The 111,713-nt window shown below is 42.3% G+C and overlaps 1 protein-coding gene across 1 annotated transcript; it reads left to right on the forward strand.

The window, feature by feature from the left end:
• Positions 1–729: 729 nt before the first annotated feature.
• On the forward strand, positions 730–98,506 carry PDIA5 (protein disulfide isomerase family A member 5). Its single transcript, XM_077181658.1, has 17 exons — positions 730–886; positions 12,389–12,515; positions 15,506–15,593; positions 29,134–29,217; positions 29,983–30,028; positions 35,638–35,730; positions 36,989–37,049; positions 40,637–40,704; positions 45,062–45,153; positions 45,258–45,329; positions 49,673–49,809; positions 66,843–66,913; positions 68,212–68,375; positions 71,022–71,152; positions 85,849–85,919; positions 94,647–94,781; positions 97,264–98,506. Exons 1-17 carry the CDS (start codon positions 803–805, stop codon positions 97,342–97,344), a joined length of 1,605 nt encoding a protein of 534 aa, XP_077037773.1. The 5' UTR covers positions 730–802; the 3' UTR covers positions 97,345–98,506.
• The last annotated feature ends 13,207 nt before the right edge of the window (positions 98,507–111,713 follow it).

Consider the following 111,713-nt stretch of genomic DNA (forward strand, 5'->3'; position numbering starts at 1 on the left):
AATTATAACGTGGCTGACCTGCCTTGACCTGAAGATTACTGGCAGGACATCTGGGATGTCCTTGCGAGGCAGAGCTAGCTCACTGGATGTGCCAGACTCGGGGCACAGACTGATTTGTTCGTCTGGATGCAGCAACCATTCCAATACCGTGATTATAATGCAGGCTGCACAAATTGATCCTGGTCAGACTCAGTGTATTTATTTATTTGCTTGCACTTTGGTATCATTGCCGACATGTGAGGATAAACAGGGTTCACCTTTAGGATTTAATGAGTGGGAACAACTTACAAAGACAACAGGTCCTCGTTTCTAATCCTCTCTACCAGTTAACTCTCTCTCCCCTTTCATTATTTTTTGTTCCCTTTTTCACCTCTTATTCCAGATCTAAGATCAGCTAAAGCTTTAAAACCCCTGACAAACAAGCATCAGGAAAGAGGCTGTGTGCCAGAAGCCCTTTTGGAGTAAGGCACACGCCGGGAGAGAGGTAGAGGCACAAAGAACCCCGGACGGGAGGCTAGTGGGACGTGAGAGAAGAGCTGGAACTTGTTAACCTCGGCTGAAGCAAACGGGACTGGGATTTCGGGCAGCATTTCGGTAGGGGTTGGGCGTTTATTTCCCAGCGCGGGAAGGCTGCGGGAGCGGCACCGTCCCTCGGGGGATGAGCATCCCCGGCGCGGGCCGGACTACAGCCCCCGTCATGCCGCGGCGCGGGCGGGCGGTGGCGGCGAGCGCGCCTGCGCCGCCAGACGTGGCAGCAGCCGCAGCGGCGGCGGGTCCGGAGCGGGTCCGGCGCGGCGGCGGGATGGCAGCGCCGGGGCAGGGCGCGGGGGCTGCGCGGCGCCGCGGGCGGCTCCCGCCGCTCCCGCTGCTGCTGCTCGGCCTGGCGGTGAGTGGCGCCGGGGGGCGGCGGGGGCGGCGCGGGGTGTCCCCCGTCCCCGGGCCGGGGCGGGGGCGCGGCGCGGCCGGCGGAGTTGGGCGAAAGTTGGGAGCGGGACAGGCCCCCGGGGCCGGGCGCGGCGGCTCCCCCGCCGCTCGCACCCGCCGCCGCCGCGGGCGGGCTCGGCTCGGCACAGCCCGGCATGGCCGGGCTCCGGCAGCGCTGCTCCCGGGTGTCTTCCCAGCGCTCAGCCCGTGTGCTGCTCTCCCGCTTCCCCTTTCCCTTTCTCTCTGCCTCCCGAAGCACCGCCCGGAGGAAGCGCTCCCCGGCGTGCGGCAGCGGCTCCCCGAGCGGCGGCGGGCTGGGGCCCCGGCTGCCCCGGCCCCGGGGGCTCCGACCGGCGGCGCTTCGGTCCCAAGTTTCGTGTGGAAAGCGGTGCGGTGGCAGAGGGTTTCCAGAGGATTTCCCCCTTGGCGGCTGTGCCGCAGCGGAGCTGCCGCGCTCGGCTTTGTGCACCTGTGTGCGGCACCCCCGCCGCGGGCACCCCCGCCCCTGCGCCCCTGGCATGTGGCGCTGTCCATCCCGCTGCGCTCCCCAGAATCGGGGTGTGCTTCATTGACGTTACACTGACTAGAGCGCTGCTTACCTCAGGGAGGCTCCTAGACTTCCAGAAATACTTTAAAGTCTGATTTTTCTTCCCTTTTTTTTTTAATCCACAGAATTTAGCATAAATAGCTCAAAAGACTAATGAAGGCATGCTTTAAAACAGTACTTTATTCCATTTATTATCATGAACTACAGTTCATCCTTCTGCCCGGGCAAATGAAGCTAATAATTAATGAAAAATTACGTTAATCTTTTTATGCACAAGTGATCTGAAACGTATTTGGAAATGCATGACTGTGGAGTGCTCACCTAGTTCATACAAATCAAGTGTGGAATTGCTAATTGCCATATGCTTATTCTGTACTAATATTAGAATTGCCTTTGTGGGACAGAAAGATTCAGCCCTGCCTGATGTAGCCTTTTTGCCCCTGGCAGGGCCATGGCTCTCGGCTCATTCAGGAGGGAGGAGAAATGCTGTGCATTCTGAACAACTTTTGCGTTAAGCTTGATCTAGAATCACAGACCTCTGCTATCTTCACTTCATTGATTTCAAGTGAAACTGAAGTCAGGCTGAACTCTCCCTAAATGCTGGAGAGGTCTCAGTGTGAATTTTTTTCCTCTGTGGCTTGTCTTTAATGTATGCAGTAGTTTCTCAGTGATACTTGTGGCAGTGCATTCCTCAGATTGAGCATATACTGTGGACCAAGGGAGTTACAAGTGGACTGAATTTTCCCTCTCTTCAAAATAGCTAAGCACATGGAGCTATTTCTGGTATTTCATACTATATCCACTATGATTGTCAGACCTCATCTTACTGTAACATTCATTTTATGTTAATGTAAATATTTTCCTGTGATTTTTCGTTGTAGATTAAAAGATATTTTCCCCATCTTTCTTCATATGAATCTATTGTTCCTAATTGTTCTAGTTGCCCTCTTTGACCTTTTGTGTTGCAGAGCTGGTGTCTTTGAGATGAGCAGAGGGGCCCTGCTGTTGTCAGTGAAATTATACAAAGCCATTTTAATTTATCCACATTATTATTACTTACCTTTCTTAATTTGCCACAGCAGTTTATTTGCTCTGTGATGCTTCATGCTGAGCAGATGTCTTCATTGAGCTGTTGATTCAGCTAATTCTTTCCCCTTTGCTGTGTACAAGTAGTTTAAATTATTTCTTCCAATTTGCATTATCTTGCACTTGAAGGTGTGATTTTTCATCTTGAAATATGTAACTCGCTCTACTTGAGGATTGAAAAACTAGTTTACAGCTTTACAGCTGTGACATAGCAAAACCTGCTTTTAATTTATTTTGAATAGATGTAAGGCTGTTAAATCAGGTGGTTCTCAGTGTGTAAAGTTAAACTAAAGGTAATACCAACTGCTTGGCAGGTCAATGAGAAACATTTTTTTCTTCCAGACAGTCCTTTTTCATGTATCCCAATGTGTTTTGGTTTTTTGGCATTTGTTTTGTTTGTTAGTTAGTTTTTCTGGCAGTGCTGACTACTTGCAGTGCACCTGGAACAGCAGCTAGAGTTGTGCGTGCATAGCACTTCTGAAAAATAGGGCTCATTTTTTGACCCAGAATTGGAGGTGGCTACATACATAAAAGGGAACCTACAAAGCTGGATGAAAAATATGTTTCAGTAGCTTCTAATGTAAGCTGTTAATTTGTTACCTTCAGCATCACTGTGGGTGTGTGACACACACATGAGAAAGATGGTGGGGGGGATCTCTGCCTGCTGTAGTTTTATTTCTTGAATGAGTTGGAGAGCCGTGAGGAAGTTGTGGGTTCCCTGTTTGGTTTATCCCTATTTGGTTTATTACAGTGGTTGACTGTATTTCACATTCAAAGGACTGAATTTACTGTCCAAGGCACTGGGAAGGAGTTTTACACCAAGGTGGATTGGCATTTCCTCTGATGCATCAGGTGCTGTGCCTTCCCTAGCAGAAGGCAGCCACTGCTTCCTACAGGATTTTGCATCTGGGTCTGTTTGCTTTGCAAACACTGATGAATATTATCTCATACCAGTGTGGCAAAGATCAGTTTGTCTTCCAAATGTTTGCTTAATGACAGAGAAACAGTCAAGAGTCCAGCTGGCTGAGCACTGTTGGGAAGCAGACTTTGTGACCTGGTGCCACTCAAACCCAGTGCCTTCAAAGAAGGGCTTGGAAGGAACATTTCCGGCTTCCAGCTCCTCAAGTACTTCCTTAATCCTTAGGGAATGCACTAGTGAGCCCTGACGCTGACTTGTGAATCCAGGCCTGCAGGAGGGCTTGGCCGTGACTCCCTCTGTGCTGCAGGTAGCCCTGCAGTGTGGCAGCAGTGGCTTGCTTCTGGTGAGTTTGCAGGCAGGGTGTGAGCCCTGCTTCACCACTGCAGTGCTCAGGTGCTGTTTCCTGTTGTGGCATTTGGGCTTGAATTCAGGAGTGCCTCTTCCCATCCAGTTACTGTTTGTACCACAGGAGCCTCTTTGGACAGTTTTTCCTGGCAGTCAGAGGGAGAGTATTGCAGAGACAAATTCCTTACTTGCTGTCCCCCCACTGTATTCATACTTTGTCCATTCCCTCTTCAAAATATGGATTTGTAAAACTCTGATGTGGGCTATGCTGTGTGTCCTCAGATGCCCTTCCCAAGTCAAACCTTGGCTTCGTTACTCCACTCCATGCCTTATGGAGGGATGTTTTCAATCCATTGAATTTGGTGCCACAGCACCTCTTTAGCTCAGAGGCCCTGGGATGTTGGAGACCCTGCCAGTGTTGTGTCATCAGAACTGCTGTTTCTGCCCAGGGGTGAGTTCATGGTGTCCTGAGCAATTGGTGATAGAAGAGGTGCTTGTTCTGTTGTTGACCATTTCTTTTGCCTTTTGGTGATGGAGTTCCTTGAATTCCTCTGTTTCAGTAAAATGGATGCAGTGAGGTATTTCTTGAGAGCTGTGGCTGGAGGAATGGAAAAACTCTGGCTGCAAATTGCATTGCACTAACTAGCATTGCCTTAAATTTCTTGGTGCAGGCAGGGTCACTTTGTAAATAAGTTGTTGTTTACCTTGTTTCTGCCACCTTTTCAAGCTTGTGAATGGCAAAAAATTGTGATAGCAAAGCAAGTCTTTAGTTTTGGCACTGCGTCAGCTGTGAGTGGCTGGTAGCATTGGTGGATGGTGCTGTGAATTGCACGCTTGCAGAACACAGATCAGAAAGGTAACTTAATTTGTGACTGTCTTGATGATGTCCTGTCTGCTGTCTCTGGGTTTAGAGTCATATAGCCTGTTTGCTGGGTGACTGCAAATAGACTCTTTCTCTCCCCCTCCTCACTTTTCCTGGATATGGCACACCATGATGTGTGTGGTTGTGCTGCTCTAGGATCAGCTGTGTGCTGGTTTGTTCTGGTGCTGCCTTCCTTTTGCCTCTTGCAGATCACTTCCTTTCTGTGTGAATCTTGCTCCAGCTATTAAAATTAAACTTTGTATCCCATCACCTGGCAGAAGAATGTGAGGATTAATTAGTTAACGTTTGTGCAATGCTTTGAAGATAACAAATGCCATATAAAGTGCTAGAGATTTTCAGGTGTTATCTTTTGCCCTCTCTTCCTTATAAATCCCATTAATAGTGGTTCTGTCTTCTTTTTATAGTACCTCCTACGGGCTTCTTGAGTAGGTGGTATTTCTTTAAACTTCTCGAAAACCCAAATTTTAGTGGGGGATTATGTGGCATATGCTTTGCTCATGCCCTTAACTTCTGTAGCCAAATGTGCTTGCTCAGAAGTGATATCTGAAATATTATTTCATCGACAGCTTGTTTAATATATGTATGGTGCCATTGCCTGGCTTGAAGAGAGAGAGCTTCACATTCATAATAAGGAGAAAATTCTTTGTCAACGATTGTAATTGACCCTATTACAGTCAGTTGTTAATTAGTAAATAGTTGCACAGGTTTTCCTTCACAGAGCATTGGAAACCCAGTGATAAACCATACAATTAATTTGCTACTCAGAGCCCTTAAGAACATCCTTTAGTATAGACTATTATGCCTGTAGCTTAAACCCCACTGTGTTAGAACAATATGAACAGTAGAGTCTAGTCAAATCTTGACGTCTCCATGGTATTTTTTGCTACCTTCTATATTTGGAAAGTGAACATAGCAAGTACCACCTTAAGTGGAATGTCTTATTAGTAGCGTTCTTCAGCCTAAGTTAGAGAGTACTAAGACACTCTTTGTCAGGATTTTAATTTGCCTTCCTTTGAAAACAAAAGAAAATATGATACTTACCTCTTTGCAGATATGACCCTCCGCAACAAAATGTCAGTACTGCTTCTGTTTTTTTAATTTATGGAACAGCCTGAGGTGAGAGTTAACTGATATGGATTATGTATGCAGTAAGAATGTGTTCTTCCACAGAGCTTGTGGGAATGACCAAAACCCAGGGAGTGTCCAGTGGGCATCTCTGCCGATGTAAATCTGTTGGGCAAACCCACAGTTTTCAAATGCTGTTGGTCTTGCAGTGCAGAAGTTGTTGATTTTCCTGTATGTCTGCTGGAGCCTGCTCACCTGGCTGTCCCACACTGCTGTAGGTGTGGGAGTTGCTGCTCCCCACTCAGACCGTTGGTGGCTCTTTGGATTGATCACAGACATCACTGAGCAGCCTTTGTGGTGGGAGTCCTCAGCAGGTTGCATTTTGTGAGCCCACACAGGGGCAACTGGCAGAAGATGGTTTTGTGATTCCAGTGGGATTGCAGAGTCTCCTGCAGGGGCCTCTTCAGCTCTGACCCCTGAAGTGAGACCCAAGAGCTACTACCCTTTCTCTTCCCCACTCCACAAAGTAGTTTTTTACCAGGCTTCCTTGAGGTACCTTTGGGTAACAGGGCTAACCCGTCTCCTCCCATCTGATTTGATTAAAATGTTTCTACAGCTATTTTAGATATTAATCATGAACGGAAAAAGGGGACTGTCCTACTTATCACTATCCATCTTGGAAGGCATTTGTTACAAATGGCTCAGTGATCAAAGCAGCACAACCCTGAATGTAAATAGCAGCAGAGGGAGGGCTCCTGAGTGAAAAGCAAGCAATTATTGCACAAGGTCAAGAGTGGTTTGTATGATGAACAAGGAAGATAAAACATCTGCAGTCAAACTGTGATTCTTGTAAACAAGAAGGCTTTTGATTTGAACATCTTGTATTTTTCAGTGGGAAGGAATTGGGGGGAAGGAAGCAATGGGTCAGTTTCTCCCTTGTGCTTGCCTGGAGATGACTTAGACCTGGTATTGCCAGTGCATGCACCGTGTCTGCACCACGGGACTGGGCTGTGTCACCAGCTGATCTGCAGGTTTACCTCTGTCACCACAGTACAGAGGTGTCCCAGCCTTCTGAACTGAAGTGCACAGTCCATCACAGGGCTCATTTTGGGAGCTGAGCAGGAAAGGAAAGGTGAGATTCTGTCTTCTTGTTGGGATTTCTTCCCCTTGACCCCCCCCGCCCCCCATTTTAATGTGGCAGATGAGACCCTTGTTCGGAATGTGAACTACTCCCCTCCTAAAGAAGTTTAATAATGAAATAAAATTCAGTCATCTCCATTTCTACTTGGAATTTTGAGGCAGGTTTCCTCTTCAACTAGACTCCTAAAAAATGCCTTGTCAGACACAATCTGTTTCATATGCACAGGGTTGCTGATTGATCATATTTACAGTGGGTTGAGTGCTGTTGTCCCAAAATGAGAATGACACCAGTGGGTGGCTAAGCTAAGGCAGAAATCCGAGTCAATGTCTTCCTGAAAAAGTAGAGTTTAGAAATTGTGGTCGAGTGTAAGGCTGTGTCCCTGCCAAGCAGCAGTTGTGCTGGAGTCTGTTGTCACAGCCCCAGCTATTCTTGATGAATAGTGTGCAAATTGGCTGCTAATTATACATGTGGTAGTGTGTGCATAAAAACTGCATGTTGACATATGGATTCAGGCACCTAAGCACTGTTTCAGCTGCATATCCATTTATACTTTTTATGCATTATTTGTGTCCAGGGAAGTATATATTTCTGGCTCTTGAGGTGGAAATAGGAGAAATAGGGAGTAGTTTTTCTGTCCAGTGTACAATGCTACCCTTCTGATAGAAATCAAAATTAAATAAGGAAGATCTATTTTCTTGTTTTTAAAACTGTGTGTTTTCATTGCCCTTGATGTAAAATAAATACATAAGTAATTCTCCAGATATGCTGCTTATCCTTAGCAAAAGACCATGCTGTCACGAAGCTTTTGTGGGGAGCAACTCATAAATTGAACTGGGTTCTGTGGGAGCAGTAGTTAAGCATTTATCACATTTAATTTGAATAATAAATGTAAAATATGAAAATACATTCTTGTGGCTGTTTGAAAGATATTCCCTTTTTTCATTTTAAAATGCGATTCAGAGAAGAGTAAAAACTTGAGAAATAGACTCTGCTTTCTCAGATCCTTGATAATTTTGAGAAAACATGGCCTGAGGGATGACCACATTTTTCAATAGTGTTAGTCCTGGAAGTATAATTAGCAAATAGCTATTTGCCTGTAACTCTTTGCCTCTGGGTTTCTGAAAGCTCAGATCTTCCTTGGGTACCAATTCTAAGGGAGTGGGGTTGTGGAGTGTTTACTGCTCTTTAACATGTGCATATGTTTGGCAGCTCTGCAAGGAATTAGTAGACAGTGGGGGAAAAAAAGAAAATCGAACCTTTTTGACCGATCAGACTTCTGCCACCAAGCTTGCAAGATCATATATCTAAATACAAACTTTGAAGAACAGAGACAGTTAGATCACATGGGGGTTTTGTACCTTGTACTTGAGTAGCTGTGTCTCAGCAGTTTTGAATTGAATGTCTTGGGGATTTGGGTTCACTTATGTTTTACTTGAGAGTCTTTCATGCATCTCAGACACTACAGTCACATGACTGATGTGTGACCTATGCCATAAAAATTCTGTGAAAATAAATTCAGATTGCGATCTTGAGCTGGGGAAAATCTGCAGCCTGGAATTGCTATGAGATTTGCATTTCATAGTCTGCCACGTGTAGTCTGTCTTTTTTGGAAGGTCTCCACCAAAGTTTCCTGCATCTGAGAACACCAGGTGACAGTTGTGTCACCAAGCCAGCCATGGATAAGGACCTGTTATGACAGGTAACTGTGCAAACACAGCACAAAATAAAATAGACCTTCCTTCAGTTTTGTTGCAGTTTCTCATTGCCATAACTGGCAAGGGTGGCAGAGATGTTGTCCATGTTGGTCCTATTATGCCTTTTACTTTAGCAGGTATCAGGGTGGGCAGCTTCTTGAGAAAAATACTTGGAGCACTTCTTAACTTTTCAGAGGTGGTCATGAATAGATTTTAAAGCTTTAGGATGCTCAAGTGACAAGAGAGTTTAGCTTGTTTCTTATTTATAGATTTCCATATGTGTGAATGTAGCACTTCCTGACGCATATGAGAAGAGGCTTCCTGCCCAGGAGGGACTGTCACCTTTCTTGACCTTTTCTTTTTTTAATATGCGCTTGTCTCCTCTTGTGCCCTGGATTTAAACAAGAAGCAGTGTGCTTGATTGGGCAGTGCCTGGCTGATGAGCTCCCCTGCAAAATATCTGGAGTAAATCTACCTGAGTCATGGCTTACAAATAAATTCATATAGCACAGTACATGCAAATTAGCTTCATCTTTGCTGCTGCTTTACCTATGGGCTGTGCAGGAACATGTGCTTGGTTTTCTGTGGAAGAGTGCAACTGCTTCCATAGAATTCTTTTTTTCCTATCCTCTTAATTTTACATTGTTGCCAGAACTAGTGGCTGTAGGCCTGGTGAGGCTGTAGCTGCTGGTACAGTCATCACTGCTGTGACTAGAGCAGGGCAAAGCAGCCCCGTGTTTGGGACAGATGTCTGGTAGAACTGACTCCTTGATATCCCTTGCCTTCAACAGAGCTGGTAGGGAAGACAGAGGTTCTTCTGGAGGTTTAGCTATAAACCAGCCTCTCGTTTATTTCTAGGTTGGGTATTGATTAATTTCAGCAAGAGAAAGTTGGAGAGTGTGGAACTACTTAATTCTTATCAGTTTGCAAATATCATGTAGTACAAACAGAATTGGGGCTGGTGAATTTCTCTGCTCAGCCGATAACCTCCCAGTGTTGCAGTGGCTGCCTTAGATGTGCAAGCAGGGCATTTCTGTCCAGCTCGATGCCTTTGGCTTGGACCTTTTGGGTTTTATAACCAGGAAAACCTGCAACATTAATCTTAATTAAAGGGAGATGATGATTTATTCAGCTGGGTGACTGGTGTGCTTGTATGCACAATGCCTTTCCCAGTAGGTTTTGGGCTAAACCATGGGAACAAAGAGAGCTACTGTAGTAAAACTGCAGGAAAATGAGTAGCATGTATTGATTTGATACTTGGAGAGGAATTTGGCAAAGAAGCAGTGGATATATGCAATGTGACATGCATCTCCCTCCAAGTCCCTGCTGTTCCACCAGTGCAGTGGGTTTTCTGTTCGTGGCAAGACCAACAAGGCACTAGTTAAAGCTGTCATTGTTTTCAGAATCCAATTTTTCAAGAAGTTTACAGCTCTGCCATTTTAAGGAAAGAAAGAAAAAAAAAGAGAGAAAATTCCTGAAACTGGCAAAACAGCCTTTCTAACTGGAAAAGACATGGAATGACTATACTTAAAACCATAAAATGGTGTGCATTTGAAGAGAGCTCAAAGATCATCTCTTTCTAACACCCCTCTTCTGAGCTGTTGGTAAGCACTTTAAACAAAGTTTACAGTATCATTTGGTGTCATGTTGAAAGTGGCATTTGTGGGATGTTTTAGTCTAATTGCTTCTTTTTGATAGAGTTCACAGACTAGAATATCCTTGAGTCCAGTTTTTTAAGCCAAATGAGCAACCTGTAGTTTCACTTTTTTCCTGTGTTCAGCCTTAGTTTCAGTTAAGCTTATTTTTTGTCTTCTGTAACTCAATGCCTGCATCAAGGCAGGCATTGAGTTATAATAAATAAAACTATAAGACGCTATTTTGAATCGTTACAAAAATTAAAGTGAAGGGAAGAATTTTTTAAAAAAAATACTTAGCTTTAAAAAGATCTGCCTGTAATGCTGGATTAATTTCTCCTGTGCAGCACCTGGTATTGATGGTTTTGGGCAGGACTATTCATGTCTGTGTCGCCTCATTTAGCCCAACTGTATTTGCCTGCTTTGACTGGCAACACCACGTATTCATCTCAGAAAATACACAAGTGATACACATACATCAGCCTAAAGTAGAAAGGTTGAGCCCTGGACATCTGGGTTTAGAAGAATGTGAGTCTTTTGGTCGAATTAAAGCATCAAGGACATTTATGCTGAAGGTAGAGGCTGGCTTGCAGATGTGTTCACTTCCTTCTCACAGTCTGATCATCTGGCCAGCAGGGCCCAGTGGTGGGATCCCTGCCTGCAGAGTGGGGTGACTTGTTCACTCTTAGATTTTGTGTTATAGGTGTATTTTCTGGTAACTTCTAAGTTCTCAAACATCTTGGCTGTTTTGAGGATGATCTCCATCTCAGCTCAGTTTCTCTCCATTACCTCGTATGTCCCAGGATTCCCCTCATGCCCTTTTCCACATGTAAAGACTTGTGGCATTTATACAGTCTGCTTTGTAGGTGCAGGTTTTGTTTCTCAGCTTCAGTGACTGTGGTGCTTGGAAGTAGCTGAATTTGAATGAAGTGCGTGCCTGGGGCTGTGTGTTCTGACTTCATTGGCTTAGTCCCTTCTTTAAATACTGCATGATGTAACGCATGAGATGCAAGAGCTGCCTTTTGTTTCTTCACATCCACTGTGGACGTATTTTCCAGCCTGGTTGGAGTAAGGCATGATCAAAATCAGTTCTGTAATTAAGGAAATGTTGAACCTCTTGTGTGTGTTAGGCAAATGAGCTAAAGCTTTTAGCCAAGCAATTAAGTGTTAAGGTTTTACTGTAAGGTGAATGGAAACTAGATAATTTCTCCAGCTAAGCTTCCCTTAATCATTCCATTAGCACGAATTCAGTACAGTGCAGAAAGGAAGCAGCATAGCCTGATGGATAAGAATATTATTATATTATTATTATTGAAGAATATTGCAGTAAGAATAAGCAGTAAAGGCCCCAGCTGAGGTTATGGTCATAATTTGATATGAGCTTTACTTCATGACAGTCAAACTCTGCTCTGGAACTGTTGTGATTTAAATAGAGTAATAGATGCAGTGGAAAAAAAACTTGTTTGCATAGATTAGGAGCTGAGATGCAGAGAGATTAAGTGCTGTGTCTTCCAGGTGGCCAGTGGAAGCTGAACAAGGCACTGCTGTGTGTGTGACACGGTGTGGGCACTGGAAACATGAGCCCTGCTCCACTTTGGAAGGGTGGGTGGGAGAGGGTTGTGCTTAGTGCTCTAATGCGGATGCTGGCTTGCTTGCATTTTCTGGTCTCATTTCCTACATCTGCTCCCTGTCAGTGTGGGTTATTTTAACTTCATGACTGTCTTCTGTAGGGTATCAAAGTACTGGATTGAGTTTGCAGCATATTCAGAGATGTAGGGACAAGAGTGCTCTCAAAGTGGCAATTTGCTGCTTCTCTTGGTAAAGTATATTCAGTTTACATAGAATTGTTATCTGATTATCTGATTGTCTGATTTGGGAGCAAACTTTTAAAGGGGTGGCATCTTAAGTAAAACTGTATTTCTTGATGTTTTGTTCATTTTTCCATGTAAGGGTACTTGTTAGGAATGTATTGACCCAGTTTCAATAAATCACGTGCCTGGCATTTTTTCTTTTGGTTTTGTTGATCAAATCAATGTGATAGCCTATTTAAGGCAGCATGTCTCAAGATTATAAAAAAATATGATGACAATTTGCAAAAGCAGGTTATCTTTTTATTTGTGACTGATGTTTTTGGCTTTCTGTTTCCCCAGGCATTCTTGCCAGCATTCGTGTACTCATTGAAGGTGTCTCCACTCATAGAAAAAATAAGTGATCACAAGGATTTTAAGAAGCTTCTCAGGACACGGAATAACGTACTGGTGCTCTATTCCAAATCTGGTAAGTCTTATTTTCTTTCTTTTTTTCTTTGATGGTACAGCTCTTTGTGCCCAGCAAGGTGTGTACCAAGGGGCTTCTGTGTGACTGCAAGGGCTCCTTGGGGACTGGAGTCCTTTGTTTTAATTCAGAGGCTCCTGATGTTTCAAGACTGGAGTCATCTTAATTCAGCCTTCTAATTGCTCTGTCACATTGGCAAAAATGTACTTTATTCTGGCTTTGTCTCCAGAACTGGCTCCCTTGTAATAAGAGCTTTCTGGTGTGTTTAGCACAGTAGTTTGCAAGTTTTGATTTCCTGGTGACACTGAAAGGCGTAATGAATAGTTACAGAACTGAAATCAATCCATCTTTGCTTCTGACAGTTTTGAGTGTCCCATAGTTGTCTTTCAGCTTTAATTAAAAAAATATAAAAATAAAAAAAGAACTGTTGTGTAAGATGGAAAATGACTCATTTCACATTATGCCACCTATCCCCTTGAATCTTTTTGTTGGTTCCTCTGTCATTCAGGCTCACCTTTCTAGCTGCCTACTAAACTGTTTGCTCTTCCTTTGCTCTTTCTGCTCCTGCTCTACCTTTTCTCCTTTCTTGCCTTGTTTTTTTTTTGGGCGGTGTTTTGCGCAACACCATGTAAAATCAAGAAACTATCTTTAAACTCCATACACAAGTGCAGAATGCTGTTGTGAGTGTGGAAGTCACTGGACAGCAAGAAGTAAAATGTGTAATTAAGATGATTTTCCTTCGTGCTGTATTGTTTTTGTTGTTGCTTCCCTCTTTTTCCTGTAGGCAGACAGGACAAGATAGCACCTTGTTTGGGTGTTGGGTCCTCCTTTTCTGACCTTTTCTGTTGCAAAAGTCTTATGTCAATTAAACACAATGGTGGTAGCATTGCTCTGGGTTCATAGTGTATCAAATTGGAGCAGCATAGGGTGACCAATATCCTCCTCCCTCTGCCCCCCAGTATTAGAGAATTTTGCAGACAAGGATGTTCAGGTCCTGGAGTAATTAACTTTATTTCCTAAAGATATGCTTATTCTGAAACAGTTAAAATTATATAAGTGGCTTATTTTTTTATTGAAATACTTGTGTTTTGCTATGGTGGGGAACTTTGAGCACTTGAACTTGGTCAAATGGTTTTGTAGTAACAGGTTCAAAGTGAAAATCATAAAAGAGTTTCTAATGCTTTTTGATTTTTGAAAGGAACACTTTAGATAAAAAGACGTCTGTATTATTCAGCTTCTTAAAGGGAAAATTTTCTTTTACGCTTAATATTTTAAGTGGTGGTTGCTTTCATTTTTAGCAGCACAACCAGAACACTTCAGCTGTGACACTCATCTAATAAATGTTGCCCTATGGGCATTGTTCAAAAGCCATGTTATGGAGATTTCTTTTTTTTCTGTTTTTGTTATTTAATTGGTTGGTTTTAGCAGTCTAAAGCACTGCATGCAGAGCTGACTGTGGAATTAATGTTTCTTCCTGGAACAGTGATCCTTGCACAATTTTAAATCTCTTGCCCAGCAGTCACTCAGAAAGAGGGGAGGGAAAAAAAGAGATAGGAATTTGGAGGTGTAATTTCAATCCCAGATATACATCCCCCAGCTGTGATGAGATGTTGGCTGGCATTTGGTCATACTGCTGGAACAAAGGGTTTACTTCCCAGCTGAGCAGAACTAGATGTCACTTTCTATCGCAATCAGAAAATTCATTGGTTTTGGGAGGTGTCATCATTTGTGGGAGATTTTAGTTCCCCTTGCCAGCTGGGTGTCCTACCAAGGGTACTCAGCTACTGAGTCTTCTGGGACAAGCTGAAGACTTATTTTTAAAAGTGTATTTGCCAAACTGTTCCATTCCAAATACAAAGAATTCCCTCACCTGTCTAACTCCCTGTGTTGGTGAGAGGTGGCAGTTGCATGTTCTGGGTATGGGGGTATGAGAGTTTCTGGAGAGCTGATATGTGTGGGTTGCTGTCTCTGATAGCATCAGGCCCAAGCAAAGTCTGTAAAATACAAAAAGGCTGTTTCTGGCTCAGGAGATTGTTGAGGTAAAACTTGTGAAGGTTTAGAGATTATTTGATAGGTTATCCCTACATGCTGGTTCTGCTTGTCTGCTCTGACATCTGCAGGCCCTCACTTCCTCAAATGCTGGAGACAAGATATTGGTCTGCAGAAGCATTCTGTCTGTCCCAATATTGCCATTCTTACATTCAGTTACTTGAAGTAGTTGTGGAGATCTGAAAGAGGCTCTGGGTTTCTATTTTCTGCTTATTGAGGAAGGAAACAGTTCCTGTTAGATTTTTTTGGGGAATGGATACTTATTTGTACTGCTATATTTTTCTCTCTTCTGTTTATTTTTAATACCGTTTATAAGACTGTTTTGGAATGGTAGTGATTTGCAAAACCTACACATGTGGCATGGCATTATAAAAATCTCTGTTGGGTATTTATAATACAGCCAGTACTTGGAAGGACCTTTTCTGGGTACTGCTTATGACTGTTGGTTTGGGTATCTCCCAGGGTTATTATGAGGATAAAGTCTGTTATTTTCTGTGTATGGCTGGGGTAGAATTAGGGAGGCAGAGATGCTGAATGACTTGCCCTTACAGCTGATGAAAGTCCTAAATGAAATTGCTCTAATTAGCAGGCTGTGGTACAAACTGGTTCATGCCCAGCCACAGGGAAGAAGGCAGTGTTGGGATGGAAGCTGTAGGAGAGGACACCGTATAGCTCTGTAAATGCAGCTCAGGGAACATGTCTGGAAATACCAATTTTACTGTCTTGTTTAAGGGGGTAGAGGGAAGGAGCAACCAGCTTCACCTGCAGCCAGCTTTCCTTCTAGTTTACAGAAGATTTTACTGATCCCTGTTACACTGGTTTCTTCAAATGAGACAAAATGTTCTTTGGGTGCTTCGGAACATAGAAATGCAATGTTGTGTTGTTTTGTGTGGAGCAGTAATGCTGTTATTAATAGAGTTTTATTATTTAATTTTGTCTTCCAGCCACTGCTGCTGAAAGCTCCCTCAGATTACTGTCCAGTGTGGCCCAGGAGGTGAAAGGACGAGGTACTATAAGCTGGATAGACTGTGGGTATGTGTTGTGCTCTTTTCCTTCTTATTTTCCCTTTCCCTTTTTGACTTTTATTGCTATCTTAGCTTTTTTGTTGGCTCTGAAACTTTTTGCCTTTAAGTGGACACATAATTCTGTGTAGTTTCTTCTATAGGGAGCTTATATCTTATCATCTTCTCTTCCTTTGAACAAGTGGAGGGGAATAATTTTTTTCCTTATGGCTGTTGTTACTTCTCTGGCAGCATGTTTTTCAGCCTGAAGCTGAGACCCCAGCTAACATTGCCTTTCATAGGCGACACACAGGGTGCAAGCTTTTTTTCCAAAGCCAGGGGAGGAGGAATCTCACATGTTGTGCTTCAGCTGGAGGGCAGTGCAATTCTGATCTGGCAGCAAATGTTGTGTGAGCAGTAAGGCTGTTTGCTTGGTTTTGAAGCATCCACCCATTTGTGTTTCTCAATAAAATGTGCTTTCTTTTAAAGACCTTCTTCTATGCTGGTATAAGTTCTGGCAATTTTTGACGTGAAGGCAGAGAAACTTGTTTTTGTAAGTGGTTGTGTGTGTGGGGAGGAATGAACAGGTGTGTACTTTCTGGTTTGCAGATGAGAAAATCTCCGCTGTGGTTCAACTCAATAACAGTTTGCTTGTGGTTTTAGCTTGTGTATTGTAGTGCCTCTGCAGCTTTGAGAGCTTTGCCTGCAGGTGGCAAGTTCCCCTTCCTGCACTGCAGAGGAGCAGCTTGCTGCCTACCTGTGTGTTTGGGTGGATTGCCATGGTATGAACAGATTGTACACTGTGCACAAATGTAAGTCAGCTCTGCACATCATGTGGCTCCCTTAAAATTACACTTTTGAAACTAACCCTCATCCATCAAACAGTGACCCAGAATAAGTCATTGGTAAATTGGAAGTTAATGTGGGTTTGTGATTATTATTAACCTGCCCTGCTCCCCCCGCTGCCACCAGGCAGGTATCTCTCCTGTGGAGTCCTCTGCCTCTGCCTTCTGTTTGCATTCTGCTGGGGCTCATCCAAGTGCACACACACTTTCATCTCTGCCCAACTGGTGGGGACAGAGTTCCAAGTCATCTGCTGGCAGAAAGCAGGGCTGTTCCTCAGAGGTCAGTGAAGCCTGCACCACTTGCCACCTGCTGAAAAGCCAGTGGACAAATTGTATTGACTCTGACAAGGTGAAGGTTGTGAGGAGACCTGGCATACCTCTGGAATCCATGAAAATCAGTCTTCATTTCTAAGAAAAGCACTGATAAGTAATTTTTTGTTGTCAATAGTGAGGGCTAGCAAATAGGATACTGAGCCAGCCTCTTGGCTTCAGTTTCTAATCAGCTTCAGTTTCTGGTTATACAGTGCTTGCTATCCTTTTGTGTCTTTTGTTTTAGGCTATCTCTGTGTTGGGGGACTTACTGCTTACTCTGTGTGTGTGTATGTGGTATGATGCTGGATGATGGATGATGAGGCCGTTCAGCTGGCCCTTCAAAATGCTGCTGTAATACAACTAAACAAGAACTCTGTTCGGGATTTATTTTAGTTCTGGGTTGGAGAAGGAAAGATTTAGTGTTTAGGACTTCAGCTTCAAATCCAGGGAAGTTTTGGCACTTAGTTCAACAGGTCAGTTTCCACTCCTGAGTTTGTAAGTAATGGTGATGGGGAGGGAAATGTATTGTTTGGTTTTGCTGTAAAATAAAATTCAATTAATCAAACCCTAATATACTCTCATTTTCCAAATGTTGGCATCTAGACCAAACTTTGTTATGGAAGCTACTTGCAATAAATTTATTTTCAAGTCTCTCCCACGCAGTGCTTTAATACTTTTCATAGGAAGCTTGGTATATGCAGTGCCTTTCCTCTCACCATGAGGGGGAAATACTGAAAGGTGAGTTAATCTCAGACAGTGAAGCAGTGAGCTGAAAGTCATGCTGTAACGGGTTGAGACACCTGAGAATAGATTGGTAGGTTGCCAAAATTTTCTTTGACACCAGTAATGCTACAATCAGATTACCACTTCCTGAGTGGCAGGCAGTGACCAGGATGTTGTAACAAGGCAATAGGTGTAATTCTCTCTTTGAGGGTAAAGCAGAGCTGTCTTTCATGTCTTGTTTGGGAAGCACCTGGAAAAAATAGCTGGGCATTTTTCAGAGATGGACTTCTATCCTTCTGTCACTCCTGCTGAAGGATACTATAACAGGGTCTGTGAACTTGCTTCATGGGGCAAGGTGAGCTGGAAGACAGGCTTGTGGTAAAGGAGGTCTTGGTGGATGCAAAAAGAAACCCTAAACAAAAAGTTTGAGGCTAAACCAAGTTTTGTGGTTGATTTGCTTGTTAACTTCTGAAGCATTCTGAAATCAATCTAGTAGTGTTGAGGTAGCTTTTAAATAATTTTTTTTTCATGAGAGGTTTTTTCCTTTGCTTATTGCTTTTTAAAAAATTATATACAGGTGGCTGCACCTGTATACAATATAGCAGGCTGTCACCTGCTGCAGTGACAGTACCAGAGGCTGCAGTAGTGCTGTCTGCCCCAGGTCACAGAGGGCCTGGACAGCTGAGTCCTGCCAGAGCGGCTCAAGCCATTCTCCTGCAGCAAATATGCTGGGAGCCTTATTTGCAAGTCTTCATGCTGAAACAAACAGCACACAGATGCAGGGATATTTACAGCACAGGCTCAATTTGTTTTACAAATACTGACAAGAAATGTCTTGTTTGGCAGCAATATTTAGTGGGAAATTTTGGCTTTGCTCTTCACATCCTGCTGTACTGGGCTTCTTTGCCTTCGGATCCAAGCGTTGGCAGGGCTGGCATGCATGCGGAGTTGTGGTTTGTGCCTCTGCTTCCCTGTGGCGATGATGGCAGCCTTTTCTTTCATTTTTCTTTACTGATGGTGCTTTTTTTTGTTACTTGTAATTCTCCTTCCCCTCATTTTCAAGAGAAGGCAAGAACATTCCGCTGCGTGGACAGAGTTCAGTGTGTGTTGCTAAGTCTCAGCAGCATGTTCTGTATTTCATGTGGTGGAGGGGAGTGTGCAGGTTTGTGGCTGAAGTGTGGCATTCAGGACTTCCTGAATGCTGGTCTGCATGGAAACCATGCTCCTTGGCCTTGGCTTCTGTTGTGTCTGTGGTTTAAGACAGGGATTAGCTTTGAGCTTTCAGTTCCAGATTGAGTGTCTCAGAGAGAGAGGGAAGTTAATTTTTCAGCATGGTGTGGGGAAATACTTGGTTTCTGGCTGAGACAGTGTTGAGTAGAGGAGGGTGCCACTTAGTTTGTCACTTGGAGGCAGGGTAGCAGAGATCCCCAGCATGCTGGGGCTTGGGAAGTGTAGGGCTGGAAATGCCATGTGCCTGCCTTTCCTGCACAGCTGGGCTCACTTGTGCCAAGTGCCGTGCTGGAGTGTGACCCCCCTGCATGTGGCACTGTAGATAAGGTCCTGGACTGGGAGAGCTCAGTCTGTTCCTGCAGGCAGATCCACACCTCCTCCTAGAGATGAAGGGAGAGCTCGAGAATTGCTCCCAGCATTGAAGTGGTCACTGTTTGCTGCTGTGTGCTGAGATAGCATATGTGGCTCTATACATGGTTAAATGTGAAGCTATTTCAATTGTGAATGAAAGACCCAGCAGTGATGTGACAAAAATATGCTTTATTTTAGCCTTTACATGTTTTAATTAGGAAGTCTTTGCTGAGGCGTTTGACGTTGAATGAATGGTGGTGTGAGAGACAAGAGAATACTGAACTAATTATGCCTGATGAGATGCATGGTATTGGGGATGGAGCACAACATTGCAGGTTGCTAAATCTCCAGTGTTCCAGAGAGATGGAGCAGGCACCTTGGGAGCAAATGTTCTGGGGCTCGTGTCTGGGGACGTGCCACGTTAATAGGAGCTTGGAGTCACAGCTTCTGTTCCCGACTCTGCTAATGAGTCACTTCTTGTTACTTTGTGCAGTTACAAAAGGTGTATCTGTTTTCCAGGCAACTGGGTAAATATTGCCTGATTCATTAGTCAATGTTTATAAAGAGTGTGGAGAACTTTGAAAGGAAAAATGCTGCAGCAGCATGAATGGGTGCTCTTTAGGGCATTCTGGTGAAATTGGAATGGGCATGTAAGAAAGCAGGAGATTGGGCTATTTATTGAATTATTTTTTAGTTGTAGGCTGGTAGAAATTGGGAAGATTGAAGGGCATCATAGGGAATTGAAAGCTTAGGATATCTGCAAAAAAGCACAAAAGGACATGATATTTTCTATCTCAGAGACTGGCTGCTGCTAACTCTGGTTGGGGTTTGTGCTGCAGAGCCTCTGCATCCCTCTGATCTCACAAAACCTCCATTTTTTAAGGCCTGGTAAAACTGGAGGTAAGCACTGATGTGGTCAAATAAAGGAGTTTTGATAGAAATAACTCCTGTCGAATCCTTGTGGTGGCAAGTAAAAGGTACAAAGTGATGTGCCTGGGAACATAGTAAGATGGAATTGCACAGTAAAAGTTGTGTGCCTGGGAACACAATAAGATGGAATTAGCTTTTGAGCAAAAGACAAAGTTGTTGCTACTTGTATTTAAAGCAAACGAAGCTCTAGTCTCAGTTTGTGATGTCCTGAGGTGTGGTTTTGAAGAATAGTCATTACAAAGTTATTCTCTAGCCTTCTTAAGTGGGTTTTGTGATAGACCACAGTGTGGCCAAGGACTGATGTTACTTGCAAAAGTGTAACTAGTTTGGGTGACATGAAAAGAAAGTAAAATGGCTTTGTTGACAAGAAGAAAATGTGTTTGGCAGGTTATTAAGCACATTATGGTCAGGTGCAGCTTTGAAGAGGTTGAAAGTAGCTCTCTCCATCCTGAATATGATTTAGGAAACACTCCTGGGTTTTCCAGTTATTGAATTGTCTCATGTTTTTATTGACTATAACTCCTGCCCAATTGTGGGTTGGTATTTTTTTTAAAAAAACACCCATTTCTTTGGCTCTGGGTAATTATTCTCTGCTCAAACTTGCATGGTTCCCTTTACTGTAGGTCCCAAACATAAACAAAGCTGTGTGATTTCCATCTGCTGTCATAGCGTGTGTGCTTGGCTTTAGCACATCAGACTGCTAGGAAGAGGAAATGCCATCTGGTTAAAATGTCTGACTAATTTTTGTTTGGTTTTAATCCCACTTTTTCTGCTTTTGTGTGTCATTCTTTTAGTCCCTTTTGTGTGTCATAAGCATCATTCTTGTAGTCCCCATCCCCAATAATTACTTGTTATTTTAGCAGTCCCATGACACTTAGCATAAAGGTGAGACCATAATTTGGCTGGCAAAGCAGTACATTCAAACCTACACAGCTAAACATGCTGTTTCACAAGAGAGCCAAATCTAAAGAGTATTTGTCTCCTCTGGGGTTTTCCCTGATATCCCTGTTTTTCTGTCTTTTAGATGAGATTTTCCAAAATTTCTGATTTCCTAATGCTTAGATACAGAAAGGCTTTACCTATCCACACAGTCATAAATGAATGTGTTTAATGCCTTGACATAGAAGGCAGAAATTTCAGAAATAAGGCTGGCAGTACAGATGGTGTTAGAGTAATTTTGCTCTCTAGTTTTTACCTTCATCCTGTAAAGCCACTCAGAAGTAGGATTTATTTAGGAGAATAAGTCTACTCATCTTTTGTACTTGTACCTGAATTTTAAAGCTGATAAAAAGCTTTGAAATTGCAAATAAAACTGACCAGACCTAATAGTGAGAGAAAAAGTAAAGAAGGAATGCTGCTCTTGCCCTGGTACAGCCCTTTCCATCTAAGCAATTTGTGGTGTCTGGGATTTCTGCATTTCCTGCAGTAGCCTTGAAGGTGAAGGGCAGCTCAGGGGAGGATGGCTCATAGTGCCAGCCTGGGGGAGGCAGCAGGGGCTCTGTTTGCAGCTGCTCCAGGGGAGGCAAGGCAGGTGTCCCTCAGGAACGCTTTGCAAGCGAGTTATACTGCCAGTGTGGTCCTTGTGTGAGTGCCATTTAAAAGGGCAAACTGCATTTACAGCATAGATTTTCGATGCCTTCCTCCTGTCTCTGTCATAACCTGTCTGTGTGGTTAATGCTCATTCACATTAAAGCCTTTTCATTTTACTGTAAGAGTGACCATGCAGGAATTTAAAAAAAACTCCTTTTTAAAGTAAGCTCTCAGTTCCTAACTTAAACCCTTTCAGTCTGGTGTATTGCATTAATTCAGAAACACAGAGCAATTAACTAAATCCACAGCAGTGGTTGGGGTATGAGCCTGAGCTCATGTCTTTCATCCTAAACTTGAGTATTTCATGGGTTTTGCCTAGAGTTGCTCATTAACCAAATCTTCAGCATTGCTGCTTTTCAGATCAAAATGAAGAGTAAGCCAGCTCAGATTTAATGTAAAAGAAGTCACCTCTGTTTTTCTGCACCCAGTAATTCAATTAAAGCATCGTCTAGCATCCATCCTCTCCAGGCCCATGGTGCAGCTAAAGGTCATAAATGGGTGTACAAAGGGCTACAGCATTTGTGTGCCCATGGGTGACATGTTGAAAACCTGCATTTTGGGTTCTTAGATTCCTGTGAACTCAAAGACAGAGTAGTATTAATCTTCTATCCCAGGTTAGGGGAGTGTTCCCCTCTCCCATGTTGTGTGATGGGGGAAGCTGCTGCTTTGCAAAGAATTTGAGTGTTTGGTGGTTTTTCAACTTCCTACAAAGCCTTTGGTAGCTCTTGTGAATTTGTTTACCTTATTTTTGTGCAGGTATGTGGGCTGCCAAGTGTCTCTTGCTAATTTATATTTCCATGGGAAGTACTGTTCATTATAACTTCGTGACTTTCTGCAGGGGCTGGAGCTTATAATTTTTTCCCTTAATTATTTTAGCTTGATGATATGATGATACGTGTTACCTCTTTGTCTTGGTTTTCCTTCTGCTTTTTGGCTTGCTCTTGCTTGCAGTAAGAATTAATCTTGTGGGTTTAATTTTTGAAAAATACTTCTTTTTAATCTTATTCCTCTAGATCCTTGGCCTCTCTAATTGACTAATGGGCACAGGGAGTCGTTTGTATTGGGTGACAAGTGGTGCTGGGTCTCCACAGCACATGGATTACTCTGTTTGCATTCCTGGCACGTTCCAGGGGAGCGTTTGGAGCAGAAGGCTGCAATCATCTGCAAGGTGATTGCAATCCCCCCTTGAAGTGGGGATTTTTGCTGCATTCTAGGGGGTAAAATCAGGCACTAAATTCACATGAGACTCTGTCCCGTTCATCTGCTAATCCTTATCTTTAATTCTTTCCAGCAGTACATTTTCTGGTTTTGGCTTTCACGCTCCCCCATCCCTTAAAAGACTCAAGCTTTTCATGTACCGCGCTGTTTGCCTGGTTCATTTGTTCTGTGCTGTGGAAACCTGTTGCTATTGTTACTTGTTCTAGAAGATAATTTCCATCAGGAACCCAGAATGGGTGCAAAACATTGCTTTTTTTTTCCAAGACAAACCTTGTGTTTAAGCTTCCAGTGCTCATTACTTCTGCATCCGTTTCTCCTGGTCCTGTTCCTATTTTGATGCCTGCAGGTCCTTAAACCCCACTCAGGAACAGAATCTCTAAGTGCCTTTCTGCATTGATGGCTGAGTATGGATTTTCTGTTCAAGTAGGTGTAAGCCATTACCATCCAGATCTTTGGAGAAGTGCAAGCCAGCTTGATGGTTTGAGAAGTGATTTTTTTCCCTAGGATTTTTTTTTTTTTTTTCTGATTTCAGATCAGTCTCCAGAGAGTGATACAGGAAGGTGTGGGATCACTAGAGAAGATGAGGAGCCTTACAAATGTGGCATACTGTTAGCAGCAGTAGTTGTGGCACTGCTGGCCTGGGATGGGAGGGAGAAGTGAGGATGATGGGTCGGCAGGCAATGCCTGCGGTCTGAGAAGAGGAGAGTTTTGCTAGAATCGATCTGGTTTTGCTTGGTCAGCAAAGTACACAAACTGCTATATTGTAAATGGATCCCACAACACAGTATTTGTTGGAAGGTGGAATTGATAAGACAGAGCAAAAGTCAAAATCCCATGTTGTCCCAAACAATGGCTAATGAATTTCCTTTTTTTATTTCAAAAGCTTGTAGGAGCACATTTAATTACAAGTGACTGTTAATGACTTCTCTTTCAGATTAGGTTTGCAAGTGCAAATGTATTACATACTTTTAGGAAGCTTGAGGAAATTTTTGCTGCTAACATTTCTTTTGCTGCTTTTTTGGGGTCACAAGCTCAATTAGTTGTTTGGCAGGGTCTCAACTCCATGCTTTCCCGGATGTCCAAGTCTGTTGTCTGGAGAGTGTATTCTAAGGAAGGTAGCCAGAGGGTATTGCAGGTGCTGTGCATTGGGCTGGGAAACCCTGTTTGATAATTCACTTCTGATTGCTGGACTGAAATCACAGTTGAACTTCCCTGAAGTTATAACTGGAGTTCTCTGAGATGGGTTTCACTATAACATAAAAGAATGAAAGCACCTGAACAACAGACATGAATGAGAGAACGTGCTGATAACAAGATGACTGCTTTGACTGGTACCTTCCAAAGCTTTTCCAGTGTTGGGAGGCTTGCTTTGTAGGCAGTGTTGCTTCTGCTTTGCTGTATTGCCTTGCTCTTGGAGCCTGCTCTTTCTCCTTACCTGCTCAGTTTTATCTCTTCCAGCTGTTGGGACAGTGACAGTGTTTGTACAGTCACAGATGCAACAGAGCCTCCATTGCATTAGAGTCTACAGGCACAACTGTGATATAAGGGACTGCTGAAGCATCATTTATGTGGATTGTTGAGCCCTGTTTCAGATGGTGAGATGTACAGATAAAAGAGAAAATCTGTTTAGAAATTGTGAGGTCTGTGGGTTCCATGTGGTTACATCATATGCTGATAGAGGAATGAGATTTTGTGCAGGCACATTTACTGACCTGGTTGCTTGAATTGGTTCTGTCAGCATTTTTATTAATTACTTTTCTTGTGCCTGTAAACCCTCTAGGTGTGGGTGAAGGAGAAAGCTGGGTGTACTCTGCATTGAAAAGTGTCAAGGGATGCCAGGGCAGTGGCATGGAAGTGATGTGGCCACACAGCATGTGCACACTGTGCTGCTACATTGGCAGCTGGAGACATGAATGTTTTGGGATGGCATTTTTGCCATTGCCAAAGAGGGGATTGGACAGTCATTCCAGATCCTTCCTCCCCAGAGATGTAGTTGTGGGGCTGTTTTCCCGCCTTCATTAGAGGCTGATGGGCAGCATTGAATAATAAGGGAAATAATTAGGAAGCTGCAAAAGATATTATTTGTGCTCATGAAAGAGAATGGTGCTGAGGATGTTTGGTCTTACCATGTTCCTTTGGGACCCAACTGGACAATATTTGAATTTACCCCAAGGAGAGGGTTTTGCACTTCCACCTCCATGCACAATTTTTTACTTGGGATCCATCCATCTCGGACTTGTTATAGGTGGACTTAACTGCAGCAAAACTCCTGGGTCTTATTTTGTGTTCCTTCTGTCTGGCTTTTATCTTCTGTTCTTTCCCTCTCCAAATTACCTTGACACATTGCTGCAAAATCCTTTTTCTGTGTTTTTCCTCCTGCCACTGGGGACTGCCATCAGTATTTCTCCCTGCTTCTCCATCCTTATGGCCATGAGTGCCCAGACCTGTGGGCAGTCCTGGACAGGCAGAGCATCTTGTGCCACTCCTATGGAAGGGCTGTGACATGTCCCCTTCAGGAGCTGGCTGCACTGGTGCTGAGCGAAAGGAGGCCAGGTCTCCTTCAGGAGTCCCTTGCCACCCTCCTGCCCTGCTAACAGCTGGCTGCCTGTGCTAAGGGATAATTCATGCATGCTAACGCTGACAAGGGACCCCAGAGGTTTACAGGGAGTGCTCCAGTTGGGCTTCCTGCCAGCTCCATTGTAACCCCCAGTGACAGAAATGTGTCCTGGTGGAGAGGATGGGGACAGAAATGGAGAGGGTGAAGTGTGCACGCGATCTTTGCAGTGCACGCTGCCGTTGTTGTTATTTACACTTTTGCTTAGGTCAGCTTGGTTGCTCATTTCATTTTTCTTTTCACCAAGTTGTCAAATGTCTTCACTTCTCCAGCAAAGGCACGTTTTGAAGCCCTGGTTTGGTTTTGTGGAAGGGGGAGAGTAGAGAACATGCCTGTAGGACTAGAAGGAAGCTGTGCTATTGTGCCCACTGAAGGTTTGACCTTATTACCACATAGCTGGCTGCTGGTTAGGTCCTTGTGGTATTGCAAATAGGTTGATGTTTTGGATGATTTTCCAGGGAGATAATGCTGGATTATTGTAGGACAGCAGGGACCTGCCAGGCTTCAAACTGCTCTGGACAGAAATGGCAAGAGGCAGCCAAGGATGGCTGCTGGGGACACATTACTGACCTCATCCTCAAGCCAGTATTTCCTGAGCCTGGTGCCTTTGTCTGGAGTGCCTTGGCCTGGGTTGGTAGAGTGCTTATTTTGGGGGTAGTTTCTGGCTTCTTAGGTTGTGGTTTGTTGTTTTTTTTTTTTTTTTTTTGTTTTTGTTTTTGTTGTTTTTTTTTTAAATTTTTATTTCCTGTTTTGGTTGGGTTTTTTTCTTTTTTTTTTACTTTTAGTCATTATAACAAACTCTTACACTGCCTCTTCAAGTGATATAATTAAATTGCAAGAACCGGAGTCCTAATTACCCTCTCCCATGTGAGAGTTGAGGAGCTCATCTTCAGAGAGAGGCTGTTGGCTGAGATTCAAAAGAGACAAATCTCAAAGCAGGCTGCATCTGTGTTGATATTTACTCTTATTAAGAATAATGGTCATTACCAAGTGATATCAGAGCAGGTTGCTCTTTGCAGGTTATTTTTGTCTCTCTGTAAGTGAACACAGAAGGAAAAGCAGAGGGGTCCATCTCTGCCATTTCTGTACATCTCCTTTTCTGCTTTTTATGAATAATTGTTAGCGTAGCATCTGAGCTGGTGGGTCTGGCATGTGCAAAAATCTGCACTGATGCATGAAAAAATTACTGATACATATTTAGATGTTTCCTATTCTTGGAATTTGCTCCTCTTCTATCCCATGCATCAGTGCAGATAGCTTGCATAAACAGGCTTAATTCTCAATGCAGTGGTGCAGAGAATCTGCCCACTAAATGGTAGGAGACATACTGGAGCAAACTGCTGCTTTCTTTCCTGTGATAATGGCTGTGCATTCAGGCAGCTGTGTGAATATCTGCAAATGGAGAAATCCTGAAAGCAGGGCACACTTAGATCCGGTGAAATAGCTATTCTTATCTTCCCTTTTTTTTTTAAATAGAATCTCATGCAAACAGAAAATGAATTGCTAGGAGTTGAAGTGGTAGGAGTTTCTAGTTACATACCCACAGGTATAGATCAGTAACAATGCTTTGTAGCTTTTTTTCCACTCTAAACCTTTCAGAATATTAGTATCCATTCAGATCTCTAAATGACATGTAAGGGAAAATTACACTTTCTTCCCCACATGGTTAGTTGTTGCACCAAATAGCTGGTAGAACAGGCACAGGATTCTCTTGATACCCAGTTTTGTCCTCTGCCTATACCAGAACAAATGTCTGCACATCTTGGGGTTTCACAGACCGTGTTGCTGAGGTTTCAGCATTACACTTGTTGACATCAAGCACCTAACATTTGTCTTGGCAAAGCTGAGATAGCCACAGGTACACCTGCATGCTGGAAACATTTGGGAGTGTCTAGAAGAGCATTTACAAATGTTGACTGTTGTGTTGTCTGCCTGTGGTGAACTGCCTGGCACTCAGCTGCAGCAGGGCCACAAGACCTTCTCTGTGCCTCTGAATCTGTACAGGGTAAGACAAAAGGATGGTCTGAAACTGGTGTCTTCTCTGGAGATTCCTTGACCTTTGAGCCATTTAGGTTTAGACCATTGGAGAACTGCAGGGGAGAGAAGACATGGATTTGACGTTGCTGCAGGCTTTTTGTATGAACTCCATGTGGCAAACATGGTGTTTTGGCATAACTCCAAATCCAGGGCATTTGTTCCATAGTCTGGTTTTGTTACAAGGAGATGTGTCCACATTATTCAGTTCTCAAGCTCAAATCTCCAGCCTCACAGAGAAGCAAAGAAAGTGTTTCTGGGATACAGTGATGTGAAAATGCAAAACTGACATGAATCCAGTAAGACTCTTCAGATAAATACACTTCTGTTCAACTGAGATTACAAGTGCTCCTTCCTGATGTGGTAGTTGTGTGCTTTGTTAGGTCCTTAAAATGCTCATTTCTATCTTCAGCATAGTATTCTGATTTTGCTGCATGTGTCCATGGCACATTCCTCCTTATTTCCAGAAGCATTTGGGTAGTTCCCACTAAGGTGCATTCTCACTTGCAGCTCACTGTGAGCTTGGTCTTTGTTGTTCTTCACATTTGTAGAAAGGCAGCTGGAGAAGATTGGGAGAATTAGCACCAGTGCTGGCAGCACACTTAATTTGGTGGGGCTCTTGCAAGCCTTGCATCTTGTTGTCTCTAATCAGTTTAAACTTGATGGGTTTTCAGTGTTTTCATTTTCTAAATTGATTTATCTGCGTAAAAGGTACAAGTTGTCCTCTGCTGGGAACAAGTTTCCGAGCTGTTTAATCTTGCTGTTTGTCAATGCAGAGAACAGCCTTGTCAATGTGAATCATCCTCTTTTCTGTTTTGCTCATCTCCCCAGATCTTTGACCAGCTTCTTATTCACTTCAGCTTCAAGTCTCCTTATGGCTTCAGTCCTGCACTGTTTAGGAGAGCTGCTAGGTCATGAAGTCCTTTTCTTTACCTGCCCACTGAATCAAATGTATTTGCAGTTCTCTCCCATGACCCTTCTCTCTTCTTCAAGCCTAATTTGGTGCTGGAAGCAATTCGGTCTTATTCAAATTAAAGATCCCTTCCAGCAGGCTTGTCTTTTGATACTTCCCTCTTTTTTATGAGCTGTTTCTGTTCTTATGAGCCTCTGCTTTCCAGGTGTGGCTCCAGGACACATCTTTCATACCTAGAATTAATAGAGTTGCTGGGCTTGGGGTTCCAGAATTTCAACTGGTTGTTGTTTTCTGCAGGACCTTTTTAAGGCTAAACGCTTGTGATTTGGACTTGGACATACCACGAACATGGTTTTTTTTTGGCTTTCTATTATCTTCTGCCAAGTGTAAAAGCTGACCTGCTCTTTCCTTTTAAATCTTTTAACAAACAGTGCTCTTTGACCACCACCCTGACAGTACCATGGTCTTACTGAAATTTGCCTTCTTAAATTTTATGTTAATCTCATGGACAGAAGATCTGCTGAGGTCCTTGGACATGCTGGAATGAGCTGCTTTTCTACTGGTTAGGGCTTGGCTTTGGAATGTAAATTTAACACAGTTCACTGTGTCCTGACCAAGCAAACAGAGAAATTAAATTGACTAATGGAGCTTTTCACAATGCTTGTCCCACAAACTTAACTAAACAGCTCCCAAATTACTGTTAGTTTGGATTAATTGCTGATGATTGCTGACCAGAGCAATGAGTTCTCAGGACTGAATGCATTTGATTTTCTATTTTGGTAACCTTTCTTCCAATATGTGTTTTTTGCAGTGATACTGAAAGCCGAAAATTATGCAAGAAGATGAAGGTAGATCCTAATTCAAAGGAGAAGGGAGTGGATTTACTCCATTATAAGTGAGTGCTGGGCTGGGATTTGTAGTTCATAATTGTTGATACCCCCATTAAGTGTTTATTCTTCGTTCAGCTCCATGCTGCTGCAGCATTAAAATGACTGATTCTTTATCCTATGAAATTAATTGCTGTTTCTTCAGTTTGCAAGCATGTGTTACGACAGAAGTTGAGTTAAATTTATTCTGCTGTTGAACAGAGAACACTAAAAGCATGAGTGGGGCCAGGGAGAGATGCTCAGTGGACTGAAAACTGCCCAGTGCATGGGGCTAATGCCTAAGATTTGAGTTCTCTTGCTTTCTGTCTCTTGCCTGCTGGCATGTGCCTTGGACAAGTTGCTTCACCTCTCTCTGCCTTTCTGACTTGAGATAGTCCTTCATAATGTGAGTGGAGAAAGGCAAGTGTTGTGAGACAGCAAGATATTTTTCTTCCTGAAAATAATAGGAGTGGGAGTACTATTAGGTACACCAAGCAGCTGCATCTCCATCTCCAAAGATCATGCCTTAGTAAATAATCTTGTTAAAGTGTCAGGGAGGAAATTGTTTACTGGGAAACTGTTTTCTTTACACTGGGTTTGTACCCTCCCTTTTTCCTTGCTCTCGTTCCTCCCCACCGCACCCCCCCTTAAACTACTGTACTGTAAATTCTACTTAGTTCTGTGGCTTCAGCAGGATGATGTTATTCTGGTTAGTGAGAAGTCAGGAAGAGCAGCTTGTGAATTCCAGTAATGTTACTGTAAGTTAACACTGTTCCCCACTCCTCGTTTGACAGGGACGGTGCATTTCATACTGCATATAACAGAGCGGTCACGTTGAAGGTAAATTCAAATATTCCATTATTTTTCTTTTGGTTTTGGTAGATGTGGGTGAGGCATTTGTGGATTAAAAACTGGTTTTGATATTTTTCATGCTGAAGGTATGAAAGGGAGGGGATTAATCTTCATAAACAGTGGTTAGAATGGCCTAAAGGTTTTTGTGTGCATACATGTCTGTCGACCACAGATCCAGCAAAATTGTTTATTATTTAAAAGATTGACCCCATGTTGAACTGGAAGGTAAATTGTAAGTTAGTTTACACGCCGGTAACAAATAAGGATTTTCTTGCTTTGATTACAAGGTGCTCTTTGTGGTAGTATAACTAAAAGTATTAGCTGATACTGTGTTTTGATAAGGAGTTCTCTGAGGTTCTTAGATTGTGTGTTTATAAACTTTAAAGAGAGCTGAGCGTCCTTATCTTTTATCAGATTATAGAACCACAGTTCCTATGAAAGTGCTTTGAGTGCATCAGGTATAAAATGACCTTTCTTCTTTTCTGGCAAATCTTGACATAAAGCAATGGAAAGCAACATTGTGTGGACAAGGGAAGAGAGAAGGCATGAGGCATGATACGAATTTGTAGATGCAGATGATTATGGGAAGGGTGGACTGAAAGTGCAGTGAGCAGGCCAGAAGTGTGCAGCTTTCCTTTGCAAAGCCTTGCTGAAGCCCTGGGAGTATCCTGACATGAGGAGCCTGGCAATGACTTGGCTTCCAGAAATCACTTCTGTCCAGCTCTGATGCCCAGTTCCTGTTTCTCTTCCTCCTCCAGCAAACATGGGCTCTGCACAGTCATTGGTCTTTCGAAGGCTTAGTGACATCACCCCAAGTTGATATAATTCCAGGTACTTCCCCTTTCTGGCTTCTTCAGGGCATTGCCCTGGGATGGAGGAAAGCCTGTATGAGATGTTCTGTGAACCTGAGTCTGCCAGAGTGGCTGTTCCTAAGTGCACTTGCTCTGGACCTTGCTTTTACAGCCAGAGTTGGAGAGTATCTGATGGGAGACTGTCTTGGATGTGTGCCCTGACTTGAATTATTTCAGTCTTCACTTGAGGCTGTGATGCAGGATTTGTCTGAGATGGGAAGGGCAGGGCCATGTATCTTGCCATCTCCTGCAGCAGAAATCTTGCCTGGCATTAGGAAGGGCAATGTTAAATACCTAGCCCAGTCAGCAGCTGCCTAAACCAGCTTCTGTGCTTAATGAGGAATTGCAGCTGGTGATTGTTTTTTTCCTTCGTGGTGGTGATGGGTTAAGGGAGATTTGCTATTTGCCTAAATTTGGGTGATTTGAACAATACATGATGCATCTCTCCTGCCCTCCATAAAGTGCTGCAACCAGGAATTAGTGCTGTGACTCTTCCTTACAGATCAGAGGAAGTGGAAAGCACCTGCAGTGCTCCAGGGAGCATTGGGCTGAGAGGCAATCATAGCACAACAGGAACCAGATCGTTTATTCCTTCAGCTGTTTTGTGATGAGCATTTCACCCTTCCCTTTTGCCCTGCCTGCTGGGAAGAAGAAAGCAGCATCCCATGGACAGGGGTGTGGGATTCCATTGGAGGTGGAAGAGGGATTTTGAAGCTCCCTCACTCTAGGGGCTGGAGTCTTTCTCAATTAAACTGCCCCTGTGAAAACCAGCCACTAATTATTTACAGGTTGGGCAGTGGATCAGATCTGGGCAGTGATCAAATTATTCAGTTGTTTGCTTGTTCTGCTGCTCACAGCTGCCTGGATATTTTCTGTATTTCTCCCTCTGTTCCACTTCTCCCTGTTTTCTTCTGTTGGGCCAGTTGACCTTTGTTTCTCCCTCTCAGCTGTGTTTGCCAGGAGTCTCCCAGTACATACAAACAGAGAGCAGCAGAGCAGTACAATTACACAGGGTATCATACTCATTTTATGGACAGGTGGACACACACCAAAGAACAGGGAGATTAAAGGATTTGTTTCACATCATTCAGCAAATTTGTGGCAATAAAACTCGGATCTTCTTTCCAGACATCCAGTAGACATATTAATATATGGATGACATTTTGGAGAATGATGGACACAGCTCTGAAGAACTGTAAAAGGATTTTCTGGAGTGATCAGCAATTTCATAGATGTGGCTGATCCAGCTGATCATGTACTCAGGTTTTTAGAAAAGCTTTTCATGTCTTAAAGTAACAAAATCCTTATGTAATTAGCAGAGATGCCCTTATGGTTTCACTGTTAGAAAAATGAGGAGGATAGGTCAGTGTTCACAGCAGGGAGAAGTTACTTGTCAGTCAGAACCTCCTGCTGCTGACACCTGTGCTAAGATCTGAGCAGTTTGGGGTATCTAGGAAAGGGAGATGGAAGGCAAGAGAATAGAATTCAGTGATGCAAAATTTTTAGGAATAGTTTAAAAAATATATTTCCAATTCTTTTCAGAAGATCTTAGGTTCTCACAATACTAAAAAAGACAGCTGGAGGAAATTCCAATAGAATATATTTCTGTAATTGTGAGTAGCTTAAAAAAGAGAGCAATTACTTCTTTTTTCTCCAAATTTGAGGACAAGCTGTGGCATTTTGGGGTAGTTGATTTGAAACAAATAACTGAAATGTTAAAAAAAAAATTGGAACTTGTAGCTACACATTGTGAAAGCCAAGAACTTAGGAGTCTGAAAAGCAGTTTTAGATAGTCATAACAGATAGGTTCATTGGTAGTTAGAAAGCACAGAGGTCCATATACACAACAGCTGGTGCAGAGTCCATAAACTTACTTTCTTTTTGCCAGAAACTGAGAGCATGCCAGTATAAGCTATATAAGAACCATAAGTACTAGTCTGTCTTGTCCTCAAGTAGCTGTAGTCATCTGCTGTTGAAGACAAGCTTAGGTGAGGCTTTGATCTCACCTGGAATGTCTGTTCACATGTTGCTTTAGCCACATGATGTCTAATTCTCAAGAGAGCCACAATGCCAGGATCCAGGCTGTGTTTATTACATGATGAAGCCTTTTCTGGAGTATAAAGTACCAGGAGAGTTTTACCCTTCTTCTAAGATGGAGAGAACTCACTGAAGTACAAATCTGCTTAGTACTAGCAAGGGGAATAGACTGACTCAATAAATTGGTCCTGCTCTAAACCCTGAATCCTTTTCAAGTTGGCTGTTGCAAGCAGTGTATGTGTGAAATTGAGGCAGGTCTAGTTATTAGCATCCTTACTGCATGATGCTTCAAAGGAGTGAAAAGCACAAGGATGTGTTTGTGTATATTTTCTTTCAGGTTAAAACCTAGGTCCATGTATATGATTACGGATCAGCTTTCCTGTTAAAACTTGCTTGTTTTTAGCAGCATGTGCTGGATGAAGCATGTCCTGTACTCTGCTGAATGGAGGTGTGAGGTTCAAAGCTGGCACAGCTGGTTACAGCCCATGGTGTTTCTGTCCATGCCCTGTGGTCAAAGCAGGTCCTGACCGTAGCACGGCAGGACTGGAGAGGAGCTGGTTCTGCAGCACCAGGGGTGCTGAGCCCTGGACCTTGCTGTGGCCTCTAACACAGCAGCCTGGGGACCAGTGCTTTCTGTGATTAGAGAATGCTGTAGATTGTTTGGGTGTTGTTCTTCCCTGTTTAAAGAAAGAGAGGAAGTTCTCTTCACTGCATGAAGAACTGACAGCAAGGCAGTGTACTGCCTGCTCCTGCCAGAAGACATTACACATCTAATTTTTTTCTGTCTTGGCTGAGAGGGAGAGGCTGGATGAATTAAATCTCTTTAATCCCCCATCCTCTAACCACATCTGTTTCTACATGACTGAATTTGGCATGCAGGAATTCTTGAAACTAGCAGAGTCAATTACACTCATTAGCTGTTCAAAATGTTCACCCCTCTCTCCTCCTCTCCAGTGTATAGTTGAGGTCTGTCCCTGCCGAGGGTGAGCAGAACTTGATGCAGCTGTCCTGAAGGTAGAACATCTCTGCTGTTTTGTCCTCACTTTCCTTTCCCCATGTATTACTAGTCTTAGGATGTCATTTGGGATGTTAATGCCTCTAAGTCTACAGCTTTTTACATTGCAACTCCATTGTAAATTACTTGATTTTATATATTTTTTCCTAACTAGCTCCTTTCCCTGATAATGCCACTGTAAAACAAATTTCTTCTGGAGCTGCTTGTCATCCTCAGCCGTTAGATCCTTTTTACTCTGTACATTAAGTGTTTTGGTTGCTGTCTGGTGACTGATACATGCTGTCTCTTGTGATAAGACAAATCTTTTCAATATTAGCTGTGCAAGCAGACAGAAACATAAATGCAATAAATGGATCCTGCTGTAAGCTCTGAATCCTCCCAAGCCTTACAGTACCAACTGAGAGGCAGGAAAATGAGCTGAACTCTTCTCTCTGTTGATAAGTTATTGGGATGTTGTAGCACAGCAGCCCCACCATAGGCAGACAGGCAGCAAAAATGTCTCTGAGACCCTTCCAGTGATGGGATGTGTCACCAGCTGTGCTGCCAGCCTGCTCCTGAGAAAGGCTCTTCGGTAAGTAGCCTTGGTGTGTGTTAGAATAGCTCAGTGCTGTGGCAGCTTCATCCACTCACACTCACACTGAAGGAATCTCCTCAGGGACCTCACTGTGTTACTGGTGGGGCAGACATCCTGGATGGGAACGGACACAAACCTACAAGCAATGCCATAGAGAAAGCACTGGGGTATTCTGAGTGGTGAATAAACATGGAATGCCAGGTCTTATGCTTCCTAGAGCACAGACATCTGAGATAAAAGTGATCAAGCCTGTGTTTGCATGTACAGCTGGAAACAGGGAGCAGTGTGACTGCCGGAATCCATGGAGAGTATCTCATTGATTTAGGAAGGCTGGAGTTTCCTTCAGGCTGGGATTGAAGTCAGAGCTAGCAGAGTATTTTTTCTTTTGGTCAAGACAGTATATCTGTGCTCTGCTGAAAGGGATTTTTGGTTGCATATCAGTCAGGTAAAGCAGTTACAAAGTGTGTGTGCAGGTGTACTCAGTTTGTTGAATGTGGGAGCTGCAGAATCCTATTTCCCACATTCTCCTGTCACATTTGTTTCTTATTCTCATACTTGAAATTGCATTCAATGGATTTTTTAGGTAGGTGGGTCACACAGGGAACTGTTGGTGGATTATTCTTCCTTTGACCAAATGAGCAGTTTGATTTGTAAGTGTGTTGATTTGCTTTTGCTCACAGCAAGTGTTAGTGTGCCCTCCAGCTAGCCTGTTACTCAGATACTGTGAAGGGCATGGGAGCCTGACCTCTGCATAAAGAGAAATCTTTCCTGCTAACCCAGGGACTCTCTGTGGAAGGTCTAGTACCATTGAAAGAGCTCTCTGAAGCTCTTGAAGCTAATCTCTGTGTGCTGGTCCATTCCACTCTGTTTTCCCCAGTTTTATAGTGGGAGTGGGAACAGCTAAGTTGGATACCAGTTATGATGAAGGTACACACCCACGGATCACTTGGTTCTGCAACAGGAGATTTGTGCTAATCTGCATTAGAGCAGATGAATATATGAGCAGAAAAGCAAGGGCATTAATTGGATGTGGTTTACATCACAGCATGGATTTGAGATTGGATGTCTCATGATTTCCATTTGTGTTTCTCTAAAAGATTTTCCCCCCTGTTTATTACAGTCCATAGTGGCCTTTCTCAAGGATCCAGAAGGTGCTCCACTGTGGGAGGAAGATCCTGAAGCCAAAGATATTGTGCATGTTGACAGTGAAAAGGTACATTAACTGGATAGATGTTCTGTTGTTTTGTAAATATATGGGATGGAGTGTGTATGTTTGTATTAACTCTTAGTGAAACACCATTATTTTGTTTCTTTGGGAGGGAAATTTAAAGTACCCAGCCGGTTTGAAGTGATTTGACAAATTTTGTGGGTTGTGGCTGTAAAGTCCTGTGCTTCCTGTGCTCCTCTGCCCTGCATGTGGTCATGACCTCAGTCTGCTAGCTACACAGCAAGTGTCAGAGCTTGTGGATGGTGTGGGGGCACAGCCCTCTTTGTCTCAGAGAACTGGAGCAGCTTGCAGAGTGCAGTCAGTGCAGAATGCAAGTAGGAGGTAAAATGCTGCTCTTCAAACTGCAGGTTGTCATTAAACCTGTTGTTCCCTCATGTGCCTGAGGTTAGGGAGTGTGAAGCAGGAGGAAAGGGGATCCAGATCTTGAGGGATTTAACTTGGTACAGGAACTGTCTTCTCAGTGTTAAGTGGGAAAGCAGTGAATGTGGTGAAACTTCCTTAAAAAGCCAGTGCCACCACAGTTACTCATTATGTTTTTTCTAATATAATCAACTTGGTCTTTTATATTAGTTTTCTAGTCTATAGATTTTTTAAACTTTAATTGATTGGACTCTAGCTGGTATTTTGTAAAGGGCTTTTTCAATTTTCTGGCTTTCATTTTTAATATTAGAAATGGTTATTCTGACATTCAGTTTTTGTAGGAAGATTAATTTTTAATGTTCACCCTCTGTACTCTATTACAAGGCTTCCAGGGGTTGCATTCAATTTGAAAACTTCATCTAGTTTTTCTATCATGCTGGTACTGAAAAATCCTTTTTGCATGGCATCTCATAGGTTTGGCAAGGTTTCATAGTGTGAAAAGTGAACTTGTTTTGTTATTATTGAGTCTGACTTTTTGAATTGCAATATAGATTTTGGATGTGTCAGCGAAGAAAGAGTTTCCAGGTGGAGATTCTGCAGTGAGAGTGAACTAAACCGTGGAACTTCCACATATTAACAGTGGAGATACTGGTTTAGGATAGTCAGCAGATAGCTGAATGTATAATAAATTTTGTCATTTTCTTTCAAGTTAAAATTGAGCAAGGAAAAAAAAAATTGAGTCGTGTCTGTTAGGGAAGATGAGCCCTTTTCCCTCAGATAAATGAGCCTGTGTTCTATGAATACATATATTAGTTTTTTAAAGTTGTAGTACAGTGTCGTTGAGTATAAGTGTGTTTTTTATTTTCCTTGGTTCATTCACTAGGAATTGAGAAGGCTTCTGAAGAAGGAAGACAAACCCCTACTGATGATGTTCTATGCCCCATGTAAGTAGCTCAGCATGTCCTGTCACCTCTTTCCCCCTTCTCCACTGAGAGTTGTCCAAGTCTGACTAGAGGCTTTGCCTGTGCTTCACTAATAATACCATCTTGTGCCACCTTTATCATTCAGCTCCTTGTGTTGTTCTGCCTGTTTGTCCTCAGTTTTCCCCTGGTTCTCCATCACTTGTATCCTGGTCTTGTCTCTTTCTCTTGTGATGATGGTTTTTGCTCAATGTTTTTTTAAGCAGCCGCTTTCTATAATTTTGTAACCTGTTGTCCTTTCTAGATTTGTGCTGCACAGAACAGAAACTCTGTGTGCTGCAGGCAGAGGGAACAGTGCAGTCATCAGGAGCAGGACTATTGTTCCTGCTCCATCCCAGAGGCACCCTGAATGTTCCTGCCTACATGGGCAGGGGTAACTCAGTGAGGTTTCAGGAAGAGGAGAGCACATTGGAGTCTCTCAATTTCTTTTTGTGACCTTGACCTTGTATTGCTGTTATCTTGTCATTGCATTGGCTACTTGTTCCTTAATGTTGCAGACTTACAGCTGCCTTTTTGTGTTTCCTGGTGACTCCTGTGTGAGAGGCTTTCCAGCTCTTCTAAGCAAAATTGTGTTGCACTTGAGTTGTTGCTCAGTTCAGGAAGCAGGGAAGCCATAAGAAGGGAATAAATGTGTGACCTAAACTAGGAAAAGCCTCCCAGCAGTGCCTTGATAGGGAAGTTGATGTTGGGTACCACAAGAAATTTGCTGTCTCATTCTCTTTAAAACTTGTGTCCCATGGCAGCATTATCTGGTGTTTCTCAGTGTATTTTCTCTTGTACTTACTGCCTGAAACACCAGTCTACCTTTTTATTCTCATCTGAGCACTACCAAGATGGCCAAAATTGCCCAAGACTTAGTTTGATTTTTCTTTAAATTAAATCAAATCACTTGTGGCTCTGTGCCTTTGGACTCTGCAGTGGTCCTGTGTGGCCTGGTGTGGTGTGTGGCTGTTCCCAGTAGCTGCAGCCCTGGATCAGCGGGAGATGCTACGGCTGCTCTGCTGGAAATCGTCCCTCCAGGGAGAGCTGGGCTTTCACAGTTTACCTCTATCAGGAGTAATTGTTTTCCACAGCCCAGCCTCTTTGTGAAATGTGCCTTATCTAACCCTTCGTTCTCTTTGAACCGTTCCCCCAGAAACCCTCCTCCTTCCAGTTTCTCTTCTTTGAAGTGGCAAAACACCTGCTAGTTTTCAGTGCTGTAATACTTGTGCTGCTTTCCAAACTGCTGTGAAGGAAGTCTACTTGTGAGGGTTTTTTTCCCTCTGATTTATCAGTTTGTAACTCCCTCATCTTTTATTTAACACACAAGACTTTCTGAATTGGTTGTTGTCCAAATTTTTTCTTGCTCCATTTACTGGAGACAGAATACATCCAGCAGTTGCAATAAAATATGGCCTTTGAGCAGCTGAAATTATTGGTTACATACAGGTGTTACCTTTCCTAACTTGGAGCAGCACATCAAGACTGGTCACTAAAAGAAATTCCACTTTTTGTTATTTGTAAGGGAGGTCTTTGGTGTGAGAGGACATCATAGGCTTTGTCTGGGAGGCTGTGGGGAAGACAGCTGCCTTATTTCCTTGCTTTGTTGGAAGCAGGGGCTTTAGATTAATTTTGGCATATTGATAGGAAATGGGCACTTTCATTAGGTACCAGTGCAGAGGGAGATGAATGCAACTACAGACTTAGATGTAGTTACTTTAATATTTCAGGAATGGTTGGTCTGGGTAAAACAACTCAAAGCCAAGGCTTGCTTTCCTCAGAAGATATTGCCTGCCATTTGCAGACCTTTCACTGTACTTTTGGGCCTATATTAGAAAGTCAGACAGCACTAAAGATGAAATATTAGGTGTACTTGAAGGCATTCAGATTTATTTGTAGTTAACTTTGTCAAAGAGGACTCCTGCAGGAGACTGTCTGGATTTGGCAATAAAGAAGGAGCTGTTTATAAACATGATTGAAAACAAGGCTTTAAAAATGTAGATGTTAACTAGTGGAAAGACTAATCTGTATTTAATTAAGCTTCCCTTTTGGGAAAAAAAAATACAAGAAGAAAGAACAGAAGAAAATGAGTTTTTTGAGGTTCCCCTATTATGCCTGTAGAGGGGTACATGTGGCTTGGCAGCATCCTGAAAAATATAACCCAGAAGTATGAGGACAAGAGAGGGTGTACTGAAATGGGTTTGGGAGCAGCAAGTTGGAGGCAGCAGCAGAGCTGGGAAGGGGAGGATGGTGGGGATGATGGCTGGGTGGAGGAGGCTGGTGTGTGCCTGTGCCCTAGAAGGTACTCCAGGGAGCAGTAAGAGAGTGAAGAGGGGAAAACAGGGAAATTGCTGCAGGACTTAAGGGCCTGAGGCTCCTGTGGAGAGAAGAAATAGAGGATTCAGAAGATGATGTCTGCCAACTCACATCTTTTGATGTCTGTCCAGTGGTTTGGATGAAGCTGCAAGACCTCAGTGGGCCTTAAATGTGCAGTCTGTGCCCACCAAGAAATTGTCATTTTGACCAGCACTAATTTAACAACTTCATTGTCAATTTGAGCAGAGAGATCAAAGATGGAAAGACCACAGACACAAGAGCTCTCCTTCGTCAGATTAAAGGATGTTCTTTTCCAGGCATGCTGATGTGATCCTAAAGTAGTGGCTGCAAAATCTGTTCCTCCTTCCTGGAGGATACTTTCAAAACTCTCTGTCTGTTAACCAGAACAGAAGCGTTGACTGCTGTCCTGTGGTGGACTGAGAGTTTCCACAATAAGTGTCTGGGGTGCTCGGCTCCAGCTACCTTTCTTCCATGCTGTCTGCACTCCTGCCCCTTCCCATCTGCATGCACAGATTTTACTTGGCAGGGGTGAAAACTGCTGCTTACAAGGTGATTTACTGCTAATCTGCTTAGCACTGCAGAGCATCATCAAGCAGCTCTCAGCACACTCCAACTACACACTGGTGGTCTTCCTCACTCGCGCTTTGTCTTTTCCACAGCACATTATTGTATCTTACAAGGGCTGTTGCTTCTGAGCTATGTCTGCTCAATTAACAGAGCACCGTTTAACACTTGATGTCTGTGTAATGTGTTTAGGAAATGCATCTCAAATTAATTTCAAAGCCTTGTTAAGCTGGGATGAATCTGAAGTACCTCCCCCTGTCCTTTCAAAGACCATAAATGCACAAAGCTTTTTGTTTTGAGTTCACAATTATGACATCTTCTGTTGACTTTTGATATGTGTGTTTCATCTTGTATTCTCCTCTGGGCTCAACTCAGAACCTGAGGAATATAAGATGGTTTTGCTCTCTCCATACAAGGATGAGAAATGAATATGAAAATAAAGAGCATGAAAAATTTGCAAAAATAGAGGCTTGTAACAAGTAACATACTTAGAAACTAATAATCTAATAATGATTTAGTAGATCAAAAATACAAGTAGATAAAGAATTTTTGTTTAATTTTTAAATATAAAAAATATAAAATATTACTTCATATGCTTTGGAACATAGATACTGTAGAAGAGGTTGAATGGAGTTGTTGGCATATTACTTACACAATTTATTTTTTATCAGGGTGTGGTGTTTGTAAGAGAATGATGCCATCTTATCAGCAGGCAGCCACAGAACTCAAGGGTAAATATGTAAGTGAGACAATGAGATTTATATGACATTTCAAAAATCATTTTAACTTTTTTTTTAAGTATATAAATTGACAAATATTTAGCAAAATCAAAATTTTTAAGCCAGCTGAAAAAGAAATAATCTATTCTGTTCCAGATCTCTTTAGAATTTTCTCTTGGTTTTTATCCTTCTAGAACTTTAGAGAATGAGATGTGAACTCCCTTGCCCTTTAGATCCACTGCAGTTTTTTCCATGGAGATGCTGGCTCTGACACTATGTAGATTTATGTTTTGCCTCTAATTTATGAATTTTTAGGCCTTTTGAGCTCATTTTGGTAAAGAAAGAAATGTTTGTTTTTATGGGTTTGATCAGCTTTTTGGCCTGATGTTTCATAGCAAGGTCAGGAATGGATGCCCTCATTGCAGTTATTAATCCACTCTTTTAGTGGAGAATCACAGTGTTATGGGAAGGAAATCCCCCTCCCATAAGCTACTGGTCACCCTCCAGCCACTCAGCATTAGTAGAATCTTACAGTTTAACTGTAGCTCTGTCAAAGCTGATGTCACATTGATATAAAAGTTTTGACTCTAACAAAGTACAGAATTCACAGTAATTTAGTTACCCCTTTGTAGTTACAAGGTGTATTGATCTCTGTAAGCAAGTCAAAGGCACCTGTCTAGTTGAGGTTTTATAATGGGCTTAACGTATGATTTATATGGTGCCAGTAGTACATAAAGGATGAAGAAATAGGATTGTTGTTTCATGGCTGTAGCAGGATTTGGTTTGATCCTACCTGTTGGATCATTCTCTGCTGTGTTTAGGTTTCCTTGTGAGGAAAAGATGAAGCACTGCAGTTCATTGCTGGGGCAGCTCTGGCCATTTGTTCTTGTGACCGCCTAGTGCTGTCAGACTGCCCAACATTCTCCAAACCAGTTGTTTTCAGAAGTGCTTTCTTTAAATCCTTGTTTGCTTAGGGCTGGAATGAGTGGGAGTTACTCAGATTTATCTAGGACATGGCACAAGCCTTAGAAGATATGTTCAAGAGTGTTTTTGTCGAGCCAGGCAGCATTCTAAGGCCATCTCCCCTCAGAGGAACATGTGCTGCAGCCTTTGGGAAGGCACTCCCACCCTGCATGGCAGTACCTTGTGGGATGAGAGGGATTAGGACTGTAAACATCACCTACAGACACAGTGCTAGAGAGAAGGCATGCTGCACAGCACTCTGTCCTTCTGCAGTTCTCCCTTCCTTGTTCATGTGCAGCTCATTTATTAAATTCAGATAATTTAGATCTATTCTGGTTTGAGTATTTCCTTCCTCACTTGGAAATGGTTTCTACAGATCCGGGCTGATCCTGCACAGCTGAGTGACAGGGCTGGGACACAGTTCTTTGCAGTGGAGGCTTGTGGTGCAGCATCAGTTCAGAGCAAAGTCCAGTTATGCCACTACCACCCATGTTTTCCACAAAAATTGGTCTGTTTGTCAAAATATGACCCAATTAGCTTCCTGAGTGGGATGTGTACACAGCTTGCCATTTCTAAAGTTAACTGTGCTGTACCCATCATAAATTATTCATGGAGTGCCTTGGAGTGATGTTGACCTCCAGATCAGACTTGGCTGCAAAGTTTATGAGTGGTTTGGATGAGCTGAAGGTTTGGCCTTTTAATCTAACCTGTCATTAACTGTCAGGATGTGCCAGGCTCAAAAATGATTATTGCTGTTATATAGCAGGAAAATTAAGTGCAGTATTGCCTGTTGAAGAGGTCATAAAAGTGAAGGGGTGAACTGTACCTGTCACTGGCCTCTGTGTTCCCTTGGGACTGGTTGTTTCTTGTCCCAGTCCTGTTATTGAGAGGAAGGCAGGGTGGCATACTTAGTTTATATTATGGTTATATCTTATAATTCTGTTGCACCCAGTGCAGAAGGAAAAAGTGCTCCAAATCAGAAATGGACTTATTTTATCTTGGCAGAAAAGATTCCTGTGGTTAGAGGTTTGGCTGGGCTCTGGTGAGTGAGTGTCCACCAGAGCAGGGGGGAACTGGATATTAGCAAACCATTCACCATCTCCCTAATGGCCATGAAATTTGTGAGTGTGCCAGAATGCTCTGCTCAGTAAAGACCAGATTGAGAATATGCTTAAGTGCTTTCCTCCTTTGGTGCTTGTCTTTTTTTTCTTTTAAAAATTTCTTGTGCTGTAAGGTACCAGTTTTTTCCCATCAAGAAAACTGAGAATCCGGGTAGGGGGTCACAATTAAACAGGAATGGTCAGAAGCTCCAAATACTTGGGCAGCTAGGAAAGGTTCAGAGCTGGTTTAGATTACAGGTAGCTTGTTGGAGAGCAGATAAGTGTTGAAATATGTCAAGTGTCAGTGCAGAGGTGAAAGGAATAAACTGATCTTTGTTTCTGCAATGGCTATTACAAGAGGTAATGGACCTAAATTGAGGTTGGGGTCATTCAGTCTTTTGCTAAAAGCAAATATGCCAAACGTCTGGCAGGAGGGCCCTGGCTTTGAGCAGTAGGTGTTTTTTGATGGTCTCTGGCAGCCTGATATTTCATAATTCTGTTATTATTGGCCAGCTAAAGCTGTTACTCTTGTCATTAAAACAAATCCTGTTGTAATAAGCTTTTTTTGCTAAATACTCTTCATATAATGTAATGAACACCGGAATGAATCCAAGTTATTGGCTTTTATCAATCACCTTTAGATGGGCACAGTGAAATTGTCTGACATGGCCAGGAATGCCCACTTAAATCATAGGAAATCCTCTGAAAGTTCACAGCAGATATGGAATCTGGTAGGCTGGTGTTAATTAGGGAATTAGTTAACAAAACTGGTTCTTGCTTTATAGAGCAACCATTGTACCTTGATCCTATTGCATTTACCTGCCATTAGGTGGTGGCATGGAGGATAAGGAAAGGGGAGAATTGAGTCTAGATAATCTCATATGAATTAAATCAATCCAGTTTTTTGAACTACAAGGAAAATTCAAAGTGGAGGATTAGGCCAGCATGTATAAACCTAACTTCTGTACTCTCCTCTGTTCATTTTATCCTTTCTTAGGATAGGGAAGAGAAAACAAAGTATCTTCTTGTGACTTTCCAGCACATTCTTAGGAAGGGTTGACCTTCAAATGAGGATTTTCTGCTTTAAGATTTATTTCATGCTGGCTCTGAGCACATTTGGTTGGTCTGTGCAGTTTGCTGCAGTCAGGAACGTGGTATTAAATTCTGATGTGGTATTTCAGCTGGAAGGAGAAAATCCTGTTTTTGGAGAGGGAAAGAGGAGGGGGTTGGATTAAGACCCTGCTGCTAAAATGATTTAAGCCGTCAATGCCATTAAACTAAGTTAATCAGGAAGTGGTATCTCAGCAACTTGCTGGGTCCAAGTTTGACAGCAGAATGACCTCTGTGTGAGTTGCACACCCACAAAAACTTGGAATCAATCCCATCTTCCAATTTTCATGTCACAAATATTTGGAAGACATTTGGACAGGGCACAGAATAAGTCACAGGGCACAATATAAGTCACAGGAGCCCTGAACCTGAAGCTCAGGGATTGTTGAGATGGAGGATGGGTTGGAATAGAATTGAGGAGTGAGGAGGAGAGAGTTTTTGTTTTATGTGCTAGTCTGAAGAGCTACTGTGCTTCTGTGCCTCTCTTTTGAAGACTGTAGGACAAGGTTAATTCTTAACTCTCATTATAGCCTGCCCTACCTAAGTTAACATATTTAGAGCATATAAATGCCATGTGCTATTTCCTGAGCTCATGGATATAGGGCATGTTTTATTTTCACATCAAAGTCATGCTGATTTCCCCTTGCCATTCAGTAAGTGCATTTTTGACCTGGGATAATGCTTGTGGTTGGTTTGACATTGACAAATTGGTTAGACATAGACAAGTTCATTGCTGGAGAGGAAACCAGAGAGCTGAGGGTAGAATTTCTGGTGTCCTGTTTAATGTTTGGATATGAACTAAGAACTCTTTTTTCCCACATGCAGAAGAAGGAAAAAATCTAGTTGTAGCTTAAAATCCAAATGTGCAAAGCAGAGCACAAGTGGTGCCATTGAGAGAATTCCCTTTAGGTATTTCTGTTAGTGCATGAATAAAAAGAAACAGAGATGCTTCCAGAGCAATGAGGAGGTGACATGCTAACTGCTGTGTGTTTTCTCTGGATTAGACTCAAGTATTGTTCTGTTTTCCCTTGCACAAAATCAGAAAAACTTCAGTGCCTTTTGAGAGAGCCCCTTGCTTGACAGCTGTATGAATGAAATCAGAATCTGCCGAGATTGGAGTGGGTTTTACTTAAATCTTCAAACAAATGGTGTGATGTTCCTGCTGTATTGTAAGAATCAGTAAGATTATGCTCTATTTTTCCAGGTCCTTGCGGGGATGAATGTTTACTCTGCTGAATTTGAAAGGATAAAGGAAGAATTCAATGTCCGGGGATATCCTACAATCTGCTATTTTGAGTCGGTTATGTTTTGCAACTATTTTAGAAATCATGCACTCTTGTATAATTGAGTGGTTTTATCTTTTAGGGCCAGGACTGAACCTTGTTTTGTTGCTTTAACAGGAAAGGAAAGTTCCTGTTCAACTTTGAGAACTTTGGTGCTACCGCAGCAGATATCGCAGAGTGGCTGAAACAGTAAGGCATTGAACTTCATGCACTCCACCTTTTATGTACTCTTCATTATTTACAGAATGTAATGGTTTGGGAGCAGACATCTCTCCCTCCTTCCCTCTGCTCAGAAGAGCAAACAAAACTACCCCGCTGAGATCAGCTAAACTCATACGGAGAGATTGACTAATGTTTGGTTTTTAGCATGCATGCCTTGCATTTCACAATTGCATTTTGTCTGTAATAGCAGACTGACTGTGGATTAAAATAATTGCAGATACACAGATCTCAATTTTACTAAAAATGCCAGGTTAAATTTCCAGTGATCTTGAGTGCTTGAACTTAATAACTTGCAAAAGGTTTGACTTCTGTCTGTTGTGTTATTAAAAATGTATATACCAAGTGTGCAGTTCTTGTTGGTTCATCAGCCTTTAGCTGAAGCCTTTAAAGTGTCTTGCAGTGACAAACTGAAGATCAAGGCACCCTGGATAGGTAGTCGCTTTTACAACATCTGTGTTTGCTGTCATGACATGAAAGTGTAGAAAGCACCTTGTTCTATCTAAAGAGAGCTATTTGCAGTCATAAAACATTTTGGGGGCTGAATGAGCCTATGGGACTAGCAATTCAGAGACACAGGAAAAGTGTCTGTGTGTAGCTGCTCTTCAATTGGTGCAAATCCCCACATGGTCAGTGAGGCTGATGGAGGAGCTGGAGAGAGCTGAGATAATCTGGTGATGGAGAAATCCCATTTGCAGTGAGCCCAGGCTCTTGGGCATGGTGTCATCTTTCTAACCCTCCCTTGTTTGCTGCAGTTCTGGAAACAGTACTGAAATGAAGCTAAAGAAAGGAAACAAACCCATGGGAAGGAACAGACTGTTGCAAACTACTGTAATAGTACAGCTTAGCAAAATTGGCTCAGAATAAATGTATTTTGCTGTGCTGGGGATGTGCATATGGTTGCAAGTAGCCCAGGGTCTCCAGCAGCAGTAGGCTGAGTACCTCAGGATCTGGAACCCACAAATGAAGTGAGAGCAGCATCCTGTTAGCATCAGGGGCTACAAACACTGCAAGCAAGTTCTGCCCAGTGGCTCAAAGAGGAGGAATTCAGCCAGAGTCATTAAGCCTGGTGTAGTCAATTAAGTCTTCAAATGTGAGTGATCAAGATGGCAACTCCAGCAACTTGAAGATGATCAGCCCTTGGAGCAAGGATATGGCTTAATCACCTGCTCTTTGTTATGCTTTTCAATTCTGCAAGGATGTGGTTATCTCTTGGCTACCATATGTGAAACATTAGCTGTTTGGGGTGTTTTTTTCCCCTGTCTTCCCACATAATATCCAGATAATCCCTGCAATATGCAGTACCTTTATATCAGTGCTGTGACAGCAAGTGAACACAGCTACTGGAGGAAAGCAGAACAGCTGCAAGCTCTTTCCAATGATAATCTCTGCTAACAAGCCACTGTGGGCTTTGGCTGATACTTCAGCAGTCCAGAGCTAAAGACAGCTGTTTGTTCTCACTTAGTGCATGTTTATTAGTTGCCCAAAAGATGATCTGAGCAGAGGCCTGGTGCCCCTGTTTTGTGTAATAAGTACAACCTTTAAGGAAACCACATTGAGTAGTTATGTGTATTTACATTTTGCCAGTAATTGATGCTTAAATTACAATCAATTAAATTATTAATAAAACTGCATATAGGCTGAACATGCTGCATACATAATATTATACTATTCTGAGGAATCTGCAGTGCAGGTAGTCAAAATGGTATGGCAAGGGCTTTAGGAAAGCCAAGGAGTACAATGGGATAGCTGTAGGGTGCACTGGCTGTGTTTCAGAATAGCATAATATTAAAATATTGAAAGGTTGCTTTTGTACAAAATGTTACTCTGAGGACCAGGGTATGGCAGGGCCGTGGCAAGGAAAGCCAATGCATTTTTATACTGTGCATGCATGTGCTGTCCTTGTAGAGTCTTGGAAGCAAATCCAGCAGACATTGAGCCATATGAAATGGCCCATTATGTGTGGACAATAAGTACACTCTGCAGAAAAGTAGCTCTCTCTCTCCCTCTTCTTGTTTTTTTCCCTCTAAATACTCATGGTAAAGTGCTGAAAGTGGGTGATCTTAGGCTCATTTGTGGGAGAGAACATGATATAATTTAATGAAAGTTAGAATTATTTAAATCATTGTCCATGCTTTTTCCTCATGCTGCTAGTTTGGAGGGCTCCAACACCTCTCTTATTTTTACTATTTTTTTTCTCTTGCTTATTAAAGGTGCTTCTTTCTTATGCTGAAGTGTGCTAATGTATCAGTCTTACAAATACTTCACCTTTCTTATCTTCCTAATAAGCACTGCCTACTGTGTTATGGAGATTCAGATATTTTTGTGAGAAGATAGAGATGAACTGTCACACAGCCTGAATCCAACCCAGCAGAGATGCTGTTTTGTACATACCACTTTTTTATTAATTCTGATACACAGCTGTATCAGCCTGAGTGGTAGGCAAGCCCAGCAGCTTCTTGCTGCCTTCAACAGCTGCTTAGTTTGTCTTGCTGTTTTTATAGATTCCCCTCAGGCCCTTTCTTAGCATCAGCTACTTTGTTAAATCAAGAACTTGTCCTGTGTCTCAATTGAATTAGCTTTTGATAACTCTTCTGGACTTCTGTCATCATCCTGATCAGGTGTTGACAAGGGTGTGCCTTGTCTCAGTGTTGAATCACATTTTAAATTTTGCTTGTTGCTTTCTCCAGGCCTTGAGGTGTTTCTTACCACCTCCTGTGTAGGCTCATTAGCATGCAGAGCATTTCAAATTAGGCTATTTGAATAAACATCCCGTGCCCTGCTTTACTAATTCCTGACTGAAATAGGTCACACCAGGCCCTGCTGAGCACCATGTTCTCCCAGTGCTTTGCAGGCACTGTGTGATGTTCATCATGCTCTGCCTGCTCAACCCAGCTCCCAAATTCATTAAGTGTCATGGTGTTTGCTGGAAAGCCTTCACCCTGCCAGGATACCTGGAGATTATTGTTCTCTGGGCTGCTTGGCCAGGTGCAGCTCCCACCTTTCACTTTGATGTTTGCTTCTTGGTTTGTTTATCACAGAAGCAGCAGGAGGCAAAGATGTGCATCACAGTTCTGCATGGGTTGCTTAATATTCTTGGATCACACCTATTGCTTACATCAACAGAATTTGCTATCTGAATCTGTGCATCTCTACTGCTTTTTTTTTATCAAACTAGGCTTTCAGCCTAGAAATGAGTAAGGCAGGATAAATGAGTTATCATTTGTTTGCCATTCCTTGTTCCAGGCAGCTAACACAATAATACGTTTTAATAAAAAATAGTAAATCTGCTTTCAGCAGAGATGGGGTCACATCCAGACGTGTACTTTGCCAAAGAATTTGGGGAATTTGGGGGGGTTTAGAACTCATTACTGCAACTGACAAAAATAGCTTCAAAGTCTGGCTCCCAATGTTCTTATGTTTGGGTGTTTTTTCTATGAACACTGCTTTAATAAATAAGATGTCAATTAGTATAGTTCAGATCACAGCTGCCAAATTCTCCTTTTAATGTACATTAATAAAAGCCAAAAACAATTGTTTATTGGGATGATGAGCTGCAGAGGAGCTTAGGTTCAGTTTCCAGACTTGCCACTATGTCTTTGAGCAGGCTCTGACCCATCAAAGACAGCTGAACTCAGGTGCAGTCATAGTGATGTTGGTAGAACACATCACTTGCCTTTTAGGTGAAGCATGCAGCTGAGTATCTCTGCTGAGTTAGGCCTACAAGCCCACTGCAGAGTGAGGACATAAGGATGCTTCCCTGGCTCCCAGGAGCTGTTCAGGGTAAAACCATGTATTCCTGGGAAATGGTGTGTGTAGCTGGCTCATGGTCCCAACACTCCTTGCTCTGCCGGCCCTAATCACGCTGTCAGTATCCAAGGTGACGGGTTAAATTGGCTGTTTCTGCTCACTGCTTTTTTCTTTCATTTGCAATGACTCCTGTGAACTACAAAGTGGGAATGCTGTGAGAAAGGGAGCATCCTGCTGAGGAGGGTAAAAGAGTAATAGAAAATGCATTTGATTTCTATAATGTAATAACCAAGCAGTCTGGGTATCTCCTCACTCCATCCCCTTCCATTACTGATCTGTTCTCAGGAGCTTCTTGCAGATTCTTTTGTTCCTCCTCCAGTTTTATCTGTGTTTCAGTGCCTGTGAGTTCTGGATGGGTATGGGATTATGGAAGCTGTTCAGTAGGGTTGGTGTGTCAGACATGTGTGAACATCTGCACAAAGTGGTTCCTTAGAGTTTGACTTGACAAGATGACTGCTTAGCACCAGAGAGCTGCCTTTAAGCTCTGTCTGTTTGTCTTGTAGCCCACAGGCACCTCAGCCACAGGCTCCAGAGACTCCCTGGGCAGATGAAGAAAATGTAGTTTATCACCTGACTGATGAGGACTTCGACAAGTTTATAAAAGATCATTCATCTGTGCTAGTGATGTTCCATGCACCATGTGAGTTTGTTTTCTCTTCTGTACTCTGAGCCAAATGCCTGCTAATGAAATCAGTGATGTTTTTCCGTGGAAGTTTCACAGAACCATGAACTCAAAAGTCCAGGCTTTTCTCGTTTGTGATGATTGTTAAATACACAAGGCATGAAATGTTTGTGAAGTTGCTGGCTTCACATTTAGGATGGAGATGTGCCTCTGGAAAAGGGACACTTTATAGGCTGAGTCAAAACATAACTGAGGAGTGTAATGCTGCTTAAATAGTCTGATTACTCATCACTTTACAGCATGATTTCCCATTTTCAACTTCTCTTCAGTATTGTTTGCTTTCAAAGCAGAACTCTGATTGATTGAGCAACTCAACTTGAGAACCCTGAGCTCCTGGGTTCTTGTCCATAGCTGCTGCTATGCCATTTTGAGCATTTTCACTCCTCTGCCATAGTTTCTCTGGCAATATAAGGGGTGATTGTCATTGTATATTGTGCTGAACTATGCCAAAACTAGGCCTAGTTTAGAAAGACCCCAGGTCTTTGATAACTAATGCAGAGATGGTGGTGATACTGTGTATTGTTCTGCTGAAAATGGATTAAACTGATCTTTTTCATGACTTGAGGTTTTAGCTTGATAAATAAAATCAAGTGGGTTGCCTTCAGGAAGCTGAATGCCACACTGCCCTCCTGGATGCTGTTGGGTGGAAGAGTGCATTAAACTCTTAGTTCACTGTGGATATAACTTGTTTCAGCTGCCTATCTGGTTCTTCTAATTGTTTGTGTTTGTGATGGACAATTCAGGCTTGAATCTGCTACACTGTGTGACACACAGCTTCTGTCTCCTCTTGCTGCTGTGCTGGCAGCAGTATTGGGTGAGATGTTCCTTTTCAAGTGCCTAGATTTAAAGGTTAGGACTCTGGAGGCAGACTGTGTGCTGACAGCTGAGGGTCTTGGCACAGAGGCTGAAATCCTGCTTCCCTTTAAGCCAGCAGGAGTTAGCTCCAAAATACCTTTTTTGAAGGTCTGCTCATAAGACTCATTTGTAAAACATACCATAATGAATTTCCTCTGCCTGGTGAAATGTCTAAGAATTTGGTCCACTGGAGCAGGGGACTGACTGCTGTTCTGTCGCTGTGTTCCCTGGATTATTTGTACTAATGAAAGTGGGACCGGAGATGAGTGCCTGCTCTGAAACCCCAAACACAAGGAGCAGAACTGATGAGGCCTGCTCTGAAACCCCAAACACAAGGAGCAGAACTGCTGAGGCCTGCTTTGCTCAGGAGTTATCCTTCATTACCCAAATCCTTCCTTCCTTCCCCAGATTTCCCTGCACCCCGGTGTGCCAGTGACAGCAGGGGCTGCTGCTCCTCGGCAGCTGTGTGCTTGCTGAGCAGCTGCTGCCAGGCACAAATGGAACTCCTAAATTTCCCTCCTTTCCCTCTCCCTGCACAATGACATGGAAGAAGTGTCTGCTCTCTCTCAGCATGTTCACACTTAGTAGTACTTTAAAGCTTTGCCTTTTTTTGAGTTTGTAAATGGGCAAAGGAGTCTGGTCATGTATTCAGGAGGGAGAAGAAATCAACAGTTGGCCCTGTAAAACTTATTCCTTTAGGAAGCCAGATTAAAAATAGATGAATACATATGACTGCAATCAAATTTTATAGGAAGTTCAAGTTAGTTTTAAATCTCAGTAGGATTCTGTTCATTTTTTAGTGTTTTTTCAGTATTTTCAAGAACACAGGTAACACAGTTTTAGGAGTAACAATATTGCATTACCTGTTTTGAGAGCAGGGGTGCTTCCAGACAGAAATATTTTGTACTAAGGGGCATTCTCTACCAGCGGTGCTTTGGCAAATGCTGTTATGAAAGTAAATCAAATGCTTTAATTGGGCTGTCACAATCTTCTGATAACATTTTCCAGCTGCTCAGAATTGGGGATGAAGAGTGTTCCTTGCCAAAACAACTCCATTTTAAATGCAACTTGAATATTTGGGGCATTTTATTTACATTCAGGTGGTAATGGCAATACGTGCAGAATCCAGCTCGTACACGTGTAAAAGATGTGTGTTGGTAAGAATCCTCTCTGAGCATCCTCAGCAGGGAGTATGAGGCTTGCAAACTAATTAATGACAGACAACTATCATAAACAGTTATCTCCATGATTAAAAGCTCTTCTCTTAGCACTTCTTAAATGTGCTAATGGTGTCACCTTATGAATATTAGGAGATAAATTATTCCAGTAAGAAGTGGCAAAACCAGTGAGCATCTTAATTATTTTAACCTTGGTAGCTCAGGCTGAGGAAGTTTTTTTTAAAAATGTATTAATAAAAAAAAGTTGAAACATCTATAAAATAAGCTCATAACACAGGATATATTTCTGTGTAACTAAGAGTAATCAAGGGGGATTTCAGCACTGGCCTGGAATTAGCAAGTACTTAAACTCCTATGTCACCACGCAGCATACACGTGACTTGGAGTTTTTCTGGCACACTATTGTGGTTTAGCCTCAGCCACAGCTCAGCCCCACACAGCTGCTCCATCATGGTGGGATGGGGGAGAGTTTGAAAGGTAAAGCCAAGAAAAGTCATGGGTTTGTAAGGTAATTTAATAAGAAAAGCAAAAGCCATGTACAGGCAAACCAAAACAAGGAATTTGTTTACTACTTTGCATTGACTGGCAGGTGCTTGACCATTCCCAGGAGAGCTTTATCACGCATAATGCTGAACTTGGGAAGACAAACTCCATCACTCCAAATGTCCCCCCCTCCCCTTTCCCTAGTTCTGTATGCTGAGCATGACAGCATATGGTCTGGGATATCCCTGTGGTCATTTGGGGTCAGCTGTCCTGGCTGTGTCCCCTGACATCTTCTTGTGTACCCCAGCCTCCTTGTGGTGGGATGGGGTGAGGAGCAGAAGAGGTCTGGATTCTGTAAGCCGTGCTCATCAATCGCTAAAACATCCCTGAGTTATCAACACTGTTCCCAGCACAAATCCAACTCATGGCTCAATACCAACTACTGTGAAGAAAATGAGCTCTATCTCAGCCCAAACCATCTCACATACATGAGGAGCCGTTTTACTAAAAGAGAATTATTTCAGTGATGCTTTAATTGCATATTCAGATGATCAATGCATTTATAGTGTGTAGTATGAAAAGACATGTGGGGAATTGGCAGCATTTTATCTGCCCCCTGCCCCCAATGCTGAAGATACAGCTGAACCAAACACATCCCAGGTAAATACCTGTGAACTGCACCATTAGGCACTGTGATGGATGTGGCCACTTGGGTCTCCATGCCTGTGGCTATTAATGATCATCCCTGAGGACCACACTGTAATTATTTACAATCAGGTGCACTAACTAGCCCAAGGACATGGCAGCATTTTAAGTGCTGCCTAGCATAACTAAGTTCAAGGAGAGCAGCTAGTGTGTTTGAAACACATCAGGAAGGTCTGCAGCATGCAACTTGCACCTCTTGGGATCAGAGACACCATCCCTTTTGTGCAGTAATTTATCACAACCATTAAACAGAAGATGTGCTGCTGCAGGTCATTACTGCCAGCCCTGAGTGACATGGGTGAGTGTGGGTGGGCAGGATGAGTTCATCCTGCTTTCCTTTCACAGGTCACTGGGGACACAGAGCAGGATTTCTAACCTTCTCAAACTCCTTTGTAAAGCCCTTAAGAGGATGTTCAATAAATCTGAATGTTTAGCATAGGTAAACAGTGACCCAGCCAGTCAGGCTCTGAAGGCACTGTCCTCCCCAGCCATCTGTGAAGGGTGTGCAGTCTTGTGCTCCTTATTTTTGCTGAAATTTCATAATTTCTGGTGGTAAGCTTAGTGTTATCCTGGATATATCCAGACTGGAGTCTTGCAGACATCTGAAGTGTTTTTTCAATGTGTTGTTGTACCCAAAAACTGGGTTCTTGTGCACTGTACAAAAGAACAAAGAAAGGGCCCTCTCTCCCAAAGGATTTGGCATTTTCATTTGGGTTGATCATATTTGGTAACTTGAGATAGCAGTTATGTTAGTGGGCCTATTTCTGAATCTATAACAAAGGATTTATTGCACCAACCAAAGTTATTTCTGTATTATAACATAACTAAAGGCACCATTGCTGCTTATGATAAGCTTATGCTAGCAATGAGAATAATGATTCCATGTCTGTATGTGCTTCTTGATATCTGTGCCTACAGCTGATCAATTTATTTAGATGCCCAAGATGACAGCTGGGTTCTGAATGTCTCTAAATATGGGTTATGCTGCCAGTCAAGTGTTGTTAAATGTTTTAGTGCTTTAGTGTCATGGGGACTAGCTGGGATTTAAAATGCTCCTGAGTCCCATGATTGTGAAAAAAAAGCCCTGTTTGTGTTTTCAGTTTCCTCATCAAACTGTTTGCTGAGTCCAATGCAATTTTAAAAATAATTCTGTCCAAAATATTTGCCAAATTAGTGAGAATTGCAGTCTTTCTGACTGTGTTTTGTTGAAAGAATAAAACCCCTACACATTTATCCTTTCTACATTTTTCCTCAGCATTTTTCTCCAAATCACATCTCAGCCACTAAATAAACCCAGCCAAGTCACTGATAAGTCAATTCAAATGCCACTGAAAGGTGTTTAAAGTCCAGGATTGAAATTCAAGTCAACTCAGAAATGTTTTCTGGAAGTGTCTGCTGTTCACACACAGGAGTTACTTTTCATTATGTTTTGTTAGCACAAGTGACACTGCTAATGTTTTAAAGGGTACCTGTTCTTGCAGCCTCAGGCAGAATAATGTCCTGGTGCCACTGTGAGCTGTAGCCTGCCCCTGTACCTTCAGCAGGCATGGATCTGAGGAGTCTCTGGTGCTGGCTGGTGGTTGTAGTCAGTCACCCCTGATGTTTGCTTGGGCTTGCTTTGCTCTCATTGCTTTGCTTGGGCTTGCTTTGCTCTCATTCCCCATCAGCCAGAGCAAAGTTTGTGGTCCAGTACTGATGCCAGAGGTAACAAACAAAGGATAAAAAAGTGCTTTGGCTGTACTGTTAGTGTGAGTGTGCATTTGCTTTTTATAAAGGATTAAACTATTAAAATGTTTTCCTGCAACATTTCTTCCTTGTATGTGAGCTTAAATTCAGGTTAAACCTGTGTTCTTCCCAGTCCCCTTCATAGGGCTCCTTCAGAGACTATATAAGCTGATTGCAGGGTTTGTAGTAGGAAAAAAGTCAATATCCTTAGTAGGATATTGGAGCCATTGTGGTTTTTCCTCCATTGATAAAGAGGGAAAGCAGGGATAATGCAGCCTAACAGACCTTTGCTTGCTTCCTCCCATGGAAGGGAGTGCAAAAATAAACCTTGAAATGATAAGGTGCACCACAGTTTTCATGTGTTGTTGAAATGTCCATGAAATTCCTTTCCTGTCCTTGGCTATTTTCTCTACCTTTATAAACCAACCCAATAAATTATGCAGTTGCTGCTTTCCAAAGTCAGCTATTTAGCTGTTCAGGTTTTTAATTGCACAGGGAGTGGTTTTATCAATTTGGCTTTGAAAAACAGCTTTTCTCACCCTTCACTCCTTCCCTCCTCCCTCCGAGTGCATTTAAACCCAAAGTTTTAAGCGACTTTGTGAACTCATTATTAAGAATCCCAACCAATTAGCCCAGTACAAGAAGGCCTCAGCTTCTAACCAAGTAGTGAACTTGTCTCTCTCCCTGCCAGCTCACCATCACTGGTTTCAGTGGCCTTGTTTTTGTTTCTTATGCTGCATGTGGTGAGACTGGGATGTAGGAATCCATTGCTCGCTTTAAATATGAAGCAAAGTGAACCCAAAATGTGTGCACAAAATCAAATCTATTTTTTCAAACCATGTTTTACGACTATAAATAAATAAGTCTCCCTTTCAGACCCCCACTGGTTCCTTGGGAAAGCAAGCTATGTTGCTGTGAGCTCTAATTGGGATGTCTGTTGGCAGCATCAACAGAAAGGCCACGAGTTGAAAAGGCTGAAGAATAATCTACTCTGCAGCCTGAAAAAAATGGCCTTTCTGGCATAGGTCAGCAGCAGGCTAACATTGGCAGCCTGTGATAAATAAAGAAATTATATTATTTATAAATAAATAAAGTTTTTCCATGCTAATTCATGATTCAATCATAGATTTTTTTTTAAATGTCAACCAACGCAGTTGTTCCCTTAGAGGTTAAAGGCCTGTGGGTTATCCAAGCATCCAGCAGCACTGAATTATGGATGGAAAGATCCTTTAATTTTCATTTGCTCCTGTCATTTATGACATTTGTGATTTTCAAAATAAAATGTTGGTTGTTTCCAGTGGGTACTTTGGCATCTGCCTTCAGATGTAGCGCCTCTGGGATAAAGGCAGACAGTGGGTGCTTAGAAGCTGATTTTGATGCACCTCTGCAAGTCTGGATTACTGGAAGTTTTTGGTGTGTAAGGCAGGTTGTACATCTGGAATCTGGTCAGATGCCATACGCCCATGATGCAGGTGCATGTACTAGCCCATAGGGAGCTACACAAGGAGACATTTGTGTGTCAGGGTGCCTGCTGTGGGCCACCAGACCCTGTGAACATATTCTTGTTTCAGAATAATTAGAGAAAGTCTTTGACTTTGAACAAGTCACACTTTCTGGACTGTTCTGTGGCTCACAGGCAGTGCCTGCCTCTGGTGGGATTTTGGTGGAGCAATGCAGATGTCAGGGTGGGCTGCTGCAGTGCCCACATCACTGAAAACTGAATTGTTGTGTAAGGGCACTTGGATGATGAATGTTGCTGTTTAGGAGTCTGGACAGATTGTTGAAGAGAAAAGATGTGCTTCAGTTTTAGAATAGTGTTTCCTGACTCTATGTCCCATAGGCTCCTAATTCTAATGTTGCCTCAGTGTATTTTTAATGGGATGTATAATAAAATGCTTCCCTGTACAAGCATAAATTGTGCCAACTTTCTGTGCACTGCATGCATGTGCTTCTCAGCTGAACATTCATGGCAGGCTTCTGGAGCAGATACATTCTTCACGTAAACCAGTTAGAAATTGGTGCATTCTTGGCTTCAGAATCTGCTTCCACTGAGATGAGCAAGTCCTGACTGTTGATTTCAGAGAGAGGAGGTCGGGAACATTTAGACTGGGCTCTTCATTATTGACAAGCATGGAAGTCTACAACAAGATGTTGCTTGATACTACATATATTTGAATATCACCAAAAATCTTAAGCAGTGTAAACAGTTCAGCGTAAGTGACCTGCCAGTGCAGAGATCTGTCTCATTAAACTAATCACAGAAATTATTTTCAGGGAGATTTAATCACACATTAAAATAGAAGTACTAGCAAGAAGGCAGCAAACCAGGAAAATTAAGAACCTGGCATGGATTTTTCCTTTAATGACAATACCACTCATGTTTCTCAAGGATCTAAAAATAAAAATCAATATGAGTTTTTAGTGGTACTTAATATAAATGGGAATGTGAAGAATATAAGAATCCTGATAATTATCTTGTGCAGTAAAACTTGATAGGATACTTAATGGAAGGGGTGAAGACAGTAATGACTGATACCATTGTCTCTTTTTGTCAGTCTTCTGATACTGGAGCACACAGTTCATATGGGATTTTTGTCTCTTTGAAGCAGTTTGTGCTCTTTGAGCAGGGTATGGTCATAAAAAAGGATGATCTAGTGATAAAAGCAATAGCCTTGGCCTGGAGATGTGAAAGTTTAGTTCTTGCTTTGCTTTGCTTTGATTTGTACAGTCACGACCCAAGTCACTAAATATTTGTCGGTTTCCAACCTGTGAAGTGGAGATAACATTTCACCTTGCGTGGGAGTTTTATCTAGCAAGCCATGGCCAGACTGAAAGCTGCTCCAGTATTGCAGGAATTGAGATATGGAAGGTGTATGAGCTCTGCACAGTCTTGATTAACATGAAGGAAGTAGGATTTTGCATTTGGTGTTCTCTGGATTGTGGCAGACATCAGTTTTTGGCCCCTCAGTTTAGGAAACCCCATCTGCCACTTGGTGAGCACAGAGCTCAGACAAGATTATCGTGGCTGGAGCTGATCACTCACAACCTGGTTGTAGTTCATGCCAGGACTAAAAGGGAGGAGGCTTGGCTTGCTCTGGTTCAGCATCACAACAGGGAGAGTGGCAAACGTGGGGTGTTTTGGGCTGCTCTGCCTTTGGGCTGGATCTCAACTTGCTCTGTGGCATGGCGCTGTTCTGGGGACACAGCGTGTACATTGAACAAGTTACTTGGTAGCAGTTGTGGGTGTTGAGCAGAATGCAGGCTAGAAGTAAAGGAAGAAGGAAAGGAAACAAAATGTGGATATTTGGGGGCTGTGAAATTTGGGAGGTTTGTTCGAAATGCATTGCTGTATGCTCACCTCCGATTGGGAGCAATTACTTTCTCTATTAAAGAAGACATTTTCAAAGGCTATACCAATCAGAAAAAAAGCTTCATGTGAATGTGTGGCAGGTGGTGTGAAGGGAACATTAGTTTCTTTGGGGATTTGCTGCCTCATTTCTCACATTACTATTGCCTTCCCTCTCTCCTAACGAGTCCTTACCGACTGACTCAGCCTGTGACACAGGAGTAGCTGCCAGAGCACCAAGGAGCAGCTGAGGGGTGACAGCTGAAGAGAGACTGGCCTCATTTTCTGGGTATTTGTTGTAGGTTATTTAGGTGTTCAGAGGGGTCTTTTAGAGGACTTAGGTAATTTTAGCTGTTAAAAATCCACATTTGAGTGTGTGAATTGGATGGCTGTCCTCCTGGCAAGCTTGACCCCAGTGTACATATAAGCCCTTAATGCTCTTGTGGTGAGTTCTGATAAGAGTGAAACATAACTTATTTTTCTAGGTCTCTAATGATGGTGTAACAGTAGGAATTAGCTTTAAGAATTAGACTCCAGGTTTATTTTTTCTGAAATAAATTAATTTCCTTGCTTGGATAAGCTCAATATACTGTGCAGCGCTCTCATTTGGAAAATGCCTTATAGTATCTTGGCCACTTCAGTCATTACCAGTGGAGTTTTCCTTGTCAAGTTTATCTTCCTAAATAGTTTATGGCCTCAGCTTTTATTCTGTGAAAGGTAGAGAACTTACATAAAGGGCAAATACTGAACAGAGACACCTAGATTCTGCCTGTCTGCTCCTGCTTGCCTGTCTGTCTGCTCCTTGTGCCCCTTCAGAAGGTGAGTAGGCAAGTGATGCCATTTTAATAATATATTATATATGAATTCATTGTTTGGACACTGAAGCATTGTGCTGATGGTGGAGCTGTGTCTTCTGGGCTTCTGACTGCTTGTGCTTGGCAACTGTGCCAGCACTCTTCTCCTAAATAGGTGACTAGATCTCAACTGGTAGCCACTTCTGCAGTGACTTTGGACAAAAACTGTGCATTCTGTATAGTATCTCTTCTTGATACTTGACTTTTCCATCTATCTTCACAGTAATATTCAATGTCACCATTCCTTTTAATGCCCCTGTCTTCTGAGCTGAAGTTCATTGGGATTTACCTTTCTTAGGAAGATCCCTTTGCATGGCATCCATTTTGCTGATGTCTTACACAAATTGCATCCTAGGAAATAATTCATGGGTTATGCTGTTTTTGTGAGCTGAACATTCAAAGCTCTTTCATCTCACCTGTGTTCTCTGGCATTTTCATTGCTTAATCCATAGCATAAAGTCTTCCATAGTGGGGTAAGTGTGTGAGGGAAACCAGTGCAACTTCTCTTTCCTCCTCAAGGTAAAATTTTGTTGTTCACCTGGCAATGGAGAAGGGGGTGAATCTTTTTAGGATGTTAAATAAATCTGGCTTAATTGAGAAGGAAACCTTCTGGTGGTATTTTTCATAAGCTCTCAACAATTTCACCTTAAGGCAACCGTGCTGTTGTCTCACTTTTCAATAGGGGAAGATTAATTTTCAACACCTACTCGGGGCCACATTCCTCAGAGCTGGTGTAGGAAGTGTAATTCATATCTTCCAATGCCAGCTGATCCACCTTCCTTCACTTCTTTTCCCTCCCAAGAGGGATGGTAGGAGGCACCATCATCTCCCAACACTGATTTCTACCAGTTGCACCACAGTCTTGAGTGAGAGGAAATATATATGCAGTTTTAGGAAATACATGCAGTGTAATCTCCAATAGCCAGAAGCTGAAACCACCTTTGGAATGAAAATAAGGAGCCATGTGATTTTTTGTTTTAGTTTATTTTACATAAAGATGATGATCAACTTTGAGGTTGTTCTTGGATGTGTGCTGGACTCTGTGCTGTGCAGATGGGGTATATTTTTTCAAAGGCTGCTTTCAGGAGTCCAGCTCAGCCACGACCCCCTGTGAGCTCAGAAGCAGAGAGTTCACACTGAGGGCATGATGGAGCAGAAATCTCTCTTCCTGCCTGACTCCCAGGAATCCCTGGGAGGCAGCAGCCTCTGGCTGATGCTAGCCATGGAGAATATTCACCCTTTACCCTGAGCCTGAGTCAGAAGAAGACACACTCCAGTGTTACCAGAAATAAAGGCAGAAGTGTGTGTGTGTGCAGTTCACCAGAGCTGCTGCCTTTTAAGTCCCATGCAGGCAGCCTGCAGCACTCACTCCATCTTTGCCCCTTGTGCTGAGCCTTCTCTTCCCAAGGGCTGTTGCTGGCTAAAGGTGGCCCTTCTGCCAGAGCTGTGAATGTGGCACAGATGCAGACAGTGTTCCTGGAGGATGTGTTTAGTTAAGCTCTCTTCCCAGTTTGATCTGATTTATGTAATGCATCTATCTTTTTTAAAAATAAGTAAATAGTTTTAACTCATACTACAACTGTCTAAAACTGCTATGATTCTTCTCCTGAGCAGTTTCAGTGATGCTGGGAGGGAAGAAATTATGCCACTATAGAAAAGCCAAGATGGTGTCTGGGTTTGGGTCACTACCACCTCAACAAGTCATACGGACAGAAAGTGTGACCAATTTGTAATAATTTTGTGCCCTAACTTCACACTGAAGGGCTCCTGGAAGCAGGCAGAGACTTTCTTCTGCGTGGCCATGCTGGGATTGGATTTGCACAGCTCATTGCACGCACAGATTGCCTGCACTCTGAGTTCATGGCAGTGCCATGAGATGGTGATGATGGCGGGGCCGAGCCGCTGCAGTGCTCCGGGATGAGCTGTGCAGCCCACGCAGCCGCCGCCTTCGGCTGCAGCCGCAGCAGCCCTGACTGCAGTAATCCAAACTGCTTAAGTATTTTCCTTCTAATGCTGCATTTCCAGTTCCTCAGAGTCTTTTCCAGACTGACCTTTCATAGGCTTTGTCTTTTGTAAAGCCATAAAGCTGTTTGCTTGTCACTGATCTCTAAGCGGTGTAATGACTGGTGGAATCAAACCTGCCTTTAAAAATACAGTATTGGGGGGAGGTGTGTCTGGATTTGTGTATGTGTGCAACATTTCTAGCTGTTGGAAATTTGAATTCAATATCATGTTAAAGATATTGAAGATGCGCCTTTTGTAAGAAAACGTCAAGTCTTGAAACGTCCTTGTCTTTAAGTATCTGGAATTTTACCTGGGTGTGCAGTGCTGCTGGTAAGAAGATGAATGGTTTGGTGGGAGTGAGTACCCAGAGGGAAAAGGTTGTGCAAAATTCTTTGAGCTCCTGATCCTTCCTACCTTCCTAAGGTGATTCCTCTCTTTTTTTGGTTTGGGTTTTTGTAGGTTTTTGATTTTTTTTTTGGTTTTTTTTTTTTTGGCTTGGTTTTTTGTTTGTTTGGTTGTTTTGTTTTTTTTTAATGCATGTAGATCGTGGCATGGCCTGACTGCTCTGACCATTGTGACTATTAAGTGAACATGCAACCAACACGATTGCAAATTCATACCTGTGATTACGGGGAGAAACAGCTGCTTTTGTCATCCTTCCTCCCTGCCAAATTTGTGGATGATTTTCCATCAGATGTCTGCAATGCAGATGGCTAAATTATGCAAGGGAGTCTGCAGCTGTTGTAGTTTATGCTCTCCTACACTGGTGAAGGAACTGTAAACTGACTCATGTCAGACCTGAGAGATCCTCTTTTGCATGATGTATGTTACAGCCTTCCATGGCAGAAGAGAATACATTTGTGTTCTTGCATGGGTGATAAGAGGGCTGGGATTTGTGTGTCCTTGCTGTGGCTGCAAGGACTGTGTCTTCCCTGCTCCATGTAGGTACTCCTATGTTCATATGTAGGGATGAGAGTTCAAAGTTAACAATATTAACTTGTAAGAACTGGCTATTCTGCTGTTTTCAGAGGTCACTGCTCTTCTGGGATTAAAAATAGAGAAACCAATGGTGTTATCCCCAGGTGTTAAATGTTTAAAGAATGAAGGTACATCTGAATTTTTTTACTTCTTTTTTTCCTTTTTTTGAAGTTGTCTGTAAATCTTCTATGAGTGTATTCTGAACTGCCAGTGGCCCACTTGCTGAAAGCAGGACATGTTTTGTGCTTCAAATTCATTTTCTCGTCAGGCTAATGGAGGTATTTTTGGTGTGCAGCTATAGATGGATATAGAGCTGGCATTATACAATAAATAGCTGGTACATGATAACAGTATTCGTGCAGTCTGTTGATGACAGAAATGTAATGATTCTTTAAAATCTTTATTTGCAATTTAGTTTACCTCTAGGGTTCTTGATGTCAGAAATAGCTTCTTCACAACTGCCTGGATGTTGTCTTTTATCTCTTGCTTGTCACGCACACTTCAGATCCTCAGACAATGTTATCTTGAGATGAGAGGACATGGCTAAAAGCATGGCATTTATTTATATAGTCATAATAACCTGAAAGAAGCAAACAGTGAATGACAGAGAGAAACAGATTTATATTCTTGAGACATCACTAAGACAGCATATGCAGAAGCTTAGCTGGAGCTGCTTAGCTGGTTTTCTGCCTGTAAATCTTGGTTTTAGCAGTAGAAGTACTTGTATTAGTTCATTTCTGAAAAGGTTTGGAGCAACCGTGCTGAGAGTCTTTGCCATGGTGCCAAAGAGGCTGCTATAAACAAATACAGATACTTCCTTGGAAAAAGAGTTGCCTGGTATGTTTGTGAGGCTTTCCTTTGCCCACGTGCTGCTTATCCTTTCACTTCAGCATTGCTCTGTCCACACTTGGCCTTTGCCTCTACATTTGCATGTGGTCACACTCTGCAGAGGACAAAGTGCTGAGCAAGTGTTGTCCTCTGCCCTGCAGTGGGACCCTGGAGGGAGGTGACTTGTCTGCACTGAGGTGACATGGGGACCTTTGATCGCCATTGTTTGGGGTGCAGCTGAGCTAAGCTGTGTGACAGTAACTGCACAAAAGGAAGGAGCTGCTTATCTGCCCATCTGCACAGTGCAAATGAGAAGACTGATTATAAATAAACTGGGAAAGCAGAATTCTTACTTCATTTAGACATCTGTTTTAAAACTGGTTAGCAAGGGTGTGTACCAGCTGTCCTAGCACTGATTGTTGTAAGTTTTGACTTGTTTTCCCTGTCTTGTAACACTTCGTTTTTGCTTATCTGTGTGCTCTTTCTATCTGAGCCTTGGCCCTAGCAGCCTGGGCTCATTTTGTGCAAGAGGAGCAAGATGAGGTGTTAGAAGTCAGAGGAGTTGTCCTGAGCTGGTCAGCAGAACCAGGCACTGAACCTGGACTGGTTTCTGCTGCTGGATGGAGAGTAACTCTGTCTTGCACCCCCAGAGCAGCTGCTTGTCTTCTGCAAGAAAAGACTGAGGCTGTGGGAGTCCTCTTGGATGGACACCTACAAGACCCCTGGGTGTTCCCACCAGCCATGCCCCACAGAGGCTCACAGGGTGGCAGTGCTGGAGCAGGCCCAGGCCATCCTTGTATTGAGTGCAGCCTTTCTTTTCAACTGGGATCAAACTTCCCTTGCTTAGACTTTCAGTTTTAATGTCAGTAAGCACTTAACAGGACAGTGCATCTTCTAGAAGCACATCTGTCACAGATGCCCACTGCAGACCTCTGGGCTCCTTCCATTGTCCCAGCAGCACACAGGAGCATCTGGGCCTGTAGGGTTGTTGTTATTTTCCCCACTCATTTTATGAAGAGAAATCATCTAAAACTAGAGGAGCTTACCACAGAGGGATGAAGCTGCTGCTGAACACCCTAATGTAGCAATCAAAGGAGAGGCAGTGACCTTGGAATTCATTTAAATAACTTTTCATTGGCCTCAAAAATGTAATGGCAATCTTCACAGGATTATTCAAAGATAGGATAAATAATCATAGGAGAGATTAATTAGTTTGCAGTTTGTAGGTCTGATTTGTAATTCATATCTCCCCTTTTCTGCAATGGTAGGTGAAAGCAGGCTGTAGCTCACAATAGCAAAATTATCATGAAGACAGGCAGAAAAGCATTGTTTATTGTGGGAGAAGCTCTTAAAATTTGTTGTTCCTCTCTCAGGTTCAGTCTAATGTTGTGACTTTTTTCCAGGCTGATACATCATGCTGTCCTCTGTCAGGGGTAGAACAAGCATTCACAATAAAGATCTGAAGATTTCAGTTTGCATTTAAATGTCTTTTAAAGATCTGATGCAGCTTCCCTTTATTTTAAGCCTGAGTGAGTTAGCTTTGTGGCAGTCAGTAGTGCTGTGTCTGTGTGATTTCATGAAAGAGCCTGGAACAGTGACATGTCATGGTCTAGATATCTTCATCCAAAATATTACTTACATGATCTTCAGATGCTTCAATATTTTTTCATTTTCTGGGCAATATGTGCCTGTGTTACTGGTTTGGGTTTTTTTCCCCTGTACAAGGCTTTGTGAAAACTCTGGTTCTTTAATGCCTTTGGTTGATCAGATCTAATTAATTATTGTAATATAATTGGAATATAGTGTAGATTATATGGATACTGTAGCTAGAGCACAGTATGAACCTTGCTGTGGCTAAGGGACACACTGTGTAAATCCCATCAAGGTGAAGTTAGCCCTGCAGAAAATCATTGTTTGTACAAATTTAAGCTACCCAATTCAGAGAGTTCCCAGGTATCTGAACTGGGAGTTGAGATGCCCTTTGGTAAAAAGTGAGGAAGAGCACAAAATGAATTCAGTTCCCTGCTCCTAAGAGGAGAAATAAATCAAATTGGGCAGGTGTCAGAGGGATCTGTCAGCCCCTTACACAAAGCCGTATGCCTGCAAGTTTTCTGTGGGTGGCAAATAAATCATTTTCCAGCCTCTTTTGTGCTTTTAACCAAGATAAGCAGTGCTGAGACAGTAACTCTTCCTCAGCCTGTCCCAGCTTCTTCCTGAATTCTCCTGTGAAGCTGTCGCATTGGGTTCCCAGCATTCTCACACCATGGTGTAAAATTAAAGCAAAGCTCTCTCCACCAGCTGAGCTCCCCTTGTTCTGCTGCTCCTACCACAATACTATTTTTTCCTTAAAAGAATGGCATGGGGCTCTTTAGTGCTGTGGTCTCTGTGCAGATGACTAAGTGGTATGGACTGTAGCTGGTGTTTGAACAGGAGCTGGTCTGAGTTCAACTGCTTTGGTATTTGCTGTAATTCTTAGGTGGGATTTACATTTGTTGTTCAAATGTTCCATAAACATGCCCTGAAAGTGTTCCATGATGTGCCGTGGTGGCTGAAGCTCTGTTTGCTCTGGTGAAGTTACTTACACCTGGATGTCTTACTGCTTCTTGGCTGCAAACACTCTTTGACTTAGGCTATATAAAACATGCTTGTCTGGTTGAGTTCAGGCCCAGATTTGTGTCTGCTGGCTTCAGCCATCATCCCATCAGAGGGAAACAAAGCAGCACTGAGGTTCAGAGTCTTTGGTTTATTTTCTTTTAGACAATGGTGTAAAAATATCCCCAGCCCTGTTATCCGAACACCTCAGAGTCAGCTTTTGCTGGCATGCATTGAAACACATTTCTAGCCATATCTTCTGATATAACTTCCAAAAGATCAGCAAAGTCTGGGCTTTCAAGTGCCCCTTCCAACAAAAACAGCTCAGGAAAGTGAGCTGGCAGCTGCTGCAGAGGAGAGGGAGAGGTGCAGTAAGGCACTGCACAGGATTGCAGCGCTCCGGGGCCAGCGCCTTGTCCCAGCTGCCTGCACTCCAGTCAGACCTGAGCCTCACCTGCTGGGTGTTCACCCCAGCCCCTCTGTCCCTGTGCACTGTCCCAGGGGGGCTGCCATTGTGCCAGTCCCTTGGGGACGGGGAAGGGGCTGTCACTGAGGCCCAGCACTGCACTGGAGGTGCCAAAGTGTAACTTCACATCATGGCAGGATCCTCACCTGGGCATGAAAGTTCAGCCTGCCTCCAAGCAACTGCACCTCTGAAAGCAGTTTAATTTACACCCAAATAATTTATTCTAAGTCTGCTTTTCTCACTCATACATTCATTTTACTTTATTGTAATGTCAGCACTTAGCAGTGAAGTAATGGCAGATCTCTGGAGAACTTCGCACAAGCGAGAAAGCACCATTATCTCAATTTTACAGATCCTGCTTATGTTGGGAACATATGTGGTGGTGTAATTACACTGATGTGATTAAATCAGTGCAAATCCTTCCTAGAAGGACGTGCTGCACCACTGTAAAGCAGGGCTTATTATCAGTGCAGTTGAATTCAAATTATATTACTCTATTAAGCTGTGCTAGTGTAAGCCTCCACTGAAAGTCACAAAGTCACGTGAGGAGCTGTGTTGTTTCTTTTTAAAGCAGATAAAGATTTGGAAACTGAAATGGGTGAGGTTGTGCTCTGTCCAAGAGCATGCTAGAAGCAATGGGCTTGACAAGTGTTTATAGTACTTTTTGTAAGGAAAGAGGTGTGGGTGTGAAAGCAGGGGTGTATTATTATTATTATTATTATTATTATTATTATTATTATTATTATTATTATTATTATTATTATTGTTATTTTTAATAGATTAAATTCTTTGTTTAAACTGTTGTGATCATTTTGGAAAAAATCCTATATCATACTAAGGCTTTACAAATGTATTAAGTAAAATGCATACAAAATTCTAGTAAATCTTTACTACATGGTTCTGGATTTTGATAATGGCTGAATGGGTCAATGAATGACCATGGTGTATACAACTTAATTGTAGTTTTTTTTTGGCAGGGTGTGGGCACTGTAAGAAAATGAAGCCAGAATATGAGAAGGCTGCAGAGTTTCTCCATGTAACCAGTGATGTAAGCTAATTTCCTTTATTATATCCTTCAAATAATCAGTAATAAATAACTAGAGTAATAAAAGTGACTTTTCTCCCTACAACAAATTCAGCTGTTCTCATCCTCCCACAGGACCCTTCAAAATGTGCTTCCAAAGTACAGTCTCATCGCTGATGCATGAGCCCTGCCAAAGTCTGAGAAAGAACATTCTGTCTTGAACGAAAACAAAATGGAAAAATGTTTATGTATTCTACTGTAGGCCTTATACATAATATGATCAAATCCAAAAATGGATTTTTTTTCCTCTTACTTAAAGACATTGAATGTGAAAAAACATAGGCTTTTATTTATGAATTAGATTTGGAGAAAACCAAAAGGGGTTGATCCCTGTTTCAAATAGCCTGTTTTTAATGGTTGCACCACTCCATTAGCTTCATCATAAGTGCTCCATCAGCATGGCTGGAGAAGAGAGATCCAATAATACAAGTATTAGTGTTATTGATTCAGTCTCGTGCTGTGTATGCCATGCGGGAGGAGAAGTAGAATTGGTCTCCCCCATACTTTAAGCATCATCTGTGGAGACATCTAAAGTTCCTTTATTGCTGTTGGAGAGGGAGGAGATGAGAAAAACAAAGATCCAATGAATCACACTTTACAAATGCCTATTCTTCTGTGTCTCTAAAGGTGGTCCATGAAAAGATACCCACAAGTTAGGGAAAGATGAATTTGCCTTAAACTTACCTTTCGCAGTGCTTGTTTCTTCTGGGAGAAACAGGGATATGTGGGAGGAAATGCAATTTCTGGGAATGGCTCTTAAGCATTATAGAGTGAATTATATAAAGAGAATCCATCAGAAATGGGAGGGCAACAGGTAAGACTGGTAACATTTAGCCCAGAGTATGTCCTTTTCTGTTTTTGCATCAGTTCTCTGTGTCTTTCTGTATGTCTGTGCACAAAATCACAGCATTAAACATGTTGGAAAAGACCATTAAAATCAAGTCCAGCCTATGACCAAGCACCACCATGACAACTAGACCATGGCACTGAGTGCCACATCCAGTCTTTCCTAAACGCCTCCAAGGATGGTGTCTCCACCATCTCCCTGGGCAGCCCATTCCAATGTCTAATCACCTTTTATGTGAAAAAATTCTTACTCGTGTCCAACCTAAGCCTCCCCTGGCACAGCTTAAGACTATGTCCTCTTGTCCTAGAGGCAGCAAAGGCACCTAGAGCATGAGTGACTGCCCCCAAGCCCACTGTGTCCTGCTGAGGGGTGTGTGTATGTGGCTGGGATTTACAGGGGGTGATCTCTCTTTCAGAGTCCGGGTGTCCTTGCAGCAGTCGATGCTACTGTCAACAAGGCTCTGGCAGAAAGATACCATATCTCAGGGTTTCCTACTTTGAAGTATTTTAAGGATGGAGAGGAGAAATACACTCTGCCACACCTCAGAACAAAGAAGAAGATCATTGACTGGTTGCAAAAGTAAGTTTTGAGGGTTTTAAGATGGTATTTGGGTTCCTGGTTAGTGACTCCTGTAGATGGCTTTGATGAGGAACTAAGCAGAGCTTCAACACTGCCTAAATCCCTTGCTAACAAAATTACACTGAATTCCAGTATTCCAACCCACAGAAATGTGTATGTTAATTATGGTTTCTAATACACCAAATCCTTTATTTGCTGTGGGGTTTTTCATAGCTGCCCCGTATTTCTTTCCCAAACTAAACATTTTTTCAAATACACCTTAAGCCTTTCCCTGGAGAAGGAATAGCAATGGCTCTGAAAAATAAACAGAACATTTGTTGTTCCCTCTTTATACAAAGCAGCAGATCCCAGTGTTAGTAACTGAATTTCAACAGTTGTACTTTTCTCTTTCCAACATTTCAGAGCCAATGCCTAGAATTCCACCCACATGAGGCTGAAGGAAAGCCAGTGAGACCAACAAAACCAGCACCTCTGAGTGCACTAACCAACTTTTCTTGGGTGGTGTGCTGAAATATGCAGAATTAAGTTTGATATGAAAATGATGACAATAATTCCATTTCAAAATAAATTGCTGGCACAATTATCTCTTTAAGTATGTATTATATATGCATGTATGTAAAAGTATGCATATATATATAAAATATGCATTTTCTTTAGGTACTGTAAGCCTCATGTATTTTCTGCATTAGTTAAGGGGAAGAAAACCTGCCAGAGTTTTGTGAATATTTTAATCATTTAACCAGTGGGCATGAGGAATGTAATCTTTATTTTCCCCCTTTTATTTGGTGGGGGAAGAAGCTGTGTGGGTTTTTTTGGTTCTTTTCTTTTCTTTTCTTTTCTCTTCTCTTCTCTTCTCTTCTCTTCTCTTCTCTTCTCTTCTCTTCTCATTGCATCTCTGACTGCTTCAAAGCAGGTAGTGGATATGGTCTGGCACTATCATTGTAGCATGTTGAGGAGCTTTATCTGTATTTTACTTTTAGACATGGTACTCCCTTGGCCTCCCTGCCCACAGAGGCTCCAAGCTGCTGTATCTGTATTGTATATGAAGTCATTGTCCTTGCTTTGCTCAACTCTTTTGAGCACTGTGCACTTTGTGGTGAGTTAAACAGTCAGGCTGATGCTGCCTGTACCAGCAGGTGAATAAGCAATGAGGACCAGGAAAGTGGTGTTAATTCTTCTGGATCCTGCTGTGGCTCTCAAAGACTTTTGTCTGCAGCCTTAGCTAGTCAGCAGTACAGGTGAAGCCCAGACAATTGCCTCCTGCTCTGGGCTCCTGGATATTCTCCCAGCTAGATATGCAGTAGAATAACATCCTTGTTTTCTGACAGGGAGAGAACTGACGCAGCTGCACAGAAGCTGGTGGAAATAGGGATGCATCTGGGGTGCAGGCGGGTGGTAAAAGGACGGCTTGTGGAGGAGACCTGTCTCAATGGGTGCTTGCAGCCATGCAGGTTTTGGCTCTGGTTCCTCTCTGGTGATTGTGCTGCCACATAGGTTGTTACCAGTTGCTGGGTAGCTTATTCCAGGTCAGTGTGGAAAATTTTGTGTGAGAGTAAAGTCCCACCTCTGTACCTGTAATCAGTGATCGCTCACAACAACTGTGTTCATGGAGGAATTCAGCTAAAGGACACACCGTGTAACTCTTCTTTCTCTGAAACACATCTAAGTCCAGTTTCTCTAAAAACTGGAAAATCAGTAATGGTGGAAATGCAATGAATGTCCACCAAGTGACCTTGAAAAGGACTTTAAAAATTGAGTTTTTCTCCATTTGGTTTTTATGTACCTGATACAACTTAAAATGGTGTCATTGAAAGTGTCAGGAAAGTCTGAAAAGCTAATTTATTACCAAGGCGACATATGAAGGTCTTTATACTGTGGCACCATTCTGATGATTTTATATAAAGTAATCACTATTAAAGATACAGCAGGAATGAATTTAATGAGTCTGAGAGAGGTCTGTGAGCTAGTGAATAGCAGAATTTTTGTTAGAGACGCTCTAGGTGTGCAGGATTGCTCTGATCTAGCCAGTATGTGCAGTCATAATTGAAACCTGACATTCTCTTTACCAAAGTAAAATATTCTGGTTCAGTCACCCCCAGTATTCCAAGTGGAACGATGCTGATTTTTGCATCCTGGCTTTAATATCTGAATTCTAGAGGTCATGAAATTCTTTACAGAAGTTTGCATGATAGGGATAAAGAGTACAAAAAGGATATTTGAATGGAAGATGCTGTTCTATATCAGTTGCCTTTTAATTCCACCTGCTTGCTGTTCTTCTCAGTTCAAGGCTGTGGATGATACAGTGGTATGTATCAATGTTTTTTCCACCCAGGTGTTGGATGCAATGTAGGAAGTCTTTATTTGACATTTCTACTCATATGCCTGACTACAGTCACTTAAATTATATTTTAATTATTTTAAATTATATTTTAAATTATCTGAGTTTCAGGAATTAACTTTCTTTTTTTTTTTTTTTTTTTGCTGTTGCCTGGTGTTGGAAATATTGAGTATGTCTTTCTACTGCACAGGCATCTTGAAGGATTTTTCACATCAGTTACCACATGCTAATTATGACCAGGACAATGCTGTCCCTTTATCTGCTTCCAGAAACATTTTCAAACCAATTTCATTGTCTTGCTTTTCTAGTCCTGAAGCACCACCTCCACCTGAGCCTGCATGGGAAGAAAAACAGACCAGTGTTATCCACCTGGCTGGAGAAGACTTCAGGGAGTCATTGAAGAAGAAGAAGCACACCCTTGTCATGTTCTATGCACCATGTGAGTAAATAACCTCTCTGCGAGGATGGGTTTTGTCAGCCCTACATTTACTGTGAAATCCTGAATTAATTCCCTTGCTGTCACCAGACTTTTAAGGGTAAAAACCTGATTCTGAATATAAGTGCATGGGAACGTTATTGGCACCATCATTTGTATCTATAAATGGAAACAAAACAGTATATAATGGTTATATTATTTAATGCAGACACCAAAGCAGGCAGCAATACAAAAACAAAACAGATTTATTTTCCTCTGCTGCATTTTATGGTCCATATAACAAAATGTGATCCTTTATAGTAGCACGGTGGACATGGAGAGCCTGATTCATTAATGCAGCACTTCAGTAGTGAAATCAATACAGTAGTGTAGGAGGAATCAGTCCACAAGGTGGAGAACAAATTTTGATGGAATAAATTTTGTCTGTAATAAATCTGCATTTGAGTGTCCACTGGGACTAGGGACATAGCTTCCTCCTCCCAGATTTTTTTGCATGCATCACATAATCACTTTGGTTTTGAAGCTCCTGAGAATATTTCTAGGGAAGTTTAGAATGAGGCCTTTTATAAATAAGGTGAATGAGAGGGACCTCTTCTGTTTTTCTGTGCTGTCCCAGAGACTGGCAGACTAGGTACAAGTTCTTAGCTTTTCAGGGGCTTATCAGAGGGAGAGGATAATCCAGGCATTTCATATTAGAAACTATTAATGTGCCTTTATGCCACCATGACTCAACGCCCCCAGATACAAAAAACAATTCTTCCAAATCACATGGCCAACAAGTAATGGATAACCTTCAGATAAACAGCTACCAAATTGTTCCCATTAAATCAAAGCTATTTTCCATAAAGAGAGAAAAAGGTCCTTAATGTTTAATCAGGCAGCCCCTTATTTTGCTTTTCTGTTAGAGAATTAAACATGAATGCTTTGGGGCTCATATGAAGGGATGTGGGAGAAAGCAGGGGTGCAGTTCAGGAGGGAGATTTCTGGAAGGTTGTAAAAGAAAACGGAAGGGGACGTAATCCCTTTTCCAGTCCAGTTCCCACCACCTATTGACTAAAAATTGCCCATGTGCCAGGAATTTCTGATTCATGGACCTCAGCTGGTAAAGAGCACATTGTAATTTTAAAATCAAATGATTGCCCAAGAAATGGTAAGATTAGGAGTTCACTGTCTCTCGAGTTCTCTTTACCCGATTAGTGACTTTCTGCATAAGAGGGATTTATTTCACTTTTGGTTTTTAGCTGCATCTTTTTAAGATTCTTGATCCTTTTTAAAGCCACATTTAAAGCATAGACTCTATGTATGATGAGTATGCAGCTCCCAGGGTTGAAAGCATGAGGGAACTTGCCTGATGGGCTAATTTTTTGCCATTTGACTTCCACCCTTACTTTAGGAGGGGTGAGTAAAGATCAGCCTGGCTCTTTCTATATGAGCAGGCTGTAAAAACATGGCTTGTGTGATGTAAAACTGTTGGGTGCTTTGAGGCTGCACTTGAGACACATTTTTGCACTGTTTTTGACACAGTGCTGCATGAGACCACCTATATACAGGACAGAGGGGTCTAACTGGAGCCCAGTCTGGCCTTCCTGTGACTCCTAAGGCAGCGTTGCTGTTGTGCTGTCAGTACCTGGGTCATGCACAATTTCTGATTTGTCAGATTTGTTCTCTAAATGTGGAAGTGTCTGTGAGCAAAGCACAAAGCAGGCACACACAGGGCGTGCAATGAGCCTGCACTTTGTTGGGTGCAGGGGAAAGTACCAGATGAGTATTTTAAATCTCCATTTTCTATAAAATAAGCATTAATGCAGTAAAATAATTACAATTATTAAAAACACTATATATTTCCAGCTTTTGTGCAGTGATAATGTGCTTCCTGTTAAATTTTATAGATTAGCTTTTGTTTACCATCTTCTCAATCTTGAGACCTCTTGAAGCTTATGTTGCCAATTAATCTTAACTTGCTTATTTTAGTGCAGAAAATTGCTAAAATTTCAAGGTCCCATTACCTCAACTGATTTTCTTTTTCTATTCAAATCCACATCTTAGGTCAGGGCAGACTCACAGTATGCTACTCCATTCACTTGTGACTCTGTGGCAGTATTTGTTACACTTACACATATGCTGAGATATTTAAGGATTGGGGGGGTGTGTATACATGCATATATAAAGTATGTTTATATATAAATATTTATGCTAAGAAATGTATCTCTCATCTGTCATTAGAATTTAAAGCAGAAAGTTGAGTATTCTGACCTTTGTCAAGCTTTCAGCTAGAGTGACAAACCTTTAGGCAAAGGCCACAGATATATATCTTAGATGCAAATTAAAATGAGATCTGGCTTTCCTGTGGCAGCTTCCAGTCCAAATTACTTAATATGTATAGGAGAGCCACCAATGTGCTGCTGTGCCGATAACTCAGGGCTGAGCTGAGCAGGGCTTTAATGGTACTGAGCAGTGCTTCACAGTGATTTAGCTCTGGAGGAGAAGGCTGCTACATCCACATGGAAAAGATAGGGAGCTCATTACTCTGTCTCCTGGAATATGGGTGAAGCATAAACGTAAAGGTTATTCCACATGGCTGTGGAATATTTTAAGGACTGAGAATCAGAATCAAGACTCTGGAAATTACTGGGGGAAAAAGCCCGCTCCCATGGACTTGACATCGCAGAGATCTTGATTTCACGTTCCCTTTCCTGCATGCTGGCATCTGTGTGTGCTGCAATGACTGATTTGGGGCAGGAGGCAGGAGTAGGGGCAGGTTCCCAATACTGACTTGGGAAAAAGTGCCTGCTGCAGAAAACCCAGTGCTGCTTGTGCCAGTAATGACCTGGGACCAGATCTTCATCCAGATGTCCTTTGGGTAGGTCTGTACCATGCCACACAGGCTGGAGTGTGGGCTGGCACGTGTTAGAGCTACTCAGGGATAGGACTTGGGGCAGGCTGCTGGCATCTGTGCTGCACAGCACCTGGCCCAGCTCTTCTCTGAACCCTTGTGCAGCTCTTGTGAAGATGTAATTGTCATCCCACTCATGTACATTTAAGTTCAAAATGCCTAAAATAAGAGGAATACAGTGGTACCATCTGCAGAAGGGAAGCATGAAGCCTCAGGTGTGTGTGGAGACTGCTGTGAGGGGTTGGGGGAGTATTTGAAAGCAGCAGGATTGATGCACCAGCACTTCAGAAGCTTTTGGGGAGAGTTTATAGGACTTGTGTCTGTATTTTTTTTCATAATCCAGTCTTTGGACTACTGGATTCCATCAGCTACTTCAGGTTTGCTTTTAGAACTGTTTGGCTTTGTCCAGAAATGGGGAGATGAGGCAACTAGTCCGAGTATGGTTTGATGTGCACATGGAGCCTGGTACATGGATATCAGGATGTGGGGGCTGCAGACTGTGTTGGGAAGTGAGCCAAATGGTCAAGAGCAGGCAGACTGCAGTGCTGAACCGGCCAGGGTTGGGAGGGCAGTGGCTGCAGGTCTGTGCCCTGCACCCAGAGCTTGGTTCAACACTTGCAGCACTCAAGTGAGGTGTCCTGGCCGACCTGTTTGCATCGGTGCCTCTTCTGGCATCAGCACCCTGACCTTTCTTTCTTCTTTCTCTTATGTCCTCCCTGTTTATAAAGCTTATCTGGATGTGTTTTATCTGCATTTTTACTTTTATGTGCTCTCTCCACTCCGTTATTCCAGATAATTGAGATTTGACTTTGACAATGCATTAAATTTTTACCTCCTACTACTGTAGCACTGAAAACTGTGCAAAATAGAAGCAGTTGGTTGTGATTAGTTGTCAGAATCACAAAGGGTAACAAAAGTTCCAGTAAATAATGTCTTTGTGGTTGGAGATGTTTTTTCTGCATTACTCAAACAAATTATGGGGAAAAAAAGAATGATTGAAGGTAGGTGAGACTTCTCTGCAGTGCCCAGGGACACTGAGGCAAAGGGCTCAAATTGAAACACAGGAAAGTTTGCATAACCATTTAGAGGAAGTGGTGGTTTTTTTACTATGGTTGTGGTTGAATACTTGAACAAGGTGACCCAAGAGGCTCCATCCTTGGAAATATTCAAACCCAGCTGGAGACAGTGCTGGGCAACTTGCTGAAATTGATCCTGTTTTGAGCAAGGGAGTTAGACTAGATGATCTCCCAAAGTTCCTTCCAACACAGCAATGCTGTATTTGTAAGGAATAGTTATACTGGAGTTTGAGATACACAGTGGATTTTTATTTGGTTTGGGGTTTGGTTTTCTTGATTGTGGTTCAGGTTGTTTTTCCCCCATTCTCATCCAGCTCTGATTTTCTCTAAACAGGAAAGGCTTAATAACACCCCTTGCTAATTCTTGTGCAGAAACAGAAAATGTCCACTTTTGAGTTACAAGAACATAATTTTTTGGTTGAGATTACTGCTTCCAAAGAGACTACAAATGAATCAACTGTGTCAGAAAGAAATTATATATAATAGATCAACCATTAACAGGTCCAAATGATGGGGGGAGGGCACTCTGTTTTTAGATCAGTAACTTTAAATGGCAGGAATCAGCACTTATCAAATTCATTCTGTTTTTACCTTTAGTGTCAAAACACAAGTTAATAAGCCCTTTTAAAAAATAAAGACTTCCAGCAGCAATGGGAAGTAGTTGGGAGAAAGTGCTCAGTTTTAATGGTTCGTAAGGGGGGCAGTTGCCAATGTTATTGAATTGCCAAATGGCCTCTATTTGTGGGACTCAATAGGGTTCACAGAATGGATATTTTTAAAAATGCTTTGCTGGGAGTTGATTTCCAGTTCTGTGTTCAGCAGTGAAACTTTCACTTCACTAGTAATTAATTTCATCAGCTGGAAAAAGTTATTTTCTGGTGAAGCCTGACCCACAGGGGTACTGAGAGAACACCCAGCAGTAAACCATCCTGAGGATGGTTTTAATGAAGTGTTTTTGGATGGAGCAAGTGGCTGTACTGCTGCAAGAGGGTGTGCAGTTAGAGATAATCAGCCTCTTTGGTTCTTCACTTACACTTTTTTGTAGGGTTTTCTTTCAGGGCTGGAAGAAGGGAATAAAGGTGCCTAATTTGTGTTGCATCTGATAAAGTCCTTAAGAATGCTTTTGGAGCCATTAAAAGGCTGTATGTTGATCTAAGGTTTTTGTGGGAGTGGAACCTGGTTCTGATGTAAAACAAAGAGAGTAAAGCAGGAATACTGACATCATTGCTGTCTGATGGGTCAACTCCTGGCCACCATTAAGAAGTAAGTGGTAGGACTTTGCTCAGCAGTAAGAAATCAGACAGGGATCTGACTAAATGAGTTGTGCCCATCCCTGTGTGTTTCATCAGGAACCCATAAAATGCTGAGAACTAAGCAAACCTGCATTCATTTTACCCACAAAGTTTGTTCAAGATTTTAATTATTCTACATCCTGGTCTGCTGCTCCTCTGTGTTTTCACAACAAAAACTGCTTGGTTTCTTCTGTCCAAGTTACGCATCAAGGGATATCCAATGACAAGAAGCACTTGGCTGAGAGTCCTTGCCAGGGTGGGTCACACTGGGCACAGGGGGGGCTCATGGCTTTGAGCTGTTAATGCTGGCAGCCAGGAGGGCAGTGTGCTCCTCCCTCCCTGGGACCAAGCTGTCATCAAAAAGCTCTTCTGAAGGAAGCACTTCTGAAGGAAGTGTTTCCTTTTCATCCTTCCTAATTTTGGAGGAAGCTTGGCCAAAGCTGGTTGCACCATATCTCAGCCTTTGCACAGGCAGTTTTGGGGAGTTAATGCTGTGTTTTGGTTAAGCTACATGGCAAATTCTGTTGGCTGTGAGGCTTCAGCCTGTGGCTGCTGGGCCTGAGATGAGCAGTCTGGGTCACTGCTGGGTCACTCAGCAGACTTGGGTGACATTGTTCTGTGTGAACTATGCACAGAGAGGGAGAACATACACGACAGTTGAATTTATGAGTTCAGATGTGCAGAGCAAAGCAGCAGCACAGATGAATTTAGTGTCCCACGATGGCCTCAGATTGGCTCCCACCAAGAGGTTTTCCTGTCACTTGCAAGCACATCTTGTTAAGTTTTGATTAGGAGGCTGTATCAAAGAGCCTGAACAAAATGTGCATGTTTATAAATGAAGCTTAAGCTATCAAAAAATTATTAAAAACATGCTGAACAGAAAGAATCCCTTTCAAGGCAAAAAACCTTGCAGGAAGGATTTTCTGGTTGTTGACTGAGCGAGGCAATGTCTGGACCCTCTGATAATGAGGCTGTAAGTCCTGTGTGGGCTGGCACTGCAGAATTTTGATGTTAGCTCTGCCACTAACTGCTTTCCCTCCTGCATCAGTGGTGCTCTTGTTACAGGTGCATTACCGAGGAGTGTTCCTTTCGGTGTAAATAGTGCTGATGCCACAGAGCCCCTTAACAGGCTGGGTTTGATAAAGGATGAATTCATAGAGTGGTCTCTGCAATCAGGCTGGCAGAACTGCTCTTAGCCCCATTGTTTGTGCCGAGGAGATTAATTAGTGCCGAGAGAACGGTTTGAGCTGCACTTCCCCAGCCTGTGCATAACAAACACAAAGTGCTCACAGTGGCTGTGGTGGAGTGGTGACAGTAAACTAAAAGTTGTTGGGGTGATCCAGCTCCTCTTGTTTTGTAACTCTAAAATGTTACAGCTGCTTGATTTGGTGTGCAGAATATTGCCTGTATATAAACAGCTCCAGCTCGTGAGAAGGGAAGAGGAGGGAAGTGTGTGCCTTGCTCTGTGGAATTCTCTCCTCACAGACACACAGCTGTGTTGGTGCAGTGTCACTGTGGGCACATTAGGAGATTATGAGCATGCCACCCATCCTTATGCACTGTCACAAAACCCATTTCCAATAAGACAAATGCTTTTTTTGGTGATGTGTAACATTGTCTGACAGGAGCTCCTTTTAAGCATCAGCACAGCTGAAATTCCAGTGTTCTGCTGACTGTTGCTAACTCAGCAGCATGTCTTCAATTAGTGGTGTCCACTGGCATGTCAAATGGCAAAATTATTTCATTTGCTCTATGACCGTGTTTGCAGTTAACCAGGGCTGATGCTGGCTTGGTTAACTGCTGCTGCCAGCTTTGTTCAAGCTACACAGACCAGTGGCACAGTGGAAAATGCAGGTCTGCTGGAACTGGCACAAAGGTATGTTTTGGGTGTAATTGTAGACCTTTATACCCTTTCAGTCCCGAGGTGAGTTGCTGTATAGCTTTCCAACTCAAAGGATTGCTTGTTACCAAATGTGAGTGCTGGCATGTCATTTGTAATTCACTGCAGTCAGTCATATCCTTGTTTTTTGTAGTGGATGAAACAGTCCAGGAGTTTTGTGCTGAGTCTTTCTACTCTCCTCACTTCTGCAGTTTGGCCTGTTGCAGTTGTTCATATCTCATGGCTATGGTTTCCCAATAATTTGGGTTTTGTATGTTTTGTCTCATTTGTATACCTCCAAGGTGTTACAAAATAAGAGTTCAGATAGCTTGGGAAAAACTCAACAAAATCTACCAGCAGGCTGTGAAATTTAGAGTAGTTTACCTGTTGTTAAGAGTAGTCAGACAAGGCTTGGTTGACCTGATGCTTAACTGAAAACCTCATAACAATTTTCAAATCAAAGGACGTGTCACCTCTTTCAGTTACTGATGTCTTAGAGATATGATTATTCTATAGTGTCAGCTCATGTCATCAAGTGAGCTTTGGGTCCAGATATGCAATAAAAAGTCCTCCAGTTCTCTACTGGTAAAACAAAATGAATTAACCTTTCAGTTACATCTCCAAATGCCTTTCTCAAATCTGCCTGTGGATTCAATAACTCCTGTAGCCACACAAATTGCATTGGTTTAAGCAGTATACCCTTTTCCAGCTCTTATCTGTGCAATTACTGTCTGTGGCCTGTCTTTCCTTGATTGACCAAGTAATATTCTGGTTTTAATTCTAGTTAATCACTTGGAACTCTTGAAGTGGAAACAGGCTTTGCTTGACTCTGTGGTGTACAAGCTCCTGGGCTGGCTTTGATAGCTGTGCAGAGCTGCTGCTTGCACTTGCTTAGAATTGCAGTCATTTAAAAGCCAGTAACAGAGGGCACTATCTACCCCTGTTATTTAAACGGTGATGATTTCAAGCAGAGATGGGGAATTGGAAAGTCATTCTCTGCTCTGCACTTTGCATGCTGAGGGCTCCATCCTGCCACGTGCTGAGCCCTCTGAGGCCCTTATGGTTTCACAGCTGAACAAATGGAGTCAGCACCTTGCAGCCTGGCTCCCTGTCAGGCAGGATTGTGAACCCTGAGAGTCACTTAACCTCTTCCTGACTCTGTTTAACCTTGGATGTAATGACAGAGGGGGATAATCACGTCTGTCTCTCTTAGGAGCAATTTGAAGGGTAATTAATTGATATTAGTTAAAGCATTTGAGATCACCCGTTGAGAGGTACTAAAGGAAGCCGGGGGCTGAGGGGGGAGCAGAGCCCTTTCTCGTGCTGAGGGTAGAGCACAGACAGCACAAATGCCACGGCCTCACAAATCACTGGGCTTTCAGATCTCCTCTAAGGAGTTGGCCAGGACTTTGTTATGAAAGTACTGACAGTTTATGTTAGTGTATTTAATATGAAAGCAGTCTACATTAAAATGTGTGCATGTTTAAACTCTCTCCTTTAAAAAACCCTCATGTAAAATATATGCACACCACTTTGTGACTTTATTTATCAGGATTTGATTACGTATGAGATGCTAAAAGCACGCACAACACGGGAAGGGTTATAAATCATTACGTGTTACTGATGGGCAGAAGGTATAAGGTAGTGCTTTCTGCAGGCAAAATGCCCAGTCAGTGCTGCTGTAGTGTTCTAGTTGGGATGCTCAGGTTAGGTTGGCAGGGGCTGTCGTCCTTGCCTGACCCACGGGCAGTGCTGGCTCCGGCCGCTCGGAGATGGTGCCATGAGCACGGGCAGACCATGTCACTGCTGAGCATCTCAGCTCAGCGATGCAAGTCAAGGACAGCTGTCTTCTGATCAGCTCGAGAGCCACTGTGTGAAAGCATCTCTTTTACAAAACCATTTCCTTTCAGATTAAAAATCACTAGTGATAGGGAATGTGAATTTCCATCTAAATTTGACTGGCTTCAGCATGCAACCAGCTCTGGAGCTTACTCAGTCTTTGGCACCCAGCTTGAATAGCTCGTTATAATGAAATTTAGAGACTGACTTTTCTCGATTTCTATCATTTCTTAATCTTTGGGTTTAAGCTGTTGACACACTGAGCTTCCTGAGTCCCTTTGCCATGAAACAAGTTTTTCAGTTCTGTTGGTTTTTTTACGGGTCTTCTGAACTCCCTCCAGTTTGAACTCATTGATTTGTGGGCCCAGAACTGCAAACAGCCCTTCAGAGGTGCCAGGCATAGAGGCCCTCTCCACATCTGCTTACTATTTTAACTTATATATTCAGTGAAGTTCGTTTTGACAACTCCATCATTTTCTTTCAAAGCTATATTGCTAGCATTGTTTGGATTTTTTTGCTTCTAATACATTTAAAGCCCCTTATATACTTAAAACATCATTATTACCTCTGCTGACTGTAGGTACTGCTTTGATGTCCATTTGCTTGCTTTATCTATTTTGTACAAATTGTTAGCTTTTGATTTATATTCATTAAAAAGCAGCTTCACCTTTCTTCTATGTGCTATGCTAATACAGCTTCCTCTCTTCTAAGGAAACTGAATTAACCTTGTATGTTCAGCTGTAGAGAGGTTATATTATATCACTGGGCTTTGTAATTTCAAATTAAACAAAGCATGAAGTAACTTAACCTAAAGGATGTTTTTTCATATTTAAACAAGTAGAAACCTGTGTTTTTGGAAAGAGGACTTGATTCCTTTAGGCAGTTCTGAAAATTTGCCACAATTTTATTTTAAATGTAATGAGGTGACTGTTGTACAACAGGGTGCATCTGTTTCATGCACTACTCTCGAGACATCTTTAGAATTGCCATCTGGTCCTAATACCTTTGTGCACTGAAGTTTTAAGAATCTCTTAAGTTTTACTTTTGACTCACTATCATCTCTAAGCAATTCATTGGTTAAAAAAAGAAGCTCTGTTCAATGAAAAATTCTCCATTTGAACACGATAAAGACATGTAGGTTATTCACTAGGTTGTTCCACTGCTTTGAAACCCTCTTTGCATCCCTTCTGCATCCCAAGGGACCCTGCAATTATGGAAAATGTTTTCACAGGTATTATTATGTCTGAAAAATTATCAAATTGCTACCACATCATATCAATTTTGTGTCATTCTTACTGTCCCTGAAAAATGGGTTTATAATATTTTTTCCTTAGTCTTCTTTTTATTTAAAGCCCAAAAAATCAGTTCTCAAGATGATGTGAGCACATAGTTAAGTTTTTCTATTACCCCATGTGCTATCTTTGTTTTGCATCATGCAACAAATGTGTTGTGGCATCATTTTGGAAATCACATCCAGCTCAACCCTGCAGTTCTTTACTTCTTCACAGTCCTCAAAGCAGTGTTTCCACAAGAATGAAGTTCCAGCCCCTTTCTGTGCCCAAACCAGTGCTGGCTCCTTGGGTCTTTCCTCAAAGATACCCTGAGAAGGTGCTGTACCTTGAGGTATTCCTGCTATCAGTAAATCCAGTCCATGGAAAACAAGCTGGGTTATATATTTTCCATCACTTCATTTCCCTAAAGACCCAGTAGCTTTCCTTTAAATGCCTCTCTAATTAGAGGAGATTTAATCTGACTCCCTCTCCCCTCAGTGATAATGGCTCTGAGTGAAGCCTGCTTGCTTGCTTGCTTGATTTCCCTCGTCTGCTGTTCATCAGCTATTCCTCTTGAATTTTTCCCACAGAAACCATATTTCTCATGTACTGGCTCAGTTGAGAACTACTTGGTTTTCAAGGTGAGGAATGTGATGGTGCCTGCTGTGACTGTACCACATCTCCTACCAACTTTACAACATGAATGGTGGAGAAAAACCTTGTAGAAAATACTGGGTTTGTGTACATTTTAAAATTTGTAGTACAAGGGCAAAGAGAACTTCAGAACTCCTCAGCTGCAGCTGTTTGGGACCTGTGATTTAAGCAGGCAGCCCCTGTGCCCCAGCAGGTCAGGGGGAGCAGATGCCACCAGGGACTGTATGGGGAGTCCTCCACAGAGCCAAATTCTGAGCACAGAGCTGAGTGCCTGACTAGAGGTCTATTGAAGCTGTATTGTTTGCTGATTGTGAGCAGGGAATGGCCTCAGCACATGCTACTGCACGTGCCTGAGATGTCAAGTTCTCTTGTTTTCCTACCAGGTGATGCAACTGTGTTTCTGCAGTAGGAAATGGAGTTATCTTGAGATGTGCAGGAATGATTAGAGGTTTTCAGTGCCAGTACTGGGATCCTGTGGAAAGGTTGGATATTTCAGGAACAGGTTTTTTCACATTTCTCAAGTCAGGCACAGGAAATTACTGTTAAGTTCACATCTGCTCTTAACCCTGTTGAGATCAAATTTGACACTGTTGTAAAAATGAAAAAAGAAAATTGTTAAAGCAAAGCCCTGCATCTGTGTTAGAGGGCTCTGCTCCCAGAAGTGTTGCTTTTCAATGCTGCTCAGTTAAAAAGTCTACTTCTTGTCCTTGCAGGAAGTCTGTGTGCTTACCATGGGATCCAAATTATTAAACTAAAATGAATTTTCCAATTTTTTTAGTCCATAGTGACTGAGAAGGGGCAGGACCTTTTGGTTCTTGACACCTTACCCACACCTTCGTATGCCACCAATTTAATCTCTTTCCATTGCAGCCCATCTGAAAATTCCTTTGTAAGGAGGCTGCACACTTCCTATCCTCATGTACTGTGCTCAGTACATTTCCTTTCCTTGCACTTTTGAATCTAGAAGATAGTGTTAACACTTAAAATAAACGTGTGATAGTGGGTGTGAAGAGGGAATGGGGAGAACAAGTTTTCCGTCTGTCAAAATGAAGACATCAACCTCTGCTTTTATTTTTTTTGGCATGTGTGCTTTAAATAGAATGACTGGGTTGGGTGACTTCCAAATGTTTGCTGCATTTGGCAATCCTTCTAAGTTGTAACAGATGAAGTTCTGCTGTTCCATATGATGTGCTCCTTCCCCCTTTTTCAGTGACTCCTTGAAACTCCTTGGGAATTCAGTGTAGCATTCACATCTGTTCTGTGGATGGATGTCCAAGGCTAACAAAATGCCTACTGGACTTGGAGGTAGCTCTGCCAAAAGCCATATGGTTGTGTTTTAGTTCTGTGAGCACAGTGCAGTAAAGAAAGGAGGTTGGGCCAAGGGAGAAGTGAAGGGAGGAGGGATGGAGCTTCAGATGGGTAAATGAAGGTAACTTCTCATGATTTGGTATTGGATTTGGTATTTTTATGTGGAAGAATATGCTTGTTATTTGTGTTCCCATTTTCATGTGGAATGTGGCTCATGAAGAGCTCTTGCCTGCTACAACTTCTCTAGGGGCTTTGAGAGAGGCCTTACTGTCCTGAAATATCTTTTATTGAGGGTTTACAAGATGTTCTTGGGTGAAACCTAAATTTCAAGCTCAAGATCACAAGCAAAAAAGGGAACCTGAAAGGTTTAAGTTTTTAAGAGCCTTTATGTTTTAGTGTAACAGTTGGAAGTGCTTTCCAGAAAAACTGCCGCATGTAGTTAAGAACAAGTGTTCCTGTTTTAGAGGTGCCTGATTTTTATCCATTTTTTGTTTCTGAAATTCTTCTTAGATGTCGTCACCAGTTCTGATTTATTTGTGTAGAGCAGTGTTAACAAGGCAACCGAGGCAATCCCCCCACAGTACAGGAAATTAACCAAGATTCGTTAAGATGCAGGCTTGACCTGCAGGCTCTTCAGTATCAGGCAGACAGGCCAGGCAAGTGCTAAGAGAGAAAATGGGGCACCAAAGTGGGCTGATGGACGTGGGAGCAGCCTGAAACACTAGCCTCCTCCTCCTCTTTCTTCTCTTCTTCCTCCTCCTCCTTTTCTTTCATGACCATTTTCTTCCAGGCAAGTGCTGAACAACTCAACAAGGTTAATAGTTTGCAAGCTGTAGAACACTGTGCTGTCTCCCACTGAAACACAGCTGCCATCGTGCTGCATACAGAGTTTGAAGCCATTAAGATGGATTTACAGAAGTGCCTCAGTTTCCCAGGAAACATCCCCTTGACTTTCTGGTATTCTTAGCTACTGCACAGACTCTCAGTGTATTTACACAGGTGTGTCACTGCAGTGCTTTCAGAATCCTATTCTGAAGAAAGAAATGCTCTAGAATTCAAAGCAGTGCATGTAAGCAGTGAAGTTATGTTTTGGTGAAGTGGAAGGGGTATTCAGCCTTTCCTTTGTGGAAAGGAGTGTGCATTGTATATGCATAGATACTATTTTCCTTGTGAAAGAGAGTATTTTTCAGCTGAAAGAGTGAGCATAGCTTAGGAGGGTGGCTGCAAGTCTCCTAAGAGGGCATTTGTTCACTCCTGATTTTAAAGTAACACAGACACTTGTTCATCATGTAAAATACTGGTGAACAACAGTTGCATAAGCTGTAATTGCTGCTTCTGAGCAACTCATTTGGGACTTTTCTGTTCCTACCCAGAAATAATAGTGAGATGGACTCCTTTGCCAGCATTACACAGGCTTGACTGAAGTGTGTCCATTCCTCTCTTAATGTGCATCTAAGCAAAAAATAGTGTCTTGAGTCTTTGCTTGGGATCAACCTTTGTGCTGGGTTTGAAAAAAGGTAATTTGTTACACATATGCAGGTACTTTCCTTTTCAAAGGCTTACTTAGTATAGTAATGATGTTTTGAGAGGAGTTTAGATTATTCATAGACAAAAATTTGTAGACATTGCTTCTGAATTGAGAGCACTCATATCTGAACCTTGAATCAAGAGAGCAGTTCTAATTTCCCTTCCGTGACTTCTGAAATGTTTGAGTCAAATCAGTGTGTATTTAAGCAAGGGATTAGCTGGCCTTTTATTCAGTGCTGCAGTGTACAAAGAAGTATCAGCCCATCTCCCATACAAAGCTCTGGGGTTCCTGTGTGCAATGTCTGTAAAACTCTTCAGGGGTTGCCCAGCTGTGGTGAACAGCAGGAAAGTCTCCAGGAAAGCCAGCAGCAGCCACCCTAACCTGAGACTGGACATCTGCTCTCCATCCATGAAAGATGTCTGGCCTATTGCACTTGCTTCTCTTCCCCTCCCTTATGTTCCCAATGGCTTGGCTTTAACATGGGCCTTTTTCAAATACTTATAAATGCTCCCAGCAATTTCCTTTCCAGCTTCCAGCTTCCTGTTCCCAGCTGTGCTGTCTTTATTCCCATGCCCAAATCTAGCTGGTATCTGTGGCAACAGCAGTAAAAACCTACCTGGCAATACCAGGAGGTGCAGAGCAGGGCAATGGTGTGTCTGTGGCTGGTGCTCTGGAAGTGCCCTTAGGGGGCTGGTGATGGAGAAAAGGCCCCTATTATGGGATGTTGCATAACTGTAAACGTACACCTAAACTCCATGAAGTCACAGGGATCTTAAACATGTGTTTACTTTCGTGTAGCTGACACACATTTTGTCCTGCTCATTCCAGAACTGGAGAGCTCCTGTTTAGTGCGATTTTTAATTCAAATTTTCCACTGACTCACCTTGTGTCTTGAGTTTGTCCCAGTATCTTTCCTACAACTAAAGTTTATGATGTCTTTTTCTTCCTTTGTCAAACAGGGTGTCCTCACTGTAAAAATGCCATTCCACATTTCACAACTGCTGCTGAAGTCTTCAAAGAAGATCGCAAGGTAACTTGCTGTTAATTTTTTCTGTAATATTTAAGAATATTTTCCATATTTTGTACTTTATAGGCTTTGCTTATTGATAAGGTAATAGGTTTGTAGATAAAATTGCTGTTACACTAAAAGAAATGTATCTGCATCACAGGGGTTTTATCTTTTATGGTCAAATTGAGTTATACTTCCAACCTGTTCTGTTTTCCCTAATTTGCTGTCTTTTATGTTGAAGTCTTTGTATGAAACACAATTCTTTCTCATTGGGGGATTAAATAAATATAATTCGTATAATCTCCATTCCCCTTCAACTTTTATCAGCTGTTGGGGTGCATGTAGAGAAACCACAAGTTGTGTGATTGTCCTGAGGCTCTCAATCACATAACTAACTAATCCTTGCTTCCTTGCTTGCATTTTACAAAATAAAATGTATTTCTGTAAATTGGCTGACTTGAGCCCAGGATGCTCTTCTACGACCTTGATGCTTCAGCCTTGAAAATGCATTCAATGGCTGAATCACACTGGGTAATTTCCTTGCATCAGCTGAACCACTTTTTCACTGAGCACATGGAGATCTAGGATCTAAAAAAACCCAAAAAAACACTTGAGCCCCTGGATTTAACCATATAACTAGCTAGGAACCTGTTTGATATCTTTCAGTATTTCATTCCAATCTCTGAATTCGTTCCACCTACACAATTGCTTTGTGTTTAGGTGTGGCAAGAAAAAGATTTGGTAATTTAATATAGGAATTGCCCTCTACACCTTCCTCAGGACGGGAAACAGAGAGGGACATGCTGAGCTCTTCTCCCTGGAATCCAGTGATAGGACATGGGGGAATAATTCAAAGCTGTGTCAGGGGAGGTTCTGACTGTACAGTAGGAGACACTTCTTCACCAAGAAGGTGAACAGTCCCCTGGAACAAGCTTCCTTAGAGAGCTGATCAGTGCCCTGAGCCTGTCAGTGTTTAAGGGACATTTGGACAACATCTTAACAACTTAACAGTTGTACTCCATAACAGAAGAATTTTTGTAATTTTTTTCTTTTCCTCTCATCTGTTCTGTAACTCACAGAGAATGCATCAGATTGACAAGAAACAAATCATTCTTGTATCACTGACTGCATAAATTAGTCCATCACTTCTGCCCTCTGGCACACAGAAGATTCATAGGCATGCAGCTTTTAGTTCTCCTACTGCTGTAAATTAGTTTGCTCAGATGCCTTTTGGTTACTTCTTTGTTTCCAAGATCTCTGAGAAAGTATCCTTGTTTTCCCACTTTTCTGGTAGTTCCAAACGAAGCCTCTCTTTCCTAAACTCATTAAAATTTCAGTCAGAGGAGCTGAAACAAATGTACCAAATAATGTGGAACTTGCTTATTAGAGCCCCAGGATGTATTAACAAGCAATCAGAATAATTCCACAGTTAGTTGTAGAGGGTGGTGGTGGGAAATGCAGGCCTGGGAAGCTTTTCCTTCAGAGTGCAGGTTATGAAAGGACTCCAGGAGCAGAGCAGTGATTGACGGTTGCAACTCTTGACTTCAGTTTAAGGCTGGAGTGGGGAGATATAAAATGTAATGAGTTGGAACAGGAGAGCCAGTAGGGAATATTAAGGCTGGTACACTTTTAAAGAGGTGTGTGCAGTTAGGGAGAATGGTGTTATTCCACCCCAATGACTTATGAAAGTGCCAGGGATTGATTATGTTGGGAGCCCCTGTTTAATTGTGTACAGCTATAACCTGCCAAGGTGCTTCCTGCTGCCAGTTTGTGCCATTGTGGTAAAGAAAACAAACCTGTTTTAGACTTTAGAAGGGCACATCACTGTTCCCACAAGCAGCACAGGCCATATTTCCATGTTTCAAACTGGACTGAGCCTTCAAACTAATTTGTATTTCTGTAGGGTTTCAAACTGGTAAAATTACTGCTTAAGAGAAAGGAAGTATTTATTCTTTCAAAAACAGGGCAAGATTACTAATTTTCATTTTAAGTAGCAGATTCTTTTCACGACTTCATTTCTATAGTGTCCTTTTTTTCCCCCCTGGAGAAAGTTTTTCACTTAACAGTATTTTTGCATATATCTTCTTCTTAAAAGAAGGGTCTTTTAATTAAACATTTAATCCTGCAGAAGACAAAGAACAATCAAAAACATTCCAGTCTTGAATTGGTTATAGATAGTATCTTAAAAGGTATCCTTTGGGAGACTTTGAGTCTTTACATTGGAATTTTGAAGATGAGCAGAGCTTGAAGCTGTTAAGTACGTGTCTCTTGGTTTTGGCGCTGAAGCCCCTCTCCCCCGGGGCTGTGTGTAATGCTCTGTACTTTTTCATCATCTGCACTGCTGGAGTTGGAGTTTAAAAATGCACTGCTTGGAACATTGGCCCCAAATGTCAGCTCTCATTGGCCACATCACTGCTGGTGGTTTTAGCCAGAATCCCCAGCCTGCTCGCTGGCCTGGGGCAATCCTGTGGCTGCTTCAAAACATGGCTCAAGCTGAGACCCACAAACCAGAGCCTTCAGTCTTTCCATCTTCCTGGATAAATTCAGTGCCACTAGGGCCAGATCAGTGGAGAGGCTACTCCAGTGGCAGTGAGCATATTGTTTCAGTTATTTAAAAGGGAAAAAAAGGTGGAAAAAAAAAAGCCATCTGGAGCATTCTTAGCTTGGGGCGCTGTGGCCGTAGCATGCAGCTGCCAGGGAAGAGCCCATGGCCAGTGCCCCACAGCTCAAGTTCTGGCAGTGACCAGTGAACATCAGAAAATGCAAATGTGAGGGTTGTCACTTAGCTGAACAGATTGAAGAGCAGGAAGGCATGTTCAGTAACTGCTCCACAGTCTCTCTTGAAAACTAAATCTTTAAAAAAATCTGCATTCTGCCTTTTGGCTGATCCCAAAGCTCAGCTCGAAGGAACTGATTTGTGGTGTTCCAGTTTGGATTTGCTGAAGGAAAGCTCTTGACTCTTCAAGGCCTCTCAGTAACAAATCTCTGGCAGGCCTGCAAAGGAGCTGCTTTTTGACCAATCTTCCCATTTTCACAGGAGACTGTTCCTGTACAAATGCATTGACCCAAATCCCAGCACCACAGCTGGGTTCCAGTGAGTTCCCACAGAAACAGCTGTGGCAGCAATTGCTGGAAAGGGTGCAGCAAATGGGGTGAGCTGGGTGTTAGTGGGTCAGTCAGCACTGAAACTGGTGGGTCCCCAATGTGTATTGTGAATCACAGTTTAAAATTATTATACCAACCAAATGACTGTACAGAGTTATCCAAATGAGATAATATTTTAGTTTGGCAAGGAATTTGATCCCTGTTTGCTTAAAAAGCCTGTGCTGAATTTCTTTTTAATTAGACTCATTAAATATGGTGATGTTAGCACTGTACATCATGTTGTACTAATGGATGTCCCCTTTGCAAATAGGCCTGCTTTGAGAGCAGCTGATGAACTGCACCTCCTGTAATGATGCCATGCCACACCAGGGCAGCTCATAATGAATCTCCCATTTGCAAGGCCTTTCACTTTGAGAGCAGTAGCTGAATTGCAGCAAGCTTTAGCAGACCAGTCCCTAACTGCTGTTAGGATCCAGAACAGGTGATATAAATAGAAACCTATGGAGCAATCATAGGGAAGAATGCACATCTGTCTTACTTACAGGTGCTTTCAAGATATTTGGCAACAACAGACTTTTTTACTAGTAAACAGGTAATTGTCATCTGAAATTGATTCTACTTTTAAAATGTTGTTTGGAAGCATTTATTTCCATGCTGCAACTTTGTTTTTACTTTTTTTAAGCTTATCAAATATCGTTCCTCTCTCAAATCAATATTCAGTTAGCTATTCACTTCAATTTTCATAACAAAAGTCAATATTAGCTCAAGCAGAGATTTATTTTCTTGAATCAATAAACCAGTGTGTGGCAGTACATATTTTAACAGGAGAGCAGCTAGGATTGCAGGGGGTTATTTTTACTGGATCATCATGTGGGGACTGGGAGGCAAACTGTTAAAAAGAAAGCTTTAAGAACAGAAAGGAGGAGTTACCTGGAAGGTCAAGGGATCCCACTTTCAATTTTCTACACATCTGTTAGAACTGCTCAATGTAATTGTGTTTCTTACCTGTAAGAGGTAAGAGGTTTCTTACCTCTAAAGCAAAAAGTTGTTTCATAAATCTGTTGGAAGGCAACTGTGATTTCTGATGTATGATTAGATTATACTGCCAGTACTTCATTTTCCTTCTAACACTTAGTAACAAAATAAGGCATCACCCTTCTGTTACAGTTGGGGCACCTGGAGATCAGTGGTCATATTTTTGGCATAGCTCTACTTCTACTGAAGCACCTAAATGAAAAGTTCTGGTTTTTGCAACAGCTCAGCTTTTGTGATCAGTCCTCTTCATCTGACAAATATGCCATGCTCTATTTCCTCAGAGCTCTTCAGAGCTGCTCATACACTGCTCACAGTCTATTGCCATGCTGAGTTAAGTTTGCAACTCTGTAGTTAAGCTCCCAGTTTTTTGGTAGAACCACAAAACGTTGTAGGATTTCTTTTTCAAGTAAAGGTATTTTCCAGCCCCAGATGTTTCTAGACTCATATTAGCCTATCCTGACTATGGAGAAATGCATACTTATTTGGTGGGTTACTGTTGTTGCTGTTGTCATTATTATGCTTTACTGTACATACTCACCCGATACTATTAATTATTATAGAGTGCATACCAGTTATGGAACTACTTGTAAAAGTAAGGAAGTTGGATATACTTCAAGAAACTTCCTTTAGGGTCCACAGTCTCTCATTGATTATTTTTTCATTTGATAACATTTCTATTCCTGCTACAGCTCCTGAACAGGCTGGTGATAGACCTGAACAGCATTGGCTCTGGAGAAAGGACTTGTATATAATGATGTGTTGTCAATATCTAAGGCAGCAGAGCTTTGGGTTATAGAGAATCCATAATCCCATGGAGTTTTGTGCATGTTGCAGATATAGCACTCACAGCTTTTTCTCCCTGAAATGTTTTTTCAGTGGATTTTCCCCTCTGGTTAGAGGAAAGCTCAAGAAATTAAATTTTAGCCCTTACAATCAAAATCTCCCTAAAATCAATCTTGCTTTCTGAAAGCTGTTACACTGGATTTTTCCATAATGGACATATATATATATATACACACACACTCATAAATGTTAGACCAGTGTTAGCAGAGTTTCTTTGTCTCACATATTTTTAGAGGGTTTTTCCCTCTTGATGAGCGGGAATTTGTGAGAAGTGATACCAAAGTGTCTTGGCACTTGGACACCTACTACGGATGTCTTATGCTTAATATGTCTGCAGTTTCTGCTTGAATAAACTTAGTGGGTTTGCAGGTCAGAGCATGTAGGTCTTGCTGACCTGTGCTCTCCAGTGCACTTCTCTGTAACTTGTTGCTGATAGTTGAATATGAGGATCATATTCTCCAGAAGTCTTTAACCACATTTTGAGAGAGGTTTTTTTTTGGGTTGTTATTTTTCCTGACTCAGTTTCCTTTTCCAGTGAAGCAGAAAAGCTGACTGTTGCTAAGAGAGTTGAGAATGAGAGGAAACTTTCCCTACAGTGTATCACTGCTCACTTGAACCAGGATTCTGCATCTTTTTACATGCAGCCTTTCAGTAGAGCCATGCAGGAATTCAGAGTGACAGAGCACTTCTCTATCAGCAATGGAGCTCAGTATTCACAGCCCATGAAAACACAAACAGAAAGAAGCAAAGGGCATCAGTGCTATTTGCTGAAATTCTGGTGAGTCTGAGAGTTCAGCTGTCTGGAGTTGATGGAATGGAGATGAGAATTGGTCCTCAGTCCAGAAGTGTGTTTTGCTATAAGTGTTTTCCAGCATCACTTTTCTCCTCTCTCAGTGCACTATATTTGATCTTCCGCTGTGAGACAGGCAAGACAATTAGGACTGTGATGCTATGATAATGAGTGCACAGAGATGGTAGCAACCTCTATATTTAGGCTGCCTTAACATTTCCACTCTAAAGTAATCACTCAAGCTCTCCTAAGTACTCTTACTCAGCCACTGTTGGCAGCAGGCATTGAATGCAGCCTCAGATACAGCCTTGGGAATTAGATGTTCCTCTATGAAATTTTGCTCACGTCTCTATGAGTTACAAGGCTTTTGAAAATCGCTGTTCCTCTTCTCTCCCTGGCTGCAAAAATAACCAAACTTGTGTGTTCTGAAGAGCTGGGCTCAAAATGCTGGCTGCAGTGGTGGGGCTGTGTGGGAGCTTGCATTAGGAGCATTGCAGAGGGGACAGGCCATGGACACATCCCCCAGCTGCTATTCCAGATGTGCTCTTAGGCCTGTTGGATTAGACACAGCACTGGGCTCATGTGGCTGCCATGGACAGACTTAGACTGGGATCTTTGTGTGCACAACTAAGGCACAGATGGGCCAGCTTAGGTTTGCATGTGCTGTAGAGGAGAGCTGTGTCTCAAGGAGGCTTCTGAGCCACGTTAAAGAAGCCACCTCTTCAACATCCTTGAGTCATCTGTTCTGAGGCAGCAGGTGGAGATGTTCTGAACAAGGTTAACAGTGGCTTACAGCATTGCATTCCTGCACTGCACCCTCTCCTCACTGCGGGCTGTTCTCACAAAATCCTTTTGTAAGTTAAATCAGATGCTTTGCTCCAGCTGGTACCAGTTTAGATATTTCCAGAGGTACAGATAAAGAGAGTTGCTTTTCCTTCTTCCCTCTTCCTTCCAGTGTACTAAAAACTCATTTTTTTTAATCTCCAAGACACTGAGAACAGATGGGTCATCAGTCACAACAGTTGAATGTCTCAAACCAGCTACTAAGATCTGGATGAGCACATGCATACCTTCCCCTTTTTCTGGCTGTAATCTCTCCCTGTGTGATTTTAGAGCAGTGAGAAAAAAGATTATTTTACTTATTCTTCTAGTTTTTAGGAAATCAGGACTTCTGGTATTCTTTCTACTTCATGCTGTGTCATGAAATAAAAGTTTGTCTCCATTCTAAGCTTTTCTTTACACAGAAGTAGCCAACAGAGCTCTAAATTTTGGCTGGCTGATGAGGTCAGGAAGGCAGAAATACTTAGATGAAAGTGTTCTACAGTTTATTATTCCTAATCTTTCATTTAAATTGGCCCTGAATGTGTAGGAGTTTTTGTGTTTACAAAAAGAAAAAAAAATAGGATCATACATGTTTTTAGCAGCTTTCAAGAGTCCTGTTTAAAATCAGAAACCAGATATTTCAGGTAAGAACACTGTTCACTTTATCTGGTACATTCCACTTGAAGACAGACCAAGCGAGATCATACTGAGAATTGTCTTGTCAGCCTTTCAAAGCCTAAACAAAACAAGGAAACTAACTGAAGTTGGCTTTGCCAATCTCTTTAATTACTGCTAGGATAATGAGATCAGGTTTTCCCATTTTGACAGTGTCACCATGAAACAGGAGGGCTTTGTGGAATATTAAGTGATCTTTTAATTATGGAAGAACAGTTCAACCGCAACCCTAAAGTCATGCAAGCAAAAGGTATTTTGATCAGCTGTTTGAAGGAGGCTTGTGGAATGGAAATTTCAAATTAGGATGTGTCTGTTATGAAATTAGCTACTTGATAAATTGTAACCCACAAAAAAGTTGCAAGAAGTCATTCCACTAATTTGTTTGGTTTCTTTACATAGGTTGTACTTTAATGTGCTTGCTGTGAAAGCAGAGCTTATGTGAGCACCTGCATGCAGAGCCCCAACTGCTGCTCACAGGAACAGTCAGGGAGAAATCACAGCACAGGGCTCAGTTGCTTTGAGTAGAAGCCTATGAATTACATTTTGTTTCAGCATCAGAACTGTTAAGGGCAGCCCCTTCTCAATACTTCACAGAGTCAGTATTGAATGTTCCGAGCTGCTGCTCTGGGGCTGTGTTTCCTTGCTGTGCCTGTGTGGAAGCAGGCAGGGACTGAGGGTGTTGCTCCACTGTCAATAGGCTGAAAGTGTGGCAGGCTCTCTCCTACTCAGGGTTTGTCTGTGTGACAGTAGCATCTAGAGGTTTAAAAAGGAATTAAAGCCCACTTTGCTAATGGCTGCATATAATGTACAATCCTGGAAGAAGACAGGAAAGGAAATACAAACCCAGGCTGAGATTGTAAGCAAGGAACCTTTTTCTCTACATGCAGTGCTTGGTAGATGATGCTGTGGCTTCTCACCCATCCCCATCTGACCTTGGAAGAACTGCATGGAGTTTAGAAAAGCTATTTGGAGTAGAAATCATTAATCTGTGAACAGGCTGCATTAGTGACCAGCCATGTTTGGTAACTTTTCCGAGCATTAGCAATGCCATGGGAATGAGGATGGGTTAGGTGGGTCATTACTATCACCAAAGCCACTGTCACTGTTCATCACTTAAAACTTAAAATTCATCACTTAAAGTGGAGGAAAAATATTGCAGCATGACAGAGCTATAACCAGTGTGCCTGCATTTGGTTTTATTAACCCAGCCTCTGGATTTCCTGTTTGGAGTCTAACGCAGAGCTCAGTGGGAAGGCTGCAAAGGTGATTTCTGCTCTGTGAGTTGAACCTGCCGTGCACAGGCCAGGAGATGACCATCCTCTGCTCTCTCTCCACAGCTAAGCCCTTACAGAAGCCATTGCATGTTTGGCAGAAGACTTGGGTCTCTCTCAGTGCTAAGGCTAAGCTGCAGCAGCATCACCATGAAATGGGTTCTTGCTTTGTTCTCTCCTGCCTCAGTGTGATCTCTTGTGTTTCAGATTGCCTACGCTGCAGTGGACTGTGCCAAAGGACAGAATCATGACCTGTGTAAGCAGGAGGGGGTCGATGGCTACCCCACCTTCAACTATTACAACTACGGGAAATTTGTGGAAAAATATACTGGAGATCGGGGGGTAAGTGAAAGCAAGAGTCATCACCTGGTACAGGGAGCAAAGCCCCCTCTGCCTGTCCTGCCTTGCAAATGAAAACTGCAGAGTGAATTTTTACCATGCCTCTGTTGCTGTCTTACATGGATGAATCATAGTGTACCACACCCCTGTACATCTCTGCATTAGGAACACTCTTGGTCTATTTTTAGGAGCATGAGAAGAGGAAAAAGGATTAGATTTGGTAATATGCTTTGTATATTTTATTCTTTAAGCTGAAGTCTGTGAGTGAATTTGGACTGAGTGAAAGGGAAGGGTTTATTGCATGTGCTGCTGGCAGAAATGCCAGAAAATACAGGGTTTAACTCCTGTCAGTTCTGGATCGCATGGACACTGCAAACGTGTTACAGATCCACCAGGCTGCCAAATGGTGACAGACCATTGGTTTTATAGCCAGGGCAAAGCTGTCCTTTGGAGACTAGAGGAAAGTAAATATCTCATTTGCCCTGAATCAGATTCACTCCTGGCACTCAGGATGGGAAGACAAATTGTGCCATCTACCCCTGGGCTGAAGTTTCATTCTTTTGTCCTGCTGTGGCCAGCTAATTATATGCTATGAGTGCAAGAAATGGGGGCAGCAATGGCATAATGGCTTCAGTGGTTGTAAAGTGCCTGAAAATAAGGAAGCAATTCAATTATTTGTGGGCTGCCTTTGTCGTAACCTCCTAGAGGGAGGTTACTCCTCAGCAGCCATTGATTGCCTGGGGTCTGCAAGAAAAACTTGGGGTCTTTGAGCCATGCAGTGATTTTGAAAAAGATCTTGCATGAAAGTTATTGCTGCTGTTAGAGCTCAGAAAATTATATAGAAGCATGAATTAAAAAGCCAGGTTCTGAGGTTCTCTGTTAGTCAGGATCTTGGGGAAGTCTTCATGGAGCTTTGCCTCCCAGTTTTTTTCAACCTACTTGGACTCCAGTAATTACCATTTCATGGTGCTGATCCAGCCGTTTTTATGGATACTGTGTTTAGTTCCAGTTCTGGATCTTTTCTTAAAAGTACTTTTTACACAAAAGTAAAGATAGGTGCAGCAGCCAACAACTGAAGTAAGATTTCAGCTGCAGTTTTTGCATTTCTAACCCGTTCTTAGAGAAATGATATATAAAAGGAAGGATCTGTGGTGGCTGATAAAAAGAATTTATATCCAATACAGGAGTGCTCTGGGGCCACAGGAGTTAGGAGATATTTATCCATATGCTGAAAAGTGGACTAACAAATCCCCTATATGCGGCCAACCCTTTCTTGGGTAAAAATTACCTGAGAGGAACATCCTGGTCTCTCTGCTGATGGCTGCTTTGTTCCCCTTCCACCTCTCTGGGGACCCTATCGTCTTCTGCTTGTGCAGCATTGAATTGGGGTTTGTTATCTCTTATCATAGTAATGCTGGAGGCAGTGCTTAGCACAGAGCCTGTCATGGGGGCTGCTGATTGCCAGATGTCTCCAGGTGACAAAGGGCTGAAGCATGTCACTTCATTTATTTTCCGTGGAAGAATAGTGAATAGTTTTGGAAAAGCTCTTTGTTGTTCAGCCTTCTAAAAGCTTACCAGCCTTGTGGTTTGGGTTGGGTTTATTTTGTTTTGTTGTTCCACAACATTCTTTTAAGTCTTTAACTTCTGTTAGTTGCTCTCTACCTTTGGTATTTTCCCTCTTCATTACCAGTTTTGAGTGGTATGTTCTGTGATTGTTTAAATGCAAAAATGGTCAGATTGAGTGGGAGCAGTGTCACTTTCCCAGAAAACTTCAGTTTTGGAGTACCAGTAGACAGTGTATTCCAACACAGGTGTTCACACCTCCACCCATTTGAGCCTTTTGAAATGCCTGAGAGCTGTGTTCACAGCTTGCCTTGGAAAAGGAAACTGGTGGCATTCAACAGCCTTAAATCATAAGTTGTTAAAATACAGAGGTTGGCATCTAGACAGCCAGGTTTGAAATTTTTGATAATAATTTAAATAGTAACTTGGGGGGGAAAAAAGTGATTTCCATCATTGTGATGAAAACTATTAGAGGATGAGTGACAAATGTGTGTATAGTCAACAAACAATCCAGTAACTGCTTTTAAAATGACTCAAATAGCATACAAAGACAGCTTGAAAATGTCTTTTGAGTATTTTCGACGTAAAGGCATCAATGGCACTTCTAGTGACAGATTTTACCTTGTCCTATGAGTTTTAGGGACTTTTTCTCTGTGTCCCATCTCTTCAAAGTTTGACATGTGGGATGTGCATGGATATTTTCCCCCTGCAGTGGAGCAGCACAGGACCAGAGTGTGGCAGGATGAGGCAGCGCAGAAGCAGTAACTGCTCCCTGGTTTCTATTCTGCCGTGGGCTACAGAAACTAAACAACTGCTCCTTAGTTTATATTCTGCTGGGATACAGAAGCTCAAAGTGTTCTTGATGCATTGTTTTGCTTTGTTGGTAAAAATATGACCCATATTTTTCTTCCTTCAAAACCAGGAGTCTGGATTCACCACTTTCATGCGAACCCTGAGAGAAAGAGATCATGAAAGAGTAGGAAAGAAGAAGGATGAATTGTAGTTTCTGCCTCAAAAGGAGCTTTCCGCTGCACTGTGAATGGTTCCAGGTCTTTTGTTGATGCACCTGAGACTTCACATATTCTCAAGACAGAGACTTTTTTTTTTATAAACAGCCATGGCCATTTTGTACAATTTTGAAATAAAGTGAAACCACTTGATTTTTAAAAGGAAAATAAATTAGAATGTTGCCATAATGTTTTAAAGAAAACTTAGCATTTTCTCTCATGTTGGGAGACTATGCCCACTGACACTCCTATGCAATATTTTTGTAGTCTGTAGTGTGTCTGTAGGTGATGTTGTTTGTTAGGGTGAAATTTTTGTTCCGGTATTGCAGTACATGTATAAAACAAAGGGGAGGGAACACGGTTTGGTTTGGGTTTGTTTTGTTATATTGTGTTTAAATCAGCACAGGAAAATGGGATTTATAAGACACAGATTTATTCAAATGAAGTTTTTCATTCTTGTGAAATAGTTATGTGTTCTTGACTGAGATTTGGGGGCAACAATTTTAAGGTGCTCAGGGATAAATAAGGTATCTGAGTTAATGAAGACATTAACATTGACCAGTCCAGATCTGTTAATTTAATTTAAAACTCTCTGGTCCTTAAATCAGAGCTGTTTACATACCTTTATAAAATGTATTGAGTGAATTAAGCCCCACATTAAAAATCAGCAGAGCATGGGTTCAATCAGACTAAACCCTCCTTCTTTGGCATCAATACTGTCAATGTATCTGTAAGTTTTGGCAGGAATGACTATCTTATAGGGGTACATAGTTATTCTTATAGGGTACACAGTTTCCCTTCAAGTTATGACTGAGTCATACCAAATATGTGTTGTAAAGTGTTATGTTCAACTGTTTTGAGAAATGCATAATACTTCTGGTAATGCAGCATTTGTGTGTGTTACCTGTTTACATTCCAAAAGTTATCTGCATTTGTAGGAGGGATTTTTCCTTTTTGCTCCTTAAGGAGTTGCACAATCTCTCTCCGACAGACATCACTGTAAAACCTGTATCAGCAGCAGTTGAAATGTGTTACACTTTTGATGCTTAAACAAAAAAAAAGTTGATCTGGTACTTCTGTCTTCACAGGAGGGGAGAGGGAGGGGCAGGAAGTTGTGATTCACTTTGAACGAAAAATAAATTTTTAAAAGGACAAATATTTTTATCATTAATCAGCCTTGTTCAGCTCCTTCCCCACTGGGTGAGTGACCAGAGCTGGTGGTGGCTTAGGAAGAGCTGGAGCACGCGGGATGAGTTCCAACAGCCCGTGGCCTTGGGAATGCTGGGCAGCACTGCAGGTGTGTGAGGGTCACACTGACTGCAGCTGTGTGCTGTGTGAGGGTCACACTGTGCTCTGTGAGGGTCACACTGTGTGCTGTGTGAGGGTCACACTGTCCTGTGTGAGGGTCACACTGTGTGCTGTGTGAGGGTCACACTGTGTGCTGTGTGAGGGTCACACTGCAGCTGTGTGAGGGTCACACTGTGTCCTGTGTGAGGGTCACACTGTCCTGTGTGAGGGTCACACTGTGTGCTGTGTGAGGGTCACACTGCAGCTGTGTGAGGGTCACACTGTGCTCTGTGAGGGTCACACTGTGCTGTGTGAGGGTCACACTGTCCTGTGTGAGGGTCACACTGTGTGCTGTGTGAGGGTCACACTGCAGCTGTGTGAGGGTCACACTGCAGCTGTGTGAGGGTCACACTGTGTGCTGTGTGAGGGTCACACTGTGTGCTCTGTGAGGGTCACACTGTGTGCTGTGTGAGGGTCACACTGTGTGCTGTGTGAGGGTCACACTGTGCTGTGTGAGGGTCACACTGTGCTGTGTGAGGGTCACACTGTGTGCTCTGTGAGGGTCACACTGTGTGCTGTGTGAGGGTCACACTGTGTGCTGTGTGAGGGTCACACTGCAGCTGTGTGAGGGTCACACTGTGCTCTGTGAGGGTCACACTGTGCTGTGTGAGGGTCACACTGTGTGCTCTGTGAGGGTCACACTGTGCTCTGTGAGGGTCACACTGTGCTGTGTGAGGGTCACACTGTCCTGTGTGAGGGTCACACTGTCCTGTGTGAGGGTCACACTGCAGCTGTGTGAGGGTCACACTGTGCTGTGTGAGGGTCACACTGCAGCTGTGTGAGGGTCACACTGTGCTCTGTGAGGGTCACACTGTGCTGTGTGAGGGTCACACTGTGCTGTGTGAGGGTCACACTGCTGTGTGAGGGTCACACTGTGTGCTGTGTGAGGGTCACACTGTGCTCTGTGAGGGTCACACTGTGTGCTCTGTGAGGGTCAGACTCCTCTGCCCTGGCACTCCAGGGGACACCAACAGCTTCTCACAGCAGAGAGCTGTCACCTGGGTCTGAAACGTTCCTCTTGCTCCTCAGCCTGCCCATCTCATTTTCTTCCAGTTGGGATCTGCGGGCTGTGCTGAGGGGCTGCTCAGGAGTTGAATGGCATCTTGCCTCCTCCCTGGGTGTTTTTTCCTTCTCTCTCTTGCCCAATTAATGACACTGTATGTTTGGCACCGTTAAGCTGCTGAAGCCATTAGTGACTATTGTGCAATACCAGTAGCCTGATTGGCCTTGTATGGTGGCCAGCTTGTTAACCATAACATCAATTGGAATGGCCATGAGCTGTGCCAAGTATCTTCTCTTAAAAGGCACCTGATGAGCCTCTTCACCCAAAAAAATCAGCTGCCTGATAGTACATAATATCATAGTGTAAAAGTAGCTTAATTTATGAAGACTCTTACTCTGCTTTTTTCCTTTCAATTAGCACAGTTACTTATGTTGTGTATAGCACCTTTGCAGAGGATCATGATAATTCTTTATTTCAAGCTATCCTCTCATAAGTAGCAGGCACTGCACTCTGCATTTAGGAAACAATACATATTGATGTCATTTGATCTCAAACAGGAATTCTTCTGCTTTTAGCAAACTATCAAGTATGATCACTCCAGAACTTGCTGCCTCTTTTGATCTCAGAGTCAAAGCAGCAGGCACTAACGAAATACAGCCTCCAGAAAATGTTGAGCATTTCTATGCATAGGCTGTGCCTATGTTTGTGCTAATTGGTGAGAAATGTAGACTTTTTCAAAAATAAGAAAGGAAAAAATGATAGCTTGCCAATGGTGACTTCACTAGTCAGGATCATTCTGAATTACAGGCTTTAGTAAATGTTTAGGATAAGACAATTGCACACTGTGCTTCAGACCAGTAATTCCTTACAGCTGGTTACACCATAATAAAATTAAGAATTCTCATTTTTTCCCTTCAGTCTTTTGTCAGTTGCTTCTTGGACTTGGGCATTCATTTTTTCTTGGCTAAAGAAAAAATGTGTTGTGCATGTGTTAATGCACAAATATAAAATATTTGAGAATAATTTACCTTCTGTTACAGGGTCATGACTCATCTGGTTTATGGTCTGAATGGTTTTTGAAAAATACAGTTTTGAACACCATACATGATTACATCAAATGGCTGACAAAAGCCTTAGTTACTGTGAACTAGAGTGTACCAGGAGCTCAGAATTTTGCTTTCAAGCCTTTTTAATTAGTAGGCCAGGTCTGGTCAGTCACACTGTTTTAGTTCTGTGGCCTCCAGTAAAGCAAAAAATGGTATTTAAAGTGTTAGTGAAGTCAGTTTATGTTTATATTCACATCAGTCACGTTGAAATTGAAATATGTTGTTATTTTTTACAAACTGTGAATGAAAAATATATGTAAGAGGTCTTATTTTCTGTATTTAAATGGTTGGTCATTTCACACATTCAGACTCCCCAGCCTGTCGCAGTAGATGCGTAGCCCAGGCATTCATAATCACACAGGAATTTCTGCCATGGTTAAAAGTGAGTAATCTGGGCTTTCAAGTCATGAATCATTTATCAGCAAGAAACTTAATTGCTGATAACAAATGGTTTGCAGTGAATCAGAGATTCTGCTCTTGCAATTATGGGTTTGGTCTTTCAGTCTTTTTAAGGTGTGATTCAAAGGTCTTGGACATCTGCTACATAGTTAACCCTGAGCAGATTAAATCTTGTCAAGGAAGGGTAAAACGTGTATGCAGCAGAGAGGCTCAGCCAGGATTGTGCATCGTTTTGTTCCCCAGTGTTGGCTTAAACAAGATATAAATAGCCCACAGGGCTGTGTTAGTCCTGCTGTGTGGCTGGACCAAGAGATGAAGGGCAGCAGGGCCAAGCATTTTGAGCATACTGGAAGCTGGAGAGGAAATGGTTTTCCCATCTAATGAAAGAGCCTGAGATGTTGGATTTATTTGTTTCATCCATCAAAAGGAGGGAAAAGGAGGGAAAAGTTCCCAGGAGAGTGAATGCTCTGGAATATGGCAAACACAAGTTGGGAGTCCCAAGATGAGCATAAGCTTCTATCCCAGCCCCTGTGACCTCAGAGGATGATTTGGCTCCGTTGTAATCCATCTATCTCTGACCTAGTAACTGTGTCCTTACTTGTTCAAACCAGAGCAACTCCTCCAAGAGGGACTGGAAGAGAGACTTTGCAATCTGAGTCAAGAAAAGCAGCCTAACAAATCTCCATTTCCTCTTTCCTCCCCCTGTAAAATTGCATTTTGGATCTGACAGTCACGTTGACCCCCAAGCCTCTCCTAAATAGTTGCAGTTGGGTGAAAAAGCCTTGGGAATTATTCTAAACTCCCACTCAGACCAAATTAAGTCCCCAAATCTTGCTAACTTAAAATCCTTCTGATAGGCATCTGCAAAGATAGATTGATATTACTGGTGAAAAAAGATAGGAGAGGTAAGGTCTATGTTCTTGCAGCATTTAATTTGGGAGTAAAAAAGCAGATAAAACTCCCATCATGAGTAAGCTCTAAGAGAATGCTTCAGAGTGTCTTGTTTCAGATGGAATTGCTTTATGGGTGATTTTGATTTTAGAGGCGAACTGCTTTTCAAAAGAAAAGTCAAGACTTGGTGACATAGCCTACAGATGTTTTGTCTGTTTGCCTTTTAAAAAAATAAAAATAAAAATCAGAATCACTCTCCATATTCCTGATAGTGCTATATTACAAGAAAGAAATCTTGCCTACATGGATTTCCTAGAATAACACTGAACCCCTGCCAACTGCATTTTACAAACTATGAAACAAGCTATTTGCTCCAAACAACACTCACACTCGGGGGAGTGGGGACTGCTGCCCACATGCACCTCGTTTTAATTTAATAGCTTACTTTAGTGTGTTTGGCTCCGTAATGGAACACTGAGATTGCAGGAGTAAATTCTGAAAACTGAGAGGTGGGGGGAAAATCAGCTCTTATCAGCAGGTGTTGAGCACTGTAGCCAAACGCTGGCATTTTCCTTTGCCTTTGGCAGCCCAGCATCCCTGAGCGTTCCATGGCTCTGCGGGAACCACAGGAGTGCAGCCCTTTGGCTAATCCGGTTGTGTACATTACTGCTCTGTGCTGGAACTGATTGGAAACCAGAATTTTTCCCATTAGTTTCTTTGACTGGTCATAAGAAGATGTTGTGTTTTCTCTGCACATCCTGCTTTTATTTACAGAGTGGAGGAGGAGGAGGATACTTGGGTATCTAAAAGGGAAATGAAGCCAAATGCCATTTTTCCTGCTGGCAGCCAGGATTCCTGGGGACTGACCATTGCTGCTGAAATATTCCCTGCAAAGCATTGTCGACTGGCTTAGCTTTTGCAAGGTTTTGGAAGGTACTGTGTGATGCAATATTGCAAAAAAATCTCAGTATCCAAGGCAGCAATTTCCAACCTCTGTTTTCCGAGGAGTTAAGCTGAAGTGTAAACTCTATTCATCAGCCCAGTGTAGTTGGTTTTGAGATAGAAAAAAAGATGGTCTTTTAGCCCAAAATTTAGGAAATCACAGCTCTAATGCAGGCCCATAGGATGTCTGGGTGTTTCCACACAGCTGGTCCTTGCTTAGTAAGATTCCTGCCCCTGGAAGTCACGTCCTCCTGCCCAGAGCACTCGGCACTGCTGCAGGGAGACAGTGCTCCTTAAGGAACAGTTATTCTGTGTTTGCTTAGAAAGCATAATAGTGCTAATTATTCTCATTAGCTTTGAGCCACTAATAAATTATCTTTCCTATTGCTCTTCCATCACTCAGTAATGAGAACCATTTAGCCAGATTTTGCAGATACTGCTTGCTCCTTCTCTACAGCATGATTCCCTGCAAGCATTCATCATAGGAAAAGAGCTACGTGAACAAAATCTTTTCAAATTAGTCTCTGGTGCCCCAGTTAAGTGGGTGTCTACATCGCAGGCATGCAGAAGAGCCTTCTTCATTAATATGTGCAATTCTGTGCGAGCTGATTAGCTCTTGCAGCTCATTTGATAGCAAATGTGTAAATCCGTCACACTCTAAATGCCAAATATGTGCACAGCTAAATTATGGAGAAGTAAGAAACTGCAAGAGTTGAGAGTCTTTATCTGGAAAAAGAGGTCCTTATCCCATGCATTAAATTGGAGCTCTGGGTTTATCTAGAGCATTTGTCACTCCTCTGCTTTGTCATTTTACTGCTGGCAAAATGAATAATTCTTTGTGTCGTGTTGCTGGTCCTTTCAGGATGTGTGGGTGTTTAATTTGGTGCCCAACATTTGTAACAGACATCTGGTATCCAGCCCGAGTTCCCAGAAGACAATAGTCACAGCACAATGCCATCTTCCTTGTGCAGGACAGCAAACCAAACTAATCAGTTACAACTATGTATTATTAATAATGCAGTTGCCATCACTTCTCTTGGGTTTTTTTGTTTGTAAAAATCTCATGAAGAAAAGGAGAGGGATGAAGTTAGTTTTTTTTAACGTCCATGTTTTTTAGCCAGGGCAGTGCTGCACAGTGTAATTAATGTCGTGGTGCATCTGCCAGCACAGGGGAAGCACTAAAGAGTGTCACCTGTCAGCACGGAGGGGTTGGTCTGCTGCTGCAATACAAGTGCCCTCGGCCAGTTATTCCGAGACCAAAGAAGGAAACTGGCCTTAAGAGCTCCTAATTTATGCATGTTTTTCCTCCTCTCCATGCCAAGTAGCTGCAGAGCCAGCCCAGCCTCAGGGCCTGGACACACCAGCTCAGGGCAGCCAAGCAACCTCTGTTTTATTTTCTCTCAGCACAAAGAAAAATCACAGTGTGAACCCAGCCTGACCTCCAACATATTTTGGCATTACCTTCTGGGCATACAGGCTGGGAGGAAAAAGCTTCCCACTTCCCAAAGTTCCGGCGTGGGAAGCTGTCTTTCTCCAAGCTGAGCATAAACTCTTCAGAGAACATTTCCTAGGAAAATATGAAGCACAGTAATGGATGTCTGATCCTGTAGCCACCAGGCTGATGGTGATAAATGCTTATTACTGTACCCCACCCCACAAGCATGGAACAGGATGAGCACATCCAACATTTCCTACTGCATCCCCAAATGTACTGAGAGCTCTCCAAGGGTGTTAGGGTTTGCTTACCAAGAAGACAGCTTTATGTTGGTCTCACCTGCAGTGGGTGCACAGTCCTCCCCAGAGGCAATATGGATGAGAGGCTCTTTCTTTTCCCTTTTCACAGAGGGACAAGCATCCTTTAAGGCAGATTTTCCCTGATTCAGTGGGAGGTGAATGGGGCCACAGGAGAGCTGCTGCACAAATGCAGAGATGCTGCACAATGCTGCCAGTGACATGCAATTCCCTCTGAGCTCTGGGGTCCATCATGCCTTCCACCTGCAGTACACCACAAAACCATTGTCACTGCTTACCCTAAACTTAACTCTCTGCCAAAGCTTTTCTTAGGCAAAAGAGCAGCACAAGAGGAGGGACTGCAGAATCAAAGAAACAGAATTCACCATGGAATAAAGTCATGTCTCTCTGGCAAGGTACTGTAGTATGAGGTGCATTAGGTAGATTTTGGATGGATGTATAATCCTAATTGTTGTGTATTGTTTGTGTTGTAGTCCCTAGATTCAAGTCCTCATTATTCTAGATGCTGTACAAATATATAAGAGTCTGTCATGCATGGAAAGGCTTTTATTATGTAAATAGTCAGGTTGGGAAAAAAGAAGTAGTGTTATCTCTGTTTTACAGATGAGGCAGTGAGACAGAAAAAAACCCCAACAAAGCATTTTGCCCAAGGACACACAAAGTCTGTGGGTCAGCAGTGGACTTGAAATTCAAGTCTTGGTTTCCTTTCTTACTAGCTCTTCTTTCCATTTCTGTACTGCCCACAACATAATTAAAATTAAGCACAAAGAAGACAACACTGTGCAATTTATCTCTATCTGTAACAATCATTCAGCACCTCTCAGCCAAATCCTCCCCAACTCTTCTCTTCTCTTCAAAACCTCTATTTTTGCCATGCCCAATGCCTGTGACCACCATACAAGTCACTGTAGGTGTTGTCCTCTGATTTTCTGCAACATGTATCAGTTATCTATAAAGCTGTTCAGGAAAAGACCCTGTTGCATGTGGGGCTGTTTCTCAGTTGGACCAGCCTGCCAAATTTGTATTCCAATCCTTTTAAAAAGTGATACTAACACTATTTAGAATAAAAAAAGGATGCATATACATTTCTGCTGCAAATATACAGCCAACCAATCTATAACTGCTGCTCAACACTACCTGCTAGTCAAAATTGTATATTGCTGTAAATAACTAATCTATACATAGACAAATAAAACATGGATTTTTCACTGAAAAATCACAATATATTTTGTTTTATGTACAGCAATATTTTATGTCAGGCTTTTGGAAATAATGTGGGAGGAGAAAATTGTAAAAGTCATGACAGTCACTGGAAAACAGAATAAAATGGAATGGGTATTTACCAAGGCTAGATAATATCAAACTAATTCAATAGGTTTCTTCGATAGAGTAATTCATTAGCTAGACAAAGAGGGAAATGTGGCTGTCTGGACCTGAATAAAATAGCTGATGAGGAGCTGTGTATAAATTTATATCTCCTGCATGGAGAAGTCTGAGATTTATAGAGGAACTGCAAGGCATACATGGTGTTGGAAGATGAGAAGCTGAACTGTATTGAAAGGAAATTATTCAAAGCTCCTAAACTGTAAGTCTTAAGACTGATTGGTATTATTTTCATCAGTGACCTATTTGGAAAACAGAGGTGTCTGATCATTAAAATACATTGAAGTCACCAAGTTAGGAGGTATCATCAGTGTAGAGAAAGTTCAGAATATCACACAGCAAGAGCAGAAGAGCAAGGCCACAGAAGTAGTAAGGGAGGTAGCAGCAGACAAAATTCAGTAGGAAACCTCCAATGACACTGATTTTGTGTTTCAGTGCAACATGGGCATGGAAAAGGCAACTGAAACTCTAAAATGCTGTAGAAGACACATTTCTAGCAAAGCAAGGGAGGTATGAACATCCTTGAATAAGACCCTAGTAAGATTTTGTTTGGAATAAACCACATTATTCTGATTGTGTTAAAGAAAGCTGGGCTCTTAATGAAATGGGTACAGCAAAGGGCTGCTAAGAGAGCGCTGGAGAACCTTTCATGAAAGGACAGGGTGCACAGGGGGCTTGTTCAGCCCAGCAGCTGAAGAGTGAGATGTGGTTTGATTACTTTTTGTAGGGGGAATATTAAGGGTAGGGCATCTAAATGTATGAATAAGTAGGTATAAATTTGCCATGAATAATTTAGACTATCAATTAGGTGTTCTTTATCCACCTGCATAGTGAGGGTATAAAAGTTATAGGGATGAAATCATACCTTGCTTTTCATGAAGCTCACAAAATATATTAGCTGGACCACGTGATCCAGTTGCCTACCTGGGGACTGGATTTGATAATCCAGAAAGTCCTGCCTATCCTGTGTCTTAGTGGATTTCTATTACAGTGAGCCACCATCTCCATCTTATAATGTTATTAGCTATTACAGTACCTATAATCCCTTCAGTCCTAAGAAACCTTTCTATCTTTGTGAATTAAATTTCAAATAGAACAACCTAACTGTGGATTACAAAGCCATATGTGTTTTCTTTCTTACTCAATAAATTTGCTGTCGTCATTATCATAACAAGATGAATTTCATTAGGGACTAAGAATTAATTTCATATAAATTATAGTGTTTATGGCACAACTGCACTGAAAAATAATGATGTTTTTATTTATTGTAATTGTTCGAATGGCTCCTAATGAAATTTTTGGCCTCATGAAGTGATCAGCTTGGAATGACTTTCCCTTCTATGAAAATATTTAAATATAAACAAAGTCTGCCAATGTGTTCAATTACAGTCATGCAGGGAACTAAAGGGATTATGTGTACTAGGAGTATATTCATGTGGCTTTGCAGATCAGCTGCTTCTACCAGAAAGGGAATAAAGTAAGCAGAAAAGCCCCAAAGAGAGCCCGTCACTGTTGGAATGGCTTGGGACATGATCATCAGAAAAGCTCACTCGTGTTATTTCCATAACCCCCTAATGCTTATGGCCCTGTAAATACAAATACATTAACAACATGTTGCTTTTCAAACTAATTGAGATGCAGTGTGAAGATTACTTTTCAGAAATAGGACTGGGCCCTGCTGCAACAAGAGCCATTGGGAGAGCTCTGTATTTTGTTCTAACAGCTGCATTTATTGCCAGTTGGAGACTTTCTGTGACATTATGATGTTGCTTCAGTCTTGCAAAGCCCTTAAGAGTTAAATACTAGTGTTCCAGGAAAGAAACTTTTGGGCCCAGCACAGGACCTTAAGACTGAATCAGCAGAGGAGGTTTTTAAAAAAGAGGAGCAAGGAAATAAACTGCATATTCTGCTGATGATTTTTATGACCTTGCTCACACTTGTGCTGATGCTGTGTTAGCAAGAACATTTCATTCCAGTGAGTATAATCCTTGCTCTTGCGATTATGGACACAGGTTTCTCTGAAACCTTGAAAATCAAATGCAATTTTTTAGAGTGCAAAATTGTTAGAAAGTCACGGGCTTTTAGCTAGTGCCATGATTTCAGGAGCCTGATTCAGAGTGCAAAGGCCTCGTGATGCAGCTGGGCTGCACTCCTCCTGAATTCACTAATTCAACATACCTGTTTTTTCCTGGGAACTGACAGTACTTTCCAAGGAACAGGAAGCATATTAATGGTTGTTAGTCTGGTTTTTAGCTAAAGCCTCAGCTTGAATAATACCTCCAGCTTCAAGCACCAAACTTTAAGAAAGATGTAAGAAAAGAAATGGTACAGAGAAAGGAGCAGTAGAATGAGAAACATGTAGTAAACAGAAAGGGGTTTTTTTGCCTTTTGGGTTAAAAGAAAAAAAATTTATGAAGGCTTTGGGTTTAATTAGTCTAAATCAGAGAAGGTTTTTATTTTCCCCATAAAAACAGTCACAAAGTGGATCAGTAATCTGATACATTCCATAGTTTAATTTGCTGCAAAAAACCCTGAAGCTGAATTTTCCTTTCAGAACCTTACTTTTGTGTTGCTCCTGTGACTTCACCACTGATGAACACAACTACTGCCAGCTCCTCAAGCTGGGTGTTTTCCTTGGGGAAACCTGATTTAAAAGTCATGTTTAAATCCAGTGTACAGAGCCTAAGGGTTTGTCTTCCCTACCTTAAGTCATCCAAAGCCAAGGTGTATAAATGCAGCTGGACATGTCTGCTCCCTGCAGTGACTGAGGAGAAATAGCAACAAAGAGCTTCTTCACAGAGGGCAATTTCCAGATCACTGAACATTGGTGAGGCAAATCCTGTCCTAACTCATCTCTGAGCATTCATTGTTGGGTTTGCTTTCAGCTGGCTGATGACACACACAGCAAGTGATGCCTTCTCTGTTTTGCTCCTGCAGAGGCCCCTCGTTGGCATTTCTGAGGGGTTTGGCACCACGGGCACTCCCTCATTGCCCTCCCTTCATCCTCTGACACCGCCCACACCTCTTGGTCTCCTCATCTCTCCTCCTCATTCTGAAACACCTCATTCCTCCACTTGGCTTCCCTTTGCACTGACCGGATTTACTTCTTATGAATGTTTTATCTCTGGCTGCAGCTTTCACTAATGCATTCACTGCACGCTGCCCCTCTGACAATGTTTTACTGCTTCCGTGTCTTAGGGGAGTCAATGGGACAAGGAAAAGACACAATTTAAAGTGTAACTGGCTTGTTAGCCATGCAAATTCTTGAATAACACATAGGATTTAAGTACACCATGAGAGCTGGGAGCTGTAACCTCACTTCTGACTCCGCCACCACCTCCCTCAAGCGACCTTGTGCAATTTATTTAACCTCTTGGGGTCAGGTTCACCTGAAAATAAAGAATAATGTGGTTTTTTTCCTCTAGGAATCCTAACTAATAGATGTATATACAATACTTGAAATCCTGTTTATGTAAATGGAAAATGCTTATCTTTTTTCTTTAAAACATTTACAAAAGGTTAAAAGAATTCTAGGGTTGAAAGATAAACAGTTCAGAAGAACTAGAAAAATTAAAATTACACATGTATGCACTTATCACAAACCTTTAGACAGCCTCTAATTAAGTAATCACTAGTTGTCTGCATTATAGCAGATGATATCATAAGCTGTTAAACTGCGTAGCAGTGTGTAATACTGTGCACTCTGTTTATACAGGATAAGGACTCTCTGGAAATTATTCAGATTAATGTATCATCTGAACGTGTGCTTTACCTGTGCATAGTCAGTCAGGATTGAGATGTTCACATGCTCCACTCTATAAAAGCCTGACTGGGATCAGTTTTTTCCTGACAGGCCTAGATACTGACTTGCAGATGCCAAGTTGTGTATTCAAACATGCAGATGCTCCTTCCCTTGTGAGGCTTTAGCAAGACCTGTTCGTGGTGCACATCCTTGGCAGTTCCTGCCAACAGCCAGCTTTCACTGAGAGGAGGGTGCTCAGGAAAGGCTCTCCAGGACATCACTTTTTCTTGAGCTTTTATGTTCAGAGAAAAACTACCTCACCAAGCAGGTGACCTCTCCTGCTGTGGCCCCTCTCCTCACCTGCTCCTTCCTTCCTCTCCCACATCTCCATGGAGCCCCATCTTCTGACCCCCCTCTTCACCACTTCCCTGTCTCGAGTCTGCTCTAAAAATTTTTTTCCCTTTTTGCCAGTTTTCCCCTCTGTTACTCTGCCCCAGAGCCACAATTAATCTTTTACCCCTTACTGTGGTCTTGCTTGACTCAGGGAGCTTGAGCCCTTGGCTTGGCTGAGCTTTGCTTGAAGCACAGAGAAGAAAGCCTGGAGGCTGAAAGGGTGCAATTAATCTCCAGCAACAGCAATTTACTCCTGTTCTAAGATCCAAGAGTGTGGTGTTGTGAGGTCCCCAGGATGAGGTGAGAGATGAGAATTTGACTCCAAGTTCTCAGAAGGCTGATTTATTATTTCATGATATTATATTATATTAAAAGAAATGCTATACTAAAACTATACTAAAGAAAAGAGAAAAGAGACATCAGAAGGCTAGACAAGAATGAATAATAAAAACCCTTGACTGTCTCGGAGATCTGACACAGCTGGCTGTGATTGGCCATTAATTAAAAACAATTCACATCTTTGGATAAACAATCTCCAGACCACATTCCAGAGGAGCAAAACATGGAGAAGCTGAGACTTCTCATCTTCCCAGGAGAAGAAATCCTGGCAAAAGGATTTTCAGAAAATATCACAGTGACATAAGAGATCGTTTTTCCTCACTTGGATCACTGGAATAGGGAGTGAGGCAATGCCCCTCTGATATCCAGGGTTGCCATAGGTATCCACAGAAAATTGCTTGGAGAAGGAAGAGTTGAGGTTGGAGAGCATTGATTTTCTCCAGCACCATCTTCCTGATCCCCTTGCTCCTGAGTAGACTCAGCAGAGCTGGTATGTTACCTCTATCCCAACACTGCTGTGCTACAGGCACTTGGATAGTGAAGTAGTAACAGATGGAAGAAGAAATTAAAAGGAGATAGCAAGGAAATAAGCTGCTTTCATTTCAGATTTGAGCCAATGGACTGAAACAGTGTGATTTGGTACAAAAACAGTGAAGTCAAAGAGTGGTACAGGGAGAAAATTATCTTTGTATCAGTAAAGAAAGTTTTAAAATAGGAACCTCACTCTAGGTTACTAACGAGTTTTGCAAACTTTCACTTTTGTATTGTCATTTATTGTTGAACCATGCCCAGTTGATTTGTTGGGAAATGAGTGGGATTAGCCTGGCATCTGGTCTCATCTCAGTGCACTTTTGCTGGTGGCTATTCTGTCCCCATCACACAGGTGCCAGCAGCCACGCTCGCTGCCCCAGCAGAGGACCCCAAACACACCTGGTTATCCACACAGTGCCAGGCACATGCCAAGGGCTGTGTCATCCATTAAACCTAGTGGACACCAGCCAGCCGCTGTCAGAAGTTATTACACGGGAGAACCCAAAGAGCACAGCTCCTAAAGCTGAGCTGTGCTGA

This window comes from Agelaius phoeniceus, chromosome 7 (assembly GCF_051311805.1).
Source record: "Agelaius phoeniceus isolate bAgePho1 chromosome 7, bAgePho1.hap1, whole genome shotgun sequence".
NCBI classification, from domain to species: domain Eukaryota; kingdom Metazoa; phylum Chordata; class Aves; order Passeriformes; family Icteridae; genus Agelaius; species Agelaius phoeniceus.

Bases quoted from the DNA above. Each gene is read 5' to 3' on its own strand.
- PDIA5 (XM_077181658.1), top strand. From the start codon at position 803: ATGGCAGCGCCGGGGCAGGGCGCGGGGGCTGCGCGGCGCCGCGGGCGG. The intron at 40,705-45,061 runs GTAAGTGAGACA...CTATTTTTCCAG, and splicing joins CAGAACTCAAGGGTAAATAT to GTCCTTGCGGGGATGAATGT. The intron at 49,810-66,842 runs GTGAGTTTGTTT...TTTTTTTGGCAG, and splicing joins AGTGATGTTCCATGCACCAT to GGTGTGGGCACTGTAAGAAA.